At 36.8% G+C, this 121,896-nt stretch overlaps 2 protein-coding genes and 1 pseudogene across 3 annotated transcripts; 2 read left to right on the forward strand and 1 right to left on the reverse strand.

The window, feature by feature from the left end:
* Positions 1 to 632: 632 nt before the first annotated feature.
* LOC131686907 (transcription elongation factor S-II-like) lies at positions 633 to 4,752 on the reverse strand (annotated as a pseudogene).
* Positions 4,753 to 64,483: 59,731 nt separating this feature from the next.
* LOC131688889 (uncharacterized) lies at positions 64,484 to 121,481 on the forward strand. 2 transcript variants are annotated; one of them, XM_058973490.1, is made up of 3 exons: positions 64,484 to 64,644; positions 64,865 to 70,758; positions 116,415 to 121,481. In XM_058973490.1, exons 2-3 carry the CDS (start codon positions 65,450 to 65,452, stop codon positions 116,539 to 116,541), a joined length of 5,436 nt encoding a protein of 1,811 aa, XP_058829473.1. In that variant the 5' UTR covers positions 64,484 to 64,644; positions 64,865 to 65,449; the 3' UTR covers positions 116,542 to 121,481. The 2 variants fall into 2 exon arrangements, with proteins under 2 accessions (XP_058829473.1, XP_058829472.1); XM_058973489.1 differs by having other exon boundaries at positions 64,484 to 70,758.
* Positions 116,546 to 118,288, forward strand: LOC131686909 (uncharacterized). Its single transcript, XM_058970920.1, has 3 exons — positions 116,546 to 116,554; positions 116,602 to 116,897; positions 118,132 to 118,288. Exons 1-3 carry the CDS (start codon positions 116,546 to 116,548, stop codon positions 118,286 to 118,288), a joined length of 462 nt encoding a protein of 153 aa, XP_058826903.1.
* Positions 121,482 to 121,896: the final 415 nt, after the last annotated feature.

The following is a 121,896-nucleotide window of genomic DNA, read 5'->3' on the forward strand; positions in this document are numbered from 1 at the left end:
TTTACTAATTTTCTTCAGGACGAGGTAGATGAAAAATCTACCAAAGAAGAGAAAGAAGAAAATGAAACTGATGAGAAGTTGATCAGCTCTACTTCCTTCAAATGGGACCCTTGGTTACGGGAAATTTTACAATACGTTCGCTTTGACGGTGTACTCGACATTGTTTATTTCATTACAAACTGCAGTTTTCTGCATGCATTATCGCATATTTTGAATTATAAAAATAATTTTTTGTACTTTTCGATAGTTTACTAACTGAACAACGCACTGGAGATCATTGGGTTCCTATTTTGTATATTGCATTTGTTCAGGATTTTTGGCTGCATAGTTTTCAAAATACTATTTGAGGCGTACGATTGTTTTGCTTGTTGTATCTAAACAGCAACATATTGGCTATGTTCGTCCACCAGGTGATAATGCTTTTTGCACTTAACTCATAGACCATATCAAAACTGATGCAAGCAGTTCAAATACGAGTTTATAAGCAAGAAATTTTACTTTTCAGTTAATAAACTTTTAAAACTTTTAAGTTAATCGTAAATATTATACGGGGGTAGCTTTTTTCGCTGGAGATGGGTAGTCTGGGCTTAAATTTCTTCAAACATTCAAACGAGAAAAAATTAGTTCAGATTTTAATAGAACTTCCAGTGATGTCCGCATTCATTTCACAACACGAACGTTGTCATCGGTTCATCAGAGCTTCCCGTCTGCAGCAGGTTGTACGTACAGTTACGTTTCTTACACTTGCCGCATTTGAGATCGATTTTTGTAGCCTGGTTAGTGGCAAGCTGAGCGTCATTTTTGCATAACGTTGGGCAGTGATGGCTTCGCTAATGAAGTTACTCTTCAAACTTCAAACACGTGAGCGAATTTGGTTTATGTACTTCATGTCGGTGTTTCTAAACTCTTCAAAAATGGCTTGTTCCAGTTCGTCACGTAACTCTTCTGGAGTTTGGCCGCCTTCCGGAGGTTCTCCATTCACTCGCAGTCCATAGGTCAACATTACATGACCCTTGATGCGCACAGCATCGGTACTATTGCTGGAAGGAGTTGAGAAACTAGAATGAATAGGTTTCTTGGAATCCTTTTCCTTCCTGGATTCTTTTTGCCATTGCTGATGTCCGATTTTCTGCTATTCATGCTGGATGATTTGCTCGATGACTTGAACGAACCCTTAGTGGAAGGAGGCGTCGCAGCTAGGAATCTCTTACAGCTTTTGATCAATGATTTTGCTAAGCTGATCACTTCGTCATCTTAGTTGCACTTCCTTAGTTCGTTAACTGTCATCCCAATGCGTATTTACGTCAATATATCCAAGTTAACGTTCAGACGCTGCAATTCCCTTAGCAAGTCCAGCACGGTGTTCCTAAAACCGTTATTAACAAAAAAATGACCATAAATTTGTCATACGGCATTCGAAAGATACAGTATCCAAGCATCTTCTCAGTGAATTTCAAAATGATCCATCGAGGGATTCAAGAGAAATTGCAATTTGAAATGTTATGACACTTTTCATAAGGCTACCAGCAAACACCCACGGGTTTGGTCCTATCTCTATAAACAATTTTTTTTGTCTACTTATTTACTACATGGCATTCGAAAGATATAGTAATCAAGTATATCCCCTGCAAGTTTGAAAATATTTCATTGACGCAATCGAAATTTATAACGGTTTGGATGTGGTATGTGGTTATAGATGGGTTTTCCACCAGACTTCAAGCGTGAATCCATGTTTGTCCATTGACTATTTGGATCGCTTGTACGTGCCGCGGTTTTTAAAGGAATACCTGACCATTCAATTACATGAATATAATGTACAAAAGGTGTTATTTATATGGTACACTGAAAAAATATGAAAATAGGGTTCTCTACCAAACGTTAAATATAATGAGTAAATTAAAAAAATGGTTAAAAGTCGGAATGTTTACTTCAAAAGGCCATATTTCAATGGTTTGTTAACTGATTCTAATTATTTTTTCATTATTGAACAAGTAGACGTTTCATCGTTAATTTTCATTAAGAAGAATATAAAATAGAGTTGCCTACTTCAAACAATAGACAACATAATTATCCTCAATTATATGTATTATCACTATTTAGTGAATATCTTTGTATTCAAAACGATGACCTATACATTAGTTGAATGCAACGAACGCAAACTACAAATGATGGAAAAATAAAACCGTAAATTTAAAAAATATGAAGGTATTTGCTGATTCAGATCAATTTATGTTATGATACGGGTTTTGTTGGAAATTTTGTACAATCGCTGATTGGGTTGACAGATGTTAAAACTGGTCAAAGGGGATGTTATTAGTACAAGTTCATCTGCTCATATCTCTAACTATTGTCAGTTTTATTGTCGAATTGAACTTATCATGAGAATTTGACATTCAGATGTTTATACAGCAATTGCAATCAACTATTATATAAAAATGGATAGGCAGCTAAAACAAAAATATTTACTAAATAATGATAATACATATAGTTGAGATCAACTATATCGCCTATGTATTGATGTAGATGACTCTGTTTTTTATTCTTCTTAATGCAAATTAACAATGAAACGTTTACCTGTTCAATAATGAAAAAATAATTAGAATCGGTCAACAAACCATTGAGATATGGCCTTTTGAAGTAAACATTCCAACTTTTATTCATTTTTTTAGTTTTCACATTATATTTAACGTTTGGTAGACAACCCCATTTTCATATTTTCATGGATTCACGCTTGAAGTCTGGTAGAAAACCCATCTATGACCGCATACCACATCCAAACCGTTATAAATTTCGATTCCGTCAATGAAATATTTTCAAACTTGCAGGGGATATACTTGATTACTATATCTTTCGAATGCCATGTAGTAAATAAGTAGACAAAAAAAATTTTGTTTGTAGAGATAGGACCAAACCCGTGCACAGTGGTCGGAAACGCCAAAAACGTGAACTTAATTCACTAGAGGCCAAACCATCGTATATATTCACAGGGTGTCTTTGGAGGAATTGTTCGTATGAATATTCTCCACAGTCTTAAAACAATTGAAATTAGGCATGGCTTACTATGATCGAACTAAAAAAATAACTTTTTATACTGACGAGATAGGAAGTTGGTGTCTTCGACAAAGTTTTAGAAATGCTTATAGTGAAGAATTTTGTTGAAGAACTTGAGCTTGTAGGAGTAAAGGTTATCGATTTATAAGACGTTTTCTATGACAACTCCCTTAAATCTAGTTTTTTTTTTAATATAACTTTTTTCATTATGACTTTTCGTGCAAACTATGTATAACACAAATGTGTAGGTATCAAAACTGCATAATATTGTCGAAGGCTGTATGTAAAAATACTCATTTGTTTCAAAGTTATTGAAGATTTTTACATTTTTTTACACCAACTTCAACTACGTATAAGAAAGAAAGGTGCAAACCAAAATTCACAAACAGGCACTTTTTTAACTCTCTAAACTATGTACAATAAAGCTAAGAAGGTTTGGTGCGTGGCACTCTAGAACCCTATGAATAGGGTAAGATTACTTTATCATGTTTTTCGACTTTTTCCATACAAAAATCAGCAAAAAAAATTTTTTTCGATTTTTTCCGTGAAATTTGATAAATAATGGTATGGCATTCTTTTGTAAGCATTAAATTCATTATGACATGCCTATTTGAGTATATATTAGTTTGGAATCTCCAATGATATTAAAAACTTAACATTTTTGCTCCCACGTTTATGAAATCTGAAATATTCAGGTATAAGTGAAAATAATACTTGTAATTGAACATTGAACCAAGCATTTCAAAAATTGGGGCAAAAAAAATTAAAAAATTTTTTTTTGCTGATTTTTGTATGGAAAAAGTCAAAAAACGTGATAAAGTAAGATAACGCTATTCATAGGGTTCTAGAGTGCCACGCACCAAACCTTCTTAGCTTTATTGTGCACAGTTTAGAGAGTCAAAAAAGTGCCTGTTCGTGAAATTTGGTTTGCACCATTCTTTCTTATACGTAATTGAAGTTGGTATAAAAAATGTAAAAATCTTCAATAACTTTGAAACAAATGAGTATTTTTACATACAGTCTTCGACAATATTATGTAGTTTTGATACCTACACATTTGTCTAGAACATAGTTTGCACGAAAAGTCACAATGAAAAAAGTTATATTAAGAAAACTAGATTTAAGGGGGTTGCCATAGAAAACGCCTTATAAATCGATAACCTTTACTCCTATAAGCTCAAGTTCTTCAACAAAATTCTTCACTATGAGCATTCCTAAAACTTTGTCGAAAACACCAACTTTCTATCTCATCAGTATAAAAAGTTATTTTTTTAGTTCGATCATAGTAAGCCATGCCTAATTTCAATTGTTTTCAGATTGTGGGGAATATTCATACGAACAATTCCTCCAAAGACATCCTGTGAATATATTCGATGGTTTGGCCTCTAGTGAATTTAGTTCACGTTTTTGGCGTTTCCGACCACTGTTCAGTGGGTGTTTGCTGGTAGCCTTATGAAACGTGTCATAAAATTTCAAATTGCAATTTCTCTCGAATCCCTCGATGGATCATTTTGAAATTCACTGAGAAGATGCTGGGATACTGTATCTTTTGAATGCCGTATGACAAATTCATGGTCATTTTTTTTGTTAATAACGGTTTTAGGAACACCGTGCCAGTGTTTGCTCTAGACCCGTCCCATCGAATACGGTCATCTTTCCGAGCTTTTTCTGGATCTTTAGTACCGCTTCCTCAACGTTCATACTAATTCTGGATTAGGTTTCCCGGTTAAAAACAACAGTTAAACAGAGCACTTTTAATTTTTCAGAAACCTTCCTGACGCTTTTCTATAGTGTGCAAATTGTTCCATACAGATATCTAACACTTCCACAAGGTACGCACACAGGTATGTCAAAAAAACAATTCGATCAGTGCAGCCAGTTTGAATCCTATTTCATCAAAGTATACTGTCACTCTGACAGTGTACCTTAGTGGGTGTACCTGAGTTATAAAATGTGTCCTCGAAAAATTGTCAGAGTATTCCGTATTAACATATTTGTATTTGCTTGCACTCTATCCAACAAACGTATTACGCAGAGCCACTTTATACGACGCTTTCTAATTTTTTTTTTATTTTGGTTGTGGAGGTAGTTAACCATAGCGTCAGGCGATCGATTTACCAACTGCGCTAGGCCCGCCCCTTGTCATTATAAATTTCTATATTGATGGAAAAACATACATTTTATATTAAATCAACTATTAAAAATATATAACAAGTGATTTTTTTCTAGGATTCCATTTACGGCCAAACCCAAGTAATGGTACTAACCATGCTCATATTTTTCAGAAGTAACGTAATAAAATTCTATCCTCTACCAAAAGGAATAAAATTACCTGTCGCCCCACTAGGTCCGAAGAAATTGAAGTAAAACCGGATCTCTAAACCTCCGGGAGATCACCTCCGAAAACCAAACCTTATTTACTACGTTTTCCAAGTGATGCTTCATTGCTTCATTTTTATGTTAGGTTTATGTTAGTTTACATTGATAATAATTAATTATTAAGTTTTTCATTTTCAATATTGTGAACAAGGCACATTATGTCAAGAGGGCGTGCTGCACGATCACCAATACAAACGGACTGGCTAAAATTAAAACAAACTTTTATGACCAGTTTCCAGTACATACACTCCAATAAAGCTGCAACTCTTTTTTGTAAGTTCAAAGAGATAACGAAACTATAGACTCAGCTATTAATTACGCAAACCCACTGTGCGATACTTATTATAGTAGGATTCCGTTTTTGGCAACAATATACTTTTTTTCAGTTTCCAAAACTGGAACCGTGCCGAAAATGGAACTTTAGTTTTAAAAGCTTTCATTTTCAATTTGTTACATCATCAATGTTACAAGAACATTGATTATATGAGAATATGGGATACGGAATGAAATGATAGAAGAAAATCAGCAAATTTAATTTTATTCGCTATGCTCGCCCCTATAAAATATTAGTAAATATAACTGCCATGTTTGTAAATAAAGTCAAAAGTGATATCATTTTTTAAAAGATTTACTATGTACAACAACAATGTTGCCAAAAACGGAACTTTTGTGTTGCCAAAAATGGAGCACGCCAAAAACGTAATTTTACTGTACCACCTTCCCACGGTGGCGGCTTAGCACCTTTTGTGACACCATTGATATTATTGAGCTTATACTAACAGATCCTAAAATTAGTTTGGATCTGCTCTAAACGGTTGAAACGACTTGAAACAGCGTATGTCCCGGCGCGGGCGACTGAGGACAACGGAGCTTTGTTGTTGAAGTAAAAATACGGAAGGAATTGATTATCAAGTATATTGAAAATTCAAGTTCGTCGTACAGCTTACACAAAATTTCGGGTAACCGCTCAAGTTAATGATGAAATCCTTCTTTTTTATTCTTCGCAATTTGAAATAATTATGGCAAACAACCATACAAAACTCCTACGCGAACCATTCGAATCGTATCGCTCTGGAGCAAATGGCATATCAGATTTGTGACGCAGCGCAGCCCTCAGCCCGATTCCGCTGCAGCCCAGAATCATTTCTCATTCCTTGACACGGGAGAATAAATTTCAAAACTTTTATGCTTCCCTCAACCGAACGACCGAACATGCATAACAAAATTCACATTCTGATGAATATAAAACTTTCTTCACTTGGCCTGGCACGTAAGTCGTAGGTAGGTTATGTGGTGCTCTCCCGTATTATGTAGGTTGGTAATGGTACCTTTGTGTAAGTTTCATCGTGAAGAAACCGACGAAAAAAAAGTAATAAGAAAAGGCTCCCCATTCCATCCCGTATTGGGAGGCAGTTTCAGAGAAGTTGGGAATTGAACGAGCAAAAGTCACAAAAGGCAATGTGATCTGTCCGGTTCGCAGGTATGGTGAAGGTGGATCGCAGAGTTGGAATCCGTTGGAGAGAACCGGCAATTAACAGTTGAAGTGTCTAGAGTGTAAAATTTCTATTCAAAACTTATAATTTCTAGCAAACAGTGTAAAACTCAACATCCAACTCTGTCACCATTATTTTTTTTTTTCTAGAATAGCCCCAATCCAACCCTGATTGCAATTTGATACATACTACACTAGTTAGATGTGATGATTTTGCGGCAAATGTTTCACCAACATTACAGCGACCATCTAGCGCGGCCAGACCAGGTGCTAAAAATGTATTTCAATCTGGCAACAGACAGCGGGGGTCTCAACTGAGTTGCAACTGTACATTTATACCCGGTAGACCAATGAGAAAAGAGATGATAGAAGATTGAAGTTACATATGTATTTCGGTTTTTCTTTCTCTCTTTTTACCGGAAATAAAACTATCGTGTGAACTTCACGACCGGAAGGATGAAGTTGATTTTTATAAAATTAGCGCTCACGGACAGGTGACAAAGTAAAAAATGAAATATGACATTTAATTCCTTAGATCTCAAACATCGACACGTAATTGGATTGGCTACAATACCCTTCGACAGAAAAATAAAATTGAGGCAGTCTTAAACTGACCAATCAATATTCTTATTATATACATGACACTGAGAACAGACATCCATGTTCGACGAATAATTTAGAATATTTGTGTAATATTTGAACAAATAACCGTTAAATCACTAGCGCCGCGACTCCAGCCTATCCCAACTAGATGTATAACTATGTCGGCCATTTTGCAATCTTTATGCGATCACCTGCCAATGCAGTCAAACTAAGTAACGCATCTGGTGGTGATAACCAGATTATCTTTCTATGTGCCGTTAGTTTTTACACCACTTTAACGCTCGAGATGGACGTCTGTATACTATTAAACTACGCAGAGCTAAAATTATATATGATCCATCAAATTACCACCTAAATAATGATTGATACCTTGATTTGCTGCCAGAAACTGAGCTGAGCTTGAAGTTTTCACTGGGACGCGAAAAATTACATGTATGTAAAATGTACATTTGCAACCATTTCAACATATCATTACAGATGGTACGTAGGGTACCAGTGCCCTAATTCATCTTAGCATCTCCATTCATTACACCCATTTGAACATTAGAGCAGTGTCTGCTATCTCTATTCATTAGCTCTCACTTCGCTCAAACGCGAGTATTTTTCATTCAGGCCAGATTTTTTATTGTACTACTTCTTAGGAACGGAGCGAAGATGTTAGAATCGATTTAAGTGCAACCCAGTGACGGTTGGCCGAATTATCAACGAAATAGTGTGACATCCTAACTAATGAGATGGATATGGGCTCGTATACCCTATATTATGTTCAAGATAGATGCTTTTCGTCCGAGAACACAAGTTCCCAGCATTATTGACTAGAACTGCAGCACAAAACAACAAAACGATGTTGTTTAGAAACATATGCATATCTCGCCACATGCCACACTTCGGATGCATGGATATACGTAAACCAAAAAAACAGGTGTTTACACACATTTTCTGTATTTCAATAGATTCGTTCCAGTGAAGGTACGAGAAGTGCTAGCGAAAGAAAACACAAGTCATGAATTTGGCTCTCTCTCCTTTCGCCGGTTCCACACGGGCATGGAACCATTTTACATTTGTATTCTAATGTATTGCTTGGTAACACGTTAAGTCTTCACTCTGTTACACTAAAATGCAAGTTACTGATAGCTTTGAGTTGCCAACGCTTATTGTAGCATTAAAGTCAATGTAAAATAGAAAGTATGGCTATTTCGATTTTTTTCAAACGGTTGAGAGTAGTAGTACCATATAGTTTTCTTTATTTATTCTAGACACATTTTTTTGGAAATAAATGTCTTTTCAGATGAAATTATATGTCCTAGTTGACTATCTGCTACTTCAGTTCATGCACATATATAACCAATGCATAGTTGAATAAATAAAGTTTAATTTTGCGTTTAGAATTCATTCCTTCAGTAATCAGCCATCTTGACAATCAGTTAAACGCTAATTGATATTCCCAAGTAAAAACAAGATTTCGATTTTACTTCCTCATCGCCAACCCTGATCTTTGGTACTTGCTTCCCGAGACATCGCTCGAGACTAGCTAGTTGTTAGTTCGTTCATACAAGACTATGACTTACTGGATTTGGCGTCTAGCTGGCTGTCAAAACTCTGACAGTTATATAATAAAATGAGTTCCAGGCAGAGATATGCGGAGACGCCATATTGAGCCAGTGAAACTGTCAAATTTTCGAGCTAATCGCAAAAAAGATCTTTGCGAGCAGTGTTAAATTTTAATCATGGAATTGATGGTTGTCATTTTGTCTGTATTTCTCTCCGCAAATCTCTCCCTGGAGGATAACTAATCAAATCCATCTTTGATTACAAATAAAGTTTGGTGTTGTGTCTTTCATGTACAAATTTGGTAAAATCTAAATTTTCTCTTTGTGGAGAATCTTTTCATTGCGAAACATAGTGCTGTATGTTAAAAAAAACTCGCGGAAACAATTTCCCCTGAAGTTGAGGGATTATTCCTTCGAAACGTTGCACTATGGAGAGTAATGTGACTAATATCGAAAACTTCATTAACTCCAATTTAATTGAATGCTACACTTAGGTTATATATATATATATATATATATATATATATATATATATATATATATATATATATATATATATATATATATATATATATATATATATATATATATATATATATATATATATATATATATATATATATATATATATATATATATATATATATATATATATATATATATATATATATATATATATATATATATATATATATATATATATATATATATATATATATATATATATATATATATATATATATACCATAATAAAGGAAATCCTTGGATATCTCAAACTGGATATTTGAAGATGAAAATTTTGAAAAGAGTATTTTTAAAAACTTTTTTTAACATTTTGTAACTCTATTAAATTTTGAATGAAACATATGTTTAAATATATCAATACCAGTTTATATTACTGAAAAAGCATATTCATTGTATTGGAGTGAACTTTTATGAAAAATAACGGATCAAAGCCCAAAAACATCCGTACATTAGATCCGGGAAAAAAGTCGCCCAAAGACCCGCTGAACTCTCGATGGTAGACGCAAGTATAATAATTCAATATTAATTCGTCAAAAGGGCGAAAGTGTTTTTTTTTTGTAAACAAACTTGTTTCGCTCATTAGTCTGCTACAGAGTGGAATTTCATGAAAAATATTCGTTAATGTAAATTTTTACCCTTCGTAGAAGTAATTTCAATTGTTTTCTGCTTTGAAATTATAGTAATTTAAGAGAAACCATCAAAATAAAAGTTTGTTTACAAATGTTATTAGCCCTTTTGCAAGTTTAATATGGAATTCTTCTGCAGAGCTTGGAAAACGAATCAGCTGAAAAAGAACGAACATTTATGAAGAAAAAAAAGAACGAACACTCTTCATTCGTTCTTCGCTTCACGAATATACTACCCACTGAACCATTCACCACCGAGCTGCGGAGTTGACGGCTTTAGTTCACCATCACGGAGACTGGTGAACCATGACTGTTCTATAGTGTAGGTATATGAGCATAGCGTAATAGTACCCGTTGCTCATTCTCTCTCCCATTCGAAGAGATACCAACCGCTGTGCACCATTCGTTCTTCATAGCAAACTGTATATAAGCACGCAGATTCTCTTTGCTTGCTGGGTGCGAATGTAGCTGCGAATTATGATGCCGCCCAGCTGCCCCGGAGAACAGCGCTCATAACGAGAATGTGTTTGTTGTCTTTTATTATTTTTATTCGAGGCACCTACCATGTTCTGTGCGCTTTTCATATGCCCTATTATTTAGTTTTGTCTTCAATCTATTGAATCTGTCGAATTGTGAAACAGGGTTTGGGGAACATGGGGAGACTTGACCAAGCGCGAAATTCAACAATTATTAATAACGTGTTCGATTTGGTTCTTAATTTTTCTTAACATTTTGATATTTGTTTCAGTCCCAGCAGCTAATTTCAAAAGTTTGGAACGAAAAATCCTTTCCTCATAGAAAATTTTTCGTAATTCAAGAATTTGCGTTAAGGGCTGACTTGACCAAGATTTTATGGGGAGACCCGACCAATAAGCCGAAGAAAGATTCAAAAAAATTTATGTTTACTATCCTTTGGTATCTACTGTGAATGTCAACAACGCCACAAAAAAATCCCACCCCAAATACCAATCTAAATCATTATAGTACAGTTAACAAAGTTATCAGTTATATGGCTGATTTTCTGACACGCGAACCTGCAATGTAATCAGTGCAGTTAATTCCAAAAAAGAAATGCATTAAATAAATTAAAGCTCATGAAATACAATCGTTTTATATTTTTAACTAGTACTAAGGCCCTAAAAAATATGGGAAAAATTATAACAGCATTATATTTTGTTCTGATATTTCAAAATTCTCTTGGTCAAGTCTACTCACGCCTTGGTCAAGTCTCCTCGCGGTGGGGAGAAAAAAAAGATCACAGAAAAACTTTTTATAACTTTTGAAAAAGTAAATTATCAATTCTGAAAAAAAAACATTAATACGCAAAATACTTTTGCATATTACATTTCAACGAGTATTGGAAGATTGATCACGTTTTCAGATATTTACGTAGGTTCAATTGGTCAAGTATCTCCATGTTCCCCTATTCATATTTAAAATTTGGGGGAGAATAGTGAATGGTTTTATTCGAATATGTTTGATATCCTTAAAATTTGAGGGAGATTAATGTTTGGTGATGCTTTATGACATTAGAGGTTCATGCTTCCTGTTTATTCAATTATTAAACCAAAAAAAAATTGTCTTGTGGAATACAATATATTTTAAAATATTCAGGAGCCAGTCGTTCAAGTTCAACTCAGGGGGGCTTTTTAGTATTGCATAGAACATATACATAGATTTAATTTTAATTTCACATGACATTGAATTTCGTAAATCATGTTAGATTTAAATGTCGATGAATGCAATTTGTTAAATTCTGCAAGTTTTTATTAACCAATTGACAAATTTTGAATGACATTTTTGGTTGCCAGGTTGCAAAAAATCTCGACTAACTTAGAATAAAGGCTACTACTATTCCTGCTCAACTTTAGACGAAGTTCGAAGTAATTTTCTGATTATTAAATATTCCACAATATGCCGTACATTTTAAATACTCCGTTAGTAGGTATTATCCAATTTAATCAGAGGTCATAAATCTTGCTCATCAAATTTGTGGTTAATATTATATTTGTTATCATTTAACCAGTCTGCACAACATTTAGGAAAAGAATGCAGTACATCATATTTGAACCATATATTGTCCTTATTAAATGCGATAACTTATAACCAAGCTAATAACCACTTCGTTTTGGTTTACGATTATAAAATTCCAAATATTCGTAAGCTAAAGATACAATGTTAGAAGGAACTGAACCTATATGTTTTGGGCTGAGTCATCTGAGGAACCAAAATCCAAAAAACAGATAAAATGCAAATCGTTGTTTGAATATCCACGGTTTCCCTAAATTTATAAAGCATCGTGAACGCTAGTTCAAATTTTTTCCCCTCAAACCTCAACAGAATCAAATTAGCGGTACCTATTGCCTAATGTACGCTCCACAAGCCATATGTTCTTAACTGACGTAGCGAAATACGCTGAAATCCGCAAATATGGCCAGATGAATTTTATATTCAGATTCAGCATTACACAGTGAATCTGAATGATTCAACAGCTATTATGTTCGTGAACAAATTCCTTCAAATAACCAACCAAGCAACAAGGGACCACTATTCAAGAGAGAAGAAAATACTGATATACTCTCTCTCAATGATACTCACAACTGTTCATCATTATAATGATACGTGCTTATGCAAGTATGTGTGGATATATTCGTTCCTGTTTCTGTTTCCTCGTGTTGTTACTTTGAAGGCAAGCGTTTTACTGAACTGTATTGTGGTTCGTTCGGATTGAATTTGAATGAATGGTGAAAGCTCTGTTCTTCTGACTTACTGCGAAAGAACATTTGCCCTATGCTAAGAGCAGAGAGGCATTGGATATCGCAGTACACGTTTCGTTGGAGTGCTCCATATTCTAAACGAAAATTAGCAGGGATTACAATCAGAGCTTGGACAGACAGTGGGTCTGACTACATTTTTGTCATATATACACATTACTGTGTAGCAACAAATGACACGGCTTTGTATTGAAATCCCCAAGGTCCATGATCAACGTGACTAAAATATATTGATTTGCAAAAAAATAAGAATTGTAATTTCTATAATGCTACTGTCTCAAAAGCAGTTTATATGTCCTGTAATTTGAACCATTACTTTGTCGTGGTATTGATTTGTATGGGACTCATTAACCCATATCTCCAGAACAAGAACTCCGAACTGTGTCCTATCGGCATAAACAGAACTTCAGCTCGGACGGGACATCCCGTTTGATCAGTCGTTCGATTGAAACACAAAGTGTGCTTTAGTTTTAGGGATTTGCGTCAAGCCGACGCTAATCTATTCTATTAATTTATTTTATTCATTTCGGATTGAGACAAACTTCAACTCGAGTATTTCCATGGAGGGCCTCCTTGGAGAGACCTGAAATTTCGTAACTCACTATTAGGCGGATTAATCATCAATCTGATAAGACGAAAAGAAAGAGAGTTCTATTCCAAGAAACTTTCTCAAAGACACCACAGTGCTCAAGTCAATAGTTTTGACGTATTCTAAAAAACCCCCTTTTCGCTCTTTGGGAGCACTATGCTATGGGAGGACACACCAAATATTGAAATCAATGTTTCGTGTGCTCGGACTCAAATTTATGAAATGTTATAATAATTTATCAAATAGAATGCAAGTTAAAATACATATAAATATTCAGCCGTTTTAGATCACGTGATAATATGATCCAATTTGAATAAAAATTTGCACATTCTGTTAAACCTCGATTTTATTACCGACGAAGAAAAAAACATCCAACAGTGCAAAAGTTACCGCCACCCTAATCCACAAGGACCCACAAAGTCCGCTTTTATTTTAGTGTTTATTTATTTATCAAACACCACTCACGATGACCCTTCGTTTACTTCGCAGCTTTGCCCGCCAACCTTCCCGCAATGGGGGAGTTGTGTGAATTTTCGCAGGTGTTATAGAGTGTATACAAATTCATCACGAAGCTTTTCGAAGCAATTCTTGTCTCAAGGTGCCAAACTCTCCCCGTGGAAGTGTATGCTTGGTGGAGCGTATGCATTAACAGTAGTCAAGGTGAGCTCAGGGTTGTTTACTGTTGAGTAGATAAACGAAGCTATAACCTTCGACATGATCATCGAATTGACACGTTTTTTTTTGTTTTGATGAGCGCGTGTGTTTTATATAAAAAAAAATAAATAAGTTTTACCTGTCTTGTAGCTCTCAAACCGATATAATTTTGAAAGAAGAAAAGTGTGACTTATACCGATTAAGCAAATTAGCCATTCTCCAATAGTATTTGTTAACAGTTAAAAGGTTAAAATCCTTCGGAAGTTGCTCTTATGGCCCACTGAATAGCCGCTGGTGCTCTAAGACGATTTCGCAAATGTTACCGAAAAAAACCCAACCGAAGCCGCAAACAGCAAACGACCAGGTGCTGATGAAGTTCAATTGATTTGTTTTCATCGAAAATCCTGGAGCTGAAATTTTACAATGCTCCTGCTCGCGGCAAGTTTCCTGGCCGAGCAAGTTTGTTTTCACGAAAAAGAATTATTTTTTGGTAAGGAATCTGTTCCTGTATTAAAAAGAATCAGTGTTTTTGTGATGGATAAGACTACGAAATTGTATAAAAAATTGGGAGCCGTGACAAACAGACTACACCTTTAATTAATTTCCGTGGCGGTCTAGGTACTTTTTGGCTAGACCGGTTGTCGGTTGTCACGGTAAAGATAGAAACGTCTACCTTTATCAGGACACATGTTAGTGAACTCGGGTGATTCGTAGTTAAACTGTCTAAGCTCGACCCTCATTAACAGAAGACAAAGATTAAGCCCGTACGATATTAAGCCTGTTCTAATGACCCTGCCACTTCTAGTTTTCCGATCTGTTTACTTCACATCCTTGCTCTCACTTGAGTACTATGGCTTTAATTTTCATAACTTTCCCTACCCAGTAATCTCTAGCTAATTGAATGTCGTTAAAATGCACAAAAATTTTGTAAATGCAAATTTTTTTGAAAATTTTGAAAAATTTTCTAATATTTTGTACATTTTGAAATTTTTTGTAAATTATGAAAAATTTTGTATATTTTGTAAATTTTGTAAATTTTGTAAATTTTGTAAATTTTGTAAATTTTGTAAATTTTGTAAATTTTGTAAATTTTGTAAATTTTGTAAATTTTGTAAATTTTGTAAATTTTGTAAATTTTGTAAATTTTGTAAATTTTGTAAATTTTGTAAATTTTGTAAATTTTGTAAATTTTGTAAATTTTGTAAATTTTGTAAATTTTGTAAATTTTGTAAATTTTGTAAATTTTGTAAATTTTGTAAATTTTGTAAATTTTGTAAATTTTGTAAATTTTGTAAATTTTGTAAATTTTGTAAATTTTGTAAATTTTGTAAATTTTGTAAATTTTGTAAATTTTGTAAATTTTGTAAATTTTGTAAATTTTGTAAATTTTGTAAATTTTGTAAATTTTGTAAATTTTGTAAATTTTGTAAATTTTGTAAATTTTGTAAATTTTGTAAATTTTGTAAATTTTGTAAATTTTGTAAATTTTGTAAATTTTGTAAATTTTGTAAATTTTGTAAATTTTGTAAATTTTGTAAATTTTGTAAATTTTGTAAATTTTGTAAATTTTGTAAATTTTGTAAATTTTGTAAATTTTGTAAATTTTGTAAATTTTGTAAATTTTGTAAATTTTGTAAATTTTGTAAATTTTGTAAATTTTGTAAATTTTGTAAATTTTGTAAATTTTGTAAATTTTGTAAATTTTGTAAATTTTGTAAATTTTGTAAATTTTGTAAATTTTGTAAATTTTGTAAATTTTGTAAATTTTGTAAATTTTGTAAATTTTGTAAATTTTGTAAATTTTGTAAATTTTGTAAATTTTGTAAATTTTGTAAATTTTGTAAATTTTGTAAATTTTGTAAATTTTGTAAATTTTGTAAATTTTGTAAATTTTGTAAATTTTGTAAATTTTGTAAATTTTGTAAATTTTGTAAATTTTGTAAATTTTGTAAATTTTGTAAATTTTGTAAATTTTGTAAATTTTGTAAATTTTGTAAATTTTGTAAATTTTGTAAATTTTGTAAATTTTGTAAATTTTGTAAATTTTGTAAATTTTGTAAATTTTGTAAATTTTGTAAATTTTGTAAATTTTGTAAATTTTGTAAATTTTGTAAATTTTGTAAATTTTGTAAATTTTGTAAATTTTGTAAATTTTGTAAATTTTGTAAATTTTGTAAATTTTGTAAATTTTGTAAATTTTGTAAATTTTGTAAATTTTGTAAATTTTGTAAATTTTGTAAATTTTGTAAATTTTGTAAATTTTGTAAATTTTGTAAATTTTGTAAATTTTGTAAATTTTGTAAATTTTGTAAATTTTGTAAATTTTGTAAATTTTGTAAATTTTGTAAATTTTGTAAATTTTGTAAATTTTGTAAATTTTGTAAATTTTGTAAATTTTGTAAATTTTGTAAATTTTGTAAATTTTGTAAATTTTGTAAATTTTGTAAATTTTGTAAATTTTGTAAATTTTGTAAATTTTGTAAATTTTGTAAATTTTGTAAATTTTGTAAATTTTGTAAATTTTGTAAATTTTGTAAATTTTGTAAATTTTGTAAATTTTGTAAATTTTGTAAATTTTGTAAATTTTGTAAATTTTGTAAATTTTGTAAATTTTGTAAATTTTGTAAATTTTGTAAATTTTGTAAATTTTGTAAATTTTGTAAATTTTGTAAATTTTGTAAATTTTGTAAATTTTGTAAATTTTGTAAATTTTGTAAATTTTGTAAATTTTGTAAATTTTGTAAATTTTGTAAATTTTGTAAATTTTGTAAATTTTGTAAATTTTGTAAATTTTGTAAATTTTGTAAATTTTGTAAATTTTGTAAATTTTGTAAATTTTGTAAATTTTGTAAATTTTGTAAATTTTGTAAATTTTGTAAATTTTGTAAATTTTGTAAATTTTGTAAATTTTGTAAATTTTGTAAATTTTGTAAATTTTGTAAATTTTGTAAATTTTGTAAATTTTGTAAATTTTGTAAATTTTGTAAATTTTGTAAATTTTGTAAATTTTGTAAATTTTGTAAATTTTGTAAATTTTGTAAATTTTGTAAATTTTGTAAATTTTGTAAATTTTGTAAATTTTGTAAATTTTGTAAATTTTGTAAATTTTGTAAATTTTGTAAATTTTGTAAATTTTGTAAATTTTGTAAATTTTGTAAATTTTGTAAATTTTGTAAATTTTGTAAATTTTGTAAATTTTGTAAATTTTGTAAATTTTGTAAATTTTGTAAATTTTGTAAATTTTGTAAATTTTGTAAATTTTGTAAATTTTGTAAATTTTGTAAATTTTGTAAATTTTGTAAATTTTGTAAATTTTGTAAATTTTGTAAATTTTGTAAATTTTGTAAATTTTGTAAATTTTGTAAATTTTGTAAATTTTGTAAATTTTGTAAATTTTGTAAATTTTGTAAATTTTGTAAATTTTGTAAATTTTGTAAATTTTGTAAATTTTGTAAATTTTGTAAATTTTGTAAATTTTGTAAATTTTGTAAATTTTGTAAATTTTGTAAATTTTGTAAATTTTGTAAATTTTGTAAATTTTGTAAATTTTGTAAATTTTGTAAATTTTGTAAATTTTGTAAATTTTGTAAATTTTGTAAATTTTGTAAATTTTGTAAATTTTGTAAATTTTGTAAATTTTGTAAATTTTGTAAATTTTGTAAATTTTGTAAATTTTGTAAATTTTGTAAATTTTGTAAATTTTGTAAATTTTGTAAATTTTGTAAATTTTGTAAATTTTGTAAATTTTGTAAATTTTGTAAATTTTGTAAATTTTGTAAATTTTGTAAATTTTGTAAATTTTATAAAATTTTGTAAATTTTGTAAATTTTATAAAATTTTATAAAATTTATAAAATTTTATAAAATTTTGTAAATTTTATAAAATTTTGTAAATTTTGTAAATTTTGTAAATTTTATAAAATTTTGTAAATTTTATAAAATTTTGTAAATTTTATAAAATTTTGTAAATTTTATAAAATTTTTTAAATTTTATAAAATTTTTTAAATTTTATAAAATTTTGTAAATTTTATAAAATTTTGTAAATTTTATAAAATTTTGTAAATTTTATAAAATTTTGTAAATTTTATAAAATTTTGTAAATTTTATAAAATTTTGTAAATTTTGTGAATTTTGTAAATTTTGTAAATTTTGTAAATTTTGTAAATTTTGTAAATTTTGTAAATTTTGTAAATTTTGTAAATTTTGTAAATTTTGTAAATTTTGTAAATTTTGTAAATTTTGTAAATTTTGTAAATTTTGTAAATTTTGTAAATTTTGTAAATTTTGTAAATTTTGTAAATTTTGTAAATTTTGTAAATTTTGTAAATTTTGTAAATTTTGTAAATTTTGTAAATTTTGTAAATTTTGTAAATTTTGTAAATTTTGTAAATTTTGTAAATTTTGTAAATTTTGTAAATTTTGTAAATTTTGCAAATTTTGCAAATTTTGTAAATTTTGTAATTTTGTTAATCTTAACCAGAAAAAAATCCGATTTTCAAAAAAAATCTGTACTATAAATTTTTTTATAAATTCATAAAAAATTTTAAAATTCTAAAAAAATCAGTAAATTTTCAAAAATGTAGTAAATTTTAAAAATATTAGTAAATTTTGCAAATTTAGTAAATTTTGAAAAATTATGTAAAGTAGAATGGGGTCAAATAGTTATGGGGAAACAATGGGTATAGGGTATTATCTTTGCTATATTATTGCAGAGATCGCTCATGTTGCGAGGATTATATACGTGGTAGATGACATCGCTGACGACTGTCATTTTGTCTGTTACGGTTGATCAGCTGTATTAGTTACGGCGTTGTTTATGTTTTCGTATGTTGTTCTACGAAAACGAATGATCTTTTGTCCTCGGTAAAGTACATTTAATCAATATGAAAAAATGTAATGTGAGTTTTTTCTTACGTAAAAATTAATGCTGAACAGTTTTATGTTGAATTTTTGATATTTTTCTTTTGGCAAAATACGGACATCTATATGAAACATAGGCTTAGGGGCACTATAGGTCAGCAGTTTGGGGACACTATAGGTCACTAAATGGAAATGTCACTACAATAATAGAAATTAATTATAACAAGGAAATTGAGCGTAATTTCTTGCGAAAACACCAAACCACAGTAAAGAGGACCCCAGTATTCGATCAACAACCTCTGAACAATTCAAGGCTCCGTTTAAAATATTACGGGCTCCTGTGAAAGGAAAGTGCTCATCATCAATGAGAACGCGTCAGACATTTCGCGTGAGTTCACAATATAATAATTCAAGGTGTTGTTGAAGTAGGTAATAAAAAAAACCTGATCGAAAAAGATAAGAAAAAGGAATAAAACAATGCTCCGAAGCGCAAATGTGATCGTCGCACAGCTAAGCAATCACGTGAGCCGGAATGCACAACTTCAATTCCACACTCTGACGACGACGAGGACACCGAAGAAGTCATTCACAAGTGCAAAGCCAGAGGCAACTGCTAAAAATCATTTACCAATTCACATTTTCTTACCTGAATGACGTCAACAGATTGCTTGTATTAGTTGTGATATTAATTTTTAAATAATCTGCAATATTCATACTCTTCAAATAAAAGTGAACCGCTGATTTTCTAGGTGTGTACATTGTTTTATTTAACCTCGAATATAGTGACCTATCGCACTCCTAGATTTTGAAAACATCGAAAAAGGTAGCTTCACCTTACTGGATCTATCATAAAAATATTCAGCCAGACATGAAATAATTCTAGCCAAACATGTCAAATGGTCCTAAGTGTAAATGACAATTTCTCCTTGTTTACTTTCTCTTTCGCTAATAACTCGGCAGTTTATACGTTTGTTACTCAACTCTTAGCAGAATAAGCTAGTCGAAATCACAGTTTTTCGATATATCCTGACACAATATTGAAAAGTTTTAAGATGACGACGTAATAATCGAAAAAGAAAGTAAACAAAGAGAGGCTCTCATTTGCACTTAGGACCATTTGACATGTTTGTCGAGAATTATAGCCAAAACGTTGCACATGAACCTAAATCAAATGTTATGAATCCCTGCTTCACGAAACAAATGTTTAAAAACCTTTCCAATGTTTCCCATAATCCAGCCAGTTTGTATCTAGTGAATCCATCATTTAGTTATCGTTAAAGTTTGTATTTTTTCTAAAGTTTATTAAGCATTTTTTTCTTATCAAGCAAAACGGTCAAAGTAAATAGCAACAATAATTGATTTTTGTTCGAAACCTTGAACGTTTCGTTATCTACCCTGTAAAGTGTACATATGCCCATCGCCATTCGTCCATCCTTACCGTCTTGTGTCGCCGGTCTGGGTTTTTACGATTGTGTAGTGCCTTGAGATGCAATTTTTACTACCCCAGACCAAAAGTCACGTACCTACCTACCCGGAGAGGTTTGGGTAATGTTTCTTCCCGAACGCACATTTCGCTCCGAATGTAAATCTATGTGGCACGGAATCGAGTTATGACTGCACTTATTCTCGGGTTCAGCGCAAGCCAAGTCTTTCCCTGTTGATGCGCTGTCGAGTCTAAAACTCACGTCCCCTGGTGATTGTTTATCAGTAAGGTCAAAATGTGGCCTATCTGGTTTCGAAACACGCTACTCTCTGTTCGATAATGGTGGCATGTTTGTGCTATCGATTGGCTGATTGGGAAATTGTTTTTTATTTTTATTTTTGCAGAGCTTCGTGACAGCAGCCGCAGCCAGCTAACGGGCCGGTATCGAATTCCTAACAAAAATTTCCTCGAATCACTATCCATGCATTTGAAAATAGTGCCTATACCTACACACACACACACACACGTCGACTGGTTCGTAACTCTTTCGGAACGTTTTCTGCTGTGAGTGGAACAGCACGTAGAAAGTAGTTGGTACAGGCGAGGAGTTCAACGACCGACACAGGCGGCAGCTAGAAAACAACTTTCCGATGCGATAAGTTTAATGGAATAAATGAATGGATATTTCCATTTCATTATTCGTAATGCGCCATTCGGGAATGAGTTGGAAAAAGCCATTACTAGTTGAACTTTGGCATGCGATTTAAAAGAAGAACATATCGCATTGTATGCTGAGAAGTACTACATACCAATCTTTACCATACCAAAGGCGTGCTAAAAATCAATGATCACAGCACGAGTCTGCAGTAAATGGCGGTTTAATTGGGTTGACAAAGAGCAAAGTTCACACCAACGGAATGGAAGTCAATATTGTAACCAGACACTTGGACCTATTTCGCTTCGAATGGTAATTGTATGTACGTCCCCAAAGTTAATTTACCATTTCAGTTCATTAAACGTTAATTCAGAGCGTAGGGGATAATCAATCACAACATGAAAACGAAATATGCATGTCTCATTAATCTGATTGAACTGAATATCCCTGAAGCATGAAACATATATGAAATTGCAATATACATAGTTCATAATGTAGGCACCTCAGCAAGCTTGGAAGGGAAGTGACGTGTTTCAGCATCTTTTTTGCCTATTAATTTTTTAATCATTTTAGCGAGAAGAAAATGATTATATTTCCTGCCGGAAGCTGTATTTCCGTTTCTACACCAGAACTGGCTGAGGAAAAAAGCGTCAAGAAAACCATGTCCGAAGTTGTTATCTGGAGGCAGTTGGAAGATAACGTTTAAGGACCGACTAAGGTAGGAGAGCAGAGTGTACAACTAAATAATAATCGATTTAAAAGGGTGTTGCTATCAAACGTTGTTTAAACAAGAATATGTGTAGATCGGTCAAACTCTTTACTAAAACAATCAAATCATGTTTCTTTTACAAATTCAATTTATACAGAAAAAAGAATAAATCCAGAGAAAATTTAGAATAGGACGTAAGTAACAATGAGAGGTTATATTTCAGGTCTTTCTTTTCAGTTCATTACTCGGTCATTTCAACATTTACTACTCTACTTTTCGCATAATATTCTAGTAAAAACTGGCTTTCGATATGTACTGGAAAATTAGTGCAAAGCGTTATAGTGACGTCGTAATAATCGAAAGAGAAAGTAAACAAAGAGAGGCTCTAAATATTACTTACGTCCTATTCTAAATTTTCTCCAGAAATATTCGCTAAAGCTTCATTTTTAGCAAATTCGAATTGCGGGTCCTTTCGTTTGACTGTTGCCATCCAGTTTTGCACAGTCTACTTGGTCACTTTATCCACCATAGAACGTCAGTTTTCCTTGAACTGCATCTCGCTGACAACTGGCTTTCGCGTCTTCTTGAGGTTCCGCTTAACGATTGCCCAAGATTTTTTGTTGGGAGGAGCTCTGGCGTATTGGGAGGTTTCATGTATTTGGGCAACACTAGGACGATGTTCGCGGCGTATCACTTCATGGTCTTTTTCCGTAATGGCAAGGTCCGGCCAAAAAATAACGGAACAATGTTTCTCTTTAAGCCACAGGAACAGATGACCTGCCGCACGAAATATTTCTTTGCCAACATCGACATGTTTATATGTTTGAAAATCTCTTAAGCCGTTCTTTTCCAGTTGTCGTATAATATTTCTGTCCAGGACGGTTTAAAGTCTGCCTTGGCGTAGACTTCGTTATCCTATACATCGCAAACTTTGTCAGTATCTTCTTCTGCGATCGCTCTCTTTCCCATTTGTTTTGCTTATCATCACTTGAAAGTCGACAGCCAGGCTCGTTTTTTAGCTCGATGCACGGATATTGACAACACTCCCAGCTTACTTGCGACATCGTTGTTTGTGTGGCCTCCGGTTTTCGATTTCCCCCCAATCCAATATTTTTGACTATCGAGAAACGCTTTTCGAAGACTTTTAGTACATTGGAGATAGGGTGAAGTGCCTATTTTCACCATACTAAGGAGGGCGCCTCACTGATTCATTAATTACTCGGCCTACAAACAATGGAATGCGTACAAATTGGCATCAAAAGCTTTGCTTCGTTGTTAAGTACCAAAATAATAACATACATGCGCTGAAAACAGTGAAATTCTCGAGTTTGAGTGCAACGAAAACACGAATCGAGTGCCCCTATTGTTGCGCTACCATTTGACTCAATGTGTTAAACAAAGATGGCAGACACTGCTCTAACCAACGGCTTCAAATGGGTAGCGTGATAATAGAAACATAGCGATAATAGGCTCATCACCCTAGTTGATTTGGCAACATTCATCAACCTGACGCAGGAGTAGTTCGGGTTTTCGCGATACCCAAGCAAAATTTTGGTCCGATGATCGTCTTACTCTGATGCCATTTTGACAACTAAAGAGCAAATGTCAAAATAAAACAGTACGATTGAATTAGTTATGAATTTTGCATTCCGACTTCGTCCCATCAGAATCCGACACAGTACAGCACTAAGCTAGCGCCGGATTGACGCTAGCTCCAAAAAAAACAAAAACACTATTTGCGTTTCTGAGCAAACCCCTACTCCTATGAGATGACCCGCAAGAAAAGAAATTCCGTTTATGCTGATGAGAATTAATGAAATCGAAACTTAGGTTAGGATTACTGCAGGCTAATGAGATATGCATTATGCTATATTCCCCCTTAGTAGAGAAGAATTTAGGAAAACAAACTAAACCTGCGTGACGTCACGCAAGAAAAAGAGTTCCAACTTTTCATACGAGACATCACGCAGGACTAGGGGTGTGCTCCGAAACAAATAATGTTTTAGTTTTGGTGGAGGTAACGTCAATCCAGCACTAGCTTAGTCCTGTCACTAAGCTAGTGTCGGATTCCGATGAGACGAAGTAGAAACGCAAATTCCATAACTAATTTATTTATAGGTTTCGTGCTCTTCAGGCGCAAAGATGGTTTTGAACAATTTTCTTCATAAATTCAAATTCATAAAAAGAATAGAATGATTAATATAAATCAAATTAATAAAATGCATAACTCTATTTAGATTAGCACATTAAATGGAAAATTAGGCAATATTTAAAAACAGTTATAAAATTAATAAAATAAACTAAATTGACTTAAACTAACAAATTGAATAAAACCAATTAGTTAAATGACTAATCACGAAATGAATAAAATGAACAAAATGAATCAAATGAATCAAATGAATCAAATGAATCAAATGAATCAAATGAATCAAATGGATGCACAGTGGTCAAATTGAGCAAATTCATGCCTTTTATTATTTTGTGGCTAAAGTATAGTGTTTTGAGTTTTGGTGATTTCAGACAAGTTTTTGGAGTTATTAAGGCGGATTTTTTGAAGTAGACGGTCATGTTCCAAAATGAAGTGTAAAGGCATTTCTGAAATATAACTTTTTGCTGAAAGGGGATAGGCGGTTTGAGTCTTTAGCAAAGTTGTAGAAAATGTTATTTTAAGTAATTTAACTGAAGATACTAACTCTTTATCTACAGCCGATTCGTTGTTATGAGAAGTTTTCGTTAGCACCCTTTAATAGTCCGTTTTTTGGAAATAACTTTTGTCGTATTCATTTCTCTACAACAATGTTCTCTGCAATGTTTTAGATATTGTAAAACTCCACAACTTTGCTGAACATTTTAAGACGCTCCGATGGTTATATAAAGAGTTAGAGATGTTTCTTTGATTGAAATGTCATATTTCTTAGCCAGTTTTCTAAAAAAGTTGCAAAAATATGCAGGTGATATTGTATTATCTTGAAAGTACTATCAATCTACTGCAAAGTCATGAAGGAATGGTTAGTATCCGTTGGTATCCAAGAATGTCGCGTACAAATGAAACGGCGAGTATTTGAGTTCTACCGGCGTTTATATTCTATTCAATCTTAAATAATGGGAAAGTAGCAAATGTCTACAATAGAATGTTGATGATCTAGTTATCTTATCCTCTTTCGATGAACTGCTGTCTGCGTTGTTATGTAAATTTTTATTTGGATCATCCTCGGTTTTACTCGAAAACTGCAACAACTTACGTTTACCAATTTCGACGACAAACAAAATCTCTAACTAATAAACGGCTACATGAAAATGCATGAAAAACTGAAAGCATACTGGAATGCCTAACATAAAATTTATTGTCAGTAATATATAGATCAAAGAGAATAGAAGCATCCGATGAACAATGAATATCGAAGTTTCTTTATTTCAATTTTGCACTTATACACAATTTACAATATACCAAGCAAATATTCATGAAAATATTGACGAGGGGGTAAGAGATTAGGTTCATTCGGTGAAAATTGTTTTTAATAGATTTTGATGATACACAAAGCGCTAGTCAATTTCCATATAATAATGCAACATTTGAACTTATTTTCTCTGATTTTCGTGGCAAAATATTGAAAATAATTGAGAGTGAATCTGTGGAGGAGACTTTAAGAAAATAGGTGTGCATGATAACTCAGAATTTACGTGACCAATTATTTCAAAATTTTGTACAGTACTTCTTCACACAATTTCCAATGGAACTACGAGAACTTTTTGTTAAATTATGGTATAACTTTTACAATAACTCATCAATTGATTATAATAACTAAAATAATTTTGAATGCATTACATATAAAATGGTTGAATATAATGAAGCCAGATAGCGCTGAAGAAAAAACCTAAATGCTCGCCGTTTCATTCATTTATAACATTCTTCGATACTAACAGATACTAACCACTTCTTTAGGATTTTGTAGTAGATTGTTAGTACTTTCAAGATAACATTATTTCATTTGCATATTTTTGCAACTTTTTTAGAAAACTTGTTGAGAAATATGACATTTTTAATCAAAGAAACAGCTCTAACTCTATCTATACACATCGGATCGTCTTAAAATATTCAACAAAGTTGTGGGTTTTTACAATATCTAAAACATTGTGAAGAACACAGTTGTAGAGAAATTAATACGACAAAAGTTATTTTAAATAAACTGATTTTTATGGGGTTCATTGGAAAACGTATCATAACAATCAAACGGCTGTAGATAGAGAGATAGTATCTTCTGTTAATTTACTAAAAATAACATTGTCTGCAACTTTACTGAAGACTCAAACTGTCTATCTTCTTCCAGTAAAACGTTACATTTCAAAAATGCCTTCACATTTCATTTTGGAAAATGGTTGTCTACTTCTGAAAATCTGTCTTAATAACACCAAAAACTTGTCCTAAGTCACCAAAACTCAAAACCTTATGGTTTAGCCGCAAATTAATTAAAGGCATGAAATTGCTCATTTTGACCACTGTGGGATGGAATGAATTTTATGAATCCAGTGAATAAAATAAATAATTAAAATGCAATGATCATACCCTAGTAATAATTGAGGTTTTATGGTAGTTTTTTAGCCTCTCATAAAACTTAGATTGCACTTGAAGCGTGCTATAAAACTTCAATTGTTACTTGGGTATACTTAAAATTAGTTAAAACTTCAAAATGAATAAAATAAACAAGATGAATGAAATGCATGAAATGAAGAAGCTGAAAAATGACTATTTAGGATGAATGAATGAATATACCGAATTGTACAAATTTGAGAACCATTGTATCAGAAAGTTATGAATGGTTTTTGAAAATTGTATTGTATTGTATTTATCATCAGCAAATTTGTAAAAGATACAGTTTTTGGGAATAATTTGCATAATATCACTAGTCCAAATATTGTGTGAAAATAGATCTAAACAAGATCCTTGAGGTATACCAAAATGACTATGTCGGGATAATTTGATGGTACCATTTTAAAAAAATGCATAATTTTGAAAGTAAAGAGGTAATTAACAAATATAGCAGAAATTCCTAATTGAAACATTTTTATATTATTCAATACTGAATCAAAAACCACTAACATGTCTAAAAATGTTGTAACCATTTCTGGTTTCTGATTGAAACATAATTGAATTTGAGATGCCAGAAGAGCTGTGCAATCTCTAGTACTTCTGCATTTTCTGAAATCATATTTGGGAATTATATAACATGTTCTCCCATTTTTCGTTAATAATTTGCGTATACATAATACTAAACTAATGGGACGTCTACTATCTACTAATGATGGATTCTTGTCTGGTTTTAGAATTCTTACAACATTAATTTCGCGCCACTCATATGGATGGATATTTTGTGATATGAAATGGTTAAATAAATTTAATAAATGAATTTTACATAAATCAGGTAGGTTTAATAGAACGATAAATTTTATTTTATTTAAACCAGGGAAGTATTTTTACAGGAATTCAAAGCAAAATTCATTTCCTTTAGTGAAAAAGAAGAACCCAGATGAGGAAAAGGACTGGAAGATGTTTGCGAAAATGTTTGAGAATTGTTAGTAACGAAATCGGCACAAGCAAATTAATCAATCCAATCTTCAGAATATTCAAAATTTGATGTATCAGAAGGATTATAATTACGAAGTCTGCTAGCAGTGGACCATAATGTGGACATTTAACTGTTCCTATCTAAGTTTTTAATAAAGTTTCTCCAATATTAACGCTTCTTTAATTTTGTTTTTCGTATAAACATAGTTTCCATTTTGCGATAGTATAGATAATCATTTTGTAAACCAGTTGAACTAAATTGTTTGTAAACCAAAGATTTAGATTCTAGAAGAGTGAAACATTCCTCATCCCACCAAAATGTAGGATTTTTTACAATTTTTTAACAAAAAGTTTTGTTGGTTTGAGCTTTTAGTAATAAAGTGTTGCAAAGCCATTTATAGTTATCAAGAGTACGATCTATCAAATTTATGAACATCTATGGATATTAAATTTGAAAATTTTAACCAATCGATATTTTTAATTAAATCTGTTAATATATACTCTACAGAATTGTATAAAATAGTAGAATATTGAAAATTTATTACAATTGGTAAATGATCACTAGCTTTCAAATCTTCAACTAAATTCCAGGAACAATTTAGGCTCAAGTTTCTTGAACATTAGGTTATATCTACAGTTGAATTTGTCTCTGGAGGGACTACAATTCTAGTTGGTAAGCCGTCGAACCCCTCTACCGTTGTCTCTTTCACATCCCCAGGAAGAACTCTGAGCATTTTAATCACCAAGAATAAAGTATGATTCATCAACATTAGCTATTATTCTATTGGTTTCAGAAGATGAAAAATTACCGTTTTGTGGAATATAAATAGATAAAATGAAATATTTGATTTTACTTAATTTAATTGATAAGCCCACACATTCAATGAAGTTAGATGTGAAGTACAATACTCAATATTTTGACGAATTCCAATCATAACACCACCACATGAATCGTTCCGGTCTTTCCTAAATATATTGAAATTAGGAACACGAAAATAAATCGATTCGTTTAACCAAGTTTCACAGATACAAAATATATCTATATTATTATTTACAATTAATGTTTTTATTCTATCAGTCTTTGGCTTCTACTGTTCCATTGAAGAAATTTCTTTTTTTTATTGGTAGCCAGCCACTAAACGTTTAATGATAGTTGAACAAGAAAAGGCATAAATGAATTTATTTTACTAAGAAGAGATGTTATAAAGGGCACAATTTTTATAATTAAGTTTTTTTCAAAAGTCACTTAAACCTAATAAATTAGAGATACTTTCAATAATTTCAATAATAATAGTATTTGGAGAATTGTGTGATGAATCGGAAGATTTTTCCTCAGTAATAATTTTCTGGAAACCTGGAAATTCAGATGTTGGTTTTAGGAAAGGAAATTCATTTCGTTTATTAATGTTAGGATATATTAGTATTTTCTTTTGTTTTATGTCGGGAGTTGCTTCTTCTTTTAATTGGAGGGGGTAGTAACTACAACCAGGTTGAAAATCAGAACGAACGTTTAATTTTTCGTTATCTTCAAGAATATGTATTTTCTGTTGTAATTATTGATGAAGAAGATTTGAATAATTCAGCGTATGAATATTTACTCCTATTCAGGATTTTTTTTATGGAGTTCAGTTTGGCAATCTTTATAAGAAGGGCATTCATTTGACCTAGTATGTTTGCCGTGGCAATAAATAGACGATTCTGTGCTAATTTTACAACAAGATGTGCTGTGATTACCAATACAAGTCCCACATTTTATTCTATTCGTGTAGATTTTTTCTGTGTGACCAAAAAGTTGACATCGTTCGCAATGCATCAACTTTGGAGTGAAAATGCTAACATTAAAGATAATGTTATTGACGCACAAAAAGTCAGGAAAGGCAAATCGTTCAAAAGTGACACGCACTGCACTAAATGGAACAAATTTTCGATCACCATTTTCATGTAATTTTTTATATAGACTTTACTATGCAAGATTCGGACAGAAAAAATATTCTTGTTTTTTAAAAACTTCTAAACCACTATAAACTATATTATTACAATCAATGTAATCAGTTTATCTATAGTCTTACTTAATATTTAACAAAACTTAATAATAATAAAAAAAAAACCTCGTCAAAAATGACTCCATTAATCTAAACTAGATCGCATGGAATATAGCATGGAATTTCTGCCGAAATAAGGAGAACATTAGTAAGTTTCTCCTTTTTCCTGAAATATACCGAAAATGGACCTTTAGCTGATAGAGGATATTTTTTATACGAAGCTCCAAATTTCGACCATTAGGTAAATCATCTTGAGAATCAAAAAGTTCAAGAGGATTACCCGTATCACAGACCATGTGAACTTCTTCTTCTTCTTCTTCGCGAACTTCAAATGCCGCTTGTCTGGTCCTGCTTTGGATCCAATCCTGGAACTGCGTGGCTTTCTTCCCTTAACGAGCAAAATCGGGAATTCACTCCTGTTGTCTCGTTCTTCACTCCTCCTTCCTTTTCCGGTCCTGATAGGAAACGGCAACAATTCTTCCGATGAAATCTATTTATTTTCTTCACTCCAAAATAAAGAAAAAAATTAATAGTCAGCAAAGAAGCACAAACACGTCACTTCTCTTCAAAGGTTGCTTCGATCAATGAACTTTTATTAGTAATAGTTAGCTAAGAATATGTAAAATTGTATTTAACTCCGTATTCCGCACTGCACGTATTCAAACTTTCTTACGAACTTGGTTCGTAAAAAAGAGTTTGTTATTTCAAATTTAGTTCGTAAAAAAGCATACGTGAATCGAATATTACTTGAAAAAAAAGAGTTCGTAAATGGAGGTTTCAGTACAATTATTTTCTGAAAGACTCCCCTCATGGCTGCGTGCGTGGAATAATTTTCTAGAATGATTCTTTTTGTACTTTCTTATATATTTATGCCTACATTGCCGCGCTTCTTCTGTAAATTGGCCAATATAAATTAAGAAAGACGAGATTACATTGGCTCCGTGAAAAAGAATTTTATATATCTACAGTCACCTGCATTGGGCAGGACGATATAGGTGGGCACATTTTTTCCTATGCATGGGTGCGGTTGTCATTTTACTTTGTTAGAATCGATAAAACAAAAGTATATGAAGAAGAAAAACATAACCAAATGACACAGTTGGCTTTTTGATTGCCATAAGTTTCGTTTCGGTTCGGTCATAAATATTTTTATCGGTAGTTTCGAGATAAAAAGTGTTCTTAAGTGTTCGAATCGGAAGAACTTGCGAGAGGAACTTTGTCCTTTTTTCCCTTTTTATTGTGCACTAAGGAATCAGAATGCTCGTCCGATCGTTTATATTTACTTACAGGGGTCCGGATGCCATGATTAATTCTACATGTGTAACGTTTATTATGCACCCAAAAGTGACAAATGTTCCCACCTTTCTTTCTCTTCATCAATGGCAATGGACAATGGGTACCTATGATGCAACTGAACGAGTAGACGAGATGTTTTCAACTCATATTCATTCAACTTTTCGCAGTCAATTTCACATTCTAAAAATAATAATAATAGAGGCTAATGTTTCCCTCCCCTCCATCATCATGTAACGAAAAGCTCATGATTCACACTTCCACCCCTTACCTTCACCCACTAAATGTGTGACATAATTTATGAATGTACCCATAATAAAGTGGTTTACTGGTTCTTTGAATATATATTTTGCAAGAAGATATAGTATGCGACGAAGAAAGTTAATAGCATTTGATTCACACTTTCATATGTGTAAGGTTTTGTTTACGGAACTTTACAGATTATTTTTTTTTGTACCAAAATGATTCTTATTTGGAAGTAATGCTTTCGATCGACACAAACTTTTAAAATGAAAATCGCGCATTTGAAAATGCCGGACAAAATATTAGGACTTTTTCAAATTCTAGACAATCACCAAAATAAAATATTTTAAATTAAGCGATTTTGGGAAGTGGTTCATAGAAAACTCCATCATCTTCCATCAATATCATTAGATTGATATATAATCCTTCAGAAAACAAACATTATATGATCTACTTTTCTGAGCAGCATTTTTTTTATTTGCATTTGTATTTTTGTACTGTCCAAAACATTATGCAACTGAGAGAATTCATTAAAAATTTTAGCTGGTTTAAAATTTGTTTGGTATGTTTTAGCAAAAGTCTAACATTACACACAAAAATGGACGCTTTTTCCCCCTAATTATAAGCAGTGGCGGATCCAAAAGGTTGATCTTGGGGGTCCGAACACCTCTGAAATTTTGTTGCTTCTTTGAGAAACTTTTAATTAGTTTCAATTTTAAAATCAAAATTACAGACCCCTCCCGATTTTTTTGATGATAAGGAATGTATCTATAACTAATCTTTGATAAAGTCCTTTTGTACTTGCTTTAGGTGTCCTAAAGAAGACTCTAAAGAAAATATGGTTGTCTTTTTTCGCGTTTAGGTACATTGGAGAAACATAATTAAAATTTCTTTACTAAATTTGTTGCCAATTGATCTACAATCTGCGCTTTTCTGATTTTGATTTTGTTCAAAACTGTACTAACCGTAAGTTTTGAACACAAAAAAAGGAGTCGCCATTTTGCAAATTGCGAGCTAAAATCCAAGATCAAACAAAGTTCGATGCAATCACCTCGTTGCTGCTGCTGGGTTCGGTCCATGCGGTACTAACATTAGCGTTTCCCCCCAAATTGTTCAAATATACACATTATATTTTCATTAGTGCTATTATTTCATGCACCGAAATGGCATGTTTTCGCAGTGGTACGTACGTACGTACATCGAAATCGTATCCGCCGCCGCTGCTATAGTATGTAGATGATGAAGAAGTGATAAAACCGTAGCTATTTTTAGTACCGTTGTGGGACAATTTGCCGATGTTGGTATCTACTCAGGGCCGTTTCGTTGGATTCTATGAACAAGAAGGAAAAGTGTGTGTGAGAGAGAGCTCCTCCGCCCGACAAAGATAATCCACCAACTCCCAGGCTACTTCTAGACCCGCAGAAGTTTTCGCACAAATGTATGCGCCGCAATGGCTATGAACCTTTTATGCATTATCGTGGTTCTTGTGGTTTTAAAATAACGATAAAACCCAATTGCGCACTGGTATGAGTGCCTGCGGCGACGGCGGCACTCACCATCCGGATGGCAAGATTTACCCAACCGCTTCACTGACATTGTCGGTAGATGCAGCAGGAAGAGCAAGTTTCAGTTCGTTAGCTGAACGATCAGGGGAGCAACAATGTAACATGGTGGGACGGGAGTGAATCTCTTAATCATGTTACTATATAGAAATATTTTTGTGACATTAATGATCAATATCTCTGAAGTCAGTATCACCTGTTTGCTTCATAATAATATCAATTTGTTTTACTAGTATTTGTTGTCATTTGTTACTGATACAGTTCTAAACCCAAAGCTGATCTGGCTGGTTCTCAGTTAAAGCAGCTACAATTCTCGGTGGTTTCAGTCGCAATTTCGGCTCAAATTACACAACCGATTCCTACTCGGTCAAAGAGTTGTCCATTTTGTCAGGAAGTCAAGTCGGGTCCAGAGCCCTGGGTTCCTGTAGCTTTCAGTCCAAATTTTTCTATATAACTGCGAGAAATTCCGGTTGATCTAGTAAATAAATGCAAGTTCACTCTAATGTGGATTCCAAGGCACATAAATGCGCAGGCAATTGATTTGGAGGTGTACTAGAAACAGTCCTCGATCAATGTGTACTGGTTGGGAAACAGATACGGAAAAGCGTATCTAAATGTAATAATGTTCGTTCATCAAATTGATTAAAATTGAGTTCGGCTTGATCTTGTGTACAATAGGGATTGGAATGTTTTTGCCTAACGTTACGCTAGTGTATAATAAATAACAATAATAATATTTTAGAATTTCTGGTCTAATTTAACACTTGCACAAAAGTTCAAAGAAAATAATTCTAAGTAATGTTACTGCATTAACTTTATTTTTGGCACTAAAATGTTAATGTTGGAATAAACGTACAAAAATAATAATTTCGTCGAAATGATCTAAATTTGATGTTGTTTATAGTTCTGGTACGCCGAAAGTAATTTTCGACATGAAAAAACTCTAATAGTGAACATTTTGTTATTCATAAGGGTGATTCAAAAATTATCAGTTCAAGTTAGGCGTTTTCTAGTAATTTTCGTATTATGAGTTAAATTTTAATGCGAACTGAAAGTTAATTTTAATGTGCTTAAAAATATTTTTAGAGTAACTCTAAGGTTAAAACCTCTATAATAAAAAATATATTTAGGGATCATCCATAAAGGACGTAGCATTATGTGTGACAACAGGGGGTGTAGGTGGTCATATCATGCTACGTAGCTTTTTAAAGGGGAATAGAAAAGAATTTAAAAAAAAAATTACCGCGGCAAGGGGGGTAGGGTTACTATCAAGCTACGTAATTACGAGGGGGTATTTAGAGGTTTTTGACGAATGGGGAAGTGAGGTGTTAAAAATTTCTAAAAAAAATGCTACGTCATTTATGGATGTTCCCTTATTGCACAATCTTAATTACCTAGTAATGTAATAATAAACAACATTTATTTCCTTTATTTAAAGTTATGTCAGTTGTTTCATAGAATTTACACATTTCAGGAGAACACTGACCCAAAACTACAGATCTCATTGGATTCCTGTGGTTTTTACCAATAAATTTATTTGGATAATTTTCCGCAGTGAACATTAGAATCATTGTATTTGATATATTGTCTGCTGTTTTTTTCAGTGAGCGTTGGTTGTTTAATAGACGATTTAAACTGTGTGATAGTTTTGATTGCTGTTAATGAACTAGTCTTCGCAGCACCTGCGTAGGGCTTCTCGTGGAATGCTATCTGTTCATAGCACTGGCACGTGGGAGTCTGGCATTGATACATATAAAGCGTGGTCTGTGTATTGATAATTAGGAGAATTCCACCAAGATCCGTCCGAAAAAAAGCGTGACCAACCATCTAAGATTCCGATGAAACTATACACGTTTTACCGGTATTGAAGACTAATCATTTTCCACAGTCAATCAGATCAAGTTAACACAAGAGCAATTTTTTAAAAGGGCGTAGAAGATATTCCAAGCACAATTATCAAAAAAAAATTGTTCTATTGTCGTTTTTTGTACAGCAAAAATATTTGATAAACAACAGCTACATGGAACGAATACTTCTGTTCGAATAAAAAATTTGCTATGAAAATAAAATTGTGACACTTTCCACAAAAACTAATATATTCATGTCAAAAACTTAAATTTCAAGAAACTTTTTTATTTATTTTTTATCTTCTGTCAACACAAACCTAAAAGAAAGACAATATTTTGAATGTAAATGCATCATAAAGAAACAATTATTAAAAAAAAATCTATCGATAACTTTAAATATATTTTTTAATTCCATACTAATTGTCATACAAAACAATAATTTTATTATGAAATATGATTCTAAATCTAATTTTAAATCAGAATGCTACCAACTAAAATCTTCCAAAATGTGAGTTTTCGAAATATTTGGAATTTTGTTTGAACAAAAACAGTTAATTCATTAAATTACCAATTAACCCTAAAAAAGCAAGGGGTTTTGAAAGCCCGGCTAGTTACAGTTCTCTAGTTTCAATGGACTTGTAATTTGAAATACAAATGATGGAGTGTTTTCGGGCTTTCGATTCTTTCACTGCTAAAACGACAAAAAAGGAGCCTTTTGGTTTCATTGGGTCTTATGAGCGATTATTTTTGAAGTCACAATTTTATCTTGCCTTTATGAGAGATATTTCGTGAAAACCTATTATTCTTGACGGAGAAATTCGAACACTTTATGGAAAACCACACGATTGTTTTTGTTGAACAATTTAAAATATCTTGAAAAGGACCACATTTTCGAAAATTTGAAATGCCATTTTAAATCACCGTAAACCGGGATGACATTGATCACTTTTAGATATAAATTATATCATATCATTATCACATATTTTTAGACGACACCCATTTTTTCCAAGTTTAATATTTTCAAACAGGGGGACAGGCATACCGTAGTTGGTAAATCGATTGCCTTGTACGCAGCTCACCTGGGTTCGATTCCCAACCCCCACATAGAGTTAAAGATTTTTCCAAAAGAGATTTCTCTAACCCGAAAAGAGGCGAATGACCCTAAGGTTGAAACCTCTATAATCGAAAAAAATAAGGCTTGTACTGATGTATGAAGAACAAGATTGGATGGTTTTACCTGAAATTCCCGCTTACCAAAAACAATTTCAATTCAAAGTTTTCGTATTCCGGGTGACTTTGATAACTTCAATGAAGGGGTGGGGGGCTAATTTCGAATGAAATGCTTGCTTGGTACCGACCTGGATTCAATTCCCAAAATAAAATATTAATTCTGTTTAGTTAAAGAAAATGAATTGCTATTTTGTAAGAAAAGGCGTACCTCAATTCGTCCCTATACCAAGATGATTGCAAGGTGGTTTCAATAAGTATTTCGAACTATGGAACATGGCGAAGGCATTCAGGGCTTGGAAGTAATAATAATATTTGTGTGTGTTTCTATATGTTGTTGTTTATAAACTTATAGTATTAAGTTATTTAATTACAGTTATACATAACTGCAATAATGTGATCAATTCGACGATAAACACTTATCTATGGACAAAAAAATACCAATGGGGTTTGACGCCAACTTGGAGCGAAGCAAAAGTTTATAATATATTTATATAATAATTATAATTTATTTAAAATATAATGTGCATTCTCTTCGATGATTTTGGCAAAGCTTTATAGCTTTACTATAGCAAATGATCAAACACCCGCAAGGAATTCATACAAATTTGACATTAGTTGGGTTATTATATATACATATTGATCAGTACAAGGAAGATGTTATGATATATAAATCGGATGCGTGTTAGTAATCTCACGTTCGCAAAAATAAAATCGTATGTCAGAGTGGTATAATAATAAGCGTTTTCCCAAGAGTCATTGACTTTGGCCCGGTCTAACCACACCTATCAAATACTGTGTGGGATATTAGGGCATTGCAAAAAAATTATTTTTTGATTTTAGAAGGCCCCCCCCTCCCATATTGTGACAAATGTCAAAGTAAGCTCAGATGCCAAATTTCACATCATTTGGATAATTTTAGACTCCCGCCCACGTCGCTTGAAATTTTTGAAATTGGTGTAATGGGAAAATATGGAAGAAAAATATATTAAATGCTATAACTTCTGAAGTAGCAATTAGAAAATTACAATTTATACCTCTTTTTAAAGGAAATAGCCTTAGCATTTTAGAGTTAATTTTTGGTATCTAGAAAAATACAGAAAAGTTGGGTACTGGGTCATTTTGACCCCAAAATCCCCTATTTTTAATAATTTTTCTTCTCCGTGATGCAAATCATATATATTTTGTAGTTTTCTAATGCGAAAAAATCTCAGAAATCGAACGAAACCTTTTTACCTTTGTCCGAATGCGAGAAGTAGGGGTTATAAGGCTATTTGTCATTCATATTAAATTTTATCATTTTCTCGTGCATATATCTCTATTAAATTTCAATCAATTTTCATAAAATGTACTTTGTTGAACGTGGAAGATTCTTAGGAATACAACAAAAATAGATTCGTTAGCGGTAAAATTCAGAAACATCCTTTTTTGACATTAACTATTCAAATCACATTTTTTCATTAAATGCCCTAATACCCCAACTATCCCTATCATTCCAGGATGTAAATTTTTCTCATATGATTCCCAAGCGTATTTTACACTTAAAGTAGTAAAGTAAATAAGAATTTTGTTGTTAAATTGAGTTAATATGTGCGATTTTAAGATAAAAATGTGAAATCGTGACTATATGTCTGATGTTTCTGAATTTTACCTGTAACGAATGTATTTTTATTTTGTTCCTAATAATTTTCCACGTTCACAAAGGTACAATTTATTAAAATTGAGTGAAGAATAATAGAGATATAAGCACGAGAAAATGATAAAATTTCATATGAATGATAAAAGGCCTTATAACCCCAACTTCTCGTATTTGGACAAAGATCCATTCGATTTATGAGATTATTTCACATTAGAAAAACTGCAAAATATGCATGATTTGCATCACGGAGCAGAAAAAATATTAAAAACAGGGGATTTTGGGGCCAAATCGTCCCAGTACTCCACTTTCCCCAATTTTTCTGGAAACGGAAATGTCTCCATTCAAATACTAAGGTTATTTTCTCTAAAAAGAGGCATAAATTGTTATTTTCTGATTGCTACTTATTTATTTCGCATCGTCTTCGAGCAAGCTCGTACAAACTGGTGATAACTTATACTAATATTCATAACAACACAACATTATATTGTACGATGTACAACAAAACACAACATAGGAAACATTAATTAATAATCATTACGTATATCTAAATCAATTCTATTCAAGTTGTTGAAACTCTCGAAAGAAAATTCCTTCTGGCCAAGTTGAAGGGTTCAGCGCCATGCCCCGTAAGCTAACATCAAAGCCTACTTTGAAGGACACATACGGCATCGTCGATGTATCCTTCCATGGTGGTACTAGTTTCTGTGCAATAATTGCGTCTTGTGATTCACCAACGCAATGCGAAACCATATCTATAATTTCTTTTTCGGTGACGGTGTTTCTTAATTTTGTAAGAAAAATCCAGCATTTCGGCGATAGCAAGACTTTTCTGCTGTCCTCTAGATCATTTCTCGAGCCTTGCATTAGCTTAGTCAATGAAAGTGTTGATGATCGAGACGAAACTGAAGCATTGAACGAGCAGGGGAAGCCAGCCAACGTTTGATGGATTCCAGCGATTTCACTCTTCAGGGCCGAAATTTCATCGCGCAAATCTGTTTCAAATTTTTTAGTCTTCGTATCATTGTGGGTTTCGGTAGCGGTAGTGGCGGCTGTGGTGGCGGCAGCGGTAGCAACAACGGTGGAATGGGATGAAAAATTTGCGATATCAAGCAGCTTTCGTTTATCTCGAAATACCTCTATGTTGCGAACATTACACATCATCTCGCCACATGCAGTGCATAGCCAGTAGAAGTTGTAATTATAATTGCAACTGATCGCCTCAGAACCGGTGACAGAAGCGCAATTCAGATGATAAACATCCGATCCATCCGAATAAAAGCCTTTGCACACGATTGTTTCTTCGTCGGGTGCGATCTTTGTAAAGCACTTGTTACAAATCATTCTGCTTAGACTGCGTTATACGTTGTACGACAGAATCAACACCGAATTTGGGGAAAAATAGCAACTGTTCTTCTAAACGCTTTTCTTCGCCACTAATGTAGAATCACTTCATCAGATTTTATCAAAATAGTAAACAGCAACAGGGCAAATTTAACCATCAATTTTCAACAAAATTCACGTCGCAGAGCAGGAGCAAAACAAACGATTACGTGCGGAACAGAAGCAAGACTGGCAACTTCAAAAGTTATAGCATTTAATGTATTTTCCTCCATATTTTCCCATACCAATTTCAAAAATTTCAAGCGAAGTGGGCGGGAGTCTAGAATTTTCCAAATGATGTGAAATTTGGCATCTAAGCTTACTTTGACATTTGTCACCATATGAGAGGGGGGCCTTTGAGAACTCAAAAAAAAATTTTTGCGATGCCCTAATGGGATATATTGTCGGCACGAAAGCTAATGTGTCCGAGTTCAAGACTGAGCCGATTCTTTTGTATAAAAATGCTGGAAACGTTCTAGGATGCAAAAACTTATTCGCATCCTTAATAAGAACAGGCGTTCGAAAGATGTGTCTCATTCTTAACTTCTATTATAAAGTAATATTTTCCCAAAGTTTAATATAATTGTATATAGTACTGTTTGGAGTCGTAAGAGTGTATAAAAGGCGTGTGTTTCTTTCCACGCGAAATCAGGCTTAGCATCTACCAAAGTCGCATTTATGTACAGATTATATCGCATATTGAAACTAAATTTTTCTTATCGTCTCCACTTTTGTCCGTATATCCCATATTTGCGCATTGTATACGACTTAGTTGTACTGTATATCTAAATGTATTACTCGGTTGATATTTCGATATAACTACGAAATTGTGTACTGGATCATTGCACTGTGTCCATAGGCAGCTCAAGCACGACACCCTGACGGAAAATATCTCGTTTATGATTAAGAAAACATAATTTTGTAATTGACGAACACCTTACCTTGCTCGGTTTATGTATAGAGGGTTCAACCTACTGATCTTCAGGGATTTGAAATAAGTTAGAGATGGCCGTTTCTTAATGCAAAATCAGCCAACGAATGTATCCAGAAGTTACAGTTAAGCTTTAAATCATCAGTGTTAACCAGTTCACACCAAACAGTGTAACACATCTTGAAGACAATCGTCAGTATAGTAATGAACCCATATTGCTATACTGTGGGCATGATTTGTTGCTAAACATTCTCGAAGAATTCTGGTACCCAAAGGAGAACTCAATCAATCAGAAAATTATTTTTTAAGACTATTCGACGGTTTGCTCGGTCTGAATCGGTATTCACTCAATTTACCCATCGCATAATTTGGGGATGCACGATCTAGCGGAGAAGAGGTGTTACATGTAACTCTTTGCTTTGACTGTATTACGCATGAGCTAGCAAACTGGCTCGTACCCAGTCTAAACCGTTGCTATATGATCATAAGTAGATCGTCTTTGATCATTTAAACGTCTCGCTAGATATCGTCACGCATCGCTATCTCAAATATCTACGAAGAGGGCTTGGCGACCACGTTCCATGGATATTTTCCAACGATTAAATCTCCAAGCGACTTGGATGAGGTCGTGGATAAAATAAACTCACTCATAGTAGCAGTATACCGAGAACCTTGTCCTCTGCTTCTAGAAGAATCTCTTCGTGAAATACCGAACTTGTCCGAATCAAAAAGTTATGTAGAAGATATTGGAATCGCAGACGCAGGGACGAGTCGGAGGTATTAAAGTTGGCTCACAAAGCATACAGAAATGCCCTTCCATCTTCCGTATGAAGTGGTAGGAAAAGCCTCTGTACAAATGTCTCAAGTCTCAACGAGACTAGTAGATTAAATAAGTTACTTTAGAATTCGAAAGATATTTATGTCAGTTCGATTAGACCCTGATGGTGCTCGTCTGACGAAGATGTAGTACTCAACTGTATTTTTGACACACACTTTCCAGGCTGTACGGAGCCGTCACTGACGACTCTCTCTCTCTCTCTCTCTCTCTCTGGTTTATTTTCCGGTAGTTCTGATTATTGGACGTTCATAGAATTGTAACAACAGAATCGATCAAACGGGCTATAGAAAGTTTAACTTCGTAAAAGTCTCTGGGAAAAGAGGATATGAACACTGCAAGCATATTTTGAAAAAAGTTCTAACCTGTAGTCTGGCAACAAGATGCATTCCATTAGCGTGGCGGGAAACAAGTGTAAAATTTATTCTCAGAGGTGGCCACGCAAAGAGCATTAGACCGATCAGTCTGACTTCCTTTCTTCTCAAGTCAGTGGAATGTTTAACCGACCACTATGTTCGAGATGTTAGTTTGGCGAGCACCCGCTGTATGCAATGCAACATGAATATCGGTGGGGGGAAGTCTACTGTTAGACAATGTTGTTTACAACATTGAAAAAGCTTTTTCGCAAAAGCAATCAAACTTAGGAGTTTTTCTTGATATTGTAGGATCTTTTGACGTGTCTCTAGAATTCATTTTGGAAGCAGCATAAGGCCATCGAGTACCTTTATGTATCACGAACTAGATACACGCAATGCTTAGCAACCGACATCTGTGCTCATCGTTAAAGTAGTAGAGATAAGGGAACTGTGTGTCTGCGAATGTCCAAAATATGGTGCTCTGTCACCACTTCCATGGATCCTTGCCTCCGATGGCTTGTTGAGGAAACTTAATGGGCTTGAGCTTCTGACATATTGTATTGTAGATGATTATCATTTAATGATCACCGGTATTGGCTGGCTGTCAAACCACCCGTACATCCACGATCTGCTGAAAATCAAACATGTCTCTGACTGGTTAGCTTCTAAGCATCAAACGAAACCAATACATGGCTCGTGATATGTCATGACCAGGGTTACCATATTCACAGATTTTTCTGTAATGCCACAGATTTTTTTTCACAATTTTTGATCACAGATTCTTTTTTACAGATAACAGATTTTTTGCGTTTTGATGAAAATTTCACAGATTTTCACAGATTTATGGAAATATTGTGATTTTTCACAGATTTTTTGGAAATTTATCACAGATTTTCACAGATTTTTTCCTGTTTTAGCCATCACAGATGGTAAAAAGTTTTTTTTGACTGAAACACAGATTTTAATGTGGCATCCCTGGTCATGACTGGTCAAGAGACTAATTTATCTTTCGCATGCAAAGCGGTACAAGTTACAAAGTTTTCGAACCTGTACAAAGTTGAACATTAGTGTGATAGTTGCATCTTATGTCTATTCGTTTAAGTAAGCCGTGCAATGGCAGATAAATGAAATATTATACGTTATCTGAAATCATTTTTCTGTGAAAAGTTGACAAAATTTCGACGGATTTATTTGCAATGGGCGTTTACCCTCCGGCACTCGCGCCGTTGTATTTTGTGCAACACCTTCAGAAACTTTAGCGAAATCTTCTTTCAGCACCAGCGGCTGCTCATTCGGGGAGCCATTCGCGCGAGTGCCGGAGGGTTAAAGTCTAGACCAGCATGTGAAAAGGGCGGAACTCCAAATGAGAGTCTCTCTGTGTTTGCTTTCTCTGTCGATTATTGTGGCGTCAACATAAAACTTTCCAACATTGTTTCAATAAATATTGAAAGACTCTGATGTCGTCTAGCATATTATGCCAAAAGTTAAGAAGCAAACGTAGAAGCGACCGAGTTATTGACGGAAGAGAGAATAAACAAAGAGAGACTCTCATTTGGACTTCCGCCCTTTTCTCATGTTGGTCTAGAAGTGTCCAAAACTATTGATTTCTAACTCCTATAAAGTCAAAGTAGCACCCATCATTTATCTGCGGAAAGCTGATTTTTTTCTATTTTGACGCATTTACTTCCCAATGCGCGTTTCAAATAATCTATTGACCTAAAATTATTGATTTTTAATTCTATTGACTCGCAACCACATCCAACATTAATCGGTGAAAAGTTGAAAAAAAAATCCATTTTGACCCATGGCGTACACTACTTCGATTAACTTAGCTATTACCATACACATTTATTGTGTAATTGTGTCGTATTACTGCACTAATAACGATCCTGTTCATATAGTATATGATTCAATTCGTGCTCATATACGAGATTCGTATAAGAGTCATCACAACGCACTAGTTAAGGAAAATGTTCTATAATGCAAGAGACTAATTCATCTTTCGCGATTTTTGTTGGTCACTTACAAAACACCTGGTAAACTGGAAAGGTGTGCAAAATTCTTTCGATCATGCTGATATGAGCCTACCTTCCAACCTAGTTTTCCGTTCTAAGCTAACAACTCATTCACTCTAAAATACCTATCCAACTTGCAAATTTCACATCATTCGTCTCCCACAGTCAGACTTGCCGAAAATAACCAATGAAAATCGATAAGGTAATCTTCGACTATTCGTACATTTTGTGAATCTTTCATTATATTATAAATGTTATAATATCTATTTCTATTTAGTAGATAGTTTTTAATATCACATCTGTTTTTGCACTCTTTGGTTAAGTGGATCTTTCAGGGCTTGAAATTCAGTTGGGGAATAAATTGCAACGTATCTCGTCGCTGTTGTGCTATCTTATGGCAAGCGCCATTTTCCACATTTCGAGAAAAACGATTTTTAAAGTTTGAGATTGAATATCATGAAACTTATAAATGGTAGAAACAATTCAGAAAAGACAATTGATGCGTCTACCTATTCTGTACTAATCTCTCAAATATTACGAAGATCGGTTGACTATGTTGCGAGTTTTCACTAAAAATATAAACAAAAGTCACACTCACACGTGTCATAGGTGTGTATTGATAAAAAATTTGTATGACGTGCTATAATCGTGCATGGAAAATTTTTCAAAGATAAAAATCACCAATTATGAACTTTTATTCATATCTTTGGCTTCATTTGGTCTATAAACAATCGGTTAGATGCATTTTGAAGGAAATGAGTCAGGGTATCTAGAAAAATTAGTTATTTTTAGTTATAGTGTTGCCAAATAGGCAATATTTCCAGTTTAAAGCTAAAACTGCGTTTTTCTCCCAATACATGTATTTTTATTTTCAAAATTATTATGCCATTGTGTTCCTACAACATTTTTACACATAAAAGCAACTAAAATTTTATTATAACTTGAGCCAATCCCAAGATATAATGATTTGAAGCGAAAAACTCACGATTTCTAATCACTTTTCTCGCTTTATTTCAGTAACCAAGCAAAATTTCAAAATTCTGGAAACGCCATCTTGTAGAGATTCGTTAGACGAGTAATGTGGCATATCTAACTCAGTTTACCCCAAAATGGCGTTTGTCATAAGATAGCACAACAGCGACGATCTACTGAATACAACAACAGGAAAAAACACAATGACTCCCTTATCGAATTCGGATTGAACCGAAGCTCAAGTTTCTTATTTTTAATGCCAAAGTGGCTTGAAGTATTTCCGCTGAAAAGGTAAAAAATGCTCCAACAGAAACAAAGAGCTAAGTGCTTGTTGCATTTTGAATAAATTATCTCGTAATTCCGTATTCATCCCATTTACACACTTCAAAGCTGTTCCCGGCAGACTCTTGAACGGGGAACTCGGGGATAAGAAGGCTACTTAAAGAAAGATAAATGCCTGAATAGAATTATATAAATTCCAAACAAATTCCACTTCATTTTTATGTGAGCGTGTGTTTTTGTCTACTATAAAATAGTCAAAAGGATGTAATCCTTAGTAAAAGTTCACCCTATCACAAGAATTTTATGCGATTACCAAACAAATAACAAGAATATTTGCCAACGTCCTCAAGCCCCATACTCTCTATAACTCATTCCTTGTAAGTACTAGCAGTGTGTGTCGCCATTTTGGAACGATAGAACGCAATTATAATAACCTTCAATAGCTCGGTATGTTCGTTTCACAGCATCATTCACGCATTCTACAACTTTTACACATTAGCTGATGCTCGTGGCGGAACCTGTGAGCACTGTTATGAACATATCTAGTTTAGTATTCCTCGTATCGAAACAGGCCCGTAGCCAGGATTTTGTTTCGGGAGGGGCTTAAAATTATTGCATAAATGTATTAATTCTGATAATTTGAGATAGCCACTGGAAACTGAAGGTAATTATGAAAAGTTCTTAGTGAAAACATTTCCAAAACTAAGACAATAGGCACCAAAAACCTTAAAAATATGTTGTCTGTTACAAGAAAGGCTATAGTGCATCGACGAATTAAATTTGATTATTATTAATTTACAAGTTAGAAATTTCTCTAGTTACAAAAATGAATATTCAAGAGTTCAAAGTATTTACGGCTGCTTGAAAATACTACGCATTCTAGACTACACGTTTACAATTTGTAGAAGACGCCAAATTGGAATGAGTAGAAAAATATGCAAAAACCCGTTTCACGAAACTTTACACGCATCTGCTAATCATGAGAACGAAACCATCGTCAAGGTTGTCCCCATGTATAGGAATATATCAGTGTGAAATCCAAGTTTACCGTTGCAAAGAATGTCCGAACAAAGTGAATGTCGAAATTTGCTTCAAATCTTCTGATAAGGCAGGTGATTTGTATTCGCGGAAAATAGGTTCAACTCCTATTTTCATGATCAGGTGTCTTGCTACTATGACTAGTTCTGTGACTTCATCCGAAGTTTGCGTTAATTCAACTTTATGAAATTTTCAATTTAAATGATACTGATCATGTCGTAATCATAACAATCTTGACAAAAACACATGTTTTTTATTTGACTCTAGGGGGGAATGGGTTAGAGCCTATCTTCGACAATATTATCAGACAACTGAGAATAACTATCTATTTAAGTAGATTCTTTTTAGATATTTTTAATATCATTGAACTTTTGAATTAAAAATATCGTAAACTAATTTTCCTAGATCCCTGAAACTATAGTAAAAGTCAAAATGTAAAGTGAGTGCAAAAGACTATTGATTTCATTACAAAGCAAGAATAGTAACCTTAGCTCTATTGACTTTCAGCAATCTTGCAAAACAGTTGGAATTTGAGAAGATTACCTAGCTTAACCCTAGAACGTTGCACTGGGGTAAAAATGTACCCCCGCCTTCTTTGGAGCCGTGCGAAAACGAGAATTCGGCATTTACCGACCTGGGACACTAACCATAATTCAATTTAGAGTTCCTAGTAAGAGTAGGAAAAGGTGGTATAGCCAGTTTGCTTATAGCCTTTGTGGAAGCAGGTGTCCAAGTTGGCGTGGGGTACATTTGTACCCAGTGTACGGTTGCCGTTAGTGTTTCGTCGGGTTTCGTGCTGTCAGTGGAAATGTGATTCGTGACAATTCCAGTTTAAATACTGGTCGTTTTACTACGTAAGTAACAATTAGTATTATATAATCGTTTTTAATCATTTATTTAATTTATTTAATTTAATATTGAAGCGGAACAAAAAATCGTTCTCATTTTTGCTGATTTTTATTGTTTTATTGTTTATAGCAATGGCTCGCAAGTATAATTTGCGCACAATAACTGTTGTAATAGTAACGTTGCGTGTTACCAATGTATTACTGGTCAGAAATATTGTTTCATTTCAATTTCCACCCCATTTCGTGGTATTTTCCAAAACTTGATTTTTAAACTTTCACTCCTCAAAATAATTGCACTTTTTCAAAAATATCGAAATTCTATTTTATACCGTTTCCAGATCATTCTTTCAAATTTTTTGAACTATTTGTTTTTTTTTCAAATCGGTTGAAAATTCGCAAAATTTTAGTAATTTTTGTAAAAAAAAGTCCAAAACGCGAGTTTTTCACTATTTTTTGGTTCAAACCAATTTATGTATCATTGATTCATTAAATTACTTACTTTCACTTACATAGCTGTTTTAGCAATTAAAAAACGAAGAAAATTATATATTTATTATATTATTACATTTCTTTTGTTTGCATTTTTACCTGCGAAAATTGCGATCAAATGAGTGGGGTACATTTATACCCCAGTGCAATGTTCTAGGGAGGAAAAAGCAAATGCAACGTTCTAGGGTTAAGTAAATATTATATTTAAACATTTGAAGGTTTCATTTCGGAGTTCATGGGTTTTTGGACAATGTAAAATATACATTCCAATGATTTAATCTACTAATGGAAACTACCCAGAATTTAACCTACTGAGCGAAACTGCTCAGAACATGTTCACTAATCGAAAGAAAATTACTTAGCACTGATTAGTGAATGCTACTAATTTACGTAAAATTTGGTAAATATAACATTGATGACACCACCACTAGAAACTATAAACATAGGTGAGTTTAATAATTTCAGCATCACTTGCTTCCGACACATGAAAGAGAACACAACGCACTTACATCTAATTTGCCGAAGAGGCTTTCTTTTAGAGTTGTCTGTTTTTAAATTACAGCAAATTATCCATTTCCTGTGAAAGTTTTGCAAAACTTTATGTCAATTCGTTAAACAATTATGTGGACACTAATCTGCTCAGTAATTGGTTTGTTTTTTGAATAAAAATAATTAGCTCTCGATTTTTTTACAATCGTCATCAAGATTGGAAGAGATGTATGACTTCTTGAAGAAAGTTGTAATGTTTGTCTGATTACAGGTTTGTTTTACCACTATTTGGGAACAAGTTTCAATTAAAGTTGTTGCACCAACGCATCAAAGTTGTACGGATAAAGAAATTATAAGATCATAGCGCAATTCCGAAACCACTCGTGTTGAATGTATAGAAAATAAAGAAGAGTGATTTTGAGTTCATTTCGATTGGTTGATTTTTTCCTCTCATTTCTCTCTTATTTAAGATTTTCTCTCTCATTTTATTCCATGACGAGCAAAAACAGAACGGAAGACTGTCACATACTGAAGACATAAAATCGAAACACTTATCCTAACTTATTGGCTAATAAATTCAATCAGTCCCAACATTTTAGTCGCTCTTCGTGATAGCCTATTGTTTTATCACTTTTTGACCCGTCCACTTTCAAAAGAATTTTCTTTAACACGTTTGTTGCAGATATCACTGATTTACTTATGAACAGTGTATTAGTGCGGAACGAATTCCTCGTAAAAATGAAATGAACTGTCAATAAAAATGGTATTACATTAAAATGACTCGAAACAAAAACTGTCTTCTCGGCTGAATCGTTCTCAAACAAATTGAAATACTTTTTGTGTAGCACAGTACAGAGTGCACAGTGTGCACTGACCTAATACAGAAATTCAAAATTGTGTGCAATTCAAAAACTTATCATTTAAAAATAACAAACGGGGTCGTGGGTCTTATATATTTCCTTATGTAAACAATAAAAATAATATAACGAGTTTAAATGGCAGTCCGGCAGATCTCGTGCAAGCGCTTAGCCATTGCACGTAGAGACCTGTTTACGATGCGAGGAAATATTTTTTCCTCACCAACTATGTCTTGGGGGGGGGGGGGGGGGAAGTTGCTTATTTCTATTTCGCTATTGTACATTCCCGTGTCATTATCGTAGTTGCTGCCTTTATGTTCGCGAATATCTGATTTCTTTCTTGCTTCTCGCCCTCAATAATTGCCCTTCCGAATGGATTCCATTTCTCCAAATGTGACATTAATCTGCGAGTAAGCGGTATCCGATCTTGTAGCGGAACATTGATTTTCTCATCGTCCATATATTGAAGGATCTTAATTATAGCATTGTCACACACAACTATGTGTTTTAAGTTGTGCGAATTGAATAGTTAATATGTTGAGCGTCAAATGCCTGACATGATAGAACTCGATAAAGGCGGCTTCCGAAAGTCTAACCTCCATTTACACCTTCAGGAAATGTTCCATATTATGAATGATCGGTCCTATGGGAATCATCAATAATTTTATAATCATCGTATTTGGCTGTAGCACACCTTCTTGCTGCTGCTACTCACTGATTTCGACAATTATAGTAACAGTTTCTTTTATTCTTCGGACAAGGCACACAATATAAAAGCTACTATTTTTGTCGCTCGCTTCGCACTGGCTCGAGCAAAAGCATAAAGAACACTGAATTTCGTGACCAATGTCTTTGGTGGTTAGGAATAGCCTTCTTCAACTTTTTCTCAATAATTTGTTCAAATCAAATGAGCAACAAATTTTGTTAAAAGTCGCCGGTTTTTTAAATTCATCTTTGAAAAATTTCGGGAGGGGCTTTAGCCCCCTAGCCCCCCCCCCCCCCCCCCTCTGGCTACGTGTCTGTAATCGAAACCACTTTTGTTCGTGATGTTCACTACCGCAATGGAGAAGAAAAATTTGTGCTGAAGGTAGTAACTTTCCACAGTCCATCAAATGCGTTAATTCGATCGAAACCCACACGACAACGGTGAGGAATGTTTTGCATCCATTAATCATCCGTTGAAATAAAATTCTGCTATAGAACCAGACCGTGTTACGTAGTCGGTTAAGTGTACAGTACATGCGTACACACTGCAACTCAAACGAAAGCTGTCGAATAGCACCATTCGAAAAATTTAATCTCCGTAATGAATCGAATCTACAAAATGTCTATTTTTACACCGCACTAAATTGCACAAGGCGCTCAGTGCCAAGGCCTTGCAATGGTGTCGAAATGAAAAAAAAATCGATGGGCGTTAGAAATAGCAATTTATTGTTGGCTGCTAAATGCGGCCGACTGATTTCGAAGATTGGAATGAACCGCTGCTGGAGATTCCCGAACTTGGCTGCTCAGTGACAGCAGGTAGCGTCTTTATTTTTTATTGCACTCATCTGATTTTACGTATGTTTTTAGAGGTGTAATGTATTAAATCTGTATTAAATATACATTTAATTCATTACGTCTCAATTTTAATCAAATTTCCTATAAATAAAAAATGCCATTTCTTTCGGTTACAGTATATAATTAAAGTTTTATACATATTATCAAAGAAGAATCTTGTAGGAAACATGCTCGTGAGTTCCAATGAAACGGTTATTTTTATAGCGCTTGCGGTGACTACGATATTTCCACAATAAATTCACCAATTTCTTTCTTTTTGACTTTAAATAATAACTTGTTAGTGAATAAAGAGTTTTGTAAACAAAGAAAAATCATGGAAATTTCAAAAACTTTTCCTAAAAAATGACTTTTTTAGATAACATAACATATCGGAGGGTGAGTTAAATCAAAGAAATTGTGCAAAAAAAGTTAATCCCGGAGGCAGGATTCGAACCTGCAACCGAAACAAATGAAATAATTTTTGAATTCAAAAAGCGGGTTCGCTTCCGTCATTGCTCTATCAACTGAAAGAAATTGACTGTCTCCATTAGCTCAGTCACCCACCGAAGTACGATGGGTAAGGAACTAAAATCAGACATCAGACAATAATAAAACCTCAGCCTTGGTATCTAGCGGGGAAATTGAATAGATAAAATATGTCATAATGTCCTGGACGCATGACGCGCTGTCGTTTTCGGATTTTATGCGGCATCGTACAACATGGACACTGTGACACACTCATGGTGTCGGATATTATGACGCACATGTACTGCGTCATAGCATCCCAAAACAGTGAGCGTCATAACTTGCAGGGCGTTACATACAACAAGAGTGTGTCAAAAAATGCGTCAAAGCATTCGAAGTCTTTCTCGTGCCACAACGTCCGAACGTATCTACGTTCTATTGTTCGTACCTTATGACGCACACTACCATTGGGATGTTATGTCGCAGAGGTATTCCGTCATTAAGTCAGGGAAAATACGACGCACTCATTGTTTCGGATATTTTGACGCACAGGTACTGCGTCTTAATGTCCCAGGTCATAAAGCATTGGGACATTATGACGTAGTTCTTATGAGTAACAATGTCCGAAATAATAAGTGCGTCACAGTGTCCATGAAATCGACTGCGACATAAAATCCGAAAACGACCGTGCATCATAGCGCTCGGGACATTGTAATGCACAAGGGGTGCGTCATAAGATCCGAAAACAAATGTGCGTCACACAATCCGGAACCTTATGATGCACACCCGTTTTCGGATATTATGACGAAGTTTGGTGCGTCATAATGTCCCTGCTTTGGGATCTTATGCCGCAGTTGAATATGAATGCGTCATTGAATCCTGAGCTTTATGACACAGTGCCTCTGCGTCATAACATCCTAATATCGTGTGAGTCATATCTCGACAAACATATGATTACGGCTCAAAAGCCAACTGTCAAAACTCTCTTTGAAAGGAAATTCCGGACAAACCGTTACTGGCTAAACATGGTTCATAGCAGGTAATGAAAGAGAAAACTTTTATCTTTTGTTTACTACCAACATCTGTGATTGGCGAGTAACGGTTTGTCCGTAATTTCCTTTCAAAGAGAATTTTGACAGTTGGCTTTTAAGCCGTAATCATATGTTGGTCGAGATATAATCCCGCATATTATGACGCAGTACGGATTTCGGACTTTGCGACACTAAGATGATTGTGGACTTTAAGACGCATGTTTATTTTCGGTTCTGGATCCAAAGAAATGTATTTACGATTCGAAAGTCCAGTGATATAGAAAGTATTAATTTCGTGAAGATTTTTACTAATTGCAAACGGTAACTGAACATATTATGTAAAACCTTTGAATATAATTTCATTTTGAAGTATTAAATATCAAGAAGTTTAGTTAGCGCCAAATTCGTGATACCTCATATCTATTAACAGTGGAAGGACGCCAAATCGAGTTGAACGATATGACTACATCCGCATGTCGCCTGCCAAATCGTAAATTTTGGGGAAATCTCGTAAGTTGCCGTAAGTCTCGTCATCCATCGCGATCTAAGTAGGGGGTTTTCTCATTCCGATTTGGTGTTTTCTGTACCTCGTAAATCAGTAGTACAGAACAGCTTGCTTTTTCTAGTGACATCAATGATCTTTGAATGCTTTGAGTTGTTGAATATTCATTGTTGTTACTTTAGTTGCAAATAAATAAAAGTGTTGAGTTTGTATTGTCATTGTTTTGGAATTTTTCATCGTTCAGTGATTATCACATTTTTTTATTTTTCCAACTGTCCAAAAGTCACGTGCTCTTGGCTGTGGCTTCTATTAGCTACACAATACGTACGTCGCATTAGGCATAATATCTAAAGGTCAAATTTAAATGAAACCGGAAATGTTTGGCTTTTTTTCGAGCCGTTTCGTCATCACTCACTGCAATCTAGCATTCATTGAAACCAGCGCTCAGTTCATCAGTAACCACAGCTCAAAATCTAAACCTCTATGGGCGACAGTAGCTCGCATCCGGTTCACTTTCCGTGTTTTATCCCACTCTCTCTCTCTCGCTCTCGTTCTTTCTCCCTCAGCATCGCACCCGTGGATCGTGGGCTGAGTAGAGGGCAATCAAAGAAAGACCCCTGACTGTGCTGTGTGTGGTTTGGGTTCGCATACCTACCGTACATAAAACAACCAATAAATAGTGTGGAGTGGTGGTAGAAAAGGAGGAACATTCTTTAACTTCCACCTTGCTGGATGATGGCGATGATGCTTACGGCCCTCTAATATTAGCAGCTACCGATATGGGAAGAGACCGTTTGAATGATGATGATGATGATCTTGATGACGATGATGGTAGCGGTTGGGATAATGATGATGATGGTAATGATATCAATGATGATTTTAGATGACGGCGTGACCGTTCTTTTTTTTGGTTTAATGTAGGTACATACACTTCGCTACGAGTACATGTGCAGGTCATATACATATATATTTAATATGGAGCTTCTCTTCAAAGCAGCCAAACTGCCAGCCAAATAGCATTGGCAAGGCACATAAAAGCGATATGAAAGTCTCATTTAGTTCAAGCTGTGTGCCGTATACATTACGCTTTATGTGCTTTCTCTGGCTAAGCAGACACGAACGATGACGAGTATTGTCGATCGATTTGGGAGTGCTATGTTGACGACGGAAATACATTTATTTTCAGCTGCTATCGTCTTCGTCGAAATATTTCGGATTAGGTATTTGAAGAAAATATAAATGATATATAGAGTGAAACACGATAACTTCATAACTATGACACTATCGTACTAGCATCTAACAGAGGATAGAACATTTTACGCAGGGGTATCTCCAGCCAAATGTGTGCAAGTGTGCTCGAAAAAAATGATTCTGAGATCTAAAAATCTAATTTTTTCTTAACACTCTTACAATACAGTGCCGTCATTCTGCATGGGCTCATTGGGCTAGGGTCAGGGGTCTGTGACTTTGGGGAGCCCACAATTAGGATAGAGTTAAGCTAACTGAGCGACAGAAAACAACTACATCGATTTTTACACTTGAAGCTGATATCCGAATTTTAATTTCTGATATACAGTGAAGACCCGATTTTATCAGCCCCCGATTTTGTCTATCCCCGATTTTATCAGCTTTATGACCCGATTTGGTCAGCTTATGAAAATTGATAGTTGGTAGTTAAATGGACTCTAGCAGACGAACCATATTGAATTCGAGTAAATCCTTTCTCGAGCATATTTTTCTTGCCCCAAATATGTAAAGATAAAAATTTAATTTTTTTGAAATTTTGCCCTGTCGGACTCCTTAAGGGAAATTTAAACTAAATAATCAGAGAGGGTTATGAGGCTATATCTAGGGACTAAAAAAGAATATTTTAAGAGCTTCGGTTTCTTAAAAGGAAAGAAAAATATATCACCCGATTTTATCAATGTCCCTGTTTTATCAGCCTAAAATTCACCAAGGGGCTGATAAAAATAGGTCTTCACTGTATTTAAAAGATGATTTTTACTTTAATTTCCGATCGCTAATTTCTACTTGTTCTGGCTACAAATAGTTATAATAAAAAATGTGGAATTAATTTACCCAATTTATTTTTAAAAGACGCAAAGCCCTACTCGTCATCTTTTCTATAACGACCATCACATTCGATTATGATTGAAATGAGTTGAACCGCCAATATTTGATGATTCGCGTAATTTTGATGTTTCCCTTTGAAACCAATTTTGGAACACGTGGTGCTTTTCAAGAACTGCAGATTATTTTGCAGGTATACATGACAGATAGATTGCGATTATTTGCACCATTTTGCTTTCATTTCGGCAAACGTGCAGGAATATGTAAAAATACGCGCATAAAAACTTTTCGATATTCAATGAGTTTTGCAACACAACTGGTACATTTATGCTACGAGGTATTAATCAATTCAATCCTACAGCATTTCTAGAAAGATAAATCTTTTCTTAATCAGTCGCTGTCACACTTAAAAGATTTGACAATGGACTTAAATGCGGTAAGTAACAAGTACGACAACTTTTGAAAAAATCAAAAATTCTTTTGGCCGGTACTGCAGCAATATGGGTGTTTTCGGTACACGATTAATGACTTAACGCCAAATGACGGTGTCTGGCGGTATTTACAAACCAAGATAGCGCCATTTCTACGGTGTTTACAAACCAAGATAGCGCCATTTCTAAACCCGATTAATATGGGTATTTGGGGAATGTGCTTGACGAGTAGACGCCAAACATCGATGTCTGGCGTTCGGTTAAGCTAAATTCTTTATAACCAAATCAATATTGGCATGCTTGGGCCAGTCTTATCGAGCAGATGCCCAACAATGATACTTGAACCCATTTTGAAAACTTAGATCGTCTTCCGGTTTAGTGAAGTTCTCAAATCATCGACAAATTTCCACAAAACACAAAAAAAAATTAAAGAATAATCTTTATGGTTGATGTACGAATTTCGTAAAGGTCTATGAACAATAAAACACTCTCTCGATAAAAATATGTTTATGATTTTATACGAAAATTAGCAAGATGTTTAATACTAAAACGGTCGCAACAAAAAATTCCCCAAACGGTAATACCAACACATTCAAATCTTCTCTGCATCGCACTCACGTTTCATCGATTCTTATATAATAAATATTAATGCGTCGGATTGTCTGAAAGTGTGTAGCACTTCGGTTGTCATTGTATAGTGCATTAAGCGAAGCAAACACAATGTAGATAAAGACGAATTTCGATTTTCTCTACACGGAACATTCCGTATTTAAAGATCGGCTCACACTCGGCTGGCTTCGGAATAGTGGTGGGGTATTTCGGTCGGTGTTGATTTGAGATTTCTTTTCTAGCACGGACGTCAACAGCAAGGTAGCTACTGCATAAAACGTGCACAGTCTTTCCCGTCATGTACGGGAAGCAAGACCAACGGTTTTGATTCACGCATCCGAACCGAAGGTCCGGATCCAGGCACTTGTCAAGATCTAAGCACCAGGTCTGGGCCTGGTTCAGGTCCGGACGTGGTAAGGGGAAAAGGGGATGGGCTGGATCCAGGGACTGGTCCGGATCCGGGTACTGGTCCAGCTCCGGGAACTAGTCCGGATCCGTGTGCTGATCCGGATCAGAGAACTGATCCGGCTCCGGGAGGTCCGGGTTTGGGAACTGGTCCGGATCGGAATATGTGCCAGAAACTGCCCAAAATTTTTATTTCTCTATCCAACCTATCCAGTAAAAAAAATCGGCCTGGAGGAAGAGCTCTGCCAGAAAGTCGTTCGTGGGAATTCGATCACCGAGCACTGCTTCGGATTTACACACACGCAGTTCTTGCTACAGCACCATCAGCGAAAGTGTCCTAAATTGAGCGTATGTGATGAAATATTTTGAGATCGTCTGTGCAGGACCGGCGAGGAGTTTTCAGGACTAAATACACGTCATTGGAGTAAAACAGAAATATCAACGGCCCCAAGTAGCTTTCCTGCGCTATTCCTGGCTATCTCCAATGACTGCCATTATCGCTCGATCTGAGAGCTAAAAACCAGCGGATAGATTAGTGTAAATAATATCAGTTTGTGTGCGGCATTCCATATTCCCTGATTCGGCAGGTTAGTCGCTGTTCAGCATCCAGGCGTGAAGCAATGTTAATAGTGAATCAGATATTTTTTATTTCGTTTATTTGGCACGACTCAAAGCGTTCACTTATCGGAGTCTTGGATCTTTTAATATTTACAATGTGTAAATAAAATTAAGTCGAATTGTATTGTCTATCCGTCGGTGTATACACCCAAAAGGGCGCGCTCAGATTTTCTGTTTTTGGGCTCACAATCTCATTCCCAAAAGCAATCCTTTTTGAACATTGAGCTGTTCGCGCACAATTCGGGATGAGCGCAATGCTCACGCAAAAAAAAACGATGACACACACTCACACACAAGGAAACTTTGTTAGTATTCAGTTTCGTATCTTTCTTCTACCCCTTACCCAACCACCACAAGCAATCTCATCACCATTGCTGCTGCATTGCATTTTGTTTTGTTTCATTCTTTTCTTCGCTGCTATAAATAGCTCGTGACCTGAAACTTCTAGTAAAAAATTTTTTATATCAGATTCAAGATTAGAACCGACAAACTTCTAATCGGTAAAAACACCTCTTTACTACCCGTACCATGACGACACACTGGTGGAGTAGTATAATGGCATATATAAGCTTCACACTAATGATGAGTGAGATAATATCGTTTGCCTCCCCGTCGCCGCGTCAGTATTTCAGCATCGTCATTGACACATTTTGGCTTTGCACAATTTCCCCACTGTTATTAATATTTCGTTTGTAAGTATGTGTTGGGAACTAAGCCTTACTAGAAAAAAAGATTAACGGGTAGCATCAAGACTGGAACCGACAAACATCCACTCGCAAAAACGCCTGCTGTACACCTTATGCCATAACGACACATAACGAGTAGTCGTTCGAATGGGCTATATAAACTTCGCATCATTGCAGCTGTGATCACAAATGGGACAGTATGGAGACGATGGTATGTGTTATTCAAGTTATCCCTGCACTGCATGAGCCAACAGCGTGTAGCTATGGGGTACAGTATTGTATTCCACAAGTATGAGATTGGTTGAACACTAATGCACCGTTTGGGAGCTTTTCGCTCACAGTTCGAGAGCGAAAAAAACAGAATCAATTCCGCTCTCAACGGTTCGTTTTGGGTGTACCCGATTTGTTACTTTGCGTAAAGATCTGCTTTCTTATTGGAGATTTATTAGATGCATCGCCTGCTGTTGTTTGGGGATCACTTAGTCTGCTTTTTCTTGGTTGATCATTTCTTCTATAGTGTCCTCGCTATTGATGTTGTAGGGGTTTTCATGATTACCTGGTGTGAGTTGTTTGTGGTACCTACAGGTCACGATCATGTATCCGTGTTTTTGTCATTTACTTTATTGTTGGTGACCGTTGACAGTTGATTGGGAAGTAGTAGGCGCATCACAATGATCAGACACGATGTGCGTAGGATCGTATTTCATTGTATTGTACCGAATATTATTCGACTTTTGCTGCTAAGTTTCAAACTTGAAATCTTGAAATAAACGAACGATATAGCACCGATGATAGTAACGGTGCTTTATTGTTCGTACTAGCTAAGTCCGGTTTAGCAGTATTCGTGAGAAATTCATTGGAATGTAAATTGATAGATAATCAAACAATCAATGGCTTGCACTACGTTCATTTAGAAATAAAATTCCGCGGCCACCTGTATAATGTTATTGGTGTGTATCGGCCACCATCTTTTGACTACAACACTTTTCAGAATATGTTAGAAAATTGGTCATCTAACTCTACTCCATCTAAACCATATTTCATTGCTGGCGATGTGAACATTCCAATCAATCTACACAATAATAACGTGGTAATTAGATACAAACAATTACTAGAATCGTACAGCTATGTGTGCACAAATACTGTTGCAACACGTCCAATAAGTAACAACATTTTGGATCATTTTATTTGCTCCATTGACTTCGCTTCTCAGTTGAAAAATCATACAATTTACAGCGACATTAGTGATCATCTTCCTGTCATTTCGTCCCTTCCTGTGAATTTAGGTAAGCAGCAACAGGAACTCAGAATGAATATCGTCGATCGTGTTAAGCTACAGAGCCAATTCTCCACATTTTTAAACAGTTTTCAAACTACCGATGATGTTGAAGCTACCTTGAATATTCTTATTACAACCTATAGCAAATTGTTGACCGATTGTACCAGAACGTTTACTAAAACCGTTAGAGTTAAAAATGAAATCTGTCCATGGATGACCTTCAGTCTTTGGCGTTTGATACAAATAAAGAATAAATATCTTGATAAAGTCAAAAGGAATCCTCACGATGCGCAAGCTGCTGAAATGCTAGAACATGTTTCAAAAAAAGTTAAGATTGCCAAAAAGAGATGCAAAAGTGACTATTACGAAAATATACTAAAAAGCTCAAGCCATACAAACGTGTGGAAAAAATTAAATCAAATTTTTGGTCGCACCAAAGTTAGTGAACCTATAAAATTAAAAAACGATGGAAGCATTCTTGAATCTGATCAAGATATTGCTGAAGTGTTCAATAGTTTCTTCTCCACGATTGGAAATAACCTAGCCGATAATCTCCCGAAAAACAATTTTGATTTCTTGAAATCAGTAAAGAGTGTAAGCAATTCTATTTTTTTGAGACCTGCTAGTGTAAGTGAAGTTAGTATTCTCATAAGTCAGCTTGACGTTAAAAAAAAGTAGGGGGCATGATAACATATCGGTAGATCTTATGAAAGCCAACATAGGACCTCTCTCCGTGATCATTAGTAAACTATTCAATCGTATAATAGTAACGGGCTCTTATCCAAATGTTTTGAAAATCGCTAAGGTAACGCCTGTATTCAAATCCGGTGACTCTTACGACCCTACGAATTATCGACCTATTTCAACCCTGTCGGTACTGAATAAAATTTTGGAAAAGCTCTTAACCAACCGACTTGTTGACTTTTTGTGTGCCAATAATGTTCTTTATAAACTTCAGTATGGCTTTCGGGAAGGGTGTGGAACTATGACTGGTATTACCGAGCTCATTGATGAATTGCTCTGTAACATTGACCAAAAAAAGATCGTTGGAGGCTTATTCATCGATCTTAAGAAAGCTTTTGATACTATAAACCACAGAATTTTACTAGCCAAACTCGATAGATATGGAATAAGAGGTGTTGCCAACGAATTGATTAGAAGTTATTTATCAGAACGAAAACAATTTGTGGTGATAAATGGCGCTCGCAGTACCTTACGACCGATAGACATTGGAGTCCCGCAAGGGAGCAACATAGGGCCTTTGCTATTCTTGATTTTCATCAACGATATAGAAAATTTGATACTGCATGGGACACCAAGACTTTTCGCTGATGACACAGCACTGTTCTATCCCCATTGTAGTGTTCAGTCTATTATTAATGACATTGAATCTGATCTTGCTACCCTCCTAGAATATTTTAACGGGAATCACCTCTCCATGAACCTGACAAAAACAAAGTACATGGTTTTTCACTCACCACGGAAAAAAATTTCACAACATGCGGATCCATGTGTCGGAACATTGCACATTGAAAAAGTTTCATCATTCCAATACTTAGGACTTTATTTAGACCCATGTCTTTCATGGGACAGTCATATACATCATGTAGCTACCAAAGTCTCATCATTATGCGGCCTAATGAGAAGGGTGCGTTCTTTTGTGCCTAATGACTCATTGTTGCGATTCTATTATGCATGTATTCAGTCAATAATTCAATATTTGATTATAGTCTGGGGCCATGCTGCTAAATCGAAATTGAAAAGAATCCAAACATTGCAGAATAGATGCATTAAAGTAATCTACAATCTGCCGACCTTGTTTTCTACAGTTTCACTTTTCACTAGCTTACGCCACAGAATTATCCCCATTGTAGGTATACGCGACTCTCAGTCAATCATATTTGTACACAATACGTTACACAACCAGAAATTCCATCACAATCTTGTATTCGCTGCTCGGGTAAACATTCAGAACACTAGAAGCGCAAACGAACTATTGAGAAGCAGTGCATGTACCAACCTTGGTCTTGCGCGCATCACATATCACGGACCATCGAAATTTAACGTACTTCGCATAGAATTAAAAGCTATAACAAACAATATTCTTTTCAAAAGCAAGCTTAAGCAGCATATACTGAGGAACGTAAACGAATATATATTTTAAGCGTATCAACCATTCAAACCTGTAGGTTTTTTCTGGCTTCTGCTAGTTTTTCCCTACTTCATAAGTTTAAATTTACTTTAATTTCCTTTTTGTTTTAAACCACGTTATCATTAAGTTATCATTAAGTTAATAATTAAATTTTTGATTTAAATTAAGCTCATTTTTTGTGAATCCCTTCAAAGGAACTAAGTTCCACTGGGATTTCATATTATTTTGTTTGTTGTTTTGATCTCCGCGTTTCTTTTTGTTTACTTGTTGTGTCCATTACCAGGGGGCTCTCTGCGTGAGCTCTTTGGTGTGGGGGATAGTGGAGGGTATAAAAAAAAAAGTCAGTACTAGGGCATCGCAATTTTTTTCTCGAAGCCCCCCCCTTTCATATTGTGATAAATAGCAAAGTTAGCAAACTCAGATGCCAAATTTCACATCATTTGGACAGTTTTAGAGCCCTGCCCACTTCGCTTCAAGTTTTTGACATTGGCACTATGGGAAAATATGAGGAAAAATATATTAAATTCTATAACTTTTGAAGTAGCGCTCGGAAAATTGTAATTAATACTTTTATTAAAGAAAGATTACTTCAGGAGTCAGGAATCAGTAGCGTCTGGTTCAAATGGCACGTTCCCCATACTGATCGGAGTTTTGTCCCTTGCTTAATACTTTTATTAAAGAAAAATTACTTAACATTTCAATGAAAGTATTCCCGTTTCCCAAAAAATAGGAAAAGTTGGAGTTTTGGAACATTTTGACCAAAAAATTCTGTTTTGCAAATGTGAAAAAGTCTCAGGAATTGAAAAGAACTTTTGCGACCCCTGTCAGAATACGAGAAGTTCTAGATTCTAGAGCATTTCGTCATTCGTATTAAATTTAATCAATTTCTAGTGCATATATCTTTAATATTCTTCAATCAAATTTTATTAAAAGTACCTTGTTGAACGCGAAAAATCCTAAGGAACAAAATAGAAAAAAAACATTTACTTTGAGATTTCAAAAATAAATGCTTTTTTGCCCTACTGGTTAAAGACGACTGTTATTTTTCGGTTGCTTTGCTTGCTTATAGCACTGTTGTGGTACATGTAGACAGAAGACTGTAGGTAGAAATGTTCGTTTGATTCACTGCACTGTTAACAAGCAGAGCGATTTGCTTCCGGTCCGATTGAGATGAAAAAGTAGACTGCTTAAGTCTTAGTACTCACCCGGAAGTGGTTCCATAATCACCAGCTCGAGAGAGCGTCCAATGAAGTTATTCCACGATAGTTATTGATGTTTTTCTTTTTATGGAATAGATTTCCAGTAAGACGACAAAATGCAACTAACAAGAGAACTCAAGAAGAGGCATTTTCAAACTGAGATTTTCTAATAAAAATCTAGAAAATTGTATTTTTTTTAATTGACACCAGATTTCGACATTTCATGCATTTCTAAAACATTTGGCATTCAGAAAACAAATAAAAACTTTCCTTGTATCATAAAGGCAATCAATATTTCACAAGATCTCGACGCCTCACGACATTGATTTTCGATTGCGCTTAAATTTTGCATAGTGATTTTTTTGCGAGGTGTGTCCAGTTTGAAAAATCAGGATTACCATAAGTTCTGGCACTCTACCGCATATCAAGTATACTGAAAACAATTTAAGGAACTTTGAACTAGTTGGATTGACTCCATGTCTCCCTTTAAAATCAAACACATTGAACTGGGTTCCTCATATCCAATCGAAGATAGTCCGCTAGGTATTCTAACATTACACAAGACGCAGAAATATTCAGCTGTGCCAGATTTTCGAAAGCGCGCTTAGATAAGTTCAGAATTGTGATATTTTGTCTAAAGCAAATAAATGACGTTACTGGCGACAAGACTTTTATATAGAACTAACGCGTTTACATACCCGCTTACCAAGTTGAGATCGATGGTGTAGTTATCGATTCGAGCTTTACATGCGTGGATCTACTGAAGGACGGAATGGGCTCTTTCAAAGACCCCTTGCTCAAGTGAGCGAAGAGTTTGAATAGCAATCGCACCGAACGGGACAAAATGATGTGTCCCTTCAAACTAGTGTGTCGGGTGACCTTTGGCGATACTGCTTTGCGTCTTCTTCGACAAGGATCGTCTGCATGGTCGATTGTTTGCGCCGCGCATCAAGCATGTAATATTGCACTAATAACTAGCAAATGGGTCCTTGTAGCAATATTTTTTTCTCTCTTGAGAGGCCATCAATTTTCTCTCACAAATCCGAAGCAAACAGCAGCTGGTTTTAAACATTTGAGAAAAAACAAGAAGTTTCCAACGCTTCCAGAAACACTGAAAATCATGTGATATTTCAACCAGAGATTCAACGTAGCTCAGGATTCGACCTTGGTTGGGAACCAGCAACTTTGCGATGTTGCGGAACTCCTGCCGCCATCGAGGAGACTTCAATTTACAAAGTACGGCATGGAATTATTTTGTCGATGATAATTAATCTAGTTCATTCTGCGATCTATGCTACAGCTTTGAAAAGGTGGCCTGCTTAACTTCCTATGACCATATTTCCGTTTCTATGAGCGAAAAAAGTTAGCAATAATTTTCAAACGAATTTTCTTTCATTCAGCTGTCTGAAATAATACAAAATTCGTTTTCATGGTTTCTCAAAATAACAGGGATTTTTTATACGGTTTTTCATGGGATAACCATAGCCTTGAACAGGTATGTCAAAATAGGTAGTTTATACATAAAATCGTATTACTTTGCAAAAAGTCGTTTAAAAAAGTGTAAAAAAGTCCGTATACAAACAGAATCCAGCTTACCACGCGTGCGAGCAAATAGGATGCGTCTTGTAATAATTGACCTCGATCATGCAAACCAGATGGCTGGCTGCGAACGTTTTATGCAGGAATATAAAGTGTATGTGCCCACCCATGCTGTGGAAATGGATGGAGTTTTCACCGTAATGGGTCAGACGTGCTAAGACCTGTTGAAGTATGGAGTTGGCCGCTTCAAGGATCCCTCACTGTAACAGTTGAATATTTTGGATTACGAGCAACTGCGTTTTATTAAAAATCCGGGAGAATAAAACTACTTACTCGCTATTAGACTCATTTCGGATTACCTTCGTAGGAGTCCCAAGATATTGAGAGTGCGCCAGCTACATCTAATACATCCAATTGACTTCCCCGCCTTAAAACCGAAGCAAGTTTTAGTTATGGAATAGTGTTTTCGAGTTTTGAAACTAGCGTCAATCCAGCGCTAACTTGGTCCTGTCGCTAGGTTAGTGTCTAATTCTGATGAGATGAAGTCGAAACGCAAATTCCATAACCAATCCATTTTCATGTTGAATTTATTAATACGCCATTAATGATATTTTTGTAACTTGTCATATTATTGTTACTTATGTTATTTTTATGTTGCGACTTTGTGCTATTTTTGTTTAGTTTTTTTTATTTTTGCTATGTATGCTATGTTTACTATATTATAAAATATATAATTTGCTTATTTTTTTATTTTGATATAGCAGCCGAACTGTACAATACAATTATTTGTAAAGCGGCTAGGTATGTTGAATTCTTCACCTTTTCATGTTTCCACCGACGATCAAAGAAACACATATAGCTCATATAAAACCAAACTGTTCTTTCTAATCCATTGAATTTCAAACCATCTATGACTTTGATGTAATTCTTGAATAATTTGCACTACTCGATAGCCAAAAGGCATCCCTAAGCTGTTCCAATTAATTAAGCGCATAATTTATTCCGCCGAATACATTTCTCGTAAAAGCTCGTTTACTGCTGAGCGATAAGTCATGGTAACGTTCCACCATACATGTACTAGGTCTACCGATTTCGGAAGCTTTCAGCAAGTACCATAAACAACACTTCCTTCACATAATTCTTTCTTTTCTAGATCAAAGACCTCAGTTGGCACTTGGTTCGGTGTATGTTTTAATCTTGTGTATCCATTACCTATACACAGAACCCCCCTTCAAAATCGCATTACATACAAGCATAGCCCGATTCCAACCTCGAACTGAATGCTGTCCAGTAGTGCTTTTGCTTTTTCATTCGTACACACAAACACACGCGCGCACCTCCCAAAGAATGGAGGTCTGTTCCTCGCTCTACTGAAACGGAATCATCATCTTAACCGCCTTTGTTGTTTGGTCTTTTAAGTAATTCCTTTTAAAACGAACCATTGTTCGGACCGTCCCACATGTTTATCAATAAAAACTCGACAGAATCGAGATTTTATCATAAAGAGAAAATTTTCGGGAAGATTCTGTTAACATTTACGGAATTCCTATGCGACACCCCCAGGACCGCGTTGCAATTCACCACAAGCGAACGGGAAAGGTAAAGCGATGCGATGTTCTGAAACCACCCATCAGACAGACGTGACGAACAAGGACTAATTCAAGGTCAACAGTTGCGTTTGAGGTCCTTACGCACATAACAGCACAGGCAGACGTTTCCTTTCCCTACGAAGTGGGATGGCAGAAAAGGTGGAGTTTAACCCACCCCGGCACGAAAACCCAAACGAAAAGAAACGATGAACTTTGAGGCGTTTCGAGAAAATATAATAAAAAGGTCGCACAACCACCACGCACCCGCGAGGAGCAACCAAAACAAAAACGACGAAACGAACGATAGAGAAGCAAAATATCATCACACCGATACAAGCGACAGCACGTGCGACCCATCACCCAACAAGAGTGGCCTTTTTCGCGCGAGACGATACGAAACCCGAAGCGATGTTTTCGTGACGTCATGCAACGCGTACCCCGCATGGTAGTGGTGAGACATTGAACCATTACCGAGAATCTCATCGAATAAGAAAATTTCGCTTTCTATCGCGCTACTCGGCGGTGTTCGTCGCGACTACGTTCGGGTTCGTCAGTGTTGTGCGGGCAATGAAACAGTTAACTTATGTTATGTAAAGTACGCGCGCTAGCCAAGTCGAGGGCATTTCGATATTCGTCGGTGTGTGACCTAATCAGCCATCATCATCCGTGTTCGGGGGCTGACTCTCCACTACATCGCACACCCCAAAAAGAGTGTGGTGACCTTTCTCGGTGGTGTGTCTGACATCAATCGAGCGCAAAGCGCTGCGGGGGGAACAAAAATTAGTAGTACGCAATCGAGTGTACGCGAGTAACACAGTGCAAGACGTCAAATTTTGATTCGACGGGAGTTTTGACAGATCGCGCAAGCGAGCGCAAAAAAAAGAAAATGGATTACGGGAGTGCTTGAATGGAGAAAAAATTTATAATTTAGCTATATTTTTATTATATGTAGTTTTCTCGTTTCTCTTGAATGTTATTCATTTCATTCCTTCACACATACTTCGGGGTGCGCGTTTGCACAATAGTGTGACAGTGGCACATAGCTGCAGATCGCGACGATGTAGTGGTATGGGTGTGCCTCGCCGTGTCCAGAGCGGACAAGTGTTCGTACGGAAGGTCTCATTGTGGTGAAAGTGTGCGTGAGCGTACGGTTGGTGTTTATTACGAGAAAGGCAAAAAATCGAATAAGATTTTGACAGCTCGCCGCTTTTGATCAAATAAAAATAAAAAAGGCGAGTTTTATTGATTATTTCCACGGCGGAGATTAAAATCGTGAGAAAAGTGAGAGAAAAGAAAAATACACGAGAAGTGAGTCTGGGAAAGTCGCATCAAGGAATGCAAAATGTCCAGTGTAAGAAGTGAGAGTGTGAGAAGCCAAAGAAATTGTCTGGCTGAAAGCTAGAAAACGGGTACTGTTGAAAAATGGTCGAAATAGTGTCTATCCCGCGAAAGAAAATAAATGAGTGAAATTTCCGCACCGAAGGAATACACTTTCGGGGAAGTGAAATAACCCCAGGGTGGGAGTAATGTGCTGGATATGAGTACAGACGTTGTTAGTTCGCAATGGAGATCACTCGGATTCAACGGCACGTCCGAGTCTCGGTCGAGATCTCCTGCTGCCCAATCCCTCCCCCCGTTACCTAAATTAGTTCCCATTCCGCAGAAGAAGGTCGCCAAGAAAAATGTTCGTAAGAGAAACAATAACAACAATTTGAAGAAGATTAACAAAAACCTTGACAAAACTGTCGCTTCACAATCGGAAATTATTATCGGCGGTAGCAAGTTTAACTTGAAGCCTATCATTAAACTCAAAGCGGTTCCTTGGCCCCAAAACAATTCCGATAAGAAGCAACAACAACGACAACAACAACAACAGCAGCAGCAGAAACAAAACGAAGACATCGGAAACGACAATAATAAGAAAATCACGAAAAATGACGGTACCATAGCGTGCGGTGATAAAAAACGTCGCCCCGCTGAAAAGAGACAGCACTACAATATTGTTGCAGGGGAAAATAATGACGTGGACGCGACAAAGCTGATACTTCGGCGGCGCAACACGACACCTACTGTGAGTCGTAGCGCGACAAACGTGGTGGCTGCCGATAACAAAGCACAAACATCATCTTCCACGACAGCTGGTGCTGAGGATAACACGCCAGCCGTGCAAAAAAGTACGACCAAGGCAATGTTAACAGTTAACGGTGCTGCAGCAAATAATACCCCCCTTCTGAGGAAAGTCAAAGTGGAACCAAATGGCAGAATCCCAAAACGCATCATAAAACAGGAACCACGGGAAAGTCCGGCACAGCCAATCAACGCGTTGATAAAATGCGAAGAAACTATCGAAACACATCGCAAATCCAATCGGCGGAGACAATTCACCGACCGGATCATCGATACAATGTGCATACCGGAGTTCTATTTCAAAGCCAGGTGTCGAAGCAAAACCAAAGCAAGCAATTCCAAGAAAAGAAACCCGGTTGCTATAGCGGCCGCAGCTGCCACTAGAGCTAACAGTAGGAGTGCCCAAAACAAAAACAAAACAAACAGCAGCAACGGCGCCTGCAGTGCCAGTTGCAGAAAAACTAAAGAGGCTAACGCCTCGGAGGAATGTACCGTTCCCCGGTTGAATCCAATTTTCCTGTTCGTTAAGCAGGAGGATACACGCATCGTCGAGGTCCGCTGTGAGGACTACGATAGGCGTAATCGTATACGAATTACCAAATCCTCCAACGGGCTGTGGAGGTCGTACCCCCGAACGGATCCCAGTTCGTCGGTAGTGTTTTCTCTGTTGCCGAGATCGGACAGTCGGACGGAATCGCAGTCAGATGGCATTCCAAGGGTAGAGCTACCAAAGTACAAAAAATCCCACAAGAAGAAAAAGAAACACAAAAAGGAAGTGAAACGAAGGGCGTTGATGAAGCGGACGCTTCTTCGGCCGGAGAGTAGAATTAGTTTGGATGTGCATGATGTTAGCGAGAGTCGATTGTTCAGCGAAGATGCGGACATTGATGAGGGCAATGATGGTGATGATGATGATGATGATGATGATGATGTTATTGATATAACGCTGTGTGATGAGCAGGATGCTAGTGAAAACTTTGAGGATTTGAGCCGATCAGATGTTAATGTTGAAGATATTAGTAATCAAAATAATTTAACCGTTGATAGCAACAATATCAGTAGTAATAGTGATTGTAATACCAACAATAGTAGCCTAAATAACGCCACTAGCCTAGAAGGAATCAGTACCAATAGTATTAATGCCACAAGTAACACGGATAGCAATAAGGACGATGGCAGCAGTGACAACGATATCGAGTTGATACCGCCAGAGGAGCCCCAGAAAATCGTTCATCCTGGGGCACCGAATGGTTGCAGCGAACGGTGGTCGGAGGAACTGGATAACATCGAGGCACAGATACCATCAACTATCATCTCGGTGCAAAAGCTTCAACAACGCAGTCGAGCCATTGCGCATGTCGGGGCCAATATTGAACAGCACACAACAACAGCGGCGCTCAATAATTTGATTGCACTAAATGAACTTGGGTTTAATCATCAGGAAAACCACGCGAACGAGTGCATTGAGAAAACATTCTCCTATCACTTGGAATCCCTGCAGGCGGTTGCGGCGGTGGCTGCTGCGGCCGCCGTCGCTGCCAGGAGTGCCTCCGCAACCACCATAACCGATGCAAGCAAACATGGCACTATTGGTGAAACTACTGATGCTGCTGCTGTCAGTGGTACAGCACCCGCCGCCGCCAACTCCACCATCCCGCGAGCGGGCGCTAGTAGTGTGAGTGTGAAAGAAGTTGGGGAACAAGGTGGCAAACCGTTGCACACATCAACAACTTCCGATGCACCGACTGTGCATGAGATTGACGACGATGGAGACGAAGTGTGCGTTCTGGAGTCGGAGCCAGTACAGCAGCAGCAGCAAACAAAAGGACGAAATGAAAATATGTGCCTGGATAGCGCAGTATACGAAAATTGTAAGACGGAATCGGATTGCATCCAGAACGCGGAAGTGCAACCGCATATCACCATCAGTAGTGACAGTGAGCTGGAAGATGATGATCCAAAGCATCATCATTTGAGTGAATTCAACGATTGCAGTGACCTGATCGAAGGAATTCGTGAGATACAGTCTGCCAATCCGGAAGATTTGCTACATGCCAACTGCGGTGAAAATACAATGACTGGTGCCGAACTGCTTGATTCGCTGGTGGAACAACGCTGTGAAGACAATCATATCTCGGGAACGGATGATCTCAAAAATACAGTTTATTCCATATCAGACGATTACAATGACGATGATGATGTCCTGCTGGAATCTGAACCTGTTGCCGACATTATCTCGCGTCTAGGTGAATCCCTTAGTACATCGCCAAAGTGTTTATCCTTTAACGAAGCCGGTGAAATTGAAGGACTTACAGGTGATTTGTTCGACACCACACACCACTCACTGCAGATGGACGACAATCTGCCGAATCCGTTTTCGTCGCAAAATCCGACGCTCGATGAGTTATCCATCACGATAAAGGATCTCACCGATAGCAGTGAACATGCCAATTCCTACTTTAACAGTGCGGAAAAAACGAACAAAGAATCTGACACTCCCATTGTGATTTCGCCCGATTCCTGCCAGGAAGAACTACCGAAGGATCTCAGCTGCCGCAAGCGTAGTGAAAAGAGTACCGATTCCATCGTAACTCTTTCCCCCTCGCCACGGCCAATTTCACACAGTTCCGATGCCATTCAATCGCCACAACCCAGTGGTCTACCAGCAGTCCCACCGTCTCCGGACATTTTCCTACAGCCTAAATCAATCTCAAGCGCCGTCATGGAGACACTCATCTCTCAAGCATCCTCTGCTGGTGCAAAACCAAGAACGATGCAACAGAAAGAACCTCTAGATCTAGGTAAATGTCGAAAATCTGCTAGTCCAACCGTTAGCTGCTCGGAAGAAGCTAAACGACAGTCAAGCACCGAGGATGAACCCAAACCTAAACGAATTAAACCCGACCCGGAGTCCAAAACTGCCAACAATAGTGCGTCAACATCTGGTCCAGCAACCGACAACATCACAATTACTGTCGGTGGTAGCGGTGCTAGCAGCAACCCAGCAAGCCACGCGAATCACGGAGAATCAACTCGGTTGGTGGAAATGCTTACCTCTGGTAATGACCCAGATGCACTGACCCAGCTACGTTTACTAATCGGTAATCCAGCATGGAAGGTACCTGACCCACTACTAGTGCCAAAGGATCGGCTCAATGCAGTCCTCGCGTCACCTGCTCGTGAAATCCCACTTCTCCTAACAACCCGACCCGAATTGCGCCTACCGGAAGCATTTGCATTTCCAAACATCCTACAAGATCCGGATATTCTGGTCATTTCGCTATCACAGTTAGAAAAAATCCTGGAAACTCAGGATGAGCTGCTGAAGATGAAAACGAAAACCGATACCAGCAAGAAAACTGCACCGAGTCCGCTGGAAGTTCTAAAACAGACGCTTACGGCACAAGCAGCCAAACAGAACCCAGTAATGAGTTCCCTACTAGCATCTGGTTTGGCCGGAGATATCGATGCGGCAACGGCAGCCGCCTTCAACCAGATGCTATGGTTGCCATATCTCGGCCAGATGGGACAATTCGGACCGGAATTACTGAAAGCAATGATGAACATTCCGAATGCCAACCCGAACGTCGCCGAAATGCTACCCTTCATGGGTCCCCGGTTCCAGGATTACTGCGGACTCTCTACTAATCCTATGGATTATAAGCGCCAACTAGAGTTCGCCATGTGGCAAGATGCCCTGAACCAGGTGAATAGTGCAAGTTTGCAGCGAAAACAGGAAGCTCAGAAGAAAGCGGCCAGCCCAGCAGTGGTTCACGTTGATCGTAAACCCATCATCCCGCCAAAGACTCTCGAACAGCAGCGTTCCGTTGCAGCAGTCGCTGCCGCGGCCAGTCTGTTCCAGCAGCAAACCCAACAGACCAAGAAACCCAGCTCCGTAATGAATCAGCTTAGCTCCCTCTCGATACCTCAGTTTATGACACCCTCGATGCCAAATAACCGTTTCAGTAGTAACACTCGAACCTCAACGATGCAATCTCCTTCGTCGCTGCAGCAGCAGTTCAGTCCGACCGCATTCAAAAATATGCCAAACTTGATGAATCAGGCGGCCAGTGCGCAGATGCGACAGCAAGCCCACCGGCCGCAGCTAACCGCTGCTCAGAAGAGTAGACAGAGCGCAAATTCCATGTTCTCTAACAATCCCTTCTTGAACCTTCCAAACAACTTCCAAGAATTCCACGAACAACAGCAGCTGATAGCTCGCAAGTTACAGAAAGAACAACATCACACCCGGGAACAGATGCAGCAGCACCATCAGGAGGAACAGAAACCTCGAGTTACCTGCAAATCTCTGATGAACCTGCTCCAGCCGGAGAAGCAACAGCAACTTCAAAAGCACAGTACCAACAGTAAGCTGGCCAATCTAATGGCTCTTCCTGGTATGGAACTGTACGCGGCCGGTCAGCATGACCAGCTGCAGCAGCAATTGTTCCTACAACAGCAGCAGCAGCAGCAGCAGCAACAACAGCAACAGCTGCTTCAACAGCAACAGCAGTTGCTGCAACAACAGCAACAACCTCAGCAACAGCAGCAGCAACAGGGAAAATTAAAAGTGAAACCCGGATTACATCTGCTGGATCCGGCTGCCATTCAAAGGCGGTTGCTGAATACCGACGAACTGCCCGAGGTAGGCAGCACCACCAACGGAATGGATGATACGACGGACCTTACCTCTCCGTTGTGGCATCCGCTGTTCGGCAGGTGAGTGTTTTTTCTATATACATGTATAATCTGATGGTTCATTCCTAGGCACTTGTCTGTGTTTTGATAAATTGAACATAATTTATTACAAATTGTGCACAAGTGGTTTTGGTCGCCATAAATATTCAGGCGATAAGTGGCGTAACAATGAAAAACACGGATAACTATATGCGTCCGATTCAAATTTCCCATCAAAGTCTCAATTAGCTTAGGATAACGGCGATGAAGTCAACTATCAAAATTCACTTCAATGGGTAATTCCGAGCAAAACATTATTGGCAAAGCACAGATGGTAGCAGTAAAGCAAAAAAGAACGTTTTTTGTTGTTGTTTACTGCCAACATATGTGGTTGACGAGTAAGAGCCCAGCTGGAATTTCTACTTAAAGTGAATTTTGACAGTTAGCTTTAACGCCCTTTATTCTCTAGGTCAGTGATTCTCAACCTGGGATCCGCGGACCCCTAGGGGGCCGCGAAGTTATTGCTGGGGGTCCGCGAAGAAAAATATATTTTTCGAGTGCAGATTGGAATTTCAAGTCTTGTTTCTTAACAAACTGAAAATAACATATTTATGGCATACAAAATCGATGTTCATCCGTGGGGGTCCGCAGCAACCAAGGGAAATTTCTAAGGGGTCCGTGATACGAAAAAGGTTGAGAACCGCTGTTCTAGGTCAGTGGTTTTCAATCTTTTTTTTCCATGTACCCCTTTCCGAATATTGATCCTTATCATGTACCCCTTTGGTGAAAATTGCTATCCACCCTGACAGAAAAGATAAGTCTAATTCATCCCTGGGGGTGAATTCACCCCCGGTTGAAAACCACTGTTCTGGATAATTTACGCAAATCGTCTCTAAAAACGTCTCTTTGCAATTAGCACTTAAGTTCTTTAAAAAATTACCTGGCTATTCATGTTTAATTTCTAAAAATTGTGAAAGAATTTGGAAACAAACTCTTGTTCGCCTGACTCCTCTCAATTTGCTATAATCTTAGCACACAAACCAATGCAACTGCAACTATGGAGTTAATAAAAGTGCATTTTTTTTTCACTCTACAGCTGAATAAGGACCAAACTAATTCTTTTTAGTTCTTTTGAGAAAAATCTTGAACTGATAAAATGCGAAGTGAAATAACTATACGATTTCGTATGCGTTAACAGGCTTGTTGCACAAGACACAAAACCACAAAATAACTGATGTATGTTTTAGCAGGAGATTTAAAAGCAAACTCATAAAGACTATGTAGGGGAACGCGGGGCAAGTCCGACACCTTAAGCGCAATAATTTTTATAAAATTCCACGAAGCTCCAAAAATTGTATATTCTGTGCATAATCCTTGTTTAGGTGGTTCTTAACAAAATATAATTTGTTCGGCGTTTCAAAAAATTGAATTCATTAGAAATTATTGGTTACCAAAAAATGGAGAAAAATGATACTTCAAAAACGCAGCGGGTAAGACCGACACCCTAAAGGGGCAAGAGCAACCCCCTTTTGAACTTTCTTTTTGTCCAGTATTTTCCATTAAAAATGTATTGTGTATATGTGATAAAGTGCAATTATGTGTATATGAGTATGTGTGATGCAAGCGTATGCTTTCAGTAATTTCACCGCGTAGCAAGAGGCAGAGCATTCGAATGCGTGGTGTTATGAAGAAATAATGTTTAACACATGGTTTATATTATGGTACGGGTTTTCTCAAGTAATTCTTTCGAGCTTTATTGCCACTTGTATAGCCTTCTAACGAGGAAGAGCTGTTCCACAAGCAGATTATATAGGGGAACATGGGAAGACTTGACCAAGCGCAAAATTCTATTTTCGGCTATGGCGTCTTCTATTCGATTCTTAAATTTTTTTCAAAAATATTTTTATGCTTGTTTCGATCCCTAAAGGTAATTTTCAAAGTTTAAAAGTGAAAAATCCTTTCCTTGCAGAAAATATTACGTGATTAATAAATTTGCATTAAATGATGTAATTTTTTATCAAACTTTATTAATGTACTAATATACCATCTTAATCCTTGTGAAGCAGTGAAATGATTTAACATAAACTGGAACATTGGAATAGTTATTACTAGAATTTGAATGATATTGAACGCAATAACTAATGTTGAGGAGACTTGGCCAAGATTTTATGGGGAGACTTGACCAAGTAGCGATCAGCTGAAGAAAGATACAAAATTCCTGATATTTATTATGCTTTGGTATCTGCTGTTAATGTTAATCACGCCATAAAAAAATCCCACCCCAAACATAAGTCTTTATATTTTAATATTTGTAAACAAAGTTAGCAACAGTAGGACTGATTTCGTGACGTGTGAACATGTAATGTAAGCAATACAGTTAATTCTTAAAAAGAAATGCATTAAAAAAATCAAAAGTTCAACTCTTTTATATTTTTTACTGCTACCTAAGGATCTCGACAATAGGAAAAAAAATAATTACAGTATGTTTTATGCCATTATTTTTTGATTTTTCAAAATTCTCTTGGTCAAGTCTCCCCACGCTTTGGTCAAGTCTCCCCGTAATGGGGACTTAACCAGAAAAAACGATCACAGAAAAACTTTGGTAACTTTTCAAAAATTAAATTAAAAATTCTGCAAAAAATCATGAAGACGCGCAATAGCTTTGCGCATTATATCTGAATGACTTTTGAGGGATTGAAGGCTTTTTTAGAGATTTATGCAGTTTTAGCTGAAAACCTGGTCAAGTCTCCCCATGTTCCCCTACGCTGTTACTAGGACTCATTCACTTAGAATTGACGCAGGCTTCATAGTAAGTTATCCGGTTCGTGTTGTGATTTTTCGGAACACTGTTGATCAACAATCCGACGGGTAATGAAAATTTTTCATCAATATCATTTCAAAATCTCATATTAGATTGTACTTTTCGTTTCTTTTTGTAATATAGCTATGAATCACGTTCAATTTAATTCTTAATTTTTTTGGTCGGCTTGAGACAATACTGATAAATAAATTCAAAAAACATAGTTTCCGTGTATTTCAATTATTAACATGACGTAATTATAGTATAATTGAACACAACAAATATACCCAGTCGTTTGTATCGAATCAAAAACGAACCCAATCATCTAAACACCGTGTCGGTCTTACCCCGCCCAAAAACTGTCGGTCTTACCCCAACAGCGCACATTTTGTTAAATGCCCAATTAACAGTATTGAAATACTCAAACTTACCTTCAATACACACAAATGACGATATGGAGAGTAGAATAGAATGTGTGACACAAAAACTGATCATTTTCAAAGCTTTTGTGCTATTAAAACCTTGAAATGTATCAACTAAAAATAACATCCAAAAGCGCATCAACTTTGCTTTCGCTTGTTTTGTTTATTTTGTTGACGTTTAATGAACCCATATGGCATCGATGTTTATCGAAATGCCTAAAATAATCGTACTAATAGTATCCTGTCAATATTGTATGATTTAAAATTTGATATCTGGGAAAAGTCGTGGGGTGTCGGGCTCACCCAGGGTGTCGGGCTAACCCCCAGTTCCCCTGGGTAGGTAACAAAAACACACAGCAAGCGCAGCAGGAAGTATAAATTTTTGTGGTGACAATTGATTTACAGCCTTGAGAGGCAATTTGTCGAAAGCATGGACCTTTGTTTCAATGTCGTAAATATGACAGCTTAAAATAACAGAACCGACGTTATATGGCTTCCAGCATCATTCAAAATGTAGCGAGTACAAGGCAGAAAGTACAAATTTATGTAATAAAGGGCGTATGCGATGGAAGTTGAACATGCACAATTATCACTAAAAATTTCGGTTTCTTTCGAAGCTCTTTCCAAACGAGGCGCAACCGCTACTGCCCATGTTTTTAATTGTTTATTTCATCCTTTTCTTATCGCATTGCATACGTTAGGACAAAAGATCTGTTTTCATCATTTTAAAAAAAAAAAACAAATTTTGGGCGATAAAGAAAGAGTGTTCATTCAATTTTCATATATTAATAGAACTTTACCTGGCAAATAAGGTAAAGAACTGCGAAAAATTCCAAAATAAATTGTCCCAGGAAATCTTGAATTATGATGCACACTACATTTTCTCGAGGTGCCTATTAGGATGGGGCAAAATGATTGTTTTTTCAGCCCAGCACTTTTTTGATTCCATCGTGGGTCCCAAATAACTATGCAAAATTTGGAGTCGATTGGTTTTGACCCGGCATAGCGCATTGCGCTTGAGATTTATATGGAAATTAGTATGTGAAAACTTACTTTTTTGCATTTTCAATTGTGGCAGTGTTGTTGGCGCTGATTATATTTGCAATCTTTATCAAGATGCAAAACACAGGCTTTTTCGTGTGGTCAATGTAATAGGTGTGTGAAATATATTAACGGGTTATTATTTTACATTATTCCATTATACGAATTATTTGGTGAAGTTTGAATTATGCGTGCTAATAAATGTATGTAAATGTTGAATAAGTCAAAGATTTGTTGTAGAATGGGTCGAGCATCTCACTGTACCCAAGTAGAACGAGGTTTGCTAAGAAATTTTGTTCAAGAAGATAAGACGTACAAATAAATCGCGAATACACTTCGGCGTTCCGATAACTTCGTTACAAATGCCTTAAAATTTTTGAGAAAAGTAAACACGCATCATACACAAGAAAATATCTGCAGCAGCTGACCATCGTATTGCATTATTAGCGGAATCTGATCCATTCGCGTCATCCAAGACTAATTCAGCACAAATTGGAAATGTGGTAAGTCCGAGAACAGTTCGCTGTAGGCCATCAACTTCCAATCTTCCAGAAAAAATGGCTAAGAAGGTTCCACTATTGCGAAGCAAAAGCCTTCGAAAAAATATGCAATTTGCTTTTCAACAGCGTTAATGGGCCTGGTTCAGAAGAATAAAAAAATGGCGACATATTCTTCGGAGGGACGTATCGAAAATAAACATGTTTTGCTCCGATGCACAACAAAACGTTAAACGTCCAAAGTGCAAAGAGTTCTGCGAGACACGTAAAATATGGTAGAGCACGGAGGCGAGAACAATGAGGTTTGAGGCTTGCTTTTCGTGAAATGGCGCAGGTCCTATTTTTCGCAACACCACTATAATGCCAAGATTCGAATGCAAGGCTAAAGGATGGACATCCTGAAAGATGGACATCCTAAAGGATGTCATGCAGTCCTATACCAAAGATAACGTGCCTTTACATGGCAGTTTCAGCAAGATATTGATCGAAAACACACATCGAAGTACGTAAAGGAATGATTTCGGGATAATAAAGTGACTATAATTTCAGACTCTGCCAATCTCCTGTCATCAATCCCATAGAAAATCTACGGAATGTACTTAAAAAGAAGTAATTCGGTCAAAGCAGCTTAAAAGGACGCTATAACAACGAAAACTAATCAGCGTTTGAATGACTCAATGCCAGGAGCGGATCCAGAAAAAAATTTCGGAGGGGGTCCGAAATTTTAATTTTCAAGTGCTCATTGTACAATACGTAATATGTAATACTCTCAATATGATTTTAATAATAATTAAAATCAGTTTTGGTGGTCGAATCTGGTTTGGAATGATTTGGAATTTAAAACGAATTTAAAATAGAAACTATTTTAAAATTTCTCAAGAGGTTAAAAAATTTCGGAGGGGGTCTGGAGCCCCAGGACCCTCCCCCTGGATCCGCCACTGCTCAATGCCAAGACGAATGGATAAAATTTGTTTGAATAAGGGAGCTTACATAGTTGTTAAAATATTAGTCTTAAAATCATTGGATTTGAAAAATTTTAATGCAATGGATTACAATACACCTATTTTATTGACCAGGTACTTTTATGGATTTCAGGGAGAAGAGAAAGTTACGATAAAGCATAACATTTAATTTACAAATAAAAGTGTTCTTTTTCATATTTACGACTGTGCCTAACTGGATCTATGAGTAGGCGTTGAATAAAACTAACGTGCTCCTGAAAACTGCTTCATATTTCGAAATTTGACAAATAACTGTTCAGCGAATATCAGTATATTTTTGAAATGTGCTTAAAGTGTTTTTAATATATTGAGGTCTTTTGTGTTCGCGATTTTATGATAAAATGCAAAGTTAGCTCAGCATGGTTGTGAAAAATTTGAAATTGGTGCAGGCTAAGTTTACACGGGAAGAATATTGGTTACATCCCGAAGGAAATCAAGTGCCTATCTGAAGGCAGTTTCCAGTAAATCGACGGATGAATTGTTGTAGATCCAGTCAAGATTACAGATAAGTGCTAGTTTTCCAATTTGGCTTATCTTTCCGAGATACAACATATGTTGTTTTTGCATAAGAGTGCTTAGAGAAAACCAGATTAGTTGCTTCAAATGTACGTTTTCGATAGAATTTCGGGTTAGAATTCTATCCAATTTTTAGTTCATTGGCGATGAACCTAGGTTTAAAACTGATTCAATTAAACAGTTTGACAGTAGTTGGGTTCGAAATGGAGTCATTTTCTGCCTCAAGTAAAAGGGACATCAGGTTTAAAGGAGGGGTTTCAGCGTTAAAAAAAACACTTTTTATGCGTTTTTTAGAAATTTTCAATAACATTCTGTAGTTTTTCTATGCAAGAGTTTCGACAAGCGACTCGGTAACGAAGCTTTTTGTGGGCATTGCAAAAAACACTCATTTTCGAAATCTCATATTGTGACAAATGTCAAAGTAAACTTAGATGCCAAATTTCACATAAGTTGGATAAATTTACAACCTTGTCCATTTCGCTATTAAATGCCATAACTTTTAGAGTAGCACTCTAAAAATTACAATTTATACCTTTTTTTGAAAAAAAAAAAACATTCTTAGTATTTTAATGAATGAACCTTGGTTTCCCAAAAAATGGGGAAAACTGGAGTTTTGCGGCATTTTGTTCAGAGAGAATCATTCTTAAGAGTTATTCTACTCTATGCTGCAAAACATATACTTTTTATAGTTTTTCTAGCGTGAGGGAGTCTCAGAGATCCGGCGGTGCTTTTTGGGCCTTTGTTGGAGTACGTGATATTGGGGTTCTGGGGCGTTTTGTCATTCGTATCGAATTTAGTCATTTTCTTGTGCATGTGTCTCTATTGTTCTTCAAGCAGTTTTTTTACCTTATTGAACGTTGAAGGTTGTCAGGAACAAAGGAGGAACTGATTCGTTGCCTATAAAATTCAGAAACATTGGATTTTTTTGACATTTGGTCGAGAAACCTAATTTGTCATCAAATGCCATAGTACCCCAACTTTCCGTGTTGTTCCTGAAGCGAAACATTTACCATGTGATTTTTGAACGTTTTTCACACTGAAAATAGAAAATTGAATAATAATTTATTTTTAAATGGAGTTGATATGTGGTATTTCATGATAAAATGTGGAATCGGGACTGAATGTCAAAGGGTCTAGTGCATCTTAGTTTTTGCGATGGCAACTCTACTTTTATTTTGTTCCTTATGATATTTCACGCTCAGCAAGGTACATTTAATAAAATTTGATTTAGAAATATTAGAGATGTATGCACGAGGAAATGATGGAGTTCGATGTGAATGATGCACTAGGGCCCCAGCTTCTCGTATTCTGGCAGTATTCGCGGGGACTCCGTTCGATTTCTGAAACTTTTTCACATTGGAGGACAACAAAATATGTAGAACAGAGTAGCTGTAGGGAATGGGAGATATTGGGGAGAAAATGTCCCAAAAACCCAACTTCATGTATTTTTCAAAAAACAGATACCTTTCCATTGAAAGGCTAAATTTCCATAAATTGTTATTTTCCGAGTACTACAGAGCGAGTAAAGGCGCTTTAACCTAGGCTCATTAGCCAGGGCAAGGCGTAAATACTGTGACCGAACTCGCCTCGATCGGCCACGCGACGCAAAAAAATGCTTCTACCACGGTATTTATTTGCGACCACGCGATTAGTCCCCACTTGAAAAGCTAACAAATTGAAAAAAACTTCCGCGCAATCACCGATAACTCACATCGACCTATCCACTTACCGACTAAAGTCGTACTGTCTCCTTGTATCCAAGCCAAAGGCGCTCATCTTCACATATACTCATTTTGCTGCTAGGGTGGACCATTACAATACCTTTGTCCCATCCCAAAGGACCAAAGGAGTGACATTAACCTTCTTAGCCAAGTCACGAATTATCATATCCCCTTAAAACTGTAACGGTCGGTACGGTTGTCCTCGTTTCTTCCTTCTTCAAGATTCGAAAGGATTCGTTAGTTAGATTATTCATTAAATTAATAATTTAATTGCCGTACAGTTTTGAAACATCTTTAAACACAAACTCTGCACAGTAGGTCTGGCCGTTTTAATATTTGCGACATATTACACATAATATGGTTCAAATATTGATGTTGACAAGAAAACGCTAATGAATAACTGCAGTGTTTTCCAGGATGCTTTTCAATACTGGCTATGTAAGGGTTAGAATAGAATAGAATATTTACGACTGTGCCTAACTAAAAATAACTCAAAATTTCATGTATTTTTATCTCGCACCTATTTTACTGCCAGCAGTGTTTTTCAAAATAAAAAAATCGGGATCCATTCAGTAGATCTTTCGCAATTTATTCCTAAAAAACACCTCAATTTTAAGCCTCGAGAATAGAGAACCCCCTTGAAATTTCGATGGTACATGATGCAACAAACCTTGAAGAATGTTATAAAAAATCTTTAATGTGATAGTTCGAATATGTTTTCCCTATTTTAGTCAACTTTTTGTCCCAGTTACTCCATAGTGTGCTGGAAAGAAGGAATCCGGTAAACCGGTCAGACGAGTGGATAACAAGTTTCATCCCCAGGGGTATTTGGCATACATATTCAAAGAGCTGCTCATGTTTAAAAGAAGGAGTCAACTCCTATATTCGAATAAACCGGACATACAAGTTGATCACAGGTCATGTCCTTACTGATTCATCTGCTACATAAATTGCCATCCACGGTTCAATCGGAACATTGAGCATTGAACGAATGTTCTTGCCCTTAGTACACATGCTCCTTCCAGATAAATCAGAATCTCCAAAAAATCTCTAAAATTGATGAAAACCATAGCATGTGACAACAATATTATAATTAATCCGTCGATTGTATTGACAGATTTTGAAGCCGCTGAAATAAACGCTATAGCAACGACTTTTCCTAACTATAAAATATTTTAACATAAAAATATTTTTAGAGAAAATTCAAAATTTCATGTATTTTTATCTCACACCTATTTTATTGATTAGCAGTGTATGGTGTCAAGATGTCTATGAAACAAGTTATAGCTGTTCCAAATTCATTAGTTCGAACTAAATACCAAAAATCTTTTTTATTGCCAATACTGCCGGTGCACAGTGGCGGATTTCCCTAAAAACCTGCCCAAGAGTCGAAAATTGCATGGTAGTACTTTGGGTTCTAGTACATATATTGCCCTTCAGATGATGCTGCTGCATGCTATTTTGAGTGAAACGCTCCAAAATTCCCATATGTGATGTGTTAACATACCCAAACAGTTTAAACCATCGCGTTTTGCTCACACTTTTTTAATCGAGCGCTCGAAATATCAGTGTTAGGCCGATGACATGCTTACGCGATTTGCGAAGCGGTAGCGGTAAGCGAAGCGAATGCGTTTGACCTATCTCTTTGGTGTGTGCATGTAGAACGCGCAATACTGTCATAGTAAAAGCGGGGCGAACGCGGCAAAAATGCTCAGACGCGTCCGCAAACGCTTCGCTTTCCGCGTCAGCTTGTCATCGGCCTTATTCAAGTGTAGCTGCGTTGGTCCAGAATCAGTTCTACCACTGTCGATAAGTTGGATAAAGCATAAGATTTGCTCTTGGGCTGCATCTATACATGTGAACCATTGGCGTAGTTTGCAAACTTGCGTTCAAACAAAGACTTCTGCCGGATCACAGTGGGACGGAATCAAAAAAAGCCGGACATTGATATTTGCGACGAAACTATTGGTTATGGTACTTTGATGTCTTCGGAAAGGTTTCTTTATTTTTTACGCAGTTTACTATAATGTAGGAAAACTTTCATTTAAGGGGGTATATACGCAGATAAAAAAATAACTTTGCAAGTTGTTGCCAAAATTGATAGTCATGTATGGAAAGTTTGTAGACGAAATGATTTTATAAAACTTTGTTGAAGTAGCGAAATGGCTATCTGTTAAGCGAAAAAAGTTATAGGGTGAAGTTGAAGTACATGTTGGAATACCTCCTTAAAAAGGTTTTTTTTTTTATTGTACCTTTTTATTTGATCTTTTTCCATGTACTAGAAAGTTGTATATGAATTGAAAACAAACCTTTTTGCGGAATAGACCAACTCGCTAGCTCTTCGTTTTTTGGATGTATGCCTGTTGCAAAGCTATTTTTTATCTGCCTATATACCCCCTTAAATCAAAATTTTCCTACATTATATTGGACTGCTTGAAAAATAAAGAAAAGTTTCCGAAGACATCAAAGTGCCATAACCGATAGTTTCGTCGCAAATATCAATGTTCAGCTTTTTTTTGATTCCGTCCCACTGTGTGGATGTCCAAAAATGTTAAATAATTTGTTGATTTTTCCTAGCACAAGCTACTATTCAGCGCGCTGAGTGTTATTCATGTGATCTTTGTGAATCCGATTACGGAACACCATATCATTTGATATACAACTGCCCTGTAGTAAAGCAATTACGTATTCGGATTTTTGGTTCTCCATGCATAGATGAACCAGTGTACAGAGAGTTGAAACTGAAGGATATGCTATTGTTCCTAACCCAGAGTGGTAAAGAGCTATGTTTTAGCCGTATTTGAATGACACTATCTCCTCGGGGGTGTTGTCGTTCTGTTATCTCAATATCCCCTCGGGGGTGTTGATATATCCGCTCACAGTTTAAATAAAAATTCTAAACCCCTCCGGGGGTTGGAAGTTTTATTCCTTCTATTGTAGCACCTGTAGATCGTTCAGCATCCCTCCGGGGGTACAGAATGCTCTGTTTTAATTGTTCTGTGTCGTTATTTTCCTTATTTCTAACCCTACCACTTCCCCAATCCTTCCCATGAGGAAATGATGAAAAGACGAACGTGCCATTTGAGCCAGACGCTACTGATTCCTGATGGTCCATGCACCATAGTTCCATACATTCAGTTCTCACATATAAACCGTACCCTCAAAACGAAATGTCACTCAGGGTCTGCGCGAATATTCAAGAAACCACGTGAATGTGCAAATGACAACACGGTTATACAATCACATTTATACACGCGAGGTTACATACACTCTGACTAAAATGAAATACAAACGCCCACGCGAAAAAATAATGCTTATACTCATTAGACAACACTTCCATGGCGACATGACCGGGAACTCTTCTAGCATCATTCAAAAACACGCGAACTGTTATAAAATCGAATTTATACACGCGAAGTTACATACACGCTAACACACGCGACTTGCAAACGCCAACGCGATCGAACACATTAAAATACAAATGTTCGTGCCTGTCGCAATAATATACAAAGACAAACATCCAATCGCAACATGACTACGTAGAGAATTGGTTATTTAAGCTCAACGTGTGCCTCTCTATCTATTGCCCCCATTTTGCGAAGATTCTTTATGGATTTAAGTATTGCTCCAAATTCTTCATTTATAGATAATGAAATGATAAATTTTAATCTATCTTTCGAACCCTTCAATCACGTGGACCGAATATTCTTCAAAATATTTCCAAACAGCCCCGAAAGAGAAGCCATATCTGAGAAACTGAAACTAGGTTGTACTCCACTCTGACGAGATGTCGAAAAATTCAATCGCTGGTATATTCTTTCCAGCCTGTGTACTTATCTACTTATTTATATACGTAGGTATGTGTACGTTGCCTTTTGCCTCCACCATGCATAGCACGCTTGATTGAGTGAAAATAATTATATTTTCGGTGTCTGTCTTTCCGTTTCATTACGTTTCCTTCGTTTTGAACTGTTTTTTCCACCATTCTTCCCATGATTTTCCCTAAGTTCTTTGTTCTGTTTGACGTTTGCCTCCATCCCCTCGCCAAACCGATTGTTAACGATGCCGAGTGGCATTCAGCTGTGGGTTGCAGAAAGTGGGTGGAATTGTCTTCTGTGTGAGAACATACATACTACTATAAACAACTTGTGATTGATGGAAAATTGTTATGCTGTTAGATTAAACAATTTTTCATCCTTCCGACCGCTGGCATTTTCAATCGGTTTGATGGCAATTAAAAATTCGCTAAGATTTGTTTTTAGAATAGCGGAATAAAAAATCAAAATAAAATTATTCTCGCAACGTTATTTTACACTGCCGCCGAAAATATTTTCAAACGAGTGTATTCTCACCCTACGGTCCATATAGAGTATACAAATTCAGAAACAATAACAGTATAAAACAGTAGCATCAGCACAGTTCAACAGCAATATTCTCGAGCAATAAATGCGAAATAAAAACAACACTGGACTGAGAGCGAGGGATGCAAAAAAAGTGTACGCTTTACACTGAAGTCAGAGTCACTATGAAAATTGCATTCAATGGAAATAAACAAAGCGGCGAAATCACCGATCCCATTTACAACATTTTCTGTTCCAGCGGCAATTTCTTCCTCGGGCCGACGAGTGGATTTTCCATTTTGTGCTTTTTTTTTAATTTCCATTCAGCAACTGCACTCTACACCCGGTAACAGCCTAGCGTAACGCCCCACGGTCACCAGTTTTGGCCGTCGGGTTTTTGGCTTGTGACTGCTGGTTTATGGCTGTCCTAAGCATTTGTGTCCGTGTTGGTTGAATAGTGAAATTTTTAAATGTTTCGCAATCTCCGCTCATTCAGGTGAGGATAGTCTGTGTATTGGATTAACCTTTTTCGGATGGGTTGATTATTATTTAGAAGGGGTTGCCTTTTTTAATCTTTTTAAAGTGCTTTTTGGCAAAACCATACTTGACTGTGAAATTGCATCTAATGTGTGACATTTCATGCTGATTGCCTCTTATAATTAAAATACCAACAAAAGTTGTCTCGATACCGTTACCCAGAAAAAAAGCATAATAAAAAACACATGATTTCACCAACAGATACCAACCACTTCCACCACTGCACAGCCAATCTAATGATACCAGAAGAACCCCTCCAATAGAATGACAACAATCCCAGCAAGCCTGTGTGAAAAACTCCGCCAATCGTACCCCTTCCCCAGAAACCCTACCAATCAACCAGCAGCAGCACATGCAGTTCAGACCCAAGGACTCCGGCTTCCTTACACTTACTACTCCCTCCCTACCCCCGCTCGACAGAAAAGACACACGGTCGAGACGGCCGACGAGACACTCCACATTATCGCGCTCACTTGGCCGTCGTTCTTGCCTTCTCTTTCTACATTTTCTCATCCATATACGCGCGGCGTGTACCGTTCGGTCCATACCTACCGTGCGGTAGCATTGCATAGGCGACGAACGGTAAAGCAGGACCGATGCGATGCCATTGCTTAAGTCTGGCCTGGTCTGGTCTGACTGATGCCCTCTGGATTCGGTTAAAAAGTGTAGTGTTCTTGGTGGGTCCTCAGAATCTCAGCAAACCGGGCTACTATATGGATAGTATCATCCATTCATTGACTGCTGGGCTGCATGGCATCCCTCTTCCTAATGCTTCCGACCTTCAAATCCGAGAAACTACGACGATGAAGTGGACGACGGCAACGACGACGACGATGTTGTTGGTAACGGGGACCGACTTTTCCTTTATTCACGTGGATTTCAGTTTCATCGCACGGGAGCTGCTTCCCCCTTTATTGGTGTGTGATGTGTTGGGAAAAAATACAGGATGATTGCGCTTGTAGGAAGAAGGACGTCTTGTCGCTCGAGGCTGCTGCTGGCTGGTCGTGCGGTCAATCAAGGATGTGTTGATGCCACGTTCTGCTTCGGAATTGACTTGGTGGAATTGAATTCTAAACAGTAGGGTAGGCCTGGAAGCTAGCGTACTCGAAAAGATTGGTAAATAAAGTAGGTACAAGGGTATCCCCATTGCCACTCTAATTGTTTTATCGTTCTACTTACTGAGTTGAACGTTTGAGTTATGTGGCTAGCATTATAACAGTTAAATGTTTAATTTCAAGCTGACCTTGTTTTTTCACATTTTATTTCGGAGTTCTTTATCTATTTGAGACTGGGGTGTTGGACAATCACAATAAATCTACTAAGGGTCCGCAATACCCTGACCGTGGTCCGATGCGGAACACCCTTTTTCAACGTTTTAACCCATTCACGCCCATGTTGTTTGTGGACAACAACGTTTTTAAACAGCTATAATATTTGATTGAGGTGAGATTTGCTCACAAAAACAAGTACGGCTCATTAATGTGATTATTGCCTTTAATTTGAGTATTAACAGTTACAAAGATCAGCTCTAGAACTGAAGTTATTGCAATTAGTCTGATTGGATTCCGATGGAGCAGCTGCCAGGAACAGTTAACATTGACGACGGAAAATGATTTTTTTCATATATCTTCGTTATGGTGCAAAATTATTGAAACTGATAAAACTTATCAATTTAGACTGTCGTTGGCTACGTTTTCCACGTAATTGGACTATTTTAATTATTCTAGGAGAATTGTATTGAGCATTAGAAGATAAAAATTGACCAGCTTCTAGCACTGCCATGGAAGCACCTATCTTTATGAAAATAGGCTTTTCGTGTTTCTTGACCCAACCGTTTTCAAGAAAAAATAGTTTTGAAACTCTACATGCACTAGAAAAAAGTTGGACATGAAAGGGTTAATATACAATGAATGTAAAAACTAAGTTATTTCAGGTACTTTTTTATTAGTTTTTAAGAATTGAAAAAGATCTTCGCTTCGAAATGTTGTAATATATGGAACGAGCTGGTTCCAATCGGAGCCCTGAATAGGTCATCATGAGCTATTGAATTATAAGCTGTTAAATGATTTGAGGAAATTTTTTTTTTTCTAAAAGCTAATGTTAGCGGCAGGACATTTTTTTCGTAATGGCTGTTTACCTAACTCAGTCAAATAGCACCGAACAATTGCTTTGCTTTAGGAAAGACTCGAGGCAATCGTCCGTGCAAAATTCCTGGTTGACGGTCCCGGCTGCAACGAAAATATTTCTTTTTAAGCCACAGGTACAGATAGCCTACCAGATCAGTTTTTTCTTAGCGTATTCCGGCAGTTTCATCTGCTTGAAATTATTTGCAATCTTTCTTCTTCCGGTTGTCGTACAAAACTCTTTCTGGGGAAGATGTTTGCAGTCGCCTTAACGAACATTTCGTCGTCCATTAGCACGCAAAACGAACTTCGTCAGCAATATCGTGTACAGCTTCCTGGATCATGTTTTACCCGTCCTGTTTTGTTCAACATTACGATTTGGAATCACTATTTTCGGGTTGACAAAGCTCTTCACCTTTGATACAGAACTCTTATACCTTAACTCCCCGCGTTTTCATCCACCTTATGCACCCTATTTTTGCTCGAATCTCTGGCTAAGTTCTAGCCCCAACCACTGTCAGTTCATAGATTTTGACAACTGTAGAGGTTCGAGTCTAACTCAGTTTGGCTTCACGACATTAGTTAATATTGGGTGGAAACAGTGGTATCATGCTGACAGAGAAGAGGAATAAATGAAGTGCACGTGAAATTGCTAGTGTTTTCGTCATACAAGTTCAAGCTTTCAGTATAGCTAATGCTTATTTTAGGCCGCTCAAAATTATTTCACATTCTCTTCACGAATAAGGTCGGTTTTAATTTGTTTACGATCGTCGAGTAACTTTTTCGTAAAATTAACTGCTAAATCAATTTTTTTTAACGAGAACTAAAAAATCAGGAAATATTTATTGATTTCTGGAGTAAGACGTTATTGACTAAACGCTGAAAAACGATGCGACATTCCGGATGGCTGGCTGTCCGCTTGATAAAAAAAATTCCCATGATGGTCGTGGAGATACAAGTGTATTCTCCTTGGTTTCTTTGAACGGCGGTGTTGTCATGAACTGTTTCATGAAAATTTCGACTCAATTAAAACAAGCATTATTTCTTGTGGTTCTTTGTGCATTTTCACCTATTAGGTCAATTAGAAAGTGCAGTCGAAAAAAATGTTCCCAAAATAGTGAATAAAGTGCCATGAATTCTGGAACAATCACGTTTTTACTTTACGAAAACAAGACCATGAACAAAAATCATGTGTTTTATAATTAGGTTCAATTTCCCTGCAGCAATGCCCGAACAACGCTTTTTTCATTAGCAATATTTTTTTTATTTTGTGGGCTTCAGTCACGGTTTCCTAAATCGAATGTTGGGTTTTTTCTCGTGAACTGTTATACGAAACTCGGAATCCTAATATATTAATCACGGTTCAATATCCGTACGAAGTAGTTCACAAAACCATAAAACAATTCATGTATTCGTGAACTGGTTCATGCATTCCTAGTATAATAGTAACGACTTACCATCCGAACTCGTGAAAAAGTTCACAAAGTCATGAAATCCTATTGATGTATTCGTCAAATGGTTCATGATTCCGACCATGATTCCATGGTCGTGCAGTAGTTCGAAATATCATGAAATATTATTCATGTATTCGTAAGCTAGTTCGTGATACCTAGTATAATAGTCACGAATAGTAACGTGGTCGGGAAATATTTCACAAAATCGTGTTGGTGATATTTAGAAGATATTCAATTTCACGTAACTATTTCACAAAATTTGGAGTATTATTCGTGGAATCATTTTTGTTTCATGCACTTTTCCATGAAATGTCCAGCTGCCAATAATAGATGCGAGCAGTATGTATCAGAAAACTCGAACATCGTTTTTTATTTGATAAGGTTCTGTGTGATGTCCGGACAGAAAACGAAAACTACGCTGAAAACCACCAATAGTTCACAGAAGAAGATACCGCGAATCAGTCATATTTTTATGATTTAGTTCATATTGTCACGTTACTTCGGGTAAAAAACCGATAGTAATAAAATATAACAGATCGCAATAAGGTGAAGAGAATTTACGAATACCATGATCAAACTTCTGATATCATGAACATGAGTCACATTACTCCAAATGCCAAATTCGAACGTGAACAGAAATTACGAAAATCGTGACTAAGATCCAGAAATCATTAACATAAATAAGCATAAATCTCTACTCGTGACTTATTTTAGTCACGACAACGTGAATAGAAATTATGAAAATCATGACAAAATTCCAAAAAATATAAACATAAATCACATTAGTCGTGATAAAAATATCCAAAATCGTGACTAAGATTCTGAAATCATGAAGGGGAATAACTCTACTCACTACTAAAATGTCACGATATTACGACTAAGATCCTGAAATTATGAACATAAATCCCGCTAGTCTGGCAGAAAAATCCGATAGTAAACTCATGATTTTTCCTGTTTTTATTATAGAGGCTTTAACCTTAGGGTCAATTGCCTCTTTTTTGGGTTAGAGAAATCTCTTTTGGAAAAATCTCTAACGCTATGTGCGGGGTTGAGAATCGGATCCAGGTGAGCTGCGTACAAGGCAATCGATTTACCAACTACGCTTTGGCCGCCCCCAAACTAATGAATAAAATATCTCGCCCCGAAATAAAAAATGACGCTCCTTAGAGACTCCCTTACTTAATATTTCTTCGCTTGATAGACCCAAAAGGTGAAATACACCGATGAAAAATTAAGCAGAATAAACATATCAGTCGGAAAGATTTTAATTTCCATTCAATTTCGAAGTATGCATCGCATTTTTAAATAAACTGCGGAAACTAATTAGATCTTTCAAAAGCGACACAGAAACCAAAATTCCCCACCTTATTTCGAGCAAAGCCATCAATATGGAGCACCAACAGGACAGACATTTAAAATATAAGTTCACTGCAGATTTGTCTATAATATTATCATTGAGGTGATTGAAGAGGGATGGAGCATTCTCTCAAAAGTCTTTGTAAAATCAGTTCATGCTAGGTGTTTGAAGGCGAAAGACGGAGCATTTTTCCGGGAGACTGTACACTAGAGTGACAAGAAAAAAATGACCCCTATCGGCCCACCCCTGCCGGACCAACATGCCTGAAGTTTGTATGGGATTTATCGACAATTTACATGGAGAAAATTCACTAGCTTGCCTTTTAACCGCTAGGTGGCACTGTATGCATCGTGTTATCACTGTAAGTGAAACTAAGAAAGATAATTTTATTGTCTACAACTTTGTCGAAGACTGCTAGTCAATCTGGCTTTGTTAAATGAAGTTATAAAACTTTTAACGAAGTGAAGTGTGAGTCAGTTTTGCATGGGGCCTATCAATGCATGGTTGTGTATCAGTACTCGATTCCCACAAACTATACATTTTTGTGAAATAATCGTTAGGTTTAGCTCAATAACATATTCAGTAGAATTTAGTAAATAATATGAGTCATGTTTTGCTTACAATATTTTAGTTCCACATGTGACCGCATAGATGGCGCCAACACTAACTTTTTAACGGAGCGAGATAGAAGCTAGGTGTCTTTTACAAAGTTGTAGAACAAGCATTTTGAAATATTTCTTCCAAAAATATTGATGTTCTATCTCCCTTCTATGAAAAGTTAGTATTGGCGCCCTCTATGCGGTTACCCGTGGAACTGAAATTTTTTAAGCAAAGCATAGCTTGTGTTATGTACTAGAATTCTTCTGAACATTCTATTGTGCTAAACCTAACCATTATTTCACAAAAATGTATAGTTCGTGGGAATCGAGTACTGATACACAACCATGCATTGATAGGCCCCATGCAAAACTGACTCAGACCTCACTTCGTTAAAAGTTTTTTAACTTCATTTAACAAAGCCAGATTGACTAGCAGTCTTCGACAAAGTTGAAGGCAATTAAATTATCTTTCTTAGTTTCACTTACAGTGTTAACATAATGCACACAGTGACACCTAGCAGCGAAAATGCGAGCTAGTGGGTTTTCTCCATGTAAATTGTCCGATTTGCTTCAAATTTGGAGCAAGTACTCCTGGTGCGTCTAGGAACCGGCTCAGGGGTGGGCCGATTGAGTTTTCAAAAATTTATTGTTTTTCTGGGCAGTCTACTGTACACACGCATCAATTAACTGAGCAGTCGATTTATTGAGCAATGCAACCGCTTCTATCATAGAAAAGTGCGAATATATTGTTTTATGATTATTTGTTTTTTCCCAAAAAAGAACATTTCCAATGCTTGAAAATCACCGAAAATCCGATTTCCAAAAAACTGTTTAAGGCTCTGTGTTTGAAGGCAACGGACGGAGCAGAAATTCAGTAAACTTCATATACTAGTAAGACGATTTTTAAGAGCTGTGACGTGGTAGGTGCATTTTTGTCTATCTTGCATAATATTGAAGTTGAATGACTAGTCCAAAGGCCGTCAACATATTCTTTTTGCACAAGCGAGTAGTCATACGTCGAAAAACCACACAGATGATCACATTTTTGCAGTATTATATACTAACTCGTCTTACAATTTCTTATATCTCCCGTGATTGCTGTCTCTTCAACTTTTCACTTTGCGTCGGGTTCAAGAACCATGCATAAATGAATTAACCTGAAAAAGACCCATTCTAAAATGCTGAAATTTTCAGTCGCGACAGATATCACAAAGGTACGCCCAAATAAGTTTATCATTGTGATATCCTATCTAAAGCAAGCGATTACTGACGACATTATTTTATAAATGACTACAGTGTCTACATTCCCAGCTACAAAGTAGAGATCGACGGCGTGATCATCGAGTAGTTTTAAATGACATTTAAAAGTCGTTTTTAACAAAATATTAAATTACTGCGCTACGATTATTTTTTTACTGCTGTCGTGCATTAAAATTACTGTTTACGAACAAAACATTTTAAATAGATTTTTGAATGCTGATTAAAATAGCCAAGCATTCAAAATGCTAATGCACTCTTTCGCTGAAAAGCGAAGTGAAGAGAGCTACATAAATTCACTAAAACAAAATAATACGATCTCCTGGCTCAGAAAAGTGCGATTCTGACATCCCCTTGTTACTGTACCAAAAAACTATAGGAAGGTGAGATTCCTTGAAAAGGCTAAAAATTTTCTCTTTGGGGCATCCAAGTATAACAGCTCGAGGAAGCGTTGATACAAAACCTAAGAAAATCGCCTCTGATCTAAGTTATTCTAGATCAAACGAGGACCTTTCGGCGCTTCCAGGATACAAAAAATCTCAAGTAGCTAGAAATGTCAAACAGAGAATCAAATTAGCGCTGTACTGGGTGGGCTCAGGTTGAGCACCGCCCCTTTGTGTTATTGCGGAACTCCTCCCGACACCGAGAAGACTTCAGTTCTCATGGTATGACATGGAGTTATCTTCTCGATTTTTTCATTTGATTACAGAAGGCTGAGCTTTAGAGTCATTCGTTTCTTTATTTCGGTTAACAAACATCTCTGCAGAAAAATCTTTACCCTTCACGTAGGGTTGAAAATCGAACCAAGGTGAGCTGTATACAATCTACCAACTACGCCATGCCCGTCTCCTGTCTTCTACATGATAATCAATTCAGATCAACTCAGGGGTAATACCGTCAAAGCAGAGAGTTACATCTAACACCTCTTGCAGATGCCAGATCGTGCGAATATTGGGCTATTTCCTATGCAGGTTTGTACGGTGCCTCTCAAATTAATATCTGAGCAGCCCCAAATTACGTGATGAGCTTTTGCATCACTGCCGATTGTGAGTGGAAACCCCCTTTCTCCCACAGTATAATACAACCCTTTGGAAATCATCAGAAGGCGATGATTCATTATGCGGTAAATTTGCCGAGCAATATACGTATTTCCGGTTTTCGTTATCAATAGTCATATTGACCGTGATAGCACAAATTTCGCGAGCTGTGAGGTCGGATATAATATAAGCTGTGAGGTCGGATTTTTATTGAAAGCTACGAAAACGGATTTAAGTAGCTTTCCAAAATAGAATTTTTTTTATAGAACTACGGTTCCTGAACCAATGCTATGAAAGCTTTTTCTTCCTGAACAATACGGGTTAGGTTGATAGTTGGTGTACGTTTATGCTGATGGTTAATTTAGACTACAGCACTACATGTTTCATCATCAGCACGTATGGTACAGCAACTAGAAGCCACCAAACAAGTTGGATTATAATCGCCTATAGCGAACCCCGAAACGGGTATTAGAGATTTGACCATCATTTGAATCCCACGATTTGCGAAGAAACGGACGTCCACAGTGTCAGAGGGGGGATTGTCATATAAACGGTCAAAATCATACTGAATCTTTGCGCAAGATTAAAAAAAATTTATCTTTTCTTTATTTTAAAGATTTAATTATAGATGCGTTAAATTTTATTTTTCGTTAAAATGTATTCGTTTCGTTTGAGAAATATTAGGACGCAAAGTTGACATGTTTTCTCAGCTGGAGTCCCGGATTGTAAGAAAACGGGTTGTTCGCTTTTCATGATATTGATAACAAATTAAAGATAATTTCATGCTATTCAATCAGCCTAAAAAAATGAAAAAAATCTTTTTTTACTATTGCCTCGATAGTGGTGCATCGAGGAGACCGAGAAGGCTTGTTCGGCCTTTTTTATGCTTTGTGTTTTCTTTCATACTTTGCACCAGCCCAAACTAACGATCATCCAATTTATAAATGTAAAACGAGATGACTATTAGTGCTAGTGTTTGTAGTGATAAATTATGTGGTAGTGGTATGTTCATATGTATATTTAAGTTGCGAGTGGCTGTGGGGAAGTACATTTGATCGTGTGATTGTTTTGTAACATCTGAGTCAAGAAATTCATTTTAAGCTGGCATATATGATGGAATAGAGAGTAATTTAATATCTCGCGTCCTATTTTATCCTTTCTAGAATTCGTTGATCATTTTTTTCACGTGTTTCATTATAGCATTCGGTTCGATTCATTCGAGAAGTTTCGATTAATTTACGCATTTGAATCATTCATTTCCGGTCAGTATAGTCCGACAAAACTCATTTGCTGGCCTTCTAATGTGTTCCTCTATTATGCTAGGCGAGTTCAAGTAGTTTGATTGCATGTTACGTATCTTGTTTTCTTCTACTTCATTAGTTTGTTCTTGTTTTCCTGTATTAGTGTGCTTTTCTAGTACTCATGCATACAAAAAATAATCTCGGTCAATTTACACGTTCCTCCATCATGCTTTACATCTTCTTAATCATTATTCGGTATGTTATTGTTCTTTTTTTACTATCTTTTACATTAGATTCATACCAATGCTCACTAACCCAATCAATTGCATATTCTCCCATATACACGCACAATCTGTTTCATTACAACCGTACAAACGCTCGTGGCCTTCGTGATAATGCAAACCTAGTCACAAACGTGAACATATAATTGTGATCATCAACATATATTTACCCCCGCGAGCTCGCCAACAATAAATCATTCCGGTAATTAAGTGAACGTTCTAGCACTTGTTAATTTACAATCGCGGACTCACGCATGAACCCACAAACGTCCGTGTTCGTGCAATCATGAATCGGTCACGTCCGAAAGTCCCTGCCGTCGGTTCTCGCGGCCTAATAGATTCATGCCTTCAGTTGGATCAATAAAAATATCCATATGCAATAGTCACGTTCCATGGTGACATAAATAGAAATTCTAGTGATATGGGGGAACTCACTATCTAGAGGGTGGAGATAGCGTAGTTGGTAAATCGATTGCCTTGTACGCAGATCACCTGGGTTCAAATCCCAACCCCGCACATAGGGTTAGAGATTTTTCTAAAGAGATTTCTCTAACCCGACAAAGAGGCGAATGATCCTAAGGTCAAAACCTCTATAATCAAAATAAAAAAACTCACTATCTGCTAGTATCTGAACCGTTCACAGATAATTAAATATTAGGTTTACGGTCCGCGCGATCACTCATACGTGAATATTCCCGAAGTTAGATACACGTTAGCACACACCATATAAAGACGCCATTCACGATCAAACACGTCAACATACAAACGCTCGAGCACTTCGCGATCATCCATGAACTCCTAAACCCGCGATATCACAAACATAAAAAATCCCGGTGATTGAGTGAACATTTCAGCACTTCAAAAACCTAAACGCAGTCTAAAGCATGAACCTACAAACACCCGTGTTCGCGCGATCATGAGTCGGTCACGTCGAAATCCCCACCCTCGATCATAGCAGCCTAGGTCTCTGCCCATGAAAACGATGCTCATATACACAAAACAACATTCCATGGCGACATGACCAGGAAACCTAGTGATATGGGATAACTCACACTCCTCTAGTACCGTGTGTCCGGCAGCAGTATTATGAAAAAAAGTTTTCTCCATATGGTCTGGCTTCGCCATGCAATCAACTTTATTTCGGAATGTAGAAGGTGTTAGCTCTGCCGATTTTTCAATGACCCATGTCAGAATGACAGAGACCTAGCGGAACATTCCGAGGTCATTTTCCCACCGACAAGCCCAGCTCAATTATAATTCGAGTATCAATTTTATACCAGTATTACAGTCAAACTTTCGATTCCATGCCACGAATAAGTGTGCATAGACATAATTGATTGTTTACAAAGACTTACCTTTATACTTCATACATACCGTCCAACGATTACGATAAGAAATCATTTGATTAAATGACACAGGCAATTTAACGTCCCTTTACTCTTGACTTTTGCACAAAACATTTCCGGAGAAAGCAAAAATGACTTGAACCAAAAAGCGATTAACAAATTTCTTTCTGATTCTCGATTCTTCATGATAACAAAACATCTGGTGGCAGACCATTGATCGTACAATGCAAAGGCTCCCCAAAGCCAGCAGATGATTGCCTTTCTTACTCATGACAATCCTGCATGAAATTAGCGCACACTTCAGAAGGCAACTTCACTTCACTGAACTTTCTTACATCCATCGTCTCACCGATGAACTTTTTAATGTGGAAAGTACTCACCAAAGCATAAACCGGAAGCAGTTGAAAAGCACCGACATTTTAAATTTTTAACTATTTTGAGGAAAAAAATGACGAAAGTAAAAATTCCTCGCGCTCGACGCGCAACGCGTGCTTTGATCGAATCCTGTCTTCTAGTATCTGAACCGTACACTAAAATCAAGTATCAGATTCACGGTTTACGCGGTCATTCAAGAACACACACGTCACATGGTAATAACATCGAATTCATACTCGCGAAGTTACATACAACTAGCCTACGCGACATACAAACGTATACACGATCGAACACGTTAACATACAAACGCTCGAACTCTTCGCGATGATACACGCGATCGTGAAGTCCCTACGCTTGCACATCTAAACCGTATACTCAATATCATCACATTCAGAATCACGGCCCACTGCAATTGACCTTAAACAGTGCTTTAGTGGTAGACATTTCCCGTCTCGTCTGCAATTGTAGTAAGTGATTCTGACAGGGAATCCTTCCGAGAACTCAGCTCTATAGCACCAGTTCAATGCACGAATACTAAAAAATGACTGTAAACGCAGTTATGATCGGCGCCTTGATTGGTCCGTAGTATTCGACCGCCGAGCGGATATATTATTACAATGTAAGCACCACCCCAGTGGATGACTGTATACGTTGGTTGCATATAAAAGAAATTCTTCATTTCATGTTTTGTAATCATGAGTTGCGGACATCAGAATCAAGCATAAGGAATTAAGAAGTCGCATCGTTGCCGACCAGGAGCCGTCGCCCTGTACGAAATTCGTCTGCGGAGAACATGCTTAAACTATTGTACCACAATAGTTTAAGCATGTTCTTGGTTCTTACCAGAAGCATCCCATACTTCTAGTAAGATTTTTTTGTATTAAAATCAATACCTGATAAAATTGTCATGAAAGTTTCCATTGAACAATTACTTTTTGCTAGGGTTGCTGTTGTTGTTGTTTTAACGTTATTTATTTTTTTTTCTCCTGCATCTATAATAATCTCATAAACCTTGATTGCCACCCCATTAACCGTGCTTGGCATTCGAAACTCATTCGAAAACCGAGTGATTGAATTTCCTAACATTTGGTATTTCTAAAAACGCATACGATAGGGCATGCCACAAGCAAGATAGACAGGCGACCTCAGAGAGAAAGCAGAGTTCCATGAAAAGCTCGGGACCGTGGCCGTAATTGATGGGGGATTGTATAAAACTTTCTTTCCAAACGAACAAACGAACGGAAAAACTTCATGATCGTGTTAATTCGCGCAGTCACTCTTTCGGAGAAATTTAATCAGTTTTATTCATTCGTTCGTTCGTTCGTTCTCTCGCATGTTGAACTATTGCAAGTACGAAAACGAAGTAACTGCACCGGCGAAGACGATGACGGTCCCATGGTCGTCGAATGCGCACTTTTGCCCGTTTGACCTAATTGTGAAGCAACTGCACTTCATTAGCTCTCTCTTCTTGTACGATGGAAAAGCAGCCAGTAATTGTGTTTTGGTGACAGCAGTTAGATTATAGTTTTCCCTTAAAGTCATTACAGCGATTCAATAAATTCATGTAGTACACTCGTTTCATAAAATTTGACTTAGTTTCATATCGAGTTAAGTAGAATAAAGAGCGCCGTTTTCAAATTCAGTTTTAGCTTGTACTGAGGTTGATAAAGTTTATTGCAAAGTAATAAAACGAAAGGTAGAAATTGTTTCAAACAGTTACTATCTCAAACCCCACATACCTTTCAAAATTGTTGCTCTAGATCCAGACACAAAACAATCATGTTTAATAGTATCCAATAACAGCCGCAAATAGCACAAAAATCGTCCCCCTAAAATGTCAATGACTTTTTTCCTGCTATACATATTCGCAATATTACCGCGCGACCTCATTCAGTCACCCACCGTTTGTCACCGGTCCACATCAGCCAGAATTGCCACAACCACAGCAAGCCAGCTAGTTGGTGTGGTGTTGTCGTAAAGCTGTTTCTGGTTGAGGTCACAAATATGGTTAGTTGGCTGGTTTGTTTGTTGTCACAGCAGCAGATACAACCAAACCCACCCCCCCTCCACCCCCTCCGGTGATGATGTTAACTTTTCCGTTCACAAAGCAGAGGGTCGATTCAGACCTAGATGCGAGTTTCATCACGTTCTTCCTCTTCTTCGGGTATCTAGTACTACATTATTTGCACATACGGCCAGGTCTTGTAAATATATTTATGTTGTGTTCCGTTATGTTTGGATTAATGAACGATGGCGCGCATCCGCCATGCTTCAACATTGAGAATTAGTTGATATGGTAACGTTCCTGATGATACTAAACCGAAGTACTTGCACGATAGTTTCGTTCCATCACATCCAAATGGATTTTTGACTAACGTGTGCGGTGAAAAATTGTTGGAACAAGCTAGACAAAAATTGCATGAGTTAGCACCATGCGGTATTTTGCTTACATATAACGTTTATATCTTAACTTGAAACACATTTCTCATAGTGCGACCATGCAAGCTCCATTGCATCATCATCCACATAATACTTTCGAATAACGTGTTATCCACACTAAACCGTGCCGTGCACTGTACGGTGCCAGGACGGGACCTGCCCGTCTTGATTCGTCAAATGTATTTCATTGAGAGCACGACACGTCCACGGAGTATAGTCTCATGGGAATGCATTTAACAAATCTTAAACCTATATGTGAACGAGTCTCGGTCATGTTCCATTCCGGGCACGGCCGGGTATAGTAGATATAACACTTAAACCGGAACTTGGGTTGCCGAAATTCTTTCTAGTCACTCCAAACCCTCTATGCAATAAATAATAAGTTTTCGTTTTGAATTCCTTAAAATTTTGTGGTGGCCGTGGCGGTGGTCAGCTATTTTCATCCAAGTCCCTTATCACCTATTTTTATAAAGTGATTCATCTTTGAACATGAACCACCTTGGCTATGCAACTAATATTTTCCGATCCTATTTTAATGCAAATAATTAAGCAGACTTCGATTTATTCTACTCAGAATTGTACATATTTTGTCGCATGTTATTTTAAATGTCTGATCGCGCCAGTAGTTAGTTCCTACGTTGTGTTTTGGTTGGTTCAGGTATGACGCTAGGATTACCATTCGACACTCATTTGTTCCTCTTTAGGCTGTAGAAACGGCGAAGAATAGCGAAATATACGTACAATTCTTGGCAGCTCAAGGACACGTCGCGTAATTAACTCGACATATTTTCTTGGTAAAATCGATTTATTTACGACCGAAACAAACCAACCGTGCATGGCGGTGGTTGAACATAGAATACAATGGTTATTTGTAAGGAACATTTACATTTTAACGGATACAAGACACTGTCAAGTATTGCACCGTCTACTTACACTAACGTACATATTTAATATTACCTAGGTGTGAGTAAAAAGCTCACTGTCAGTTTCGATAATATTAGAAGGGGGGCGTCCACGATGTACGTTGCGCCGCAACAATGTCCTTTGATTTGATGGCATTGGTAGGGAACATGTATCTGTCCGTTGATGACAATCGAGCTGACATTTCTTTGGCCAGAGAAAACTAATTTGTTTGTTTGGGGAATGTTTAATTGACGAACTATGAAACTATTCCACTGAGTATGTTATGAGCTTGGGGAATACGCATGGTCTTGTCTGAGTGAATGATGACTTTTAAATTATGTATGAGGGCTGAGAATTGACAGTTCGCGAGAAGAATCCAAAACCAGTTATCAATTTGTGGCTTTCATAGCAGCACGAAGAACAAATGTTTTATTGCCATATTCATTGATTTACTTTTAGTCCATTAAATCATCACTCAATTCCTTATGATTGTTAAGTTAACCATATTTCTTTATTAGTATTAAAATATTGTAGCTTGATTCTTGACGCAAAAGGTGACAAGTTTGACGGTATTGCAAACATCATCAGGCATAATTGTGCATCAGTAAAGTAAAGAACCTCTGACAGACAATTGCTTTAAGATGGTTATTGCATTACGCCTCGATAATGGTGCATCGAGGCGATCGATAGAGTTTATGGGCCTTTTTATGTTTCGTATTTTTCCATACTCTGCACCTGCCCTAACTACCGATCAACGCTAAACTTGTGCGTGCTGGTGTGGTCGACTAGCGGCTGGACGTAGATTGACTTTTGCTGTGGGCCGTGTTTGCACAGCTTAATGGCAGTGTTGGGGGACACGGCTCACAGTGGGAGTCATTGTGTGTCGATTTATCGGTCGACTTCGTCATCGTGTACAGGCTAATTAAATAAATATAAAAGTAGAAGCCTATAGTGGTCGTTTTGTAATAATGGTAGTTTTTAGTATTATTGTACAATTGTTATGTGCTATTGGTATGTCCATCTGTGTATGTGTTCATCTGTGCATTTGTGACAGCTAGGTCAGGGAACGGATGCAGAAATGGCGTATATGATAGAATAATGGGTAGTCTTTTCGGCATTCAATTCGATTCATTCGGGGAGATCGGATTGGATAAATTAAGGTACAATCACTGAAGCACGTGAATCATCCATTCCCGATCAGCAAAGCATGATAAAATTCTAACGGAATGCAATTGTCGTTAATGGTAAATAAACATCATTTGCTGGCATTTAGACGATATCAAGTATTTTGATTGCATGTTACATATGTTCTATTCTTCTACTTCATTAGTCTGCTATCGTTATACTTCTATTAATTTGCACTTCCAATACAAAAATAATATCGATCGATTTACAAACTTCTAATTAATCTCTTTGCATCTTTTTGTTTCTTAATTCGGTATTTTATGTTTCCTTTCATTACTATATCTTAAATTAGATTCATACTTACACTCACTAAAACAATTACCTGCATGTTCTCTCACATACACTCACCATCTCTCCCATTCCAAACGTACAAACGCTCGTGTCCTTAGCGATAACACAAATCTGGTCTTAAACGCGAACATGAAATTGCAATCACCCACACGTACTTACACCCGCGATCTCGCCAAACTCGAGTACACCCCTGTAATTAAGTGAACATTTTAAGAACCTATAAATTTGCAAACGCGATCTAAAACATTAACCCATCACTAGTGCGATCATGAAACGGTCACGTCCGAAAGTCTGTATCATCGGTCTTAGCAGTCTAGACTCATGCCTTCAGTTGGACCAATCAAAAAAATGCCGCTCATATTCATTAGACATTACGTTCCATGGCAACATTACCAGGAACTCTAGTGATAAGGAAGAACTTACTCTCTTTGAGCATCTGAAGCGTACATAGAAAATTAAGTATCAGATTCACGGCCCGCGTAATCATTTAAAACACACGCGAATGGACATACGGTTATAAAATCGAATTTTTCCACGCAAAGTTACATACACGCTAGCGCACACGACAAAAACGTTAACATACAAACGCTTGAGCTTCGTCCACGCACCATTACGCCCGCGGTCTCACAAACATGAAAACTACCCGTTGATTGAGTGAACGTTTTAACACTTACCTTCAAAACTTATAAATGCGGTCTCAAGCACGGACCTACACATGTTTGCTCGCGATCATAAATAGGTCACGTCAGTTTCTTACCCTCGGCTCTAGTAGCATAGGTCCATGCCATCAGTTGGACCAATCGAAAAAATGACGCGCATATGCACTAAACAACACGTTATATGGGAAATTTCATTAACATACAAACGCTTAAGATCTTAGCGATCATCCACGATCTCGCAAACTTGAAAACACCACAGTGTTTAAGTGAATGTTTTAGCACTAATAAGTTCATAAACGCGGCCTCAAGCGGGAACCTACAAACGCCCAAGTTCGCAGGAGCATGCATCGGATATGTCCGGAAATCTCTTCCTTCGGTCTTAGCGTCCAAGGTCCATCCTAGGCATTCAGTTGGACCAGTTAAAATGACGTTCATATTCAATGAACAACACGTTCCATGACCGGGAACTCCAGTGATAAGAGGAAACTGACTCTTCTAGCATCTGTACCTTCCACTAAAAATTAAGCATCAGATTCAAGTCCGTACACGATCATTCAAGAATACACGCGAATATGCGAATGGCCACATGGTTAAAAATCGATTTTATGCAGGCGACGCTAGCGCAAACATGTTTACATGCAAACGCTCGAACGTTCGCGATGATTCACGCACACCTACGCCACATGAAAAAACCCCGGTGACTAAGTCAACGGTTTAGCACTTATAAATTTACAAACGCAGTCCCAAGAGTGAATCTAACCGGAAGTGTCTACCCGTCCCTAGCAGCCAAGCCTATGCCTTCAGTTGGACCAATAATAAATTACGCTCGTCCTAGACAATACGTTCCTTGGCAATATGACTGGGAAGACTAGTGATATAGAAGAACTCACTCTCTTTTAGCATCTGAGCTGTGCACCGAAAATTAAGTATCAGATTCACGTTCCGCGCGCGATCAGCCAAGAACACACACGAATATGCGACTGGATACATGGTTATAAAATCGAATTGAGGAACCATTCAAAAATTACGTACCGCAAAAATTATCCAAACTGGACTACCCCAATGTAACAAATTGTCACAAATTACTCTATCCCCCTCCCCTATTACGTAAAAAAATCCTTAAAAAAATTATCGTTCCCCTTCCCCCCTTAAAGCATTTCGTAATTTATGAAGGGTCCCTTATACACGCGATCGCACATGCTAACGCACAAACGCTCGAACCCCTCGCGATAATACACGCAACCGTGAGTTCTAAGCCCGCACATATCTGAACCGTACAATGAATATCACATTCAGAATCACGGCCCGCTGCAGTTGGCCTTAAGCAGTGTTTTATGAGGTAACATTTCCCGTCTGGTCTGCACTTGTTGCGAGCGATTCTGACGGGGAGCCACTCCGAAACCCTAGCTCTATAGCTCTAGTAGGACAACTCTCGAAACAAAAATGAATGGTGAATAAATTTATATTTACTGTGCAGTCATGCATTCAATTCTGCATGAAATTTAAGTCATTTATCTAATGTCAAAATAGTTCTGTTAACAGCGCCGTTATAAAAAAAAGTTTACGATATTCGGATATTCAATGGCTTAAGCTTGTGCAAACAACATCGCATTGTAGCTCCGTCATTGATCAGGACTAGCCAACATTGCTGATAGCAGAGCTTGAAAAAATGGACATCCCTGCGTGAACTTGAAAAAAAAACAAAATTCAATTCATGCCCGTCGCGATGAATGAAATGTTTGGATCGTTTCCTTCGACATTCGTTCTCCCTACGCGGCGCATTCAGGTTCGGATATATTCGGTTTCAGAACTGAATTTTGTTTCTATTCTACCTATGAGAAGGATTATCGAGCGAAAGTGCACCAGATATAGATTACGCAGTTCACTAATGCTCGAAAATGTAGAAGATACCAACTTCTGCCCTCAAGTAGTCCACGTAATATCAAATGAATGCTATGGTTGGTGAAGAAATTTATCTTTCCTCTGCACTCAAACATTCGATTCTGCATGAAATTTCAGTCAGGTGGAAAGTTAATGAATGAGGAAGACGGTGAATCTAAATGTTGGTTTCGGTAAATACATGCAAAAATAAGTAACTGATTTTGAAATTTCCCAGCACTGGCTGATAGAATCAAAATATATGCCTAGAAGTCTCAAATCATTATTCAGAGTTCAACTCCAAATCTAAAAATTGTTTATTAGTCAATACCGGCGCCGGCCAAGCCCGTACGTAGATCCGTCCGTTAGTCCGATACTAGAGGCCGCATATACTACTGCGAGCGCCACAAGTGTCACGGGAGGTAAAAGATTGAGAGTAGGGATAGAAATTCGAATAAAAACTCTACTGGAATTCGCGCACGATTCAAGATTTTAGGAGCCTCTGAGCGTCCGACAACCGGATGCCTAACAATACGTTTTAGGAATATCATGACGACGAATAGCGAGAAAATGTTTAGCAATATAGATACTTCAAATAATGCTCTTAGAGAAGACAAAGGAGTCAAAAATAATATACCAAATCATTCGGAAAAAAAATTAAAAATAGTAAAAAAACTGAGACTACAACTAAAAATATATCGATTGTATTAGCGATGAGAATATGAAATAATTTTGAGCGGCCCGAAGTAAGCATTAACTGTAAGTGGAAATCTTACTTTGAATGACGCACATACTAAATACCAGCTGCATGACGGAGCTACCTGAAAAAGAAGCAAGCAGGATTATTAGGAACAGATAAAAAGAAATATAAAAAGTAATTTACTTATTTAATACACAAAATTAGAAAGTCTAAAAGATGCAGAAAATGAAGAAGTTGTTCAAGGGAACTGGAACGCAGTGGATTAATCCTTAGTTTCTGCCGCCGAATGCAATATGGCCTCTAATCAACGATAACTGATTATTCAAGGATGTATTGTATTGTGGTAAAATTATATCAAAACAGGATTGTTTATGAAACCTGATGTCACGAACCACTCGAGAAAAGCCATTCGTGCTGGGAAGGGATAGAAAGAACAAAAAGGGACGGGCATAGCGTAGTTGGTAAATCGATTGCCTTGTACGCAGCTCACCTGGGTTCGATTCCCAACCCCGCACATAGGGTTAGAGAAATTTCTATACCCCAAAAAGAGGCGAATGACCCTAAGGTTAAAACCTATATAATCGAAATAAAAAAGAAAGAACAAAAACAATTGATTTGCTTCTTTATTTGTTGCTGCGGCTTCGTTGCGCCAGGTTGCTTTGCCTCACTTTCTATGCAAGCAGAATGTTTAATAGGTGAAGAAAGCTTTCTTATCTATGGCGAACGAACGGTTCGAGATGCAATTTTTTCCATGATCACGAGCACCAATATTGGTCCGTGGATGTGTCTAGGCGATCTACAATCTAATCTACAAGGCTCCTGCTCGCGGTAAGTTTTTTGACAAACTCAAGATTATTTTCACTAAAAGGAACTGTGGTTTGGAAAGCTATCTGTTCCTGTGGCAAGAAAACCAGCGTTCTTGTTTTTGGGAATATCCGTAAACACAAAGTACAGTGGGTCAAGTGGGTCACTTTTTTGGCGAGCTCGTGCGATCGTAGTTTTTCACTGATTTTGACAAATAAGCACTCGTTGGAACGGTTATATATTTGGCAACGTTTTGGCAATAATGATTTTATGCATGGCTAAATATTTTTCAAGCTAACAGAGCAAAGACAGTGTCCTATACCTATTGTACCCCCATACCTATATCACCCCATTCTACTCAACTATTCCTGAACATTGTCAACAATTTTAAGCATGCATCAATGCATCGATAATTTATTTGAATAAAAATAAATGTTGAGTTTCGAAAATACAGCAGTACTAAACAGCATTTCGTCCTAAAATCTTTTTTACCACATACGTGTTTGCTTTGATTTCACGAAAATTAAAAAAAAATCTGACGTTGAACCATCTTTTGGTTCTAGTCAAATGCAAACAGCGGACTTTGATGAATACCAAAATCTCATCTACCAGTAACCCAACCAACCATTCGTTAGTTCGAGAATAATAGCAGGATTTACGTGAATGTTTCAGAAAACAGCACAACAGATCAATTTCCATCGTAGCACCTGACCGATGCATTTGCATCAGAGGGGCTCACACTGCACGCCCCCTCCTCTCTCTTTTCGCGAAGAGCATTCAATGGGTCTTATACAAACTATTCCCGGTTTAAATTTCAACACACAGCAAATATTAGGTTTTCGCAAGTCAACCCAATTTCCAAAACAATCAATTTCTCTGTAGCAATCCATCGCCATCGCCGAGCCCAGGTAAGGCACGTACACCACCACCACCACTTGACGGTACGAGACGCGACGGAAAGCCTTCCCGGGGCCGACTCGAGCGCGCACACGGTTTTCGAGCTCTCCGAAAGCCCCGTGCAAGCTATTGTGATGCAATTTTCCAACATCACAAACAGCGGTAGGCACTTCACTTCACTATACAACAGTCTAAACTGACTGCTAGCAGTCCGCAGCTCGAGCAGGAGACGCGCCATTTTGTGTTCAATTACTATACACACTATAGCGCTGCCATGCACCTTGAAGCGGTCGGTGGGTATATTTATTTACAATTCTGTATCGCATCCAGCCCAGCCAGTCAGTCAGGCAGCCATCCATCTATCCATCAACAGCCCGCCAACTGCATCAGTTGTATTGAAGCCAAGTTGGTTTTTATGTGTGCTAAGAGTTGCAACTTAGTAACAAGCGGCTTCGGGTTTTTTTCCAACTGCTCATTCGCGACGGAAAACTTCCAAGAGGCGTGCGCACGCGAGACAAAAAGAGATAACGTTGAGGTACTTTATTGGCGTTTGCTGTTTTAGATTTTATTTTTAGTGGGAACACACATGCCTGCCTCCACCAGTGAAGGACGTACAAATGATCGATTTTATGTTCAACTTTTAGACTCAATTTCAGACCCGCACATGTGTCGTGTCGGGATACGACTCCGAGCAATTTATCATTGTCGTGGATGCTAATGGAAAATGGTATTCTGAATTTCTATTCAATTGCGCTCAAGTGAGCGTTCTGCTGGTCCTTCCTGGTAGGGAGAGCTTGTACGCCCAGACGGTAATATAGAACTCGACTCTAAATGTCAAAATAAGCAGAGTCATGTTTTACTAAAATCATGAAACCATCCGAAATAGGCTGTGTTTCTCGCTGTCTTTTGTAGACCAAGAAGTAAGCCAACATAGCCATTGTTTACCCGATCCTTCTTAGAAAATGATAAGTCGGGGAAAATTATAAAAAACTAGAAACGATAAATACACTAAAACCACCACTTACGAAGTCTTTTTTTCGTAATATTCAACTAAAACTGCCAAATAAATTCGTAATAACGAAACCTTTTTTTGCAAACCAACTTCGTAAAATAGTTTGAGTACAAAGTACAGTAGAATACATAGTTGTATACAATTTTAAGTAGCTAATTATAATGGTCTACAAAATCAAAAAAAAAACTTGGTGCAGGGTTGTGATAGTAGTTTTTAGGGTAAATCGGGTGCACTGAGTTCAAAAATGGATATAGTTTTTACCGCCGTGCTCCTGTTTTTAAGATTTCGACCAGTGATCACAGAATACATTTTATTTTATATATGAAAATTTGTAATATATCAAAATAGCAAATTAAACACTTTTTTGTTGGGGACGAAACACTGCGACCAGTATTTAGATTTATTGTGGTATGCCCCTTTCTTAATCTAAGTCTACTATCTACTATGACACATCACTATTGATAAGTAATTGTCGTTATTGTGATACACACTCTTCCCAGCTAGGCACACCACTTCGTATGAAGTTTATTACCTGCTTGGGATTTACAGTCCAAATATCAAAAGGCTCCAATGTTCCTTTACCGAGGACTCTTAGTCTGCATTGTATTAATGCACTGCATTCGCAAAGCAGATGTTTCACTTTCAGATCCGCAGACATGTATCGTTTGTAAGCTTACCAATTTTCTTAAGATAATATTTACTCGGACGGTGTCCTGTGGGTAGTCCTGTCATGATGCATAGCTTTTTTGGGTAGTCTAAGCAACTCCAGGCTTTTTTTTCTCGTTGGGTGAGATAAATTTCTATGATTGTCGTACTCCAGTTGTTTATAGCTGTGATTTCCCACTTTTTAGTTCCATTTTGAGGGCACTCGGTGAGACTCCACAGAATGGTTCTGGGTCGATAAAATTAGTGGAAGACCCTCTTCTTGCTAGCTCATCGGCTTTTTCGTTCCCTGCAACGCCACTATGTCCTGGAACCCAGTATAAATTAACATAGTTTTTTTTTGTCGGAGTGCAAGAATGAGAGTGTACTAGTTTTGAACAACATGTAGGAGCCCTTAATGCGTTGAGTGCAGCTTGACTATCAGAAGAAATGCAGATATTTGCGTACCGTTTTCTTTTCAGACATACGTAAGTGCATTCTAGAATGACATATATTTTTGCTTGAAACACTGTCGGCCAGTATCCCATGGTTTGGATCATTCTTACACTGTCTCCCATATTTCTCATTGCATCTATCCTGTTCCGGTGTGCTAGGCATATAGTACTGAATCAATACCTGTTCGTATTTATTTCTTGAATGCGCATCCCAAGAAATATGCAGGCAACAAACTCAAACGGTATCACAAATGAAAGACCAAGAACTATAGAGTTCTATGCAAATCATTCCACGCACACTACTTGGGAGTTCTTTTCCTCCAGTTGTCACATATGAAACTCTCAGCCAATTTAAACATCTGAAATTGTTTGCCGGAAGTATTTACAATAGTGTTGAAATGCACTTTGTCGCTGAAAAACTTATTCCGGAGACGTACAATACCGGTTGGTCAGAAAATAATCCGACCAAAAAACTATTTTCGATATGTATTCCTCCACGTATGACAGGTGGAGGAAAACAAATCGTTAAACACACTTATACATTTACAGATTGTAAAGTACTCTATGTAGCTGAACTGTCAAACGCCTTCGATCGTTATGAGATGAGGTGCAAAAATTTATGTTTTTTTTCTAACTCTTCAAGCACGTGTTTTTGTTTAATGTATAACTCAGGGGGGTGTCATTCGTGTCGCTCGCTATGTAGATATACAGACTTCGACAAGCCTAGCCTAGCTGCTTCGAGGACAATGTCGCCCATGCTATTACATTGGGTTGTTTTGATTTTAACAAAGGCTGATGTTGGCTAGGAAAAAATAGCCGCCTAGCAGAGGCCTGGTATACCTATTACAAAATAAAATATTTTTAGGTTATGTTAAAATGTGATCATGAAACTACTTTGGCTTTTAATTTATATCCAGAACATTGAAGTCTGTAAAAAGACATTTTTAATAGATTTTCCGAAGTTTTTGTCGTGTCTGTAGTAATACCAAAAAGAGTTTATTTTGAAGATTTTCTTCAATTAGGTAAATTGATCAGAGCTCTGACAATTTTCATCTGTTTAGCTTGAACATTTCTTTGTCTGAAAGAAGACGCTAACAGCTACAAATAAAGCTATTGATTGATTGATCGAAATCCATCCAGAACTTTTGAAATGGTAGCTTTTGAATTTGGAGAAATGTCAAATTTTCGCAAAAAAAATCGAATTTTTTGTATTTACGCATGGTTTTTTCGAATTTGACAGTATTCAATATGCCATTCCAGATTTCCAAATATTTGTCAGGTGCTTGTAGCTACTTATAATAATAGATTTGATACAGTTTGTAAATTCGAAAAATTTAGACAAAATTTTTAACATTAACTAGTAAAAAAACAAATTAATGAAGAAATCTTAAAAACAGGAGCATGGTGGTAAAAACTATGGTCATTTTTGAACTCAGCGCACCCGATTTACCCTAAAACTACTATCACACCCTTGCACCAAAATGGCTGTGGTTAAGCGTTATTATTAATAATAAATATCGTCGCAAGTGCAGTTTATATAAGTTTTGAAACAACTAAAATCTATGCAAATTGTATTAGCTTAGTTTAGTTGACCGCCCATGAGTTTCCCGGGATTGATCAATGCCTGTTGAAATTTCATATTGAACCAATTCTACGATACTTGGGAGTAGTACATCATACTCAACGTGCAACATAAAGAGATAAGGATTATAGTATGATCAAAAACCACGCCCATGCAGGTAAATTTTGCGATGGGAAGGAATGTTAGATCAACACTTGTGACTATTATGACCGACGAATTCTCTGTATCATTCACAAGTGTCACAGGATAGGATTGGTGTTAGTCGGTAGGAAGATGAATCAGGATATATCTTGGTAGATATTGTGATTTAGCTAAGTACTCGCGCGCTTTGTCTTTTCATTTTAGATCAAAGTTTTCAGTTTCCAGTAGAAATTTGAATTCCATTCGAAGAGGCATTTTAAAAAATATTCTTCCGTGGGGCGTTACACAAAACAATAAAGCCGCTTGGAATATATTAGAGGTCTATTCATCTATAGACATTATGTTTTTAGCAATATGTACGAAGTGCTCGCGATCAATTTCGAAACGAGCAATTTCAACTCCGAGCTGCCGGCCATCGGGAGTGTTGCTTCTTACTGACAATTCAATCATCAATTTCAAAGTTTGCAGTACAAAGAAGCGTACAAAAAGTATAAAAGATATTCCAAATGAATGTGAAGAAAGTCACTGCGAAATGTTAATGACAAGTTGGCATCCCAACTCTCCATATCAGACACGTTCCCATAATTGGGTTAAACGTGGAGATGCAGAGATATACACGGTCTCCAAAGCAACGTTTGTTACACTAACATTCCTTCCCTTCCCGCATGACTGTAAGAATGTGGCCGGCGCCGTTATTGGTATTTTAAAGTATGGAAGTCTCGAAATATGCACTTTGAGGATGGATATAGCTACTCCCAGGCCCCAATCGTTGATTTTCTGTACAATCTCGCTTGTTCTGGTCAATCACGGAGTAAGCAACTACGAATTGTACGGTCATCATTCTCACGCTCAAAATTCTGTGCTGAATCCGAAAATGAAGTCAAAAAATAACAGTAGAACAGTTATCGAGTTAGAGTAAAGTAACACTTTTAAAATAAAACGTACGTTTAGTAAAATCGAAATATCTACAGTAATATCACATCAATATGAAATATTATTATGTGAAATTATGGTAAATGAATGTGCTTTTGGTTGTCTCAGCATTCTGTTTCAATGCGACTAATGGTTCTGACGTTATTTACGAGTTTGTTGAAACTTTATTTTTATTTTTTCCTCGTCTTTTAAAGAAAAATAAGCGTTTGGTCAAAATTTTGTGTAAGATGAAGTAGTTCAAAAAATATATTCTTAGGGAAGCTTAAAGCTTGATAACAGCCAATGAAAATAAGCACTTGTTTGTTTATATATGATGAAAATTGCGAAAGTTATTCAATTCTTTGCATAAATTGGAATTTTATTGAGCCGTCTGAACCCAATTTTTTCTAGGGCTCGTTTCATAAAATATGATAGATTCTCTGTTAAAACTCTGTTAAACAAATAAAATGAAGAATTTTGAGAGATTTTGAGCTGGGGCAATATTTGATCTCGTTTATTCAAATGACTCAAGACTTCTATTAACCCTCCGGAAGTCGCGCAAATGGCCCACTGAACGAGCAGCCGCTGGTGCGCTAAGACGATTTCGCTAGATTTTCAGAGCAGCGTGCACTCAGTGCACTAGCGCGACTTCCGGAAGGTTAACACTAAGTTGATCCAGAGAAACTTAAAAATTCCCATTTTTCGTAAAATTGAATACTTTTCGCAATATTCATCGGATTCGTACGAAAAATTGCTTATTTTCATTGGTTATTAACAGGCTTTAAGTTTCTCCAAAAATATAATTTTTAGAATTGCTTTATTTTGCCAAAAATCTTGACGATACGCTCATTTTAACATCAAGAAAAAGTTCTGCAAACTCGCAAATAACGTCAGAACTATTAGTCGCACAAAATCAAATTGTTCAGAAGATATAAAGTACATTCATTTACGTTTAATTTAACGTACTAATACTTCCTATCGGTGCGCCATAACCGAAGATATTTGGATTTTACTGAATTCTTTTTTTATTTTAAAGGGCAATTTTTTTGTTTACTATAACTCGAAAATTGTTCTTTTATAGATTTTTTGTACTTCGCTTTTGAATTCAGCACTCAATTTTACACCGAAAAAGGAGGTCGTATATTGAAGTTCAAATTTTTATTTCTATTTAGTAAACTAGTGTTATTATTAATTCAGTGAAATCCATCTTTATCGACCCCCGATTTTGTCAGCTTTCTGACCCAATTTTGTTAGTCTAATTTAAATATCCATTTGATGGGCTCTCGCAGACAAACCAAGCCAAATTCGAATATATCCTTTTTGGAGCAAATTTTTCTATTCTTAAAGGTGCAATTTTAGATTTTATTAATTTTTGCGCTGGAAAACTAAATAATACTGAATAATCAGAAATGATTATTGAGTTACGAGAGACTGAAGAATAATATTATAACATCTTTGGTTTATTAAAAAGCAATAAAAAATATGCCTCAACGCAAGTGCGCAAATTCTCGAAACAGTTAAAAACTAAGAAAACTATCTAATTAAATCTAGTTGTGAAAGCTTTGTCCCAATTTGCCATCGAGTTTCAAACAATAAATTCAATATTAATTCTTCAAAAGGCAAATGAGATTTTTGTAAACAAACTTATTTTGCTCATTACTTGCTGTTCGAGTTGAATTTCATGAAAAATACATATGAATCAACATCTTTATCCTTGGTAGAATCACTGTCAAATGTTTTCTGTGTTGAAATTACAACAAAATAAGAAAAATTAGCAAAACAAAAGTTTGTTTACAAATCTTATTAGCCCTATTCAAAAGTTGATATGGAATTGTCTATTGAAACACTCTTTTCCTTTGAGAGCATGATAATTTTACACAGAGCCAGCTTTATGCGCCCCTGCATAAATCGACCGGATGAAGATTTACTGGATTGTAGGCCTCTAAGGTCGGTACTGATAGCAAATCTACCAGACAAAGGAGAATGAAACGGTTAACAGTTAAAACAGTAAGCAATACTTATTGAAGTACGGTTCTCACTCCAATAAATTGACAACAGTAAGACGGTTCTCTTCTGAATCTCTCACTCATTGGAATCATTGCTGAGAGGAATGTAAACTGACCATCATTTTATTTAGAATGTAAATACGGTTATGACGGTCATCTCATTACAAACAAAGAGCTAGTATTAACAAACAGGCGGTTTCCCACAAATAGCTTTACATAAAAAACAGAAAGGTGGAGAAAAAATCAATAAATCACCGCATTCTGCCTGTATACAATGCACTGATAATATTTCGTTTACCATACCAAAACAACATAAATGGTACACAATCTGTCTATCATTTTAATGCGTTCTCTCTCGCACGAATTCTGTGAGAGATAGTTAACTGAAAACCCATCCGAGGAAAATGGAAATGAAATAACGGTCATTTTTGTGGTGATACGGTCACTTCATATTTACCGTCACAATTCAAAGACCATCGTGAGATTGCACAGCACTGGTTCATACTATCTTTGGATTCTTAGGGTTTCCCACGCTTAATGCTATCGTCGAAAATATTGCATCACAAATCTTTCTCAGGACATCTTTGTAAAGTTTGAGAAATTTGGTGAGTTTTCTATCTATAAATTAACCTAACCAGAAAATTTAGCCAAGCAAACTTTACAAAAATTCAGCTCACACATCGCATGAATCTTAAATGATCCCATCGCAAACGCAACAAAAGACTCGAGGCAGTCAGCGCCACAGTTTCGAGATTGCCTGATATTTACCGCCAGAGATAGATTTAATATCTTCGAAAAATACAAACAATAATTCGAAATTGGTCAAGATTTTTTTTTTATCTGGCGCCTTTACAAACGTCAACTACCTCTTTTTGACAAGACTGTGGTTTTCCGGCGTTTTGGCCTGATTTGACATCGTGCCGAAAGATACTGAGCAATTACGAAGCAGCAGCTAAAAATCCGATTTCACTAAAAATGAAATAAATATTTAATGAAAGTAGAAAATAGTTGGGAAAGAAGTTACAGATACTACTGTGTAAAAGTTTATGAGTACCATTCAAAACTGTTTTTAAATATTACATATCACAAACTGAATTTATTTTCTAATTTGGATAACGAATTAAGTTTTGGCCATGGTTTGTACTTAGTGCAATAACTTCGTGGACAACATTTGGTTGTAAAACTAAAAACCTGTTTTAATCCACCTAGCGGTGAAATTGTGCCTTTCTCATTTCTCTAAACTATGGCACGGAGGCTCTTTATGTTCAACATAATTGTGGAAATGTTCATTACATTCTTAGTACACTTTGCACTTATACAAAATGGCTTGCCAGCCACGAACTTGATGAGCTACGTGTCGACGGTGAAACACTTGAAACAAAAAAAAATATCATACTTCATTAGCCTAATCAGCATTAGATCAATGTTATCTGCTTGCTAACTCATTTTGTCATGCAGGGGTGGGTGTGTGAGGAGGGCGAAAGTCCCATGAACGAACGACTGCCCAGCTTAAATTGGTATGCTTTGTGATATAGTGGTGGTTCAAAGATGATGGGGTTGAAAGGGAGGGGTATGAGGGCTGGATGGGGTGGTGGTTTGAGGGGTGATTTAAGGAGATTTTTAAAGGAGGGGAGCAAACAGTAGAGGGGGGGGGGGTGTAACCCCTCTCCGTAAACCATCAACTACGCCCCTGTTGAAATCCAGAAACCTTATGCGTCAAAAAAATTAGGCCGGGATTAGGTTGACGTTTTTCAGAGTGATTGCATAACCTTTCTATATGAGAAAGGCAAAAATGTGCCAAAATCCAAAAAAGTGAATCGTCGTCAAATTTTTTGTCGAGTTTGCGTCAAATCTCGACGTTTCATGCACATTGAAGACATTTAGCATCAAAAATAAAAATTCTATTTTTAATTTTTCCTATAGTTTATATGAGAAATTTCTGTGTGGCCTCACTCTTAAACCCGTACTTCCGGAACCAGAATTCCGATCGATCCAAAATTCAATAGCAGCCGATGGGAAGGTTGCACCTTTCATTTGAGACTAAGTTTGGGCAAATCGGTCCAGCCATCTCTGAGAAAAATTAGTGACATTATTTGACACATACGCACATACATACACACACATACACACAGACACACACACATACAGACTTTTTCCGATCTCGACGAACTGAGTCGAATGGGATATGACACTCGGCCCTCCGGGCCGGGATTAGGTTGGCGTTTTTCAGAGTGATTGCATAACCTTTCTATATGAGAAAGGCAAAAATGTCTAACATACTACAATTACACACGATATAAACTACATCAATTCCACTAAGATTGACGCGGTTTACTAAGCAAACTGAAATCAGAATTGCATGTACCGAGGATTCGTTTATCTGTTTTGTTTGACCATGCATTATAATAAGGCTGATATAACATTATGACAATCTACGAAAACAAAGCAACGATATCCCAATAAAACTCAATTGTTAAAGTTAAGGTTACGATTTCAACACGAAGATGTTTTTAAACAAATTTATCAATCTCTAGTTTTAAACTACGGGGGTTACAAAATATTTATTCTTAGCATATTGAACCAGAGCAGTATCACGTTCCTGATGTGATGAAACTGGATATAATGTGGCCTGAGAAAAGCCATATTTTGTTTTACAATAAACATTCCTTTTCGCGAACAGAAGGCTTCAAAATGAATCAAAGCTGTTTCGGCGAATCTCTTTCAAATGATTTAGAATCAGGATGCTTCTGACTGCAGGATGCGGACTAACGACTCTTTGGTTGATCGTCACCGTCACTCACAGTTTATCTTTGGGTTTGACATTATTCTGGTTTGACCGAAACTAAAAACAGCAGCTGAAGAATATTCTATTTGTTATCGGTATATTCATCGAAGGATGCACGTCAAAATATTTTTTGAAACAAATAAAGATTGGACGGCTCTCTCATGGCGCCAGTAGTGCAGAAGCTCAATAAAATTCAGCAGGAAATTAACTGGAATTCTGGCTGGTTCCAGTTCGTACACGGGCTCCAGTGACACAACCGATTCTAACTAAAATCGGTTGTGTCACTCAGAGATGCCAGATTTGCAGGCAAGTCTGCAAATTCGCAGACTTTTAATTTAAGCTGCAGATTTTTTGGATGACGCAGATATTTGCAGATTTTCTAGTTTAGTTGCAGATATTTGCAGATTTTTAAGCTTTGTTGCAGATATTTGCAGATTTTTGAATATAAAGGCTTTTGGTTACACTAGCTTTCCTGGCATTTTTTGTTCTTCCCAGACTTTTAAAATGATTATTGCAGACATTTGAAAAAAGTACCTGGCATCTCTGGTGTCACTGGAGCCGGAATGCGAACTGGAACCAACAAGAATTCCGGTTCAATTCCGGCTGAGCTTAACTGGAAGTCAGTATGATTTTATGCGCCTGTTCTCATCGCGGGGCCCCAAAATCCCGGGGCCCCTGGCCTGGGCCCAGTGTGCCCATACGTAAAGACGGTACTAACATATGTCATTTTCATCAACATCCATATATACGGAAATCTGGGCTCAAACGTTTTTGCATTAGTAGTATTAAATGATGTTCTTCACAATGATGCTTCCAGCCTCGCTTCACTTTCTGAATCTTATCAGTACCACATTAAGTACCCTTTGCTTGGATGTATTTCTCATTTCAGCAAAATAGTAAGTAAGCTGTGTAATTTGTCGAATACTCGGTCATTTTAAATTACAACTTTAGGATGGAATAGCAAACAAGGAGGTATGCTGCAGAATCGGTTCCCGTCTAAAAAGATCGGTACTGGAAATCATATAGACCGGGCATTTAGGAGCGACATGTGGATTGTCTAGGATATATTATAACAGGAACGCATATTTGAAAGTATAGCAAAGCTACATACAGCAAATGTAATAATTACTTTGCTTTGGAGAAACTGAAAATTTGAGCGGAAGAGAACTGTCCGTCCAGCTAGGTGTGCTTTCAGACTCCCTCTACATGCTTTGTAGTGTGTAGTTGAAAACTCGAACGTTACAAACTAGAAACTAACTTTACTGCACAGTTGTACACCAAGATTCCCCCAAGAAGATTTTAAAATCGCAGCATATTCAAAAAAATGGTTCGACTAAAAGTCCCTCTAAACAAGGTCCTAGCATGCGTCAAAATTGCTGATAGTAGTGACCAGAGACAGCTCATAAAACGTGGTATTGATGACGAAGACGCTACCATTCGCTGTAGAAACTGTCACACAAAATACCAACACCTTCGTCTTTTACTTTGTGGACGCGTTTGACATTTCATATTAAAAATAGAAGCATGATTAAAGACAAGGAAAACGAATTTATTTTTGTACTGATATGACTGCCGCAAATTTGTAACTGGTTTTCGATCCTTTTCGCGAATCGTCAATTCTCAATCCTCTTACGTGATTAAACTACCATCACTTCACTCAGACAAGACCATGCGCAATTCTCACACACATATTCCAAGATAGTACTTTTGATAAATCTATATGATGATAGGTGATAGGGGACTTGGACGAAGATAACTGACCACCGTTATTATTGCAAACGTTTTTTTTTAACCATGGGGCACGGGAGTTTTGTTCTGACCAATTTTAAATATTTTTCAAAAAGCAAAAATTGATTTTTTTCAAATGCTCATCATTTCTACAATTTTTTTTGTGGAATGATGGGTCAATGTCGAGAAAATTGAATATGAATATGATAAGATTTATTTTATTTGGTAATTTCGTACATCCCATTTTTTGTATTGAAAACTTCAGGATGTCAGGAAAAGTGTTTGAGGGGTTTTCGTATACCAATTGTTATTTAAGGCTAAAGGGTGTTTTATAAGATTAAAAAAACTTCAATATATTTTGCCTTCCCATTTTTAAGTTTTTAAGTCAGAAAACATGACAAAGAATTCGTATGTCCAATTTTCAAATTTTCAACGTGGGAAGTTTATTTGTATTTCGAGAAGTTCATGTTTTCAACGCTTATATTTATTTTTTTTATTTCGATTCCATATGTTATTGGAAATCCTTCCAATCGCTTTGAAACAGTAAAAAAAAGTTAAAATATTGATCATATTTATCAAATTTTTTAGTACATATCCTTCAAATCAGTTTTTGTCATTGTCGCAACTTACGCACGCATAAACACTATTGATCATGAACTAAATCTTATAAAAATTAAATGAAATCTCCAGAAGAAAACTGATCTCAATTCGTTTTTTCTCGTCTTACCTTTCAGCGCCCAAAAAACCCCGGGCAGTGTCAGCGCAGGCACAACTGCCAGTGGCGGTACGAGCGCAGGAACCGGGGCCAACAGCTACAACAGTCCTTGGCAATGGACTACTATCACCGCCAGCGGGGAATGACATTATGGGGCTCGTAAAGAGCCCGCTGTTGCTGGACTTCAATCACAGGCAGCTCCTCAGAGTCAACAGCACCATCATGGTAGCAGTAGTAACACCAACAATCAACAACAATCCATCAGCCAATCACAGCAGCAACAGCAACTTCAACAGGCTCAATTCCAGGCTTTCGGGAATAGCTTGTCAAGTTTGCAGCAGCAGCAGCAACATCAGCAACATTCATCCATCCAACATCAGCATCATCTCCAGCAACAGCAACAAGCGGCTCAACAGCAAACCCTGACGGCGGCTACTAGTTCTGGTCATCACCATCCTCAACAGCAGCAATCTCAACAACATCAACAGCAGCAGCAACAGCAGCAGCAACAACAACAGCAACAGCAGCAACAACAACAACAACAAAACCATCACAATGTTCCTTCCCACCATCATACGCACCACCATCTGGCGGCGCAAAATAGTATGATGGCGGCAGCCGCGGCCGCGGCAGCATCCCAACGGAACCCTTTCGGGTTCGATTTCAGTCATTTCCAGAATTCCTACTAGATTCAAGGTATTATTGCAGGTAGCGTTTGAAAATAGTTGATTTGTTGCACTGAGATGGATTTAGTTGATTGATAACTGTATGAGAGCGGCTCGGATACGCTTTCAAGCTCACCAATTTTCTTTGTTTCAGGATCAGATTCTATCGGCAAACTTCCACAAGCATATTTTTGAATGAAGGGGTATCTTCAAACAGGAATTTGAATTGGGTAGAATATGACTTTTCCAGTTTCGTTGGTCCTATCGGTTAGTCAAATTTCGTACGAGTGATTTGCTTTCGAGCAAGAAACAATTTTCCAATCAAATCAGAAAATTCGACCAAGAAATTCCTACTATGCCACTCAAAAAAGCTAAACCGCTTCGTGATATTATGGTTCTAAGAGTTTAACCAAATTCCTGGTCCTCTTGCCGATCGGATGGTAACCTGTCACAAAAAACCGACAGCTCACACATCTCTTTACTGGTCTTTATTACCAAAGCCCAGAAAATGTACCCCTAAAACAGCCTCTCTCAACATATATAACGGATTTTAGAGTTCCCGTCTCTTCTAGAAATATTGATTTTCTGTCATATGACTTTAATAGCCCCCCGCACCCCGCACGGGACCCACTGGCCTCAGTTCCCACCAAGTTCCGCCAGTGTTCAGCGATACCCAGTTTTTGTGGGCCCCGTAATTCTCCCCGTATTCGCCGTTGCTCCCCACTACGGGCCTGTTTTATATTGTGTTGGAAGTAATAAAACTAAGAAATATCCCATCGAAATATGAAAAGATGGTACACACAGTGGCGGGCAGACTCCAAAAGACGTGCGCGCGCACCCACCCTGTCCGGAGGAGGCCGAACTCACACACATCTCAAATAGCATCCCGCTGGTGCTGGTTCTGCCGTGCCGTTTGTGTTCTCCTCGATGTGTTCGCGAGTCGATACGCAGAACTCAAGGGGGTGGAAGGCCACCGAATTCTTCCGTCGTTTGCGCGCCACCTGTGTATGGGAGACAGCTCAAGCAGTGGTAGTAGGCAAAAGCTCTTTTTTGCGCCCGTCCTGAACCCAGGTTAGCACCGGAGGAACAACAGATGGGATGTGTAACGGCAGATGCTATCGAGGTTCTCCTCGTTCGGGTGGGCACGCATACGCACGCACGCAACGGCCCACAAGGCTCCCGGAATGGATGTCATCCAGCCGTGTGGGAAACGCACCCAAATACATGAACCTTCCAAGAAGTGCTGCTACTGCCGTTGCCGTTCGGAACCGGGACACACGCACCGGGACCAGCGGAAGTAAGTCTTCATTAAATATGTGTAAATAATGCGAACAACTACAACGAAACATTGCGACAAGAAGCGGAGATGCAACTTGCACGATGCACACTAGGGAAGCGAGTGTGTACACAAGAGCCTTTTGCGAATGGTGCATCCATTTCCGGAAAAGTGCACTTAACCGCCTTGCTCCCATCTGGGTGGTGCTTTTCGGGTGGCACCATCATCACACACGGCCACACGGGTGACGGTTTTAATGGTAAACATAATATATTGCAAGTAAATATTGCTCAAAATCACACACTGCACATCCTGCAGCGTTGTTCCGGTCGAGATCGAAATCGTATTTCTACATACTCTTCATTCCCGCTCCTCCACTTTTGCAACCGACTATACGGCACCGGGCCTCAAAGATCCTACGGTGTGATATGTCAGCATGTTACCGTTGAACCACCCAACCATCGCACATTTCCATGCAGTCCATGCCACACCCGTTGCGATTCCGGGCCATTCCGATTCAACCCTGACCAAAGCGACGCTCTCTGCGAAAGACATCAAACCAAGACCACAGAAACTAACCACCGTCATGATCAGCAGACAGCGCACAACAGAAGCCTACCAGGGACCTTTCTATCATTCTTTCTCTCTCTCTCTCTAGCGCTATCCACTTCGCCTCCCCCCACCAAAATCAAACATTGAATAATTAATTCAAATTTGATGTTACTGTCGAATTGAATACACGTTCCAGCGCCAAAGCTTCGCGACGACCCGTCGCAACCCGGGCTCTAATCAACTTCCCGCATAATCAGAAAAGACCCCGTACCAAGTACCTCACGATTTCCGCTTCAGTCCAACCCGGCTAATCTCGGGTTCGAAGGGGACCGTGTGTTTGTCCGCATCAAACGCAGTTAAGCGGAGCAACCCAGCGCGCCGCTATTCGTTTACCGGGGAAACAAATTCAAATTAAAAACAAAGAACAGGGCGAAACTTGCGCGCCATAGCGAATCGCCCCCGGAACGGAACCCGGAGAACTATTAGTTGACCTCCGGCTCCTGCCAGCTCCGTGCTTCCTTTGTTTGAGGCGGGGAGGGGGGGAGCACAACAGACGCACGTATACACAACGGGTCATGCCGTTCTAAAAGCACTGCCGAAGCCGTGAGCTGCTAGCTTCTATGCCATGTCGATCTGATAATGGACAAGCGAAGCGAAAATTAAAATTAAAATTGCGCGCGATTCTGGAACTTGCAAAGTCATTCGCGAAAAGATTACCGGCGTTCGTGTCTGTGCTAGCGTATGTGCTGGGGCTAACGTGTGAAGTTTTCCGTCGTGTTCGGCAGGTTGCACTATAGTCGGAACGAGTAATGCGATCAGCGTTTTCTCATGTTATGTCATTCTTGATTTGGTCGAAAATCCATTGATAGATTTTGGTTTATTCGTTATTTGTGTAGTTGATTAAATTTAAACAATCGATCTATAATGCTCAGAAATTAAATTTTAGGTAGTCAATACACTAATAATTCATTTCTGATTACCACTGTGATCTAGAATAGGAAATTTTGACAAAAATGCAGATTTCTAACATATTTTTTGTTGAATCAGAGATTTTAATATGGTTGTTTGCCCAGATTATTTATTTATTTGACATGGCTCAATGCGTTGGCATAACTGAGTCGTGAGCCTTTTATGATTTTTATAATATGCAAAAATTAAAATCAACTTCCAAGATGCCTGTCCATGCTGCGTGTTGAGATCCTCTACCTTGGCGGTGAAACATTAGCTGTGCTGTCTGCCGCACCTTGGAGGCATTCGGGCTGTCTCACAGTGGTCCCAAATTGAAAAAGACGGTCATAAGTGTTTCCTGGCTTCCAGTTACGTTTTTGTGTTTTGGTGTCTTTAGAGAAGTTTCATAAAATTCGTTTACGTATATTTTGAGACCTTAATCGACATACGTACAAAAAACGCATTTTCTTCTGTCTCGAATTTCTCAATACAACAAAACAAGCGTTTACTCTACGTCAATATGATGCGAATTAAAGCACACTTCCCCCAGCATATTTTGGCAACCAGCCTAAATTTCAATGGCTTTTCTTATGATTATGCATTTCTGTTCAAAACTCAGTTTATTTCAAGTATCGCAAATTAATTACATGTCACAAACAGAAATTTAGCTATTCTTATACTCGTCGTCACTGCACTCTACTTCATTTGTCGATACATCTAGGTAATCACTGATATTAAACGAAGGTTTTTTCAATAATTATATTGTTTCAACAAATAAGGTTTTTACTCCTTTTGAATGCGTTTTACGTTTACTAGAAATAAGGGGGTCGGAAGAAATTAATAATCTAGAAAACGCACGTTCTATTTTTTTGGAGCTACAATCCGGATAAATTATTGTCGATCATGAGCGCAACAGTCGCGTTATCAGAAAAATTTGACCCATGAAACCGTTTCAAATATTCTTTGGGCTTGGGGGCTTTTGATGCGCTACCTGTCATAACACCTTTGACCAAATTGGCGGCATCCATTGTATTTTTGGATCGTAGACTCATCTGCGTAGTATACTGTTACTCTTCAGAGCTATAATGCATATGAAGATTTTCAGTCCTTCTCCGCTTAGTTCGGTCCTCAATTCATGACAAAAATTCTATCAATGTACTTTCTGCCGATGACCTTGCACAGGAGTCGTTGGTATGCAAGTCATTGTGGTTGGCAATATTAGGTTTGTTCCAGTACACGGAAGTCTCTCCGGAGTAAATAGGAGCGGTTTGCTATCAGAAGAAGAAAAAAGAGAAGAAGAGAGTACAGGAACGGTTTTCTCCGGAGTACTTCCAGTTTCTCCTGGTACTGGTACAGACCTATTGGCACTACTACAAACACTGGTAACTGCCATACAAGTAATGTGAGTAAGGAAAATAACTATTTTTTAGACGGTAACAAGTGCCAACTTGTAGCTAATCGGCGAAACAATCGGCCAGCAGAATTCAAGCAATCGCCCTAACTATTTTTCCAATAAACGGAAAGTTACGGCGGGGTAGTCTAGATCAACCTTTCGATAGCCTGCCACTTGCCTGCCTTTTTTAAGGTTGTACAGAGAATGCGCAAAATTCGCAAACGAAAAAAGCAGTTTTTTTCCGCACCGTATGTCAGATCTTCATAAAAATCAATCAGCGTATGTAGAATGTTGTTACAGTACTGCTGATTGATTTTTATGAAGATCTGACATACGGTGTGGAAAAAAAACTGCTTTTTTCGTTTGCGAATTTTACCCTTTCTATGTAAAACCTTAACCCTTTCCTGCCCAACTTTTTTCTAGTGCACGTGGTTTCAAAACTATTTTTTCTTGAAAGCGGTGGGATCAAGAAACTGGAAAAAACTTTTTTCATAAAGGTCGGCGCTTCTCTTGCAGTGCTTGAAGCTGCTCAATTTTTACCTTCCAATGCTCACTACAATCCTCCTAGAATATTCACAATAGTCCAATTGCTTGGAAAACGTAGCCAAAAATAGTCTAAATTGATAAGTTTTATCAGTTATCACTAATATTGCATCATAACGAAGTT

Source organism: Topomyia yanbarensis, chromosome 3 (assembly GCF_030247195.1).
Source record: "Topomyia yanbarensis strain Yona2022 chromosome 3, ASM3024719v1, whole genome shotgun sequence".
In the NCBI taxonomy this organism is placed as follows: domain Eukaryota; kingdom Metazoa; phylum Arthropoda; class Insecta; order Diptera; family Culicidae; genus Topomyia; species Topomyia yanbarensis.

Coding starts and splice junctions, on each gene's coding strand:
- LOC131688889 (XM_058973489.1), top strand. CDS start 65,450: ATGAGTACAGACGTTGTTAGTTCGCAATGGAGATCACTCGGATTCAAC. Junction 70,759..116,414: donor TGGCATCCGCTGTTCGGCAG/GTGAGTGTTTTT, acceptor CTTACCTTTCAG/CGCCCAAAAAACCCCGGGCA.
- LOC131686909 (XM_058970920.1), top strand. Junction 116,898..118,131: donor CAACAGCAGCAGCAACAGCA/GCAGCAACAACA, acceptor TCCTGAACCCAG/GTTAGCACCGGAGGAACAAC.